Raw genomic sequence first — 144,179 nt, 5'->3', positions numbered from 1 at the left:
AGAAGGTATTATGTCCAGAGGTACCTCTGACCCCCATTCCCAGGACACAAACAGGGACTTGCGAGAATGCAGGCTGCATTGTTCTGGGCTGAGAAGTGGTCATGCAAGGCCCCAGGATGGGAATGGATTGCCCAGGGGAGGACTGCAGGGGGCAGTCACTAGCTCTTTTTGATGGACAAAGACCAATGCCAGACCTGATTGTTTTGACAAATGAGGAAATTAGTAGAGGTCAACCAGAGGTCTGATAAATTTTAAAAGCTAAGGAGAGAAAAAGGAAATGGAAAGTCGTAGCCACGTCTTGGAAGAGTAGCTTCAGTGTAGGTGATTGATGGACTCCTTCACTCCCGACAGCAGCAATGAGGCTGATACCATGGTGATTTTCCCCATCTGGGGGAAGGAAGCTAATTCACAGAAAGGTTGTGTGACTTGACCACAGTCATACAATTAGAGGTAGAGCCTGATTTGAATCCAGGCAGACAGTTTCTGCATCTCTCTGCTTATTAACATTTATATTACACCACTTCTCTAGGCATGAGAACCATAAGTAAAACTGGCCTACTAGTCAGTGGATCATGAGTCAGTTACAAATTTATGAAAACAATCATGAGACAAATACTTCAAAATGTTCCCTTCTGTTAATTCTAGATGGTGAAAGTCACAGGTATAGGATATGACATTCTGAAATTTTTGAAATGCTTTAAAGATTAAAATTTTAACTGCTTATGAGAGCTGAATAAAGCTTACATTTTAATTTTTTAAAACCATACATATTGAAAAATATTGTGCTAAGTGAAATAAGCAGACATATATTGTATGATACCACTTTTATACAGATAATATATTTCTGAGGGATCTAGAGTAGTCAAATTCATAGAGCTGAAAAGTAGAATCGTTGATTCTGGAGGAGAGGGAAAGAGAATTATCATTTGCTACAGTTTGGTTAAGGAATGTCCCTCAAAGGCCCATGTGCTGAAGACTTGATCCCAGTTTGCTATCATGGGAGGAGGTAGAAACTTTAAGGGGCGGGGCCCACTAGGCAGTCTCCAGGTGATTAGGGGTGTGCCCTTGAAGGGGATTAGGGGACCCCAGTCTTTTTTTCTTTCTGATTCCCTGGCTATGATATGAACAGTTTTGCTTTGACACACGCTCCCACCGTGCTGTGCCACTACAGCCCCAAAGCCAACCAATCATGGACTAAAACCCTGAAAACTGTAATCCAAAATAAACCTTTCCTCCTTATAAGTTGATAATTTCAGGCATTTGCTATAGTGACAGCAAGTTGACTAACACGCTGTTTAATGAGTACAGAGTTTGGGGTGATGGAAATAGTAATTGTATGTTATACATATTTTAGCATATTTTTTAAAGTATACTGAAATTTTTCTTAGTAATTATTTGCTATTTTAAATATATTTTCATTTTATCCAACTAAATTTGGCAATTTCTGAAGTATCCAGAGATGCTTTGGGACTGGTTAGGTTTCCCCAGCAGCAGAGCCTAGGAGACTCAGGGAGCCTGGGGCCCTAGGGAAGGAGCAGATACCCAGGTGTCTGCCAACCTGATCAGGAGGCTCCTCCAAGGGCACTAAAGGCCTGAATTGCTAGTGCCTCCTTTTACATTCTGCATCTCAGACTCTGCCATTTTGTGCCCAAGACAGAAACACAAAGGAAAGGAGGCTTCATAATACAAGACATCTGAGAACTCTGGCTCCACAGGAACCAGTCCCCATGACACAGAGACTTATAAGAGGGAGAAGTTAGTCATGAGGTCAGGGGACAACAAGCCAGCCAGGCATTGCCGGGGAAAGGGGGGACCATCCATCCACACACCTGCAGCACCTCACCCATGGTCACATGACTGTCCTTCTAGGTCTGCATCAGCCAACTGCACTGCCACAGGAAGCTTGCCCAGGAAGAAGAAAGGGCAGGTCACTTTATTATTTATTGGCAGAACTTCCTGATCATGTAGTCAATTTACACCCTTCTCAGGACCGTAGATAACAGCAAACTAGTCCAAATCCTCACCTCTCTGTGTCCCCTGGTCCTAAACTATTATGTGCCAAAGTTCCAGTTCTGATCCAGCTCAGCCAAAGCTCACTTGAATCACGACACTCACTAACCCACCACTTTGTTATCTCCTTCCCAAGATCCTCAATCTCAGAATCTCTCACTAGGACTATAACACACTTGGCTTTGCCTCAACACCAGTCTGTTTGGGCGGTGTTTGGGGGAACCCCAGAGATACTGGGTTGCTGTGCACAGACAGACTCTCAGCAAAAGGGCCACTCCAGGGTTGGGGGAGAGTGATCCCCAAACTCCTAACTCTTGGAATGTATGATGGTATAGGGGAGGAAAAGTAATTCCATTTCCTCACCCACCACAAGGATCATGGCTGACACCCCTATGACAAAAGACCAGTCCATAAGAGAAAAGAATCACAAATGTTTTTAACCAAAGTTTTCAGTGACACAGGGAAATAAGCCCCAAAGTTTCAGGGACAACTGTGCATTTTTACGCCTAGGCTCCATGAAGAATGGACAGTTGCGTAGAAGTACAATTGGACATCTACAAGAGGGGATCTGAGGGTGATAAACTGGGCCAGGGGGCCTCGACAAGGCCTGTCTGTTCAATACCTCCTCGGCATCCAGCCATGGGGCAGGAGACCCACCACATGAGGATTTAGGGATGGTAGGTCAGGGAATTTCTTTATAATTAGCTCTCACACAGAAAGGTGGGAGGTCAGGCTGCTCTGTTTCCGCAGTTTTCTCAACTTCTCCAGTGCCATGTTTTGGGGTATCATGTTCTGAGATCCAGTCACGATTAATATGAAAGCGAAATATAATCATTTCTCCAACCAAATTTTATTACAATTCCTGTTCCTTTATGAAACAAACAAACAAACAAGCCAGGAAATTTCTATTGTCTGAAGTCAATCTGATCAGAAATCAAAAACTGTTGGGCCCAGTCCCAGATCAGAGAGGTGTGATAGCATTTTCTGTTTGAAAGAAGTTTCTGAGCTGGGCATGGTGGCACATGCCTATAATCCCAGGGGCTCAGAAGGCTGAGGCAGGAGGATCACAAGTTCAAAGCCATCGTCAGCAAAAGCAAGGCACTCAGCAACTCAGTGAGACCCTCTCTCGAAATAAAATACAAAATAGGGCTGGAGATATGCCCTGAGTTCAATTCCTGGTAGCCCTCCCCCACCCCCCAAAAAAGAAAGACGTTTCTGTGGCTGTGATTTCCCCTCCCCTTTCTTGCAATGGGCCCAAATCTACCTAGGAAGAGCAAAGGGGACTTTCATTTAGAACAACCCCAACCCCCAGGGGACAAGAAACTTTCAGTGCAGCAAAGCCTGTGCTAGGAAATGTCCCTCTCCACAGGCCACAGGTCGGACAGTCTCAAAGTCTGATTTGTCTCAGGAAGACAGTTTCTCCCAGACCTGGAGGGAGACACCAATGGGCCTGGTGGGTGACTGAATTAACTCCAAGAGGGACACTGTCACCCTCACTCCAGGCACTCCGCTCATCTGATTTTCAACACAGGCTGGAAGCATCACACTCACGTATAGTTTGTGAGATGGAATTGTAAGCCAGAGGTAAGGCAAGTCGAGGGACTGGTCTACATAACACATAATAGATAAAATGAAGACATGTTGGAAAGACCATCACAGAAAAGGGCCCAGCACAACCTGCAAAAATATCACCCATCCTGTTTCACTTTCCTCATTCCTAAGATGGGAGGAATTGATTTCTAAGACTTTTTCCCCACTGTAAAATTCTAACCAGTTGATGTGTCTCCAGGCACCAATTTCACCTCTGAGGGGGAAAAAAACATAGAAGGGATGTCCACACTCCACACTTGGATACAAAGAATTGAGATAGCCTTTGTTTAAGTCAGCTTTCGGTGCTGTGATTAATACCTGAGACAAGTCACCTCAAAAGGAGGAAAAGTTTGTTTTGCTTCCTGGTTTCAGAGGTTTTGGGTTGCTTGTTTGCTTGGCCCTATTGCTTTGGGCCTGGGGTAGCACAGAACTTCATGGCAGGAGTGTATGGCAGAGGAGGTTGTTCACCTCATGGCAGTTGGGAAACCAAGGAAAAGAGGAAGGGGCGGAGTCCCAATAGCCTCCTCATGGACACACCCCCTAATGACCTAACTTCCTCCCACTAGGCCCCACCTCCTAAAGGTCCCACCACCTCCTAGTACTGCCTCAGGATCCTGACCAAGCCTTCAGCATATGGGTCTTTCATAACGTCACAGTCTCCTTCCCTAAGGGATGACTGGCTGTGAGACTGTGGGAAAGGAACAAGTAGAATATCTGGAACAACTAGAAGTTCAGAGCTCTGGTATCAGGCAGGGCTTTCTACATGGTATAGTAATAATGATAGAAAGATATTGTTAATTATTATTGCTAGTCTGTATACACATTAATACTTCCCAGGAACTGCACTGTTTTATACCCATCTTATTTATCCTCAGCATTTTACTCACAAGAAAATAGAGACACAGAAATTCATGAAAGTTGTCCAGATCTCAGAGTTACTCTGGGCTGGGGTGGTGTGCTGACAGAGTTCTCTCGGATTTGGAAATCTTTGCTCTTTCCACTCTCCTAGCTCTACTCCTCGGTAGCTGTGTGACATTGAGCAAATGACAAAACCTTCTGTGCCTCAATTTCTTCATCAATGAGGCCCCAAACCCCTACTTTGTTTGAATCATTGGATTTAGTGACCTGTGATGCCATTATTTTTAAGATATTATCATCATTATCATAGACCCTGCCAGGGCTGAAAGAGTGTTCAGGAAGGTGAGAACGGGAGTCTCCTTACATGGCACTGGATAGCTCTTATAGCCACTGTCCAGTGGGATGACCTCAGGGGTTCTGGGAAATCCTGCAGGCCAAGGATGAAAGCAGGGGCTCCCAGCAGTCCCTGGACACACGACTCACCTTTCCCACCTCTTGCCTCCCAGCCTGTTGGCATTCCCTGGGGAGCCACTCTCAGGACCAGCACTAGGACGGTGCCTGGGCAGAGGCAGGAGGAGCCAGGAAGTCCCCAGCTGCTGGGCCTGGTAGCTCCTAGAATGAGCTAAGCGCCACAGGAATCCCAGTGGCATCCGCCTTCAATCTCTCCCTAGACCTGGTCAGGAAGAATCCCTCCCACTTCTTCCATCCTGTAGCATTTCCCTCTCTGAATCAGCAGGATCGGACCACAAAACAGAAACTGGGTATTGAAATCAGGGGACTTTAATATAGGAAATTGATCGTACAGGCGATGGAAGAGTCCAGAAGGCAAGCAGGTAACTGGGATAAACCAGAGGTTAGCATTTCACGGAGCTATCTCTACCCCTAGAGTGGAAAGACAGACAGCCTGGGTCCAAGGTCATCAAATGGGACCAGAGTTCCATAGGAGAGGCACCACTAGCAAATGTCCCTTTTCCTTGTCCTGCCCTCCAGCCTCCCCCAGGTGACTTCAGTCTGAGTCAGTCCCTTGCCCTACCACGCCAGGCTCCTAGTGCTGAGCTTCTGGTGTGTGCTGGACACTCACTCCTGCATTCACGACATCTCACTAAATCCCCCACAATCACCCAGGGTGCCTTGTTCTCATGGTCCTGATGGGGAGACAGAGATACACCTTACCCCATCTCCCAAGTAAGAGAATAAGATAAACCCAGAAAAATTCAGATCATAACACAAGTTGGCTGTGTTCCCTGGAGAACCCAATAGATTCTCATTCTATTCCCAGACCCAGAATCACAAGGGAAAAAAAAATTGAACAAATCAAATTCTGAGTCATTTAGTGTTGGGAGTGAAAGATTTGGTCTATTCCCATCTAGATACCATCCAAGAAATAGAACACTAAGATGCTGCTATCACAAAATGCCTTTGATCAATTTATAAACAACAAGAAGTTATCAGTCACTGTTCTGGAGGCTGAAAGTCCAGGCTCAAGATGCCAGCAGATTCAGGGTCTGGTGAGGGCTGTTCTCTGCTCCATAGATGGTGTTGTTTCTGTGTCCCCACATGGCAGATGGGGCCAGCGTAGCCTCTCCTATAAGGGTACTAACCCTGAGCCCTTCCCACAAAGTCCTCATGTCACAGGCAAATGGAGGGCCAAAGCTCCAAACCTCGGTTCTTATGTTCCAGTGAAAGAAAATTTAAAGTCAAATACAAAAAGCCAAGTAAAAGGATTGTTTTGTAACTGAAAGTAAGGTTCAGGCAAAGAGAGAGAGAGAGAAAGAAGAGACAGGAGAGAATGACAAAGGAAATGTAATGTTGCTTCCAAATTTATTACTGTTCTATGTTTGCCCTGAGAACTGTGGCACCTTCTGGGATCCAATATTTAACTCCTGCTCCACATTGGGCAGGAAAGCTTTTGACCCTAGTGGATCCTCTCAAGAACCATCCCATTCAGGGGTCTTCATCCACAAGTCAGTCCTGTGTTCATGCAGGTGTGGAGTCAATGACTGGGCAGACTTCATCTTAGTGCACTTACACTACTCATGAAATTTTCCCTTCTGAGGTACATCGAGAAACGTATGGCTTCATGTCCTAGCTTTACAATGGCCCAGTAGACCCTGTCAGGAGTTAGCCCCATTGAGCTTTCCTTCTCGACTCCTTTCTTAATTGGTTCCCTTTGTTAACACCTGTTTGTTCTCGGGATTAGTACACTTGTTTTTCGGCAAGTTACTTGAGTGTCCATTAAAGGCCATTCAAAGAAACCCCACAACCCTGCTATGTGATTGGTTCACATCCCACTGCTCATTCATTGCTGCTACCTAACACTGTCTTAATAACTCGCAATGGGACGCAGTTTCACCATGAATTTGGAGGGACACACTGAGACGCTGTTCCCCATGGTAGGGAACCATCTAATTACACAGCAGCTTGCAGGGCTCACTCCAGGTATGTGTGAAAAGTTCCCCAAATAATGCTTAGGACTCCTGGAGTTTGATATCACTAAGGAAGAAAAACACTTCTTATGGAAAAGAAAAAGACAAACTTCTTGCCTCGCTCTGGGGAGGAAGGTGACAGCAGGAGTGGTGACTCATCCAGGGACCAAGAGCAAGACTCTGAGGAGCCAGAAGTGCTGGAAATGCAAATACCCAACAAGCACCAAATCCACCAGGTCCTGGGAACATGGCAGCCAGCAAGACAGCGTGGCCGTCCCTTGGGACATTTGCTGTCTCATCCTCACTGCTATTCCTTCTCCTGAGAGCTGCATGGAGTGCAAAGTAACTTTGGGGGACTTGGTGGGATAGCTGGAGGAAAAGGCGGGGAGGTGGGGTGGGATGTGACCTGCAAGTCAGCTACCTGGCCCCACAAGAGAAGAGACCTGCGTGTGTGTGCGCGCATGTGCGTGTGCAGAACAGCTCTACACATGTGTGGCTTTTTGTTATCCTAAAGAGAGTGCATGTGGAAATCAAGCAAACCCATTATGCAAATTGTTTAAGTTGATACCTGTGTGTTGCTTATACTGGTTAATTGACAAAATGACTCACTGTGATAGACTTTTAGACAATGCTCCATAACTGATAACTGAAGTGTCAGATACTCAGCCATGGAGCCAAACCCTGCAGCCCCTGGGCTGTGAGGACAGCACAACCCCCGGAAACTCAGCAGTCACTCTCAAGCCACTGTGTGCATCCTGTGTGCCGCAGGGTCCTGTTCCCACAGGAAATGACAGGTGCCTGAAAGGATGTCCTACCTCTTTCTACATCTGGGCCCAGTGTTCCATCTGGAACAAAATTTCCACCCTCCCCATCCTCTGAAATGCAAATAAAATTACCCCTTGCTAGGCGCTGGGTTTCTCCCTCATCTCAGTGTCTGTTGGGCTTGCATTCATCCCCTGACCAGGATTCTCCACCTGCAGCTGCCATTATGACACTCTGGCCTGTGGCAAAGCTTGCAGCGCCTCCCTGTGTTTCAGTCTTTGCACTGTCAGTCCTTACTAGAAGCAGTAAGTCAGCTGACTCTGCCAAAGGAAGAGCGAGGGGCCTGGAAGGCATTGCAACCCCAGGAAATTCCAGACACTGACCCCTGACCTCCTGTCCGCATTCCAGGTATGGCCGCAGAGGTCCCCACTCCACACCTATCCAAACTGCCATCACACCCTGGACTGCATGTGTATGGACATTCTTTCTTTTCTTAAATGCAAGAAAACAAGCTCCATCAGAGTCTGTCCTGCCAGGGTACAAATCCCACTGCAGTGTCTGGGGTCTGGCTCCCTCCCCTCAACACTGGGTCTAGAAACTGCTGACATGGAAAATTATGACTGTGGTCCACTCGGTTGCTGTTGACTCAGAAGCAGAGGGGTGGATTTGATCCTGATCCTCAGTTTAGGTACAAAACGGAGTCAGCTGAAGAGGACTCTAAAGCCCCTATGCCTAGCTCTCCCCCAGCCCCAAAGACCAGTTGAATCAGAACCTGGGGTTGAGGCCTGGGCCTGCAGCTAAACACAGCTCCATCCATTCTAATGTGCAGACAGACTTGGGGTGCCTGGATTGGGGCATCTCCAAGGCCATTCATCTCTGATTGCCATTCTATTCCAGGCCTCTGGGTGAGGGTGAGGGTGAGGTGGGCCCTCCTTCACCTCATGCCTCTTCTCTCTAATAAAGGGACCCAGGAAAGCAGATGCAGTAAATGGAACCAAACATGTGGAAGTGCTGCAGCCCTTGAGAATGCTCTGCACCTGCACAGCACTTTGCCCATGTGATTCCTTAACCACCAGGGTGGTCAACTGCACCCCTATGACAGCTTCCAGGGAAAGGAAGGAAACCAGCAAGGGCCGGCAGAGGGCCCCTTCCAGGCTTTTATCACCATGCCATCTCCCAGTCGTTGGACTCAACCCCTTCCTTCTTCACACCCAACAACCAGGGCAGCACCTGCCCCATGCCACACACCATGACAGATGCCAGGGACTCACTGGCTTTGCTGGGGGAGATGACAATAAAAACATGGGAAATGGTAGCAAACTGTGATGGGCACCCAGATGGAAGCCCCCAGGGGGCTTTGCTGAGAACAATGGCAGGAAGTCCCCAGGGAGGTGACACTTCAGTGGAGAGCCATATGCAAAAAGGAAAGCACCCTACAGAGCCTAGAGGCTCTCAAATGGGCAACAGGGCTTGTGCATTCCCCTGAGACCATCTAGAGGTCAGATGACATGTGTGGGAGTGACAGAAGAAAGGCTTACCCTCCACCACCGGGCAGGACATCTGGCTTAGGATGGGAAGCCCTTCCCAGTGGGCAGGGACTTGCCTTAGGAAATGGAAGAGCAAACCCCCCTAGCCAGTTGAGGGCTCACATACCCCAGGCTGTGAACACCCTGCTCCATCCCCAGGCTCCAGCCAGACCTGCCACTACTGTAGCTGGCTGTCACAACAGTGCAGAAGCTGCCAGGCTCCCTCTGCAGGCTGACTGCTCTTCACAGGGTTGGGTGTTCTTTTCTCTGGAGACAACCACATGGAGACCCTCCCTGATGCACCAAGGAGAGCCTTTTCCTTCCCTCAAAAGAGCCTCTGATTGCTCACCTCCTGCTGCATGCAGTCACATAGAGAGTCCAGGATCTTGGCCAGTATGCTGCTGTGAAACTGCTGCAGAGCCCTGGTGCTCACAGGAGGGGCTGGGCAGGAATTCCAACCAACCTACTAATTTCAGAACCATAACTGCAGTGGCAGCTTCAAATTTCCCCACTAGATGGGGTCCTTGATTGCTACAGCTCATCGCTCCAAATCATTTAATTTGGCTGGGAAGGCTGCTCAGAAATTGTATTCAAAGCAGAGGGAAATCTTTTACAGGAAGTGGCCATGGGCTGCAATCAGAAAACCCCTTGGAAATCTGTTTTTTTATATCCTCCTTAATTAGCAAATGTGATAAAGGGTGAGATGTTTGCCCAGGAAACCTAGTGAGTCTGAAACACTGATACAAATGGGGTCAGCTAGAAAGTGATGGCTGTGAAGAGCCATTTTGAAAAACGCTGTAATTGTTTCTCCTTTTTGAGGCAGACCAGAGACATTAACCCTGGACAATCAGGCTGAAAAAAGTCCTTTGGCCCTGGTCATGGTCACCATTTTGCCTGACCAACAGGGACCTGTTTCTCATTGATTCATCTCAGTCCCCAGATATTCAAATCAAGCAGACAGGGAAGATGAGACTGGCGAAGTTAAGCCACCAGAACAAGGTAAGACAGTTTTTCAGATGCAAATTTATTTGGCCGAGTTACTGTAAATAATTATATCCTTTGAAGTAATGCACCATGGATATTTATCTGCATTATCAGTTATACACCTCTCTTATTCCTACATCAGTATGGAAACCTCTCTTGACATTTTTAGGCATAGCAAGAACAAAGACACTAACTCTGTCTTGTGAGGCTGCATTTTAGCCCAAGAAACACAACTCCTTCCAGAAAACAGTGCAAAGACATATTTTTAAAATATTTTTTTAGTTGTAGATGGACACAATATCTTTATTTATTTATTTATTTATTTATTTATTTATTTATTTTAAAGAGAGAGTTAGAGAGAGAGAATTTTTTTTTTAATATTTATTTTTAGTTCTCGGCGTACACAACATCTTTGTTGGTATGTGGTGCTGAGGATCGAACCCGGGCCGCACGCATGCCAGGCGAGCGCGCTACCGCTTGAGCCACATCCCCAGCCCTCTTTATTTATTTTTATGTGGTGCTGAGGATCGAACCCAGTGCCTCACACGTGTAAGGCAAGCACTCTACCACTGAGCTACAGCCCCAGCCCGCAAAGACATTTGTGACATCACTTTAGAACTTTGCAGGTATGGATGGAATCCTTGATGAGCAAACTCATCACTGACGTTTGAATGCCATAACAGAATTCCACAAGATGGGGCATGAGCATATTTTGAGGATGATTTTAAAGCAACACCCCTTGATAAACTTTTATTGTTCACATTTCCTTTAATGTGGAAGTTGTTGGCAGGGTCCCCCTCCTCCTTTTCCCTAGGATTGGAGATATTTTGATAATCTTGGGCATTGGGTCATCAAGCAAACAAACACCACTAGGCCCTTGGTCATTGGATTTGACAATTTTAACTTAAATTTTTGGCCACAGAGCATCTTCCACTGGAAAAGTTAGGGTGGGTGGGGAGGAGATTCTGGGTTTTGTTTTCATCGTATGCTGGGAACAGGTACAAGACCATCCTCTAGGGGAGCAAAATTAGATCTTCAGTCATTTGGGAAGGTGGCCTTGCAGAAATCTGCTTCCCATAACACACTTCTCTGTCCTGGTCACTGATGCAACCTAGAAATTATATGCACTTCCAGCAGAGTTAGGGACATCTTCTTAGACTGTCCATATGAAAGAGCCTCCTTCTTCCCCTGGAGCTGCTTTGGCCATCCTACAATACTTGAGTCCAACCCAGAGGAGCCTATCAATTGCCCAAAGATGACTCCTATGTCACCAGAAAGAGACATCTAATAAGCCCAACAGTTGAGAACTGTGTTTCCTTCGCAGGTTCTTGGCTCAGAATAGAAACCAAAACCAGAGCTCAGCTAATGCTTGCTGGGGTGAACCAAGTCCTTTGGTTTTACATAGATCAGCCGAGGAGTGTATGCCTAGAATCATGGGGCTTCCCAGGTCTTCTGAGATATCAGGAGCCAAACAGAATCTGGTCTGAATGAGGAATGCCAGAAATACTATCAATTGACCAGGAACTGCAGAGCACAAAAACCCTTAACTCTTGGAGTTCCTCTGCCCTGAGCTGTATCCATAGGACCAACCAGAGGCATAAATTCACTCTAGATACTATTCAAACATTGTCATAGAATAGTGGCACACACCCCCTAAAAATGACCACATGCTAATCTCCACAACCTGTGAATTATCTTACAGTACAAAAGGGAATTAATGTTCCTAAGCAATTAGATAGGGACAGTATACTGTGTTGTCTACCTTAGAATAGAAGAGGGCAACAGGGGAGGACATCAGAAGGTCGTGGAAAGATGCGGAGTAAGAACCCAGCACACCGATGCTGGCTTGGAGGATAGAGGAAGAAGCCACTTACCAACAAATGCAGGCAGCCTAGCAGCTGGTAAAGGAAAACAAGACCAACCTTCTCCCCTAGAGCTCTCAGATGCAATGTAGCCCTGTTGAGCTCTTGGTTTTAGCCCAGTGAGACCCAAGCTGGACAGTCCAAACTACAGAAAGGTAAGATAATAAATCTGTGTTTTGAGACACTGATGTGACTCCATTTTTGAGAAACCAGCCTCTACCTCAGAGCAAAGCTTGTCCAAGGAAGGGGGCATGACCCTTGTCCTTGGAAAAACCCACAGAGCACTCCTAGGCACATACCCACCCTGCTAAGTTGTTTGTCTGCAAATAACAGGAGAGATCTGTGGTGCCAGTGTCCCTGACTCTGTCAGGCTAGGTGAGGACCCATAGCAACCCCCTAGCAACCACCAATCAGCATGAGACAGGGAAAATACCTGGGATGCCAGATGACCCCCAGTAGTTTATGGTGGTTGATAACATGTTGGGAAACCACGTAGTTTAGCACGTACACCCCTCGTGGCTTAAACCAATCAGTTCAAAGGAATCCCCCTCTTGCACTAACCAATCACCCCCACCCAACTTGTACCCACCAGTGAATGTGCTAATCAATGTTAAGAGTTGTTGTTTGATTTTCCCACGGTATGAAATGATTTGCTGTGTGATGTTGTGACACCTAGAGTGTCCCCCAAAACCTATAAAATCTCACTGAACAAAGGACCGAGACTCACTCCTCAGCACCCCTGTGTCAGGAATGGTTGTGAGTCCAGGCTGAAGCTTGCAATAAAGACTCTTGTGTGATTGCATCGGATTCAGCTCCTGGAGATCTATTGGGGTCCCACGAATCTGGCATTACAGTTTAAGCCACTGAGGTTGTGGTCCTTTGTTCCAGGTAACACAAACCCCCTCTGTGACCGAGCCAGCAGGTGGGGACTCAGTAGTGCCCAGGATTCCAGGAAGGTACACACAGAGCAGTCCACCGGGAGGGAGAAGTGCGCATGTGTGGTTAACGCAGAAGGTTCTACGTAGAAGTCCTGCACCACGCCTACACTAGAGGTGCTGTCCTCTGCCTCAAGGCTTCCTGGAGGAGGGAAGACATTTCTGTTGAACCTGGAAGGCCCATAGCAGGGTTGTTCAGAACAGCCATGCGTTCATGTGTTCCCAGAACCTTTCGTTTAGCTTTTTTTTTTTTTTTTTTTTTTTTGGTTGGGGGTCATATGTGTCGAAATGGAAAGCATTTCTTTATTGTCCAGGCTGGTCTAGACCTTGATTCTCCAAGGGTGGTCCAGAGATCAGGGGCATGGGCATCCCAGAGAATGCAAAATCCCAGCCCCCCAGCTCAGCCCTCAAAGTCAGCATCTGCATTCTAAGGTCTCCATGGGGTTTGTGCCCGCATTCCAATATGCAAATCTCTGCCCTTACCCTCAGTGTGGAGAGAACAGAGCTGGGGTTCCAGAAGACGCTCACTAATATAAACCTGATGGAGCAGAGGTTCCTCAAACTGCCCACCACCCATTGCTGTGGAGTAATGCCCAGGAGGGTGCTCCCCCTCCATGAGCTTCTCAGCGTTTGCAAAGAATCACACATAATCCAGTTATACACGTCCTACGGAAACATCAGGCAGGCTTTATTTCATAAAAACGTGGTCACAAACATCATCCACTTCTTTCTTTCTTAGAAAATATGACTTCGCCTCTAGCAATTCTAACAGAGAATTTTTTTTCTAGTCTGATGACCTCAATCCCATAATCATTTATCCTAACAGCTCGATCTTTAAATCACTAAGTTTCAATTTACTTCTCCTGCTGTCAGTAAAACCAGTCAGGGGGCTCTGGCAAAGGTGACTGCTTCTCTGATCCCTGCAGCCTTTTTGCTGGGCTGGAGCTCTACCTCTGGTTGGCTCTTAGGCTACACACACTCAGAGCTGCTTCACACATGGCTGGAAAACCTGAGACACTGTCGCCGCAGGGATTGACGTTCAGTTCGGGCTCTGCAGCACACCAAGGACTGGCTTCTAGGGTGTTTACTCAGTGCACAGACTGGAGTCCCGCACTCAGAAACGGTGGAGGTATAATGCTCTGCAATTTCAATCTTAAGACTCTTGATGATTTTATCTTTGACTTGGCATTTTCTCCATGCAATTCTATGGTACAATGGAACATGTGCTGGGGACTTGGAAGCTCTGTTCCCACTGAACTACCTCCCATCTTTTCCCCACAGAGATTGTCTACCACTCCTCTCTCCTCTTTGGTCTATGGTCACTGTACCCATCTCCGCCCTTCTCCGAGTCACATCCCCACGGGGTCGGGGCTGTGATCTGTTAAGAATCAGGGTCAAGCACCAAACCCCTACGAGGATGCCTCACTCGCTACCTGCATTTGTGAGTGTCTGAACTCAGGCCACTGCGGACCTTTGTGCCCAAGGGAACTAGATATGAAATAACAAGTAAGGGAACATGACAAGTGTTGAAAGAAAGAAAAGAAGAAGGAAAAAAGAAGTAGAGGAAGGTTTTCTCTTGCTTTTCTTTTTTTCAATTATAGTAAAATTCGCACAACATAAAATTACCCTCTTAACCATTTTAAGTGCTCAGTTCAGTGGTGTGCAGAAATTTCATTTTGCCGTGCAAACAAGGTTTCATCTTAGCAAAGGAAAACGCTGTGCCTGTTGAATATGAAATCCCAGTTTCCCAACCCTCCCTTCTTCCCCTGGTAACCAGGATTCTGCTTTCTGTTTCTATCAATCTGAGCACTCTGGGTACCTCACATAAGTGCAGTCAAACAGGTTTTGGTCTTTTTGTGACTGGTTGATTTCACTTAGCACAGTGTCCTGGACATCCATTCACAAGGCAGCAGGTGTCCCACCTCCTACCTCTTTTAGCCTGAATAATACGTGCAAATGTACAAATCACATTTTGTGTGCCGATTCGTCCACCGAGGGACACTTGGCTAACCAGCATGGGTGTATGGAGATTTCTTTGAGACCCGTCTGCTTTCAATTCTTTTGGGTCCACACCCAGAAGTGGAATTGCTGGATCAAATGAACTTCTGCTTTTTGAACAAACATTTTCATTTTGAACTGGGCAAGTGTGAATTACGCAGCTGGCAGCTCTGCCACTCCAGCGAGGGGGTGTCGGAATCATCAGCATCAGAGAACTGCTCTGGGTCAGCTGGTGAGACTGCAGACTGGGAAAAGAAAAGAAAAATGTATGACTTGCAAGTGTCACCACCACTGTGGAACAAATGAGAAAAGGGAGGCACTGAGTAAGAGTGTCAACACCCATCAGGAGCACCCACAGTTATAAAACATTCTGGAACTGGTTTATCCATGCGTGCAAGTACTCATTCAATACATATGTCTTTTTAAAGAAATATTTTTAGTTGTACATGGACATAATACCTTTATTTTGTTTGTTTAGTTTTTTGTGTGATGCTGGGGATCGAACCCAGGGCCTCACCCATGCTAGGCAAGTGCTCTAACACTGAGCCACAACCCTAGCCCAATACATATGTCTTGAACACCAACCAGACACAAGCCTTTGAGGGCACTGAGGGTACAGCAGAGAGCAAGGCAGACAGGGTCTTACAGCAACTAATGGCACATTTGATGGTTTGTCATGACAGATCCTATAAAGGAGAAATAAATATTGGACCTTGGCTGGGCATGGGTCACTGTACCCATCTGCAGGAGGTGTCAAGTTGGGGCAGGAGTTCCAACGTGGTATGTGAGATGATAGCTTTGATTTTTAATAAGTGCATATTCACTTTAATACACACAGACACACACACATAGACACACACACAGACACACACACACAGACACACACATTTAACCCTAATTCTTAATTATTGAGAATAATAATGGGGCTCAGTTAAAATAAAAAGACACTTCAACATAAATAAGCTAAATGCATAAAAAATATTAAAAATAAAAATAGATTAGAGGCTGGGGACATAGCTCTGTGGTACAGTGTTTGCCTAGCATGTGCAAGGCCTCCAGCTCAATTACAAGTACTGCAAAATAAAGAAAGAAAGAATTAAAAAATAAAAATAAATCAAGCAGAAACTGCAAGGTAAGACAAAAACAATATAGAGTTTGCGAATCAACCGACTGCATTTTAGAAACTGCTTGTAGATTTTACAGGCAAATATGTTTTTAAATATGAGCAACTTAAAATTCAGAAGGACAAGGGCTAAGATACAGCTAAAGCATCGGTGTATAGGAGGGGCTCCCAGCTCACTTTAGGATTCAGGAAGGGCTTCCCTGAGTCGTGCGTACCTGGACTGAATTTTATTCTTCCCATGACTCTGTCCAGATGCATTTGTTTCGACTCTTCAAATCCTAGCAGGGCAGACCCACGGGAACCAGCTGAAGCAAGTGGAGTAATTTCCAGACACAGATGGGCAGAGTGCTTCTCATGATGGTCCTGGACACTGGGGTGACGGCTCTGGCCGACTGTGCCCCTTGTCCCTGCTCGGATCTGAGCATCTGCTTTCCCACCTCCCTCTCTGCACTCTTCCCTTCTGGGTGTCTTTCCGAGTAGACAGTGGGGAAGTCTGCCCACACCTGGGGTCTCTGGCGTTCTACGGACCAGTGAGCTAGACCCAGGTTGACATGTCTCACTTCCAAAGTCCTGATTTCTGCCGAAAAAATTCAGCATGGGTCAGCACAGATGGGCACAGAAGGGGATCCCCGTTTACACCAGGACTGTCCTCACTGTGTGGAACAGGGAAGAAGCAACTCCCAGAATCGGGGTGGGAACCTGGGAAACCCTCATTCCTGCAGCTTCCAGATGACTCCTGTGTGTCCAGCATAATGTAGGAACCAAAAAAAATGAGAACTTCTCCTTGGAGGTCACTCTGAAGAGAAGAATGCTGTTTCAGAGAGTGGAGGTGACAAGGGACCTCCACCTGGACTGGGACCCAGGAATCCCCCAGGAGAAGCAGGACCATGAGCTTGCGAGATCTGAGGACTCTGGGATATTTTCACTTGTGGGAAGGAGATGGAGAGCAAATGCAGTTTTGCCAGGTAATCTTTTTTAATTCATTTTTTAAAAATATATGACAGGATGCATTACAATTCATATTACACATATAGAGCAGATTTTTTTCATATCTCTGGTTGTGAATAAGGTATATTCACACCAATTCCTGTCTTCATACATGTACTTTGGATAATGATGTCCGTCACATTCCACCATCATTTCTAACCCCCTGCCCCCTCCCTTCCAACCCCTCTGCCCTATCTAGAGTTCCTCTAATCCTCCCGTGCTCCCTCTCCCTATCCCACTATGAATCAGCCTCCTTATATCAGAGAAAACATTTAGCATTTGGTTTTTTGGGATTGGCTAACTTCAGTTAGCATTATCTTCTCCAACTCCATCCATTTACCTGCAAATGCCATGATTTTATTCTCTTTTATTTCTGAGTAATATTCCACTGTGTATATATGCCACATTTTTTTTATCCATTCATCTACTGAAGGGCATCTAGGTTGGCTCCACAGTTTAGCTATTGTGAATTGTGCTGCTATAAACATTGATGTTAGCCAGGTAATTTTTTTAAAGTAAATTATAAAAAATATAAAGTTATCTCAGAAAATCACAGAATTCAGCCCATCCACTTTTGAGAGCTTTTGTCATTCATCAGAGTACTTGCTCCTGTATTTATAGTTCTTATCAATCTCCCCAACCAAGTACACACTTTGTGCTAATATTTAATTCACAATGCCTCTATGATGTACAGTTACCATTATCCCCATTTCTAAAGATGAGAAAATGAAGGCACAGAAAGGTCAAGGAACCCACCCAAGGTTGCACAGTGTTATGGTTCGGATATGAGATGTCCCCCAAAACTCCTGTGATAGTACAGGAGGTGTGATGTTTAGATTATGAGAGCTGTAGCCTGATTGGTAGATTAATATAGTTGATGAATTAATAATTTGAAAGGACCAACTTGTGGCATGGGTGGGGCATGGCTAGAGAAGATGGGTCACAGAGGGCACGCCTTTGGGGTTTACAGGGTGCCTCACTTGCTCTCTCTGCTTCCTGGCTGCTGTGAGCTGAGCAGTGCTGCTCCGCCCCACCCTTCCTGCAGGATGGTGGCCTCACCTTGGACCCAAAGCGATGGAGTTAGCCGACTATGGACTGAACCTCTGAAAATGTGAGCCCCAAATAAACTTTTCTTCCTCTAAATTGTTGTTGACAGGCATCTTCGTCACAGTGATAAGAAGCTGACTAGCAGGGAAATGAGGAGCTGGGACTCAAACCCAGGCCATCTCTATCCTGAGCCTGTGTCCCTGACAAGGCTAATAGGCCAGAGTTAAAAATCTCGCTGTTCACTCACTTATTATAAAGTCTCTTGGATCTATTGATCTAGTGATAAAGTGAAACAAAAAGACACCTCGTTTATAAAATCACTGTGGAGACTAAAGGGAAAAAGTCTCTACCGATGAAGCACTTAGGACAAACGGGCACTTGACCGAACATAGCTATTACTGCTCAGGAAGTGCGAATGAGTTGGAATGACATTCAGCTCCCATGTACATCTGGTGATGATGGGTGTGTCCCCAATTTCCACAATGGAATTGCCTGCCTAGGCCGACTCTCATTTAGGCTGGTCCACTTCTCTGCAAGGGAATGATTGATGTAATTGTTACCCAGTGCCAGCGTGGGTGAGTGCATGACAATCAACTGTTTTACGTACCTACATGTTGTGCTGGGAGTGATTTTCGTTAGCTAAGTTTTCAGTTCTCCTCCATGGAGGGAGCACATACTCAGTGAGGGTGTTATATGTCTAGGTCACATATGCACATATTTTCAGTTCAGGGTCTAGAACCCTTCCCGTGCCCAGTGCCCAGTGCCCAAAGGCTCCCTTTGCCCCTTCCCCCTTGATTCCCACGCCCAGAGATAGCCATTGAGCTGACTCCTACTGCCTTGGATGAGTTTTGCCTGTTCTTAATCTTCACAGAATGAGATCTTGGCATTTTAGTGGGTACCCCTGGCCTTCCACCCGGGGAAGGCGAGAAAGCTGTGTGTGGCCAGGGAGACTTTGCTGAGAACCCCTCTCTCCTACTGGAGACTATCATGCTGAATGAAATAAGCCAATACCCCAACCAAAGGCTGAATGTTCTCTCTAATATGAGGATGCTAACACACAATAAAGAGGAGGGGTAGATTGGACTGGACAAAGGGAATGAAGAGAAGGGAGTGGGTAGGGGAATAGGAAAGGCAGGAGAATGAATCAGACATAACTTTCCCATGTTCATGTATGAATACACGACCCTTGAAACTCCACATCATGCACAACCACAGAATAGGAAGTTAGACTCCATGTATGTAGGATATCTCAAAATGCATTCTACTGTTGTGTATGCAACTAAAAAGAACAAATAAAAAAAACATTAAAAAAAGAAAACCTGTCCTTCCTCACTACCGCCCCCCCACACACACCTCTGTGCAGGAAAACACATGCCAACATGAAGAGGCAACCAACTGGCATTTTAAAAATGTCGAAATAAAAAGGTCAGTAGCAGCTTCAGGGTGTCATGAACTAAAAAATGTTCACCAAAATTCAGATATCGGCAAGGAAATATCGACCCCCATGTTATGGCTCTCCCAAAGACCCCACAGAGGAATTTATAAGATGTGAGGGTGAGAAAAGAGGAAGCCGTGTAGCCATCATTTGAATTTAAGGCAACCTCAAATCACTAAACTTTGTGATATTACTAAGAATAATGGCCTTAAAAAATCAGGCTTTTCCACATTTACAATGTCTCAGGCCTTGGACCGTGAACTTTGTGCACCTTGTTTCAATGAGTAGGTGTGAGGCTCATTTTGCAGATGGGAAAACTGAAACTCATATAGCAGTTAATTTTCTGAAGGTACCAGAATAAGTGAAGGTACCAGGATTCGGATCCCGTCTGAGGGATTCTGGAACCTATCTCCTCAGCCACTCCACTGTGCACAGGGGAGGGCGAGAGGGTATCCCAAGGAGGGACTTTGGCTTTGGTCATGAACAGAGGTTCTGCCTCTCCCATGGCTCAAGAGTGAATGGCTGCCCTTCAATCCTCAAGCAAGACCAGAGCAGGGAGGGATGATAGTTCTTGCTGGTTATTAAAAGGTCAGTCCTAAATTGTGTGAAGAGCTCCTCTCCTGAAGGCCCTCAGGCAAGGGTGGCTCTCAGGACTAGTTGCCCGGTGCCCCCTGGAGGCCAGAGCCTGGCCCCAGCCTTCCCCAGCAGGAGCAGCAGGGCTGTCAAGCGTGAGCCTGCATTTTTCTGTCACCTCATATGGTGTGGACCTCACAGCTGGGGCCTTCTTTGGCCTGAAGGTCCCACATGACACTTCACGGACGTGGCAGCAACTGAACACACAAGTCAACCAATAGATCTGAACGACTTGCAGTCACCCATCAATTCAGGGAAACAACTGTTATTGATTTCTGGGTGTTTTTTTTCCCTCCTCACTGGTTGTTTAACAGAATTGATGGGTGCTCTGTGGAATTGATTACACCAGCCAGTTCTTTTAGTGTGATAAAGACAAAATGATAGTGTGTGCCCCAGAAAAAAAAAAATGAATGAATCTGCTCGTGACAGAGAACATTCTGGCAAATCATTTTTCCCCCCTATGACAATGGTTTTCCTTCTTCACTTTGTCAGCCTAGAGAATTGGAAAGCATTTAAGAGGGCTTTCATTGCTTGTCAATATGCTGATATGCTGGCTCCCTGTCCCTTTTCTCATAGTTCTCAGGGACGGATTCGATGCCAAAATGAACCCACCCATCTCTCTCCCCTCCACTCCTAGACTTTTGCCAGTTAGGAGTCATTGAAACCATCGGGTTCTGTAGGGTGCCTGCCGCCACCACCAATCATGTGCATCAAAGCCGATTTTCAACATTAAAGGAAAATGCAGACGCTCAGGCAAGCCAAAAAAAAAAAATCTTGGGGGTGATGATTTACACACCTATGATTGATATTTTCTTCCCCAGAGGTGGCTTTTCATGGATTTCAGACAGTATCACACTTGTTTTCACCGACAGTGATTTAAAAACCAGATGTCGGGATAAGGCTGGGGCTTGGGGGAGAGAACGGCAAGAAGAGAAGATCTGACTTGACTGAATTCTGAAATCCCTCTTTGAGCCCTTATACCTTCCTCAGCCACAGGGAGAGACAGACTTACTGACCCCTTTTTAGGAATTGAATTCCAGTTGAATTTTTATTAACTTTCAATAAAAGCACTCTATCTCTGAGTCTTTGTGATTCCAGCGATGTGCTGAGATTTCAGGGTTATGGAAATTAGCTTGCCACGGAGATTCTCACATACAATAAAGGAGGGAACGATCTTAAGGACAGGGAGATTCACTCCCCATCAAACTCCGTAAGTCAGTTGACTCGGAATGTACCATGTAGCTTTCATATTTTTATGCACTTTATACAGCATGAAATGTCAAATTCCTGCCAACTCATGTAATGCAGTGTGACATTAAGGCTGGGTCGACATAATGCCAATTTTTAAAACTTTTATTTGCTTCTCCATATTGACATACTTTATGGTGCCTGAAAGATAAGTGAGCACACAAGCCTCCTTCATTGAAAACTGATGAGGAATTGCAAATTTGACCACGAGGTACTAGAAAGTGGATCATTTCTCAATGGTGTCAGAAAAACACTCCTCCAAGTGGCAGGTATAAAATGAGTTGGGAACACCCATAAATTATTAAAATCTCTCAGCAAACCAGAAATAGAAAGGAAATTCTTTAACCTAATTTTTTTTTAAGTATCTGTTAAGATCCCGCGGCAAGCGTTATTCCTAATGGCAATGAGTGAAAATATTCTCTCTGAAATAAGGAAGAGGACAAGAAAGCCTGCAACCAGCACACAGTATGGGAGATGCTATCAGCATAGTAAGAAAAAGAAACAAAACCTACAAGGACTAGAAATGGGGAAAAATAAACTGTTGTTTTTCACAGTTGATAGGACTGTCCACAAAGAAAACTCAGGTATCTAAAAATAAGCAGGATTGACCACAGAGTTCCACACTGCTGTTCAATAGAAAAATCAGTCATCCAAGATCAATTGTCTTCCTATAGCCAATTCCTTGAACCAACAGATGTTTAAGTAGCACTTACTGTGTGCCACTGTTCCAGGTACTTGGGGGGACATTGATGAACAAAGTAGGCAAAGAGAGTGCCCTTGTTGGTCTTGCCAGCCAGAATCACTTTTAGAATGTCATGAAATGAGTGGAATCAGGAAGACCAGATGATCGATGGAGGTGAGGAGGCTCGTGAATGTTAGGGTTTGGATTCTAGCTGGCTTGCTGTTTGCTATTGCTCATCAACATGTATACCTGCTCTTGAACCGTCAAAGTCTAAGTAGGTAGAAAGAAATAAGACCAGCATACTAAGAGCCAATTTTTTTAAAATTTTGATTTGTTATATATGACAACAGAATGCATTACAATTCATATTACACATGTAGAACACAATTTTTCATAACTCGGATTGTACACAAAGTAGAGTCACATCCTTTTGTCTTCTTACATGTATTTAGGGTAACCATGACCATTGCATTCCTCCATCTTTCCTACCCTATGCCACCTCCCTTCCCTTTTCCCCTTTGCCCTATCTAGAGGTCATATAATCCTCCCATCCCTGCCCCCCCACAGGATATTATGGATCAGCATCCTTAAATCAGAGAAGTCATTTGGCATTTGGTTTTTTGGGATTGGCTAATTTCACTTAGCATTATATTCTCCAGCTTCATCCATTTACCTGCAAAAGCCATGATTTTATTCTTTTTTAATGCTGAATAACATTCCATTATGTATATATATCACATTTTCTTTATCCATTCATCTACTGAAGGGCATCTAGGTTGGCTCCACAGTTTAGCTATTGTGAATTGTGCTGCAATAAACATTGATGTGGCTGTTTCCCTATAGTATGCTGTTTTTAAGTCCTTTGGGTATAGACGGAGGAGTGGGATAGCTGGGTCAAACGGTGGTTCCATTCCCAGTATTTCAAGGATTCTCCACACTGAAGAGCCACATTTGAGCTTTGTTTTGTGGGCTGTTAACACAATGTTGCCTTTTTGTTTTTTAATCACACCTCCCAAATTTCATATTGATTGAACAATAATAACTATTAAGCAATCCACGTTCAAATATCCCTTATTGTCTTAATAAAAGATCTTTATAACTGACTTAAAAACCTAGGATCTAAAGAATGCTCACACTTATATTCGTCAGATTGCCTTAGGTCCCCTTTAACCTAGAACATGGTGGGTGTTTTTTTTTTAAGTTTACATAGTGCTATATTTTTTAAAAATTATCTCTCTGCTTGGACAGAGGTCTTTCACTCCCTGTTGCTTTACTCATGGCCCCATATTCACAGTGATGTTAGAACAGAAGCTGTCTTATCCTGTGCATTCAGAACCAGTTAGAGATTTGTTAATGCAAATACAAAGGAATTTTCTCTCTCTCTCTCTCTCTCTCTCTCTCTCTCTCTATATATATATATATATATATATATATATATATATATACACACACACACACACACACACATATATATACATATATACATATATATATGTAAACATATATGTATATACATATGTTGGAAGCCATGTATAAATTATGGGTTTGTTTGAGCCAAAATAAAGCAGGGAAGCTGCTTTTCTGGGAAATCCTGGGTGAAATTTCCCTGTTCTAGAAAGCCCAGATCAAGCTGGTGCCCCGCCTTAGCTCACAGCCTTAGGATCAAATACAGCTGCCCAGAGATGGGTGTAACCTGTCAAGCACCAAATATCTTGTTTTTTTCTGAAGAAGCATCCTACCAATCCCTTTTGGTCTGTACCGCTATAATAAAGCAAGTGTGGGTTTTTCTCTTTGTTAGGGTCAGACCCATCAGTCTGCTCAACCCATCATTGCCCTCACTTTTGAATTCTTGCCTTTTTGTCTTTATTTCTTAATATACTACTTTCAAAGCTTTTATTTCACAAACAGCCCACACCTCTGACAGTTACTCACCCCCACCCCACACAGGACATGAGAAAGATATATATTTAATATATATGTTATTATATGTTTTCATACACATGTGTGTGTGTGTGTATATATATATATATATATACATGTGTGTATATATGTGTGTGTGTGTGTGTGTGTATATATATATATATATATATATATATATAATATTTTAACTTAAAAATGTGTTTGCCAGATTTTTTTAAATTTAAGGCCAACAATTTCTTTGACATTATTTTTGCACAGATGAGACCCATGCATATCATTTTTAATTTCTAGTTTATTTGCAATGGATCCATAATTTTAAAAATGATTGTGAAACAGTGTGAAACAATATCCTTCTAATTCTTCAGGTTTTTTTCTTTTTTAATTACTTAGCCCACATGTATTTAAAACAGTTTTTTCTCATCTAGTCTTTCCCACTTAGTTTTCAAAGAATTAGCTTTCTTTTCATACCCATAGGTTGCTGGTTTATTTAACATTTCACTGAATCATAATTTTATTATTAAATGTAAATTCTACTAAGTATACCATTCAAGTGATAGAAGAAGAAATTCATGGATGTCCAAATCTCATTTATTACTTATATCAAACACATCTTCATGATTGGATGTTTTGACATATGGGAACTTATCAATCCTGGGGAAACTGCTCCTCCGGGAGCTGGTCAATTCCTAGAGGTAGCACTGTGAACTCCTTAACTAACAAACCTAGAGCATTCTCTTCCTATCTCTTCTAATAGACTCTTACACTCCAGGCCTAATGACCTAGGACAGGTAACAGACACTCAGTTACAGTCCCTGTACCCCAGAGCCTGCTGAAACTCAAACCAGTCAATCCTAGGCCAGCTGATACTGCCTCACCCACTTCTTCCCCTGGAGATTAAAATAAAGCCTCTTGTTATGTTTCCTCCTGCTCCTTTCACCCCCTTCCCTAATAGCCCTGCTATAGGGGGTATGGCGTACCACCTCCTTCTGGGAACTATGGGTGACAAGCCATCTTTTCAGTGGCAGTCATTGCCTAATCTATTGGCCTCATCATACCTGACTGATAGAACAAAACCTATATTTAAAATGTTGCTGATGCTGCCGGTGTGTGGGTCATACTTTAAACAACACTGTTTCAATTACTAATCCTCTCTTTAGCTTGTCCAAAGTTGTTTCACCTTCATCTTTTGAATCCTTAATATCAATTGCTTTCCACTTCTAAAATTTTCCATTTGATTAAATTCCAGTTCTCTGATGAATTTCTCCATCTCATCATAAGCTTTCTTGAATTTACCAACCTATTTAATTTGAAACGTGTGCCTGAGAGTTTCAGTGTCAGAAAACTAGGTTATCTTTTTTCCCTTGGTTCTGTTTGTTAGTATGTCTAGTCATTCTTGTCAAATGCTACACATTGTCTCTGGAAAATTATAGAGACTAGGTGAGAGAATTTACCTTGTCCTTTATAAAGTGACAGAAAGAGAGCTCATCTATATCTAATCAGGCTGTGAGCAATCTCAGGCTGGACACATTCTTTGAATATCTTAATCTATTACTAGTTTGCATCTATTCTTGAAATGTGGAACTTGGAACTTTACCAACTTTAAAGCTTGAAGTGTTTCCCACAGTTCCTCCTCTGGCAGGTCCCAAACTCCGATCTTTTGTTTCAAACCATGCCCAATTTCTTAGTCCTTGTCCCTGAACATCTTGATCAACTAATATATTCAGGGGAAAACAAACCACGTCAGGGTTACTCTATACACTTCTTCAATCTCTGAAATCTTGACCTCCAAGTCCTGGCTGCCTTATCAGCCCCAAACTCCAATTTATGACTCCCATGTTCCATGAGATTGATGAACACTGCTGGCTGCACTGTCCCTCTCCCCCTGCTAGGAATCAGCAGTTGCACCCTGAGGTCAACAGCATGAAGACTTCAATGAACTTCTCTGCTGTCTAGCATCTTGCCCCTCACACAAAGGCAGCCTCCGTTGTCCACCTACACCTTCAAACATTTTCTTTTTTATTTTATCCTGCTTTCCTAGTTTTTCTCAGCAGAGGCATTGGTCCACCGCAAAATATTCCATCATAACCGGAAGATAAGATCCCACTAGGGAAAAACAGAAGGCTAGCTCTTAAGTATTGAAGGTAAGACTAAGAGGCAATACCACAACTTCTTAGAGAAACAGAGTGATAAGGATTAGAGAATGAGAAAGCAACCAAAAAATTATAGGAGATATAAATCATAGGTTGTCTAGGAAAGGGATGAAGGCAGGTGAGGACTTAAAGGGAAACAGAGGTTAAAAAGTCAGGAGCCAATGACCATGATCTTTTCTCTAACTTTCCCTGTGTCCAGTTGTTCATCTACCAAATCTCCATGGGCAGCATATGACTAGCATTCAATCCAATGGAGTGTTCCAAAACTTCAGAATTCAGGTAATGTCTATTAATATGAAGTGTGGCTAGAAAGTATCTTGGAAATGTGACCATGACATGCTCCCCCCACTCAACTGTAAGCTCCACTAAGGGGCAGACTTTGTATTCTCGCTCATCATGTGTCATCAGCACCTGGCTCAGTGCTTGCCACCAGGAGCCATGTGAAAACTCTACTGTTCCCTTCATATAGACATCATCAGTAAAAGGTGAAAGGTTTCTATGATCTAAGAAAAACCAGAATATTTAAAAATCTACTGAAAATGACTAGATGAATGCTTCATTAGAAGTAAAATTGTGAAAATCATGAAACTATATAGATTCTAAATGTACACTGAAAGTAGAGCCAGTAAAATTTCATGCTGTGGAATGTGAGAGAAAGAGATAGATCAAGGATGACATTAGCCTGAGCAATTGAAAGGATGGATTTGACATCAACTGAGATGAAGAAAGATGTGGGTGGTGCAGGTGTAAAGAAGGACCAGCTGAGTTTTGTTTTATACATGGTTGCTTAGAAACACCCATTAGACATCCAAGCTGAGCTGTCAAGTCGGTTTTTAGAAGGACCTATAGTCTTTAGCACATAGATGGTATTTAAAGTCTTGGAACTGGCGTTCACCTACATGGTACCCTTGCTATCTTCCCTGTGCCCCTCTATCTCCACTTCCCATCCTTCTCCATTCTGCTTTGTCCCTCCAGGAGACTGGCTCATTTGGACTTTATGGATGATATTTCTAACTTCCTTTGGGGCTCAACCAGTGGGTTAAACAAGAGGTCAACAAGTGCAAAGAGAGAATGTGGGGCTGTTGATCTCCCCAGGTCCCTCTTTGCTGAGCTATGTGCTCATTCTGTCCTGCTACAGCTCCCACCAATCAGCCCACTCATCCCATTACCCCTTCTGTGTTTCATTAACCATTTCTGCCTCAAGCTCCTTCAGGTTTCTAACTGTTTTCTAACGGGTTTCACTGTTTCTAATTCCAGAATACAGGTGGCCTTGTTATAGGATGGTTTATGTATTTATTTTTAGCTTTACAATGATGCAAAAGCAACACATTAGTAGAAATCATAATTCCAATTTTGAGTTTTTGCTTTTCTGCTGACCTGGCTATACACAAGATAGTCCTTTCTTATACTAGAGAGAGAACAGCAGCAAGCCACAGCTCCCAGTCAGTCAGGTGATCACTAGGGAAACACCAACACTCTACAGTGTGCTGTGCTGATAAGCTAGGATGTTCTGTAGATTAGGTGGATTAAAGGTATTTTCAACTAATGATGGGTTCACTGTGATGCACCATCTGTACTGAGTTTCAGTTATTAATGTTTCTAGATTTTTCTTACATTTTATAAAAAGTCCCATTATTAAACTCTGTTCAAATTATCTAGATATTTCCTATCAGGACCTGAACAAACACAGGGAGAAAATAAAGGTACAGCTCCAAGGACTGGGACCTGGGACAGTCAACTTAAGAAGTTGGGAAGAAGTAAGGCATGGTGGCTCATACCTATAATCACAGCAACTCAGGAGGCTGAGGCAGGAAGATAGCAAGTTCAAGGTCAACTGTTGAACCCTGATGCAAACAAAAGATGACTGGCTCCAATTTTAAATCAAATTAAAGCAACCTTGTATTTGTGTACAAAAAGAGAGCTGATCAGCAGCTGTCTCTCCTAATGTAGGCTAGAGACCAGCACCCCAGCTTTCTAGGAACAAGGTTTTATAGCACAAAAAGTTGCAAAGGGGAGTGTCTTAAGAACTTACAGCTAATAGGATTTTGACAAGCATAATATAAAAGCAGGTAGTAGATTAATGATTTACATGGCATGATATTTCAAGGTAGGGACTAAATTCACATCCCAACATCATGATTTATGAGGTGCCGCTGAGGCTTCAGAAAGGATTGTTATCTGGTCAGGGGGAGCCAGGCATGGGTGAGTTCAAGGCACGGGCAGGAATTCCAAACAAGTTTAGAAATCGCAGTAATTTATAGTAAAACAGAAATTAACTTTTCATGACTTTGTGACGAGATGGCTCCCAATCTTAAGATGGAATTAGGATGGGTTCATCACAACCTCAGCTACTTTGTGAGACCTTCAGCAATCTAATGAGATCCTGTCTCAAAATAAGAAGTAAAAAGGATTGGGAATGTAGATCATAGGTAATGTGAACCTGGGTTCAATTTGTAGTATCAAAAGAAGAAGGAGGAGGAGGAGGGGAAGAGAAAGGAGGAGAAGAAGTTGAAAAGAACAGGAATAAATGAAGGCAACTAAAATAACCAGTGAGGTAAGAGAAAATTCAAGATAGTGTGGGCAATCTAGACACCAAGTGAGGAAAGAATTTTAGAAGAGATGACCAACTGCATTAAACTCTGCTGAAATTATCTAGGTGAAGAACATGTGAGACAAAGACCAACTGAGAATGTGCCATTGGATTAACAACATGGCGGTCATTGATCACCTTAACAAGATTTGGTGAAATGCTGATGGAATGCTTTCCTGTGCGGATGTCACAGACAGGAAGTGAGAAGAGATCTGATGATCTCTTCCCAGTGGCAATAAATACTCATGATTCCTGGGAAAATAGATATAAAACTATATTCACGCTATATTTTAAATCAGCACAGCACTATAATGATGGCCAATATTAAACAAGCACCAAAATTCAGGGTCAGGGCCAAGTGCTTTGCAAATATTATCTTATTTAATCTTCATAACAATTCCATGAGACAGAATAATTGTTCCCAATGATTACTGAATACCTTTTATGGGCTAAATATCATTCTAATTTCAGGAACTATATCAGTAATCAAAAGAGGAAATCATGCCTGTTTCACAGAACTTATGTTCTGGAAGTAGGGCTCAAATGAGAGACTATAACAGAGAAGTTACATTATTTTTCCAAATTCAGAAAACTAGAAAGCAGAGAAGCTGGAATTTGAATAAAATGCTGCTCTATCCAACATACTTTTTGGCTTTGAAATCATGTGCAAACATTTTTACAGTTTAAAAGCTTGTATTTAAAAAATCCAGCATGACTTTAACATTTCTATAGGCTAAATATGATTGCCTCAGCCAGTCTCAATTTCAGATTCAAATATGAAACATAGGATTGCCCAGTATTTGTCAAGGACTAAGATAAAAATCCCAAAGCTTTCTGCCCCCAGAAACCCACCAGCAGTTTGCTGCATTTGGACTTCAAAGGAAGCACAGACACACATACAACCCACTCAAATACAGGTGCTCTCTCTTACATGCACATGCATGCTTTCAAATACAGCTTTCTGGTGACCTTGGCTTTGTGTGTCTTTAGGCAAGTCCAAAGGATGAGGGGATTTCTAGAAGAAAGTTACACAAAAGGACCTTCTGAAGTGGAAAAGCCCTGTTTAGATTTTGTCCAAGGGCAATGCTTACAAACCCCATGACTCTAGGCATCCCCCAATCCCTTCCTGAGTGAGGACAGAAGGAGCTAGCCACTGGAGACCAGACCTCCTTTCCCAGCAGCCGCAGGGGGCCTGCCGTGTGTCCAGGAGGGAGAGTAGGCTTACCCATGAGGACTGGGAGTGTCTTCATGAAGCACATGGGACATGACAAATGGCCTTTAAATCTATTTTCATGGTTAGAAAAGCCTCGGTGCTTCATTTTAAATTTTTAATCTTCTGGGTGGATGTCTTTTATATGGGCAGATTCCTGATTGGATCCCAGCTAATGGGGTTTTCTGATTCCACCCAAGTATGTTAGAAGATAACACACGTTTCTCACTCAGTTACCAGGCTGTGGCTGAGCTGCCAATCCTGCTGCCTTATGGCTTTTATTTTTAATCTCTGTGAGCTCTGTATGCTCAGAGAAAAGAAGCCTTCAGGATCATTTATCTTAAGCTCTCCAGAGGCTGCCTGCCAGGGTGTGTGTCCATACAGAAGATGAAATTTCCACCAGTGAGTCTGGGCTCCAAGCTCCCTGCTAGCTATGCACACAGCTTTCCGACAGAATTTCCAGTTTCATGCTTTCTAGAAGCGGGAGAAGAAAGCGAAACTTCCTTGTGGATCACGTACCAGATGCTCTGATGGACACTTTATAAACATTGGTTCCCATTCACAGGCTAGAAAACATGCCTGAGAGAGGCCCAGTTTGCAAAAGGCAGAACCAAAGTTGGAGCCTAGTTTAGACAGTCGGTTGTTCACATTGAATAAACAGTTTACCATTGTCTGGTGAAGTCTTCTGTGCCAGAGATTGCCAGCTTTCCCCCAGCAACCATCTTCTCTTCTCTTTCAATTTTAAATGAATGGATAGTTCCCCAAAATAAGGGCAACATTTCCCAGTCTTCCTTATGGCATGGTTCAGTCACATAACAAAGTACTGGCAAATGGAAAGTAGGCAGAATGAGCTTCTTCTAGTTTGATATATATAATTTCTCCTCCTGCCCACTTTCAGGGAAGGTAAAAATGGTGACAAATTATTTTGGACTCTGGATGAAGTCAGCCCCAAGAGCAAGGAAACACAGAATTGGTCACTGTCACCAATGCCATGAAGCCACCCTACCCATCTTATGACATAAAAGAGAAAAAAAAATTCCGTTGGTTTAGTCTCCAGGTATTTTGGATCTCTTCCACCGTGACCAAACCTAGAACCTGACCAAAATACCATTTTTTAGAAGGTTACATTTTTCTTCTCATCTCTCTTCTGAGAGCAAGGTGTTTTCCTCTAAAGGAATTTAGGTAAATACAAGAACAGAAGTTGTGGTGGGAATCCTCTGTGGATCACAGAACACCTTCCAAAAAAAATTTAGCATACAGAGAAACATATGAAGTAAGATGATTTTGCAAAATGAGAAGTCTTGGCAACATCCAAGGACCCATGGGGGTAGGTGCTATTATATCTAATGCAATGAAAAGGTGATTAGTAAAACAGGTGCTGCATGCATTTATTTTTTATTTTTTAGCTTTTGGGTGAATATTCCTTTTTATGGGGATATCCTGAGACTAGAGATGTGAAAACAGTAGCTGGAAGCACTGGCTCTGGAATCAAAGAAAATCAAGGCTGGGTGCCAATTCAGCCACTCAATAGCCTGGGTGAAGTCCTTCGCTTTTCTAAGCTTTGACAACCCCTCTGCTGTTAGTAACTAAGACCACATTCAACAGGAAAGGGGGTAAAAGCAGTGACCAGCAAATTCACAAACAATTACATATAAATGACCAATAAACATGTACAAAAAAGTCAACTCAGTAGTTACCAGAAAACAGTAGAAACGTGGACACTGAGAGGTACACAAGACAGGAGTCAGAAGCCACAAGTTCTAGTCCAGTCTCTACTGACTTCATCAAATTTTGATCAGCCTCAGTTTTCCCAAATAAGAGGACTCCAAGAGATGACTCAGTGTTTATGGCTGCTACAGTTTGAATGTGTTCCAGAAAATTCATGTGTTAGAAACTCCATCCTTAAATTCATGTCCTTCAAATTATTTCCTGGTTCCAACAACAGATGAGGACAATCTTCATGATCTGAGGAAATATGCTCGATGGCTCAGTGCTGAAAAGGCTGAGAATTACAGAGAAAAAAAATAAACAATTCAATCAGTTCCAAAAAAAAAAAAAAAAAAAATTCATGTCCTTCATATTTGGAGGTGGGGCTTTTAGGAAGTAATTAGGACTAGTCAGGTCATATAGCATGAGTGGCTTAATAATAAGTAAAGGAGGAGAGACCGGAGCTAACACATTTGTTCTGTCATAGCATGTGATGCCCTCCACCATGCTGAGACACAGCAAGGAGGCCCTCACTAGATGCTGACAGATGCTGGCACCTGACTCTTGGATTTCCCAGCCTCCAGAACTGTGAGATAAACAAACTTTATATTCTTAATACATTATCAGGTCTCAGGTATTTTGTTAGAGCAACAGATAATATACTTAGACAATAGCACTACGCGTTTGTGTATTTTAAATCAATGGTCAAATAATCCAATTAGTACAACATAGATAGCAAGCAATGAGTCAAACCTGGAAAAAAATGAAGGGAGGATGTGTAGCCAATAGTCAACTGTGACTCAATGATTGGGGCAGTAAGAGTGGGAAGGGAGGTCACGAGAAGAACTGACTTGTGATGTTACAAAACCAAGACACTTTCCACCTTCCCACTGTCTTGATTAGACCAAATCTATGTGTCATTATTCCAGGCTACAGCTCCCCACACACCACCAACACCACCACACACACACACACACTCTCTCTCTCTCTCTCTCTCTCTCTCTCTCTCTCCCTCTTTCTCTCTCTCTCTCTCTCTCTCTCTCTCTCTCTCTCTCCAAATCTTTAACCATCTTTGTCTCCTGCACAAGATTTCAAAAGTGGCTTCATTCCAGTGTCTATCTCACACACATTTTGTTCACAGACAGCTGCTTGCTCCAAACCAGAGGCTAGACTGGGTGTCTTAAATCTCCCCAATGCCGCCGTCTGGCTGGGTACACAATCACGAGCCACTCACACCTTGTAGTTTCAAACAGCAACTCTTTATTCTCGAACTGTCACCAGCACTCTAAACACACGTTCTGGGGAAATCCCACCTCCACTGGGCTCTGCATCCCAAAATACTCTCTGAATCCCGCGAGAACTCAACGGGAACTCAAGGAGCGGTGTGCCTGAGGCAGCAGGATACGCCCTATACCCAGCAGGGTCCACCTTAAACCTGGAACCGCCCTAAACCCAAGGAGCGGGATACTCCCTAATCCCAGCAGGATACACCCTAAACCTGGATCCACCCTGGTCCTTGAGCAAGGTCACCTTTCATGCAATGTCACAGTAAATGACCTGGGTCATGCCATGCGTCATTCTTACTTAGCTATGGCTCTCAGCAACCCAACATGGGTCTGTGATCTTCGTTATTTATCCTACTTACCAAGATGTCTGGAGGTCTCTTTCCCTACTCAGATGCTCCTATCACAAATAGCAACCAAAAAGCACATCAGGTCAAACACTCCAAACCTCTCCATGACACCATCACTGGCCCCCACCTCTCAGATGCTCCTATCTTGAACGTTGACCACAGTCTGCTCCTTTGCACCCTCGAAATTCTAGAACCACCACAAAGTCACACTCACTTGACTCCTTAATTGACTTCCAAGTGACAAGCTGAGGAACAGTGATTTCTGGTCCACTGTTTGTCCCCTGCTGAACAGTAAGTAGTGAAAGGGGCGTCACAGCAGCCACAGGGCATGAGCTCTGTGGGTGCTTACTGAAAAAGAGGTATGAAATGTCTTCCTCTCACAGAGTCCCCTCGGCTCACAGAGGTCTACCTTACCCTCTCTTTGTCCTGAGACTACTTCTACTTCCTTTTTATGAAAATTTATTTTTTTCTTTTTAACACATAACATTGTGTATATTTAGGGAGTACAAAGTGATATTTCAATATTGTACACAGTGTGCATCAAGTCAGGGTAATTAATTATTTGAAGGCTTTATCTAGTTCTTCCTAAACTATATAATAGGCTATTGTGAATTATAGTCACCCCCCTGTGCTGTAGAACACTGGAGATAATTCCTCCTTGGTTCCTGTTATCTAGCCTCCCTCTCCTCTTACCCTTCCTAGATTCTTGTAATTGCTATTTTACTCTCTTCTACTTTGAGATCAGTTTTTTTAGCTTCCACATATGAAAGAGAACGTGCAGTATTTTTTTTCTGTGTCTAGCTTATTTCATTTAACATAATGTCCTCCAGTTCCATTTTGTCACAAATAACAGGATTTCGCTCTTTCTTATTACTGAATAATATGTCACATTTTCTTCATCCATTCTTCTGTCAATGGGCACATAGGTGAAATTCCACATCTTGGCTATTATGAATATGCTGCAATACAACCATGGAATGCAGGTGTCTCTTTGATAGGATGACTTCATGTGCTTTGGATAAATACCTAGAAGTGGGATAGCTGCATGTGGTAGATCTATACTTCTACTTTTAATCACTTTTCCATTGTATAATCCTAGGTAGTATTGGGTACCTTTGAAGGAGAAATCAGGCTTCCAACATAGCAGTCGATTGACCTAGTGTCCATATCTGATTAAGCAGTTTGCAGACCATAAATCCAATACAGGTTCTGCCCCAAAGTTTCATTAAGATGCAATAGACCCATGTCAGGAATACAAAATGTGCACCGACATCCTGAAACCTCACAGCTCCATGCTGTTCTTAAGGTGAGCTGCCTTCTCCGTGACTCCTCCAAATGCTCCTTTCACACGCTGTGAAATTCAACTCCTAAAATTGACTTCCCAGGTCTTGAATGATGCTGGCTTTCAAAATTCCTTGCACTCCTCTGCCTCCACCAGGCCAGCCATCTGTCTTGGCTGATGAATTCTGCATTAGCAAGAGATACATTAAGCTCAAAAGCATTCCATTTCCAAGGACATATGCTGCATTCTTTTTTCTTCCTCAATAAAGTTGAGCTTAAGTCCTAAATCTATCCAGAAAAGCAGAAAAACTCTGTCTTTACCAAACATATTTCTTCACTCGCAAGTCTGCCCTTTGCTCCAGAAGTCACTGTTGCTTGATGAGAAAAGGAAAGGACTTGGAGAATGTAGTCCTGGAATTGAATCCAGTTTTCCAGATTAGTAACTATGTGACCCTGGGCAAATTATTAATCTTTTGTGAGCCTTTGTCTCACCATCTGCAAAATGGGGATGATGGTACACTTGCTTTGCGAAATTAGTGACAGTGCATGTATAATACCTGGTACCTGATATTAATTCAGTTGATGGAGGCTAGTATTTAATATTTAGTCAGAATACAGAAGTGGTTAAAATTTTAGCTTTTTTTTCCAGACAGACCTGGTTTATCATCCACATCAGTCATATGATTTTGGAATTTTTGTTTAACCTCTTGATTTTGTTTCTATTGCTCTGAAGTATTAGTGACAATTGAAGTGCTTTGTGTTGAAAATATTGGGAGTGATATTTTGAAGCTGTCAGCATGTGGCATATAATAAATGGTAGCTGTTATTATCATCCTTGGTGTTGCTATTATTATTATTGGCCATCTTCCCAAATGCTAGCTCAATGTTTTCTGTTTTGGCAATATCACCTACTACATCTGTTTAAGAGGAAACTCATGCCTTGGAGCCCAATTTTTTTCATTTTCTCCACCTTGCAGCTGAATCTTGTGTACAGGGTTGAGAGAGGGTTTTCACTTCTTGATTTTTTAATTCATCAAGAATCTTGGTGGTAGCTGGGCTTGGTGGTGCACGCCTGTAATCCCAGCAGCTATGGAGGCTGAAGCAGGATGATCATGGTTCAAAGCCAGCCTCAGCAAAAGCAAGGCACTAAGCAACCCAATGAGACCCTGTCTCTAAATAAAATACAAAATAGGGCTGGGGATGTGGCTCAGTGATCGACTGTCCCCAAGTTCAATCCCCAGAACCAAAAAAAAAAAAAAAAAAAAAAAATTCCTGGTGGCCTCCCTAAGAAATGTTTCTCTTACCACATCCAATCTTCAGAGTAGTTAGGAAAGGTATCACTTTTCCATTATATAATCCTAGGTAGAATTGGGTACCTTTGAAGGAGAAATCAGGCTTCCAACATAGCAGTCGATTGACCTAGTGTCCATACCTGATTAAGCAGGATGCAGACCATAAATCCAATGCATGGGGAAGATTTCCTCTTCATAAGTGGGAGAGAGGCTTGGGGAAGTATGAGGCCACATTTATGGAGACGCAACGGGACTGTAAGCCAGAATATTTCAATGCTATACGTTTTAAAGGGAACCAATAATGGCTGTTATTGTTGTATAAGCAGTGAGCTCTGCCACACAGTGTCTGCTTCCTTAACTGCCTCTCAAAATTTCTCTTTATAACCTTCATTTTTAAGGCCCAAATAATATTCAGATTGTTATGCAAAACTCTAAATTCTCCTCTAGAAAAAAGATTGAGCTGAACCATCTACCCAAGTTTTTGCTCCCAAGTCACTCACCTTCTTACTCAAAGGTAGTGCTCCATCACCTCCTCGGACATGCTCCATGAAAGAAGAGGTGCCTGACTTTGATGCTCAAGATCTAAGCAGGACAGAGAAGTGAGAGTTACCTGTGAAAATACATCCCACCAACTGACCCTGACTCACTACAGGAGATTCTGAAAGGGGCCTTTCATGAACAAGTTTGGGAAAGTGTTACTCTCAGTGCAACTCCTTGAACTCTCACAACAAAAGCCACCCCTATGTCCAGCTGAACTGGGGATAAATAAGGAGACTATCCTGAAAGCGGTGAAAATTAAATTACTTTGTGGAAAGCTTGCACCTCTTATTGAAATGGAATTTTATGACTGCCATATTTGCTCATGAGTCACTAAAATTTTACATGATATTTGTGATCATGTCTCAGAATCACCTTAAATGTTTCCACAACAGGGAACAACACAAGAAAGAGACAAAGGTAAAAACAGCTAAGCAGGTGGCTCCCCGGGCTTGACTTTCTCCACAGTAATAAGGGTGGGAACGTTGCTAAAGGGTATGCAGAGCCCAAGTATTCATGCCCATGGGGTGATCACAAATGTGAAAACTGGTTCACAATATCTACACTCAAGCATGGAGATTTTGTAAGGCAGAATAATAATTACATTTTATATATGCACATATATTGTCATATGCAAGAACGAGGCCCGGGCCAATTCTCCTTAGCACTGACATTGCTGGGAAAACTAATTAATAATCAGTATTTTTTAGGGTATTACTATTATTCAGTGACGGATGTTTCTGTTTCACTCTCTAAAATTTCAAGTAAAATAACCCAAAAAAATATATTTGGAAGGTCAATAGTGGGAGCATTTGTTATTGATTTTGAAATTGATACATAATTGAATATATATATACATACAAACACACATACAGATGTATACACATGTAAATCTTTCAAATTATTTTGGTTGGGTGATTGTTGTCCTCTGCTTGCTTTAACAGTCAGAGACTGAGATTTTTATCTAGCAACTGCTCCTTCAACATCCTATTCTCACCCATTCCCTTCCCACTCCCAGCAACCAAAACAAATCTACTCTGGCACCAGTTTCCGGTATTCTCAACTAAGCTGCATGGCAAAAAAAATAAATAAATCTGATCAAATAATCCTGTGATGGCAGTTGCTAAAGATGCTTACAGAAACAAATTAACAGGAGATTTTTGAGAAGCAAATTACTGCTCCAAATATCTCTAAAGAGTGCACACAAAACATGCCTGAGAATTACTCATATCGTAGGCCACAAAGAAAATCACAGCAAATTCCGTGGTAAGTTCTGGTGGTAGTGGAACCAAGCTTCCCACGGGGTTGGCCAAATATGTATGTACCCTTCATTGAATTTTTCCTATTTTTTTTTGACCAAGGCCTCTCTCCCACTCCCTGGATCCCATGCCAAATAACCATCTGTCACGAGTCCTTGTTTCAGGCTTTGTTTTCCTGGGAAACCAAACTTAGGCTCTGCTCTTTCTTTTGCCCTTATTGTCTCCATCTTTCCCAATTTGAATTTTATACCCAGCAGTTTATCTTCTTTACAGGGGGAGCTGTAAATTGTTAGTTGTAACAGTTTATGGAGGTACAATTCACTCAACCACCAGAACAATAATTACATTTTATATATGCACATATATTGTCAAATGCAATAATGAGGCCAGGGCAAATTGGAGGTTGCAAAGGGATACACAAGTTTTTCTGGTCTCAGATCTGCCAGCTGCGCTTTGCTATAAGAACTGTTAACAACTTTGAGGGTTTTAGCTCTTGATCTACCTGTGTTACCGCTGGTGACCAGTGACGAGTCCTTGCTTCCCCGATGTTGAAGAATAACACCAAAGAAGCGCGCCGAGGCAAGGTCAGAGTAGAAATTAGAAGTTTATTAAAGGACAGCAGAAAAGACTTCTCCCGGAGGAAGAAGGGGACCCAAGAGGTGGAATCCGTGGAAGTGCGGTTGTTTCCCCTTTTTGTAGTTTTGGTGATGGAATGTAGGTGGGAAGGGTTAGGACACAGGTGGGCCAAACGGGCAGGAAGGACTTTTGGGATGGGCTTATCACTTCTCTGGGATGGGCTATCTTTAAGTTTGCTGGGGGCTGTTCATTAACACTTCTTTGAGGTGGACTTTGGCCTAGGGCCTTTTCGGGACTTCATTAACATTCCATGAGTTGTCCTGTGTTTTCCCTGAGTCATTCCCAGCATGGCCTCCATTTTAGATTTCACTCGGTATTAGACCCGATTTACCTAACTACACTGACTACCTAACTTTAAATCTGGCTTCACCTGTAAAGTAGAAAGAACACGAGAGATCAGGAACCACGTTACAAGAATGAGTCACCCAAAGAAGGTTTATTGGGGGGCGATCCAGGGCCAGGTTCACCAGTCCACGAAAGGGTGAGGACTGGGGAAGTCGTGGGTGAGAGAGGCAAGAACAATGCTCATAAGGGAAGCTGGAGGTAGGAGGGCCTAGGCCATCTAAATTGCAGCTATGGACAGCAGGTTGTCTGAGCTGTCTGTCAGGTCGGTCAGGGCTGATGTGAGTTGACAGGGCGATTGCTTCAACCAGTGGGAACCTTGGTGGTTGGAATCACGTTGCCATGTCAGCTTCTGATTGGCCATTTCAAGTCTCCTTAGCCAGATGGAAAGTCCCCACCCACAGCCACCATGAAAGGGGAGGGGGAAGGGAAGCCTGCCAACCTAACACTATCAAAGACCCCTGCAGTGTCCCAACATTTTCACCTATTTAGTTGCTCCTATCAAGCAAATTTGTTTACTGTACATCATTCATGCCAACCCACTTATATACAAGGTATTCATGTGAATACCTCCTCCCTTGACTTTTTTTTTTTTTTTTTTTTTTTGTACATTTTCCTGTTTATTTGGTTTTGTTCTCCTAGTGACATCCCTTTGCACTCCACTCCATTCCGGTCTGTTCCATTCCATTCCATAGCCACACAATGTGGAAAAGGATGTTTTTAGTAAGTGATCTACAAAATGAGTGCTAGAGAAAAATAGTGGTCATCTTCTCACAACACATTCTAAAAGAAGTTGTAGACAATTTGAGATAAGTGTTAAAATGTGAACACAAAGTAGTAAACATGTGCCTTGAAAATTAAAAAAAAAAAATTGTTCTTTTCTAAGCTTAAAACCATAAAGTACAAAGAAAAAAAATGATGGACATATCTATATAAAATTTCAAAAACTTGGTATAAAAGAATGAAAATCAAGTTAATGATGAACAGCAAGAAAGAAGCATACTGGCAGTTAATATGGTAGGCAAAGGATTAATATTTTTAATATATAAATGCTAAGAAAAAAGCGTCATGTATGATACCAAGGGCTAGATAGAAAAATGAGCATAAGGCATGAACATAATTTGAAGTAAAAGAAATAAAAATGACTAAAACACACATGAGCAATTTTCAAGCTTTCTAGCAAGCAAGAAAGTGCAAAATTAAAACAACACTATACAATCTTTTTCTCTGAATTGCTAAGTTTAAAACTCAGAAATTGGCTTTTTTTAGCAAGTATCCTGCAGAACTGGCATTTTTAAACTTTTATGTTTAAGTTTGTGGGTACCGAGGATCAAACCCAGGGCCTCATGCATGCTAGGCAAGCACCATACCACTGAGCCACGTCCTCAAGAACTGGCATTTTTAAGGGCTTCTATTGAGAATTAAATTGGTACAACTTTTCTAAAGAGCAATTTTACAATATGTAACACAGGGTTAAAAAATATTAATGTCCTTTGAGCAAATAATTCCACTTTGAAGAATCTAAAGAAAAAAGAAGACAAATATCTGTAACATGAATGTCCATAGAATGTCATTTATACTAACAACAAATTGGAATGATCTAAATATCCAAAAGGAATATTTGCAGTCGTTAAGATGTGTTATTTGAAGAACAATTATATATATATATATATATATATATATATATATATGTACGTATATGTATATATACGTACATATATATATATATAAAGCAAATATACTTACATCATTAAAATACTCAAAATATTAGGGTCGTATGGTTTTGATTTCTTCCTTACACCTTTTTCTCTATTTTTAAAATTCCCTAATAGGAGCAAAGGCTACTTTAATCATAAAAATGTAAATTAAATAATCATAACATTGCTTAGAAAAATGTATCATCAGAGCAAAAGTAGGTAGTACATGAAGCTACTTCATATTTGCAAATTGTTGGCAATTTCAATGCAACCTTCTTCTTTCCAGGGATGAACCAGCTCCACGGAAAAGATTTATCTACTCATTCTGGCATCCTCTACCCTGGGAACCTACTGGACAATATTTATTTTCCAATTCACCTTTTTCTAAACTCTTTGGAAACTACTACCCTTCTCTTGGCTCTCATTAGTTCACCCTTCTGTATTTAAATCTATTTTCAAAGCTTAGTTAATGGCATCACCAGCTACTCAGACCTATCTTTAACGTCGTCCTGAATCCAGTTCCCATTCCCTGACACGTAGGATCTTGGGATGCTGACCTAGATATAATATCATATTTTTTTAATCTGTTGCTTTAGAATTCTACCTCTCCTGGTTATGTGTAAAAAGTATGTTCTACAACAGGAGTAATTATGTGTTCAAGGTAGTTTGGGGGAAGATCTTTATAGTTCAAATGTTTGAAGACCTCCCCATTGAAGGAAGGAATATCATTGATCTAAAATGGTCCTACAGCTTATGAATAGAAGAGACAGGGAGGGAAAAAATTGTTTCGAAAAGAAATTTCTGGGCTAGGACCATAACTCATTAGTAGAGCACACATTTGCCTAGCAAACATGAGGCCCTGGATCCAGCACCACAAAAACAAAAACATAGACAAGAAAAAACAAAATTTTCTGTCCATCAGAGTCTGAGAAAATGTTGAAAATTGCGTCACCATGGAAATTACCAGGTTCTTGTCACTGAAGTTCAGTCATATGTGGGATGGGCACTAGGAGATGATCAAATACAAGTAGGAAAGCTTGGTAAAATAAAATCTTTAGGTGATTTGAATCTGAGGGCCTTTGAATTCTTATTTTTCTGCATAATATAAGGATCCTCTGGGACTCAGAATTTAGAAATAATGCCATTCATTGTTGATTCATACTTAAGTTCCTCACTCTGAAAATAGTGAGACAAGAGAAAAAAATATCTATCCGTGTGTGTGTGTGTGTGTGTGTGTGTGTGTGTGTGTGTTTCTAATGCTACCAAAACTCTACCTTTGTACTATTTGATAGAAAAAAAAAATTACACATGAGGACTTCGGGTCCTGGCTAAAAACTTCTGTGTAATTTCTCAGGCCCTGGCAGAAAAGTCCAGGGGCACGTCTGTATTGCAGTCTCTGAAGGAAGCTGCCCTCAAGTCTTCAGGCCCCTCTGCCAGAGGTGTCACACTGAGGTGCATCTGTAGCCCCGGCATCTCCTGTGGGAGGTTTCCTCATCAGGAAACCTTGAAGAGACTTTCCCTACGCTACTCGGTACCCAGGCTTTTTCTACTTCGAGCCTTTTCCTTCCTCTCCCTCCTTCCAATTCCCAGATTAAATATGACTCTGATCATTTTTATAGATGCTTTATTAAATGGCAGAGCATTTGGTTCAAGACTCACTCGACAGTGAGATGACCTACTTGATAGCATGCTATTCCATGGGGAAAAAAAAATGGAATAGGGGAGAGTCAATACTTTCTCCAGTTTAAGCCTCTTGCATCACAGCAAGTGATTAAAAATATCCCTGTTATTTTAGTTTTGATTTTTTGTTCCAATGGGTTATTCTGACACCTGATGGCTCAGCTCTTTCCAGTTCAGCTGAGCTCCTGACAAATTATACACTTATAATCAATCCTTAAAGAGAATTGGGGTTAATTTTAGATTAAGGATCACATGTCATTATAAACTCTTCTTGCATCTAATAGTAAATGTTTTCACTGGATTTTCTGTTATAGGTCAGTACAGCCTTGAGAGCTAGTTTGAAGTCTGCTATCCATGAATATGAACCTTACTGTGCTTATACACATGAACGTGTCCATTTGAGATCCCTTTATTGCTCTTGTAAGTTTCCCATTAAACTTGTTAGACCCCCTTATAGAAACTTCTCTTCCTGTCCTCATCCTCTTTATATTCAGGGTTGTCAATGGGGATGATGCTGACCACACTGTAGCCCCAGTGGTAGGCATCTGACTCAAGGTGGCCAGTGAGAGGGCTCCTGCTCTGTGGTCTTGGAGATGGTGGTGGAAGCCACGCTGAACCTTCCCAAGGACTTTTCTGCCAGGGTCTTGGGGAAGGATATTTTTGCTTCTTCTAATATTTCAAGTTCTAACGTCTGTCAGTTCAAATGCTTTGAAACACCTTACTTAATTGGAAAAAAAAAAAAAGCTTTTGTCTGGAAAAAGAAACAAAGGAAACAGAAGATAAAGAGATTGAAAAATTGAGTCTTTAGGTCCAGCAGTACCCAAAGTGTACCTAAATATGGTTACATGAATCAGTAAGTTCCATTTTCTTTTGCTTAAATCACTGTACATTGAGTTTGTCACTTGCAACCAAAAGAATTCTGATTAATATATATATAGTACATCACAGTTATGTGTGTGCCTAACATAAAGTTTTCCTGGATAATTGTTAAGGAGAGAAGAACTAAAACATCAAGGTGCATTTGACTAACTCAATCACATATTCATTTGTTGAATTGTTGTTATGGAGGATGAGATTTGGTTGGGGGATTCGAAATCAGTTATAACGGAAAGCTCTGATATCTGGATCACGAAATTCTGATCTCTATAAAGTAAATATAATACCACTCTTTTGGCTTGGGAAGTAAGTGGCTCATGCCTAATTTTGAATTATGTACCCAAATCAGTACTTCCACAAATAGAAAATATTAATTCTCATTAGAACCCATTTGAATTCTAACAATAGCCATGATTTGTATTCGTATCTAATTATACACTACCTAAGGAGGCAAAATTAGGTGCAGCAAAGATGGGATCCTGTTGAATTCTGAAGAGGTCAGAGAGTCTACAACAATGAGAGTTGAGCCTGGTAAAGCTAGAAGGCTGTGGGTACCTGAAAAGCACCAGATTTTCACCTCCTAAATATATTACAAGGTGCACACAAGGGCTGTCAGCATTTCTGGGCCCTGGCTTCCTAGTGAAAGTGATGAGGCTTCTCTGACTAAACACACACACACACACACACACCCACACACACACACACCACACTATTCATAGCTTCTTACATACCAAGAAGTTATTGGCCACATTTATTATCCAAATAAATAAAAGTATGATTCATGAAGTTACCAAAGCGTTAATGTGCCTCCAGATTCACTCTATCCATCTATCCTCTTCCACTCACTTGAGGACCTCAAAATCTTTAAAAAAGACATGTTTTTATTAAAAATGTACTATCCCCAAGCCAGGCACAGTGGCACACATCTGTAATCCCAGGGGCTTGGGAGGCTGAGATAGGAGGATCACTAGTTCAAAGCCAGCCTCAGCAACAGTGAGGTGCTGAGCAACTCAGTGAGACCGTCTCTAAATAAAATACAAAATAGGGCTGGGGATGTGGCTCAGTGGTTGAGTGCCCCTGAGTTCAATCCCTGGTACCTTCCCCACAAAATACTATCCCCTATCCTAAATTTCTGATGGCTATCTTACATATTGTATTCAAACATCTGAAATATTTTTTACCACATGCTGCTGGGGGTGAGGAAGGAAACGTTTGAAGAAGCTTCAGTGATGTCCTGATTCCTCTGGTTCTTGCATTAATTAATCCACATCATGGTTTTCAGTAGATCTTGGTTCTGAAATCCTGCAGGGTCACCCAGGGAGCTCCATTGTGAGTCCAGGTATGGAAATCCTTGTGACTCAAAGTGTGTCCTGAGGACAAGCAGATGTGGCATATGCTGAGAGATTTTAGAAATGGCCAACAGAACTGGTCTCCCTTTACTCCATTTCTATTAACCAATTCACTGGCTTCTATTTAATTAGAACATGACTCGGTACACTTAAATTCAATTTATTCTTCATCTGTAACTTACATCAGATTTAAAATCCTGCCCTACACCTCCAGCAAAAAAAAAAAAAAAAATGACTTCAGACATTCTTTAGACTTAGTTTTATATATTTAAAATGTTTAATTGACATAGTTATTGTACATATTCATGGGAGTACAATGTGATATTTGGGTACTAGGAGGCAACATGCAATGATCAAACACTTAGCATTTTATTTGTGGTGAACACATTCCAAATCCTCTCTTCTAGCTATTTTAAGATATGCAATGGACTATTGTGAACTACTGTCACACAGCTTCAAAACTTTTTAAAGGTCCCCTTGGATGTCACATCTGCTTTATTGTCCGAAAACCCTTCCCCCCAGGCCTCACCCTGGAGCGTCCTGAGCACTGTCTCTCCTCTTGTATGTCCTGCCCTTTGCCTCCTCCCCAGGTTTTACTTCCAAAGTTGTTTGATCTTAGCTGTGACATTGTCATTCATCTCCTGCCACCTCGCTTTTTAAAAACCCTTCCTTTGACAGACTTTCTGGGTTCTTTTCCGCCTTTCATCTCCTTTTCTGGTCAGCTTTAACTTTGGGTTCCATGGAGGCCCCCTTCTCTGTGGGCTCTCAGGACAGCCGCAGTGATCTAGTCCAACTCCAAAATTTCCTTTCATGGGAGGCACCTGCCAGAATCCACTTTCCTAGCTGTTCCTACCCGACTTCAAAATGTCTGACTAAAAGGGGAAATTCATCCACCGTCTGCACATTTTATCTTCCCATTGCTGATGCCTGGCGGCACTCACACCACCTTTTCAAAGACCTTCGATTTTTCACTTTCCATCTGCATATTTTGAAGTTACATAGATGTGGCAGATTGAAAACGCAAAGGCAGTGGTCCGCTTGTTATCATGATAGCGGTAATGAGCAAGCAACGCAATGACAGAAAGTGCGAAGGAATTTTGCTTCATTCCTCCATTTCCTCAGTTCCTAAAACAGCACTGCCATTCCCTTTCAGTCACTTCTCCCATGATCAGCCCCTGGACCAGGACATCATCAGGATTGTTCACCTCCAACATCCTGAGTGCCCATTTTCTACTCTCCAATCAAAAATCTTTTACCTGTCTGCCGCAGTCTTGGCTGGGCACAGAATCACGAGCCACTCAAGCAGGAACAAAACTTTATTTTTGAAAAAGCCGCCAATACTCCGTAGGCGCCAGCAAGCCAAACCCGGTCCTCCCCACGCGGGCGTCTGCCTGAACCGCGCGTTTCCCCGGAACGGGGGGCCTGACCTCCCCCGGAATTTCCTCCTACTATCCTTCCCCAACCAATGGGAACTCTCCAGGAGTCCCGTAACTTGAGTCCGGTAGCAGGCCAAGGTGAACAGCAGGAGCCCAATTTGCATATGAATGTAAATCTTAACATAATCATATCATCTCAGTGGCTAGCTGGCGTCACTTTACAAGCAAAGGTGCCATGCATCTTTTATCTGCTTGTGGCTCCTAGCATCTGCCCCCTTCTGTTTAATTAAGCAACAAGCATGTGGCTAGGGACCGTGCCTGGTAGGTTGTCCAATTCAACATATGGTTCTTACCCATCATGGGAGAACTGACCTTTAGGCGTCAGCTTCCTGTCTTAGGTTGAATCCACTGCAATCAGATCAACCCATCACTGACTACCGGTCCAGCATTCAGCCATGCTTGTGGATAGGCCTATGCACCAGTGGGGGGGTGAGGTTCTTGCCTCACCTCTGTTGGCCCCCAAATTTTAGACCATCACTAGTAGAAGGGAGGAGGATACAGAAATGTCACGACACCAAGCCAATTGATGGCTCCTTTGGAAAAATTGTGTCACTGGTGACACCATCAGCAAAGATATGCCAGTATTACCACAATTAACATGGGGTGCGCTGGCAAGGAAATTGCATCACTGGTGACACCATCAGCAAAGATATGCCAGCAGTACCACAATTCGGTGCACCAGATGATATTTCACAATGCATGCAACTGATATATAGTCCAGGCAAGTTCTGCAAGCAGTTCAAATTGGAGGAGTCTATCAATATGTCCATTTCCTCCCAAAGTAAATCAAGTCCTTGATTGAGCATTACTTGTTGAGTTATATTCATTGATGCATCAGTTTATACAGTTTACTGTGATAGCTATCATAGAAGCTGTAGTTTGGTTTTATCTCAGTCTTCACCGGAATTGGGTTGGAGATGGAAATTCTGGCAATGATGCTAAAGAGACATTATCCTGAACAGAATTATTAAATATAATGAAAAGGAAAGGTGAAAGTAAACAAACAGATCTGTTAAACTCCTTTAAAAACAATCCTTAACAGCTGTTTACCTAATTTAAATTAAACCATATAAATCACGTGAATAAAGAAAAAATTCGGATCCATTTTTTCATGAGCGCTCCTCATATAAGAAATATGGACATACACACATACAGACATACAACACAAAACAGAAGTGTGCACACAACATACAACACATAAGACAATAGTAAATAAAAGCCTTGTAGCTATACCTAGGTGAAATCTCCATTGCAATGTTTAAAAACTCCACAGTCAAAAAATAAAACACAGTCAAAAAATAAAACTGATCAGAAAAACATTAACCTAGGTTTGTATGAGCTCAAAAATAAAATAGAACATTATGATGTGGGAAAAAATGCAATAATAAAATAGATATTGAAAAAAAAACACCTTGGTTAATCACTGTCACAGATGTAAGAATAGCCAAGCTGGAGCTCTGGATGTCAGCTGTTATGGATTTGAGTCAAATCATCTTCTTTTTCTGTAGAAATTGTTTTAGTTAATCTCTCTGGAATCCAAATCGGTTGCTGTTCCTCCTGTGGGAAAACACAGATAGTGCCCCGATTCCAGACTATCACTGGATCCGGGCCTTTCCATTGTCCTGTTAGAATATCTTTCCAAAGTACCTTAGGCTTATGTACATTTTTTGGGTACAAATGTCTTTCCGCAGCACTAAGTCCCGATGAATCCAAATTTAAAAAGTTTAGAGTAAAAAGGGTTATTTTAAGTTTATCTTTGGGGGATATATACCCCTTTCCAATTCCCTCCTTTTGTTTTAATAAGTACATTTTAATAGTTTGATGAGCTCTTTCAACTATGCCTTGTCCTTGTGGATTGTATGGAATTCCTGTTATGTGAGTAATACCAAATGATGAGCAAAATTGTTTAAAAGAGGTGGAAGTATAACCAGGACTGTTGTCCGTTTTTAACTGTTTTGGAACGCCCACAGTGGCAAAATTTTGTAAGCAATGAGCTATAACATCTTTAGTTTTTTCTCCGGCATGAAGGGAGCCCATCAAAAATCCGGAAGAAGTATCAACTGTAACATGTAAATATTTTAATTTTCCAAATTCTGGCAAGTGTGTGACGTCCATCTGCCAAATATGGTTAGGTATCAGTCCTCTAGGATTGACTCCAAGATTAACTTGTGGTAAAAAGGTCACACAATTTTGACATTGTTTTATTATATGTCTGGCTTGTTCTTTAGTTATTTTAAAACGCTTTTGTAAAGTATTAGCATTGACATGGAACCTTTTATGAAAATTTATAGCTTCTTCTATTGTGGAGAAAATATGTATGTCATGTGTAGATTTATCTGCTAGTTCATTGCCCATACTAAGGGCTCCAGGCAATCCTGTATGTGCCCTGATATGACCTATAAAGAATGGATCTTTTTGGTCCCAGATTAGACTTTGTATAGTGGAAAACAAAGAGAAAACAGTAGAAGAAGGTGAAATCCTACCAGCATCTTCAAGGGATACTATAGCATTAACTACATACTGACTATCAGAAAATAAATTAAATACAGAATCTTTAAACATCATAAAAGCTTGTAATACTGCATTAAGCTCTACCTTTTGAGCTGATTGTTTGGGTACTAAAAATGTAAAAGTTTGATCAGGAGTAACTACTGCTGCTGTACCATTGTTTGACCCATCAGTGAATATATTTGGAGCATTTATGATAGGGGTTTTTCTTGTCATTTTGGGAAAAACTACAGGATGCTTAGACCAAAAAGACAACAAAGGATTAGATGGTAAGTGATTATCAAATGAAACACTAGTTTTACACATGATTATTGCCCAAGTATTTAACTCATTAGCTAACTCATTAATTTGATCCATAGTATATGGAGTAATAATTTTATTGGGAGAAATCCCAAACACTCCCTTTGCTGCTTTTATTCCTTTGAGTATTAATTGTCCTACAGCCTCAGGATATCTAGTAAGAATAGTGTTAGGAGAATAAGATAAATGTATCCACAATAATGGACCTTCTTGCCAAAATACTCCTGTAGGAATATTTTTTGTTGGTAGTACAATAAATAATAAAGGCAAACTTATATCAATTCTATCCAAATGCATATTTTCCATATATGTTTCAATGATTTTTAATGCTTTTCTTGCTTCAGGCGTTAACATGCGGGGTGAATTTGGATCTGATGGACCTTTTAGAATATCAAATAAAGGTCCTAACTCTCCTGTTGGTATGCCTAGATAAGGCCTTATCCAATTTATGTCTCCCAATAACTTTTGAAAGTCATTAAGTGATTTGAGTTGATCAACTCGTATTTGAATTTTTGGTGGACGGACCATGGTTGAGGATAATAGAACTCCTAAATAATTAATTGGAAGATTTAATTGTACTTTATCTATTGCTATCTCTAGATTATAATTTTTCAATAAGTTTGTAAGTGTGGCATAACATTCTAGTAATGTGTTTTTATCTTTATGTGCCAATAACACATCATCCATATAGTGAAATATTTGTAGTTCAGGATTTTGATTTCTAAGTGGCTGGATTGCTTTATTAACATAAATTTGACACATAGTTGGGCTGTTAGCCATCCCTTGAGGGAGTACTTTCCATTCATATCTCTGATCAGGACCTTCATGATTCAGTGCAGGGATAGTAAATGCAAAATGTGGACTATCCTCGGGATGAATTGGAATTGAAAAGAAACAATCTTTAATATCTATAGCTAAAACATGCCAGGTTTTTGGTAAAGCAGACAATTGAGGAATCCCTGATTGAGCAGGTCCCATAATAACCATCTCATTATTAATGGCTCTTAAATCTTGTAATAATCTCCATTTACCCGATTTCTTTTTAATGACAAAAATGGGAGTATTATGGGGGGATACGGAAGGTTGTATATGTCCTTCCGCTAATTGTTGTCTGACCAAGTCATGGGCTACTTATATCTTTTCTTTAGTCAGGGGCCACTGAGGAACCCACACTGGTCTTTCTGATTTCCAAGTAATTTTGATTGTCTCAGTGGCCCTTTCTGAAAACCCAAACCATGTCTACTTATTTCTTGATCTATTTGAATAGGTGCTGTCATACCTTGTTCTTGTTCTCTTAATCTTTTTTTTTTCCTAAAGCCTTGTTTAGCCCTAGTAGTGGGCGCGTTAGGATTGATGTTATTTGTTAATGTCAATCCTAATTGATCTAGGACATCTCGTCCCCATAAATTTACAGGAAGATGATCCAATACATAGGGCTGTATAGTTCCTTCACATCCTTCAGGATCCCTCCAATCTAATACCATAGCACTTCTATGGGGATTTGTTGCCACTCCTAGGCCTCGAAGCGTTTGAGTGGCTTGTTGTAATGGCCAATGTTTTGGCCATTCTTGACGAGAGATGATGCTAAGGTCTGCACCTGTGTCCAGCAGCCCATTAAAGTCATGTCCTTGAATATTTAATTTTAGCATTGGGCAAGAATCTAAATTTAAAGACAGCATAGCCCAATCTACACCTGTGGAGCCTAATCCCTTGGAACCTCTTTCTACATTACAACTGGAAAATTTATCATGCAGGCTGGGTATTATTAATAACTGTGCTATTCTATCTCCTGGTGAAATTACTGATATACCTCTTGGAGAACTAGCTATTATTTTTATTTCACCCTCATAATCGGGATCAATTACCCCAGGACTTATCATAAGTCCTTTTAGTGTAGAAGAACTGCGTCCCAATAATAAGCCTACTGTTCCCTGGGGAAGAGGTCCTTTTACTCCTGTGGGAATGATTTGAACTCCCATCTCTGGAGTTAGTACTGCTCTGGCAGAGGCGCAGATGTCCAGCTCTGCGCTCCCTCTAGTTTGTCTGATGAGGGATTTAATGGATAATGCATCCTGGGCACTACCTTGATGGTGCTGCTGGGTTCCTCCATTGCCCCATATATTTGTGGTTTTGGGCCCCGGGGCATTGGGCCCTCTAGTCCGTTTTTTGGCAATGGAGCCTGATACCTTTCTCCACGATATCGTGGGTAAACACTTGGTCCTTGTCCGTTTTTTGATAATGGAATACCCTCTATGGTGGTTTGAGAACGGCATTCATTAGCCCAATGTTTCCCTCTATGGCATTGTGGGCAAATACCCGGTATTCTATTCCTTTGATACCCAGCTTTGTTAAACCCTCCTCTTACGGGGCAACTCCTTTTAAAATGTCCTGTTTGATTACAATTATAGCATGTTTTTGGCCTGGCATCTAAAGCCTGTTGTACTGCTGCTAAGACTTGCCCTTGTTCATTAATGTCTCTACATAATTTAATATATGTGTTTAAATCTTCACGTCTCCATGATCTAATGACCTCTCTGCAGCAACGATTTGCTTGGTCATAAGCCAGTTGTTTTATAAATGGCATTACCTGTTCTGTATTTCCAAATATCCTAGAGGCTGACTGAATAAGTCTATCTACAAATTCAGCGTAAGGTTCATTAGTTCCTTGTATTACCTTAGATAATTGACCTTGTAAGTCTCCATGCCCCTGTAAAGTTTTCCATGCCCTAACTGCATCTACAGCAATTTGTGCGTATACGCCAGGGTCATACTCAATTTGCTGTCTTTGACCCTCATAAGGTCCCTTTCCCAATAGCATATCTATATTTCTTTGAGGGTAACCGGCTTCTGCATTTCGCCTAGCTGTCTCCATGCAAAATTCCTCATTGGCAACCTTCCATAACAAATATTGTCCTCCGTTTAGCACAGATCGACACATGTTAGCCCAATCTGCTGGTGTCATGTCCAAGTTGGTAACAGATTCGACCATGCTTATCGTGAAGGGAGCTTGCGGCTCATAGGTTGTTATAGCCTCCTTTAATTGCTTTATTGTTTTGAAATCTAAAGCACGGTGAATTCGTTGCCCTCCTGCCTGCTCAAGTACAGGGCATGCTAATCTTTGGGGTCCTGCCTCAGAATTCCATCCATCAACTACGGGAGTTGAGGGCCGCTCAGAGTTAGATGCAGCTTTTGGTTGAATTACGCCCTCTGGTGATAGAACGGAGTTAGTAGCAACCTCCTGTTGTAATTCTCCACCTGATGGCTGTTTTTCCTCTAAGCTTTCTTTTTTTAAATTTTCCTCTGTCTGACTAGCTTGAGAGACCTTCTCTTTTGCTTGACCTAGCGTTTTTTCTACCATAGTTTGGACCTCTAACAATTTACTTAACAGTTTTTTGGTTTGTTTTTTACTGGATTCTAATCTACTATAAAGGTAACGTAACCCAATAAGATAGGATAAAACAAAGCCGAAGCAGAATGAAACAAAAACGGAACAGAGAATGGTTGTATCGATTTTCTCTTTCTCAGGGCCGAATAACTTCAAACCTTGAGCCAACCATTTTTCCCAGTTCACCTGAGAAAATTCTAGGGCTAGGGAGCTCTAAATAGAAACAAAATAAATCAAAACAAGAACACATTGTTTTTTGAGATGGTCACCCATCCTGTCGCCTTCCCTCAGGGGCGAGCAATTTTACTCACCTCTAAGTTTCAGGCGTTCCCCGCACGGGCCGCCAAATGCCGCAGTCTTGGCTGGGCACAGAATCACGAACCACTCAAGCAGGAACAAAACTTTATTTTTGAAAAAGCCGCCAATACAGATCCTGAAGATGGTGGCCAAGGGAGTGCAGCACACCAGTACGCTGCGCCACTGTGCGGGAGAAACACGAGGTGAAATGGCTGAAGGCTACCTTGGTGGGAATCCCCAGTGAAATTGAGGTGCTCCAGAATCTAGAGGTCAGAATTCCAGCACGCGGGATTCGGCTGCAGGGGCTTGGTCGCGGGCGATTTCTCCGCACGGAGGGAAGCAGTACTTGGTCGGCGGACCGCCCCGTGGATGGAGTCTGGGACGCGCCCGAGTTAATTAGCCGCGAGGTACCAGAGAGGGATTACAGCGAAGTGGATTCTGCAGGCTCCTGCCAGTGGCACACTGGCCGCGCTGAGTGCTGAATTCCAGTTTTGAAATAGAGGAGAGAATCGGTCCAGTTCGATTCCTGACACCGGTCGGAACACGGAGGAGGACTGCAGCCGCCATCATGGAGAGCTGATGCAATCATCCCTGTTTTCTACTGATCTCAGCTCATTCAACTACAGAACAGGTGATTCCAGGCTGGTATTTGCCTGCGTCGCGCAGACAGATCGCTCAGGCTCGGGACTGGAAAATCTGAGGAGAATACTCTTCAGGCCTCACCCCTGGCAAGGCGGGCGCCGGGCTTTGAGCGGCCAGATTCTAGTTCCCCGGGTTGCTTTGGCCCAGGGCGGGAAATCCTTCTTGGCCCGGGGCTAGGGAACCCGCGGCGACTGTGTCTTTGACCCTGCCCCTGTCTGAGCGTACACTGAGCTGGGAGAGGTTGGAGCTGCCAGGCTCGGGCTCCCGGGGCTGCCTGGGCCTGAGGCTGGGGTACCTCTGTGGAGCCTGCTCCGAGCAGAGTGTGGCAGGGATCAGAGAGGCTGGGTTCTGGCTCTCGTGGCTGCTTGAGCCCAGGGCCGCGGAGCCTGCGGGGACCGCGAGCTGAGGCCAGCCACAAGTGAAACTTGCGACGAGGGGCAGCGGGACTCTGTCTCCTGGAACAGTTTTGACCCGGAGCTGGGGAGCCCGCGGGAAGTGCGTCTTAGACTCTGCTCCCAGGGGAGCATGCACCGAGCAGGGAGAGTTTGGTGCGGCCAGGCTTGGGCACCGAGCAGGGAGAGTCTGGTGCGGCCAGGCTTGGGCTCCCGGGGCGGCTTTGGCCTGGGATTGGGGAACCCGCGGTGGTAGCCCTGAGGAGCCTGCTCCTAGCAGAAAGTGGCAGGGATCGGAGAGACCGGCTCCTGGCTCCCAAAGCGGCTCTGGCTCAGGGTTGGGGATCCTACAGGGACTGCTTCTTGGTCCGGGTCCTGCTGGGTGCTGCGGGGGCCTGGAGGGCAGAGTGGAGCTGCCTCCTGTGCCCAGAGCAGGCTAAGGGTCCCGCCGGTGTGGTATCGCGACACCCCAACTGCAGCTGGGGCCGAGGAGAGTAGCCGCCCACGCCTGGAACAGGACCAGCGACCTGACAGCAGGGTAGCCAAGTCAACACACTTGGAGTGGAGGCCGTGAAGAGCTGCCGTCTGACCCTGCAAGGTAGGCAGTCCTGCGTCCCACTGGCAGGACAGGCTCGGCAGCCGGCCAGTGTGGTGGACGAGTAGCATCGAGGCAGTCACGTCACACTGGTTGGAGTGGGGGTTGAACAGAGCCGCCGCCAGCGTCCAGAAGGAGCCCAGAGACCCGTTGGAGAGGCAGTTAGGTACCCCCACTGGGAGTGGGGGTTGAGCAGAACTGCCGCCCAGGCCCGCAGGGTGGGCAGATCTGAGACCCACCGGCGGAACAGGCTTGGAGGCCGACCAGCGTGGTAGACACGTCACATCAATTGGAGTAGGGGTGGAGAAGAGCTGCTGCCCACGTCCGGATCAGGACCAACGATCCGAGGATGTGGTAGGAACATCACCGCAATTGGAGTGGGGGCAGAGTAGAGCAGCCACCCGTGCCCGCAGGGCGGGCAGACCTACGACCAACCAGCGTAGTGGATAGATCACCCTGATTAGAGGAGGATCACAGCCACTACCCGCCCTACAAGAGAGATATCCCAAATATACAAGAGCAACATAAATAAACAGGGGGAAAAATTTCAAAAACACAACAGTTTCACGAAGCAGAAAGAAACGCAAGCAACATGAAAAGACAAGGAAAGAAAGGACCACAAGCAATGCAGGTCAACTCAACTCTAGAAGAGGTAATAGCTGCAACAGATGGAATGTCAGATAAAGAGTTCAGGATATACATGCTTCAGATGATCTGGAGTCTCAAGGAAGACATGAGACAGCAAAATCAGACAATGAAAGATCACATTGACAAGGAACTACAGAAACAAATCCAGGAAGTAAAAGATCAATTTCACAGGGAGTTAGAAGTAATAAAAAACAAACAAATAGAAATCCTAGAAATGCAGGAAGCAATAAACCAACTTAAACCTCAATTGACAATACTACCAGCAGAATAGATCACTTAGAAGATAGAACATCAGACAATGAAGACAAAGTATTTCAACTTGAGAAGAACATAGACAGTTCAGCAAGACTGCTAAGAAACCATGAGCAGAACATCCAAGAGATATGGGATAACATTAAAAGACCAAACTTAAGAGTCATTGGGATACAGGAGGGCACAGAGCTCCAAACCAGAGGAATGAATAATCTATTCAATGAAATAATATGAGAAAACTTCCCAGACTTAAGAATGAAACAGAATCCCATATCCTAGAAGCCTACAGGACGCCAAAAGTGCAAAATCATAAGAGATCCACACCTAGACACATTATAATGAAGATGCCCAACATACAGAATAAGGAGAGAATTTTAAAAGCTACAAGAGAAAGAAAGCAGATTACATTTAGGGGCAAACCAATCAGGATAACAGCTGATCTCTCAACACAGACTCTGAAAGCTAGAAGATCCTGGAATAACATTTTTCAAACACTGAAAGAAAATGGGCTCCAACCAAGAATCGTGTATCCGGCGAAATTAACCTTCAGGATGGAAGATGAAATTAAAACCTTTCACGATAAACAAAAGTTAAAAGAATTTGCAGCTAGAAAACTATCTCTTCAAAAAATCCTTGGCAAAACATTACAGGAAGAGGAAACTGAAAATAACATTGAAAACCATCAGTGGGAGGTAGGACAGTAAAGGGGGGAAAGTAACCAAAGAGGAAAACTAATCAGGTTTAGTAACATAAATAAACAAATATGACTGGAGGAACAAACCAAATCTCAATAATAACCCTAAATGTTAATGGCTTAAACTCACCAATTAAGAGACACAGGCTAGTCGAATGGATCACAAAACAAGATCCAACAATATGTTGCCTACAGGAGACGCATTTGATAGGAAAAGATATACATAGACTGAAGGTGAAAGGCTGGGAAAAATCATTCCACTCATATGGACTGCGGAAACAAGCAGAAGTGTCCATACTCATATCAAACAAAATAGATTTCAAGCCAAAGTTAATCAAAAAGGATAAAGAGGGACACTGCATACTGCTCAAGGGAACCATACACCAACAAGACATAACAATCATAAATATATATGCCCCAAACAATGGTGCAGCTACGTTCATCAAGCAAACTCTTCTCAAGTACAAGAGTCTAATAGACCACCATACAATAATCATGGGAGACTTCAACACACCTCTCTCACCACTGGACAGATCTTCCAAACAAAAGTTAAATAAGGAAACTATAGAACTCAACAACACAATTAACAACCTAGACTTAATTGACATATATAGAATATACCACCCAACATCAAGTAGTTACACATTTTTCTCAGCAGTACATGGATCCTTCACAAAAATAGATCATATATTATGTCACAGGACAACTCTTAGACAATATAAAGGAGTAGAAATAATACCATGCATCCTATCTGATCATAATGGAATGAAACTGAAAATCAATGATAAAAGAAGGAAGGAAAAATCATGCATCACGTGGAGAATGAACAATAGGTTACTGAATGATCAATGGGTCATAGAAGACATCAAGGAGGAAATTAAAAAATTCTTAGAGATAAATGAAAACATTGACACAACATATCGGAATCTATGGGACACATTGAAAGCAGTTTTAAGAGGAAAATTCATTGCTTGGAGCGCATTCCTTAAAAAAAGAAAAAACCAACAAATAAACGATCTCATATATCATCTCAAAATCCTAGAAAAAGAAGAGCAAAATAACAGCAAAAGAAGTAGAAGGCAAGAAATAATTAAAATCAGAGCTGAAATTAATGAAATTGAAACAAAAGAAACAATTGAAAAAATTGACAAAACCAAAAGTTGGTTCTTTGAAAAAATAAATAAAATAGAGAGACCCTTAGCCATGCTAACGAAGAGAAGAAGAGAGAGAACCCAAATTACTAGCATACGGGATGAAAAAGGCAATATCACAACAGACACTTCAGAAATACAGAAGATAATCAGAAATTACTTTGAATCCTTATACTCCAATAAAATAGAAGATAGTGAAGGCATCGATAAATTTCTTAAGTCATATGATCTGCCCAGATTGAGTCAGGAAGATATAGACAACTTAAACAGACCAATAACAATAGAGGAAATAGAAGAAACCATCAAAAGACTACCAACTAAGAAAAGCCCAGGACCGGATGGGTATACAGCAGAATTTTACAAAACCTTTAAAGAGGAACTAACACCAATACTTTTCAAGTTATTTCAGGAAATAGAAAAAGAGGGAGAACTTCCAAATACATTCTACGAGGACAACATCACCCTGATTCCTAAACCAGACAAAGACACTTCAAAGAAAGAAAACTACAGACCAATATTTCTAATGAACCTAGATGCAAAAATCCTCAATAAAATTTTGGCGAATCGGATTCAAAAACATATCAAAAAAATTATACACCATGATCAAGTAGGATTCATCCCTGGGATACAAGGCTGGTTCAATATACGGAAATCAATAAATGTTATTCACCACATCAATAGACTTAAAAATAAGAACCATATGATCATCTCGATAGATGCAGAAAAGGCATTCGACAAAGTACAGCATCCCTTTATGTTCAAAACTCTAGAAAAATTAGGGATAACAGGATCATACCTCAACATTGTTAAAGCAATCTATGATAAGCCACAGGCCAGCATCATTCTGAATGGAGAAAAATTGAAGGCATTCCCTCTAAGATCTGGTACAAGACAGGGATGCCCTCTCTCACCACTTCTGTTCAACATAGTCCTCGAAACACTGGCCAGAGCAATTAGACAGACGAAAGAAATTAAAGGCATAAAAATAGGAAAAGAAGAACTTAAATTATCACTATTTGCAGACGATATGATTCTATACCTAACAGACCCAAAAGGGTCTACAAAGAAACTATTAGAGTTAATAAATGAATTCAGCAAAGTGGCAGGATATAAAATCAACAGGCATAAATCAAATGCATTCCTGTATATCAGCGACAAATCCTCTGAAACGGAAATGAGGACAACTACTCCATTCACAATATCCCCCCAAAAAATAAAATACCTGGGAATCAACCTAACAAAAGAGGTGAAAGACCTATACAATGAAAACTACAGAACCCTAAAAAGAGACAGAAGAAGACCTCAGAAGATGGAAAAATATACCCTGCTCATGGATAGGCAGAACTAACATCATCAAAATGGCGATATTACCAAAAGTTCTCTATAAGTTCAATGCTATCCCAATCAAAATCCCAACAGCATTTCTTGTAGAAATAGATAAAACAATCAGGAAATTCATATGGAATAATAAAAGACCCAGAATAGCAAAAACAATGCTAAGCAGGAAGTGTGAATCAGGCGGTATAGCGATACCAGACTTCAAACTATACTACAGAGCAATAGTAACAAAAACAGCATGGTACTGGTACCAATACAGGCGAGTGGACCAATGGTACAGAATAGAAGACACAGTAACCAATCCGCAAAACTACAACTATCTTATATTTGATAAAGGGGCTAAAAGCATGCAATGGAGGACGGATAGCATCTTCAACAAATGGTGCTGGGAAAACTGGAAATCCATTTGCATCAAAATGAAACTGAATCCCTTTCTCTCGCCATGCACAAAAGTTAACTCAAAATGGATCAAGGAGCTCGATATTAAATCAGAGACACGGCGTCTGATAGAAGAAAAAGTCAGCTATGATCTACATACTGTGGGGTCAGGCCCCAAATTCCTCAATAGGACACCCATAGCGCAAGAGTTAACAACCAGAATCAACAAATGGGACTTACTCGAACTAAAAAGTTTTCTCTCAACAAAAGAAACAATAAGAGAGGTAAATAGGGAGCCTACATCCTGGGAACAAATCTTTACCCCACACACTTCAGATAGAGCCCTAATATCCAGAGTATACAAAGAACTCAAAAAATTAGACAATAAGATAACAAATAACCCAATCAACAAATGGGCCAAGGACCTGAACAGACACTTCTCAGAGGAGGACATACAATCAATCAACAAGTACATGAAAAAATGCTCACCATCGCTAGCAGTCAGAGAAATGCAAATCAAAACCACCCTAAGATACCATCTCACTCCAGTAAGATTGGCAGCCATTAAGAAGTCCAACAACAACAAGTGCTGGCGAGGATGCGGGGAAATGGGTACACTTGTTCATTGTTGGTGGGACTGCAAAAAGGTGCAGCCAATTTGGAAAGCAGTATGGAGATTTCTTGGAAAGCTGGGAATGGAACCACCATTTGACCCAGCTATTCCCCTTCTCGGTCTATTCCCTAAAGACCTAACAAGAGCATGCTACAGGGACACTGCTATATCGATGTTCATAGCAGCACAATTCACGATAGCAAGATTGTGGAACCAACCTAGAAGCCCTTCAATAGATGAATGGATTAAAAAAATGTGGCATTTATACACAATGGAGTATTACTCTGCAATAAGAAATGACAAAATCATAGAATTTGGAGGGAAATGGATGGCATTAGAGCAGATTATGCTAAGTGAAGCTAGCCAATCCTTAAAAAACAAATGTCAAATGTCTTCTTTGATATAAGGGGAGTAACCAAGGACAGGGTAGAGACGAAGAGCTGGAGAAGAAGAATAACATTAAACAGGGATGATAGGCGGGAGGGAAAGTGAGAGTTAAGGGAAATTGCATGGAATTGGAAGGTGAGCCTCAGGGTTATACACAATTACATATAAGAGGAAAGGAGGAGTAGGAGAAAAATTATATAAGTGGAAGAAACGATTTATAGTAGAGGGGATGGAGAGAGAGAAGGGGAGGGGAGGGGAGGGGAGGGGTGAGGGGACAGTGGAGAATGGGATAGACAGCAGAATACATCAGTCACCAGAAAGGCAATTTGTAAATCAATGGAAATGTAACTGATGTGACACAGCAATCTGTATACGGGGTAAAAATGGGAGTTCATAACCCACTTGAATCAAGCTGTGAAATATGGTATATTAAGAACTATGTAATGTTTTGAACAACCAACAATAAAAAAAAAAAAAAAAAAAAAAAAAAAGCCGCCAATACTCCGTAGGCGCCGGCAATCCAAACCCGGTCCTCCCCACACGGGCGTCTGCGGAACCGCGAGTTTCCCCGGAACCGGGGGCCCCGGACCTCCCCCGGAATTTCCTCCTACTATCCTTCCCCAACCAATGGGAACTCTCCAGGAGTCCCGTAACTTGAGTCCAATTTGCATATGAATGTAAATCTTAACATAATCATATCATCTCAGTGGCTAGCTGGCGTCACTTTACAAGCAAAGGTGCCATGCATCATTTATCTGCTTGTGGCTCCTAGCACCTGTCAGTCTCATATCCCCTCATTCATGCCTGTTGACCTTGCTTCAGACTGAACCAACCAGAACAAAAGTCAGCCTTTCAGCAGTTCTCACAGGAAATGAAATTACCTGGGAGTGCCATCATTTCTGAGGTCGTTACTGAAGATTTGTAGAATCACAGAGAAAGGTCACATCAAACATGTAAGTGTTTCTGCTTTCTACAGTTGAGACCTCCCCAAAGAGGTTTTCTCTCCATAATCCTCACACATGGAACTTCTCCCTCAGATTCCACTCTCAAAATACCCCTGCTGTTCCCATCCCTTATGCAAACCTTCTCCCATCAAAACTGATGTTAATATCTAATATGCTGGAAGATTTCAGGGACACAAGATAAGAAAACATGTGAGTGAGAGATAAGACCAAACCGAAAAGAATATGGAACAATGGAAGATCCAAAGGAAGAGAGTTTGAGAATGAATCCACTTGAAATCCAGGTGCATAAGCACTGTGTATACCTTGACACCAAAGCTTTCTGGGGATGTATATGAAAGAGAATCATAAGCAAATCTTTCTAATAAACACAGATTTAAAAAATCCTAATCAAATACTATCCAATAGAATTCAGAGATACATATAAAGTATCATAGGTAAATAAGGCCTACTGCAAGAATTTTAGGCACCACACAAGTAGCAGAAAGGCAAACAAACCAATGAAAACACTATATCTGAAGACATCTGGGGGAAAGTTTTGCTCAAATTTGACATGTTATTAAAAAACTTTCAGTAGACTGGGAATTGAAGACAATGTCTCTAATTTAATAAAAAGTCTCTTTGAACATCAAAACTAACATTGAGACACCAAAAGTTCATGCTTTGAAACAAAGAACAAGAATACCACCCAGTACCACTGTGATTAAAAAATTTTACTGGAGGTTCCAGCAAGTACAGAAGTCAAAACAAGAAAATAATTATAAATTAAGGACTCAAGGGGAAGATTAAACTACCATTATTTGAGAATAATTTGTGTAGAAATGGGTAGAATGATTGTGTGTAGAAAGCCCCAAATAATCTACAGATTATTAGAACTAATAATAAGTAAGTTTAACATGAAAAAAGCTATGTGCAAAAATCAATTGCACTTCACAAAAGTAGAAAAAAAAACAGTCCTAAAATTTATTTGGAAGAATTAAAGACCCAGAATAACCAAAGAAATCCTGAGCAAGAAGAGCAAGGCTGGAGGCAACACAACACCTCATCTCAAACTATACTACATAGTAATCATAACAAAACAGCATGGTATTGGCATTGAAATATTCATGAAAAAAAAATGGAAAGGTGTAGAGACAAATGCACATGGATAATCCATCGGATAGCCAACAAAGATGACAAAAATATATGTTGAAGAAAAGATACCCTTTTTAACAAAAACTGGCTATTCAAATGTAGAAAAATGAAACTATCTTTTACCCTGTACAAAAGCCAACTCAAAGGGGATCAAAGATCTTGGAATTAGACCAGAAACTTTGCAATTGCTAGAAGAAAATATAGGCCCAACATTCCAACATATTGGTGCAGGCACCAAGTTCCTCAACAAGACCCCTAAAGCTCAAGAAATACAACCAAGGGTCAATAAGTAGAACAACGTCAAATTAAGAAGCTTCTGCACAGCAAAAATAATCAATTGAAAATGTAAAGAGAGACTACAAACTGCAAGAAAATCTTCACCAGCTACTCCTCTGACAGAGGATTAATATCCAGAATAAAGAACTCATAAAACTTAACACCATGATAATAACCCAGTCCACAAATGGGCAAAATAACTAAATAGATGTTTCTCAAAAAAAGAAATACCAATGACCATCAAATATATGAAAAAAATATTCATCATTTCTTGTGATCACATAGATGCAAATTAAAAAACTACATTAAGATTTCATCTCATTCCACTTAGAATAGCATTCATTAAGAATACAAATAACAATACCCGAAGGACTGCAAAGGGGTTCTTATGGGGCTCCTGGAGAAGGTTTTGAGAAGGAATGGGCACGGGATCATAGCCTCAAAGATGAGTGGGATATAGCTGAGAAGAAAGCCAAGGTAATTGCAGTAATGAATGCTGTGGAAGAGAACCAGGGATCCAGGGAGGATGATATAAAAGAGCAAACACAGGCAGCAAAATATCATTTTGATAAAGAGCTACATAAACAAATACTGGAAGCAAAAGATTACTTTAATAAGAGATAGAGGTTCTGAAAAAAAACAGAAATACTTGAAATGAAGAAAACAATAAACCAATTAAAAACTCAATAGAAAGCATCACCAATAGATAAGATCACTTGGAAGACAGGACCTCAGACAATGAGGATAAAATACATAACCTTGAAAATAAACTTGACCACACAGTGAAGATGGTAAGAAATCATGAGCAGAACATTCAAGAATTATGGGATAACATAAAAAGATCAAAATTAAGAATTATTGTGATAGAGGAAAGCATAGAGTTACAAACTAAATAAATGAACAATCTATTCAATGAAATAATATCAGAAAATTTTCCAAACATAAAGAATGAATTGAAAAATCAAATACAAGAGGCATACAAGACACCAAATGTACAAAATCACAACAGATCCACACCAAAACACAATATAATGAAAATGCCTAGCATACAGAAAAAGGAGAGAATTTTTAAAGTCACAAGAGGAAGGAATCACATTATATACAGGGAGAGACCAATTCAGATCTCAGCAGATTTTTTCAACCCAGACCCTGAAAGCTAGAAGATTGTAGAACAACATAAACCAACCTCTGAAAGAAAATGGATGCCAACCAAGAATCTTATGCCCAGCAAAAAGCTGGGTAAAAACCTTCCACGATAAGCAAAAGTTAAAAGACTTTACAGCTAGAAAGCCTGAACTACAGAACATTCTTAGCACAATATTCCATGAGGAGGAAATGAAAAACAATGAAAATTAGCAAAGGGAGGTATTACACTAAAGGAAAAATCAATCAAAGGAAAAGCCAAGTCATGTTAAATACAAAAAATAAACAAAAATGATCAGGAATACAAATCAAGTCTCAATGATAACCCTGAATGTTAATGGCCTAACCTCACCAATCAAAAGACATAGACTGGCAGATTGGATTTTTAAAAAAGAGCCAACAATATGTTGTCTTCAAGAGACTTATCTCATAGAAAAAGACATCCACAGACTAAAGGTGAAAGGTTGGGAGAAAACATACCACTCACATGGACTGTGGAAACAAGCAGGGAGGAGTTTCCATCCTCATATCAAATAAAGTAAACTTCAAGTCACAGTTAATCAAAAGGGATAAAGAAAGATATTACATACTGCTTAAGGGAACATCAACAAGACATAACAATTATATATGCCCCAAACAATGGGCATCTACGTTTATCAAACAAACTCTTCTCAAGTTCAAGAGTCAAATAGATCGCAACACATAATTCTGGGTGACTTTAACACACCTCTTTCACCACTGGATAGATCTTCCAAACAAAAGCTAAACAAAGAATCTCTAGAACTCAATAATACAATCAATAACTTAGACTTAACAGACATATATAGAATATGTCATCCATCAATAAGTGAATACACTTTCTTCTCAGGAGCACATGGATCCTTATCTAAAATAGACTATATGTTATGCCACAAAGCAACTCTTAGCAAATACCAAAAAGTAGAGATGCTACCCTGTGTTCTATCAGATCATGATGGAATGAAATTAGAAAGCAATGATAAAATAAAAAATAAAAGCTACTCCAACACCTGGAGACTAAATAATATGCTATTGAATAAACAATGAATTGCAGAATACATCAAAGAGGAGATTTAAAAATTCTTAGGTGTAAATGAATATAATACACACCTTTATGTATATCTATAAATCACCAATTAAAACAATAAATAAATAGAAGGAAGACCAGTAGAGTATAGGAAAGGGAAAGCAGGAGGCAGGAAAGGAAGGAAAGAGGAAGTACTAGGAACTGAAATGGAGCAAATAATATTCCAAGCATATAAGATTATGTCAAAAGAACCCCACTGTTGTATACAACTATAATAAAAACCTTCTAAAAAATCAGTGGCATTTGATCATCTTGCTGTGTCAAAAAAACAAAGAAGCACTTAGAGTGGGGTAAATCAGAGGGACACAGGAGGCAGCTGACCAAAAATTTTTTTTAATTTTTTTTTAATATTTATTTTTTAGTTCTCCGCGGACACAACATCTTTGTTTGTATGTGGTGCTGAGGCTCGAACCCTGGCCGCACGCATGCCAGGCAAGCGCGCTACCGCTTGAGCCACATCCCCAGCCCCTGACCAAAATTTAAGACAACATGAACCTTGATAAAAATAATAACAATAATTAAATGAAAAGTATTTAGTAAAAGTCTGTGAGTACAATGTGTGTGCGAAGGAAAGACAGACACACGTATGCACACGCACGTGTACACACACAGAAAGAGAGGAGAGATTTAATAATAAAACCACCTGCAAGGCTCACCCAGAAGCTGGCAGGGGACAGGGTGAACCCGGGAACTTGCTGGGAAACCCCTCTGTAGATGCTGCTAAGCTCATTGAGAAACTGCCCTCAAGGCTGCTACTGCAACTGCCTGGGTAGAAAACCACTGCACACCACTGGGGTGGGATGAGAAGAAAACACTGGAAGTCCTGCTTGCACTTGACAGCAATGAAGGTTTAGAGTGCAACCTCCCAGGGGCAATGAGAGTAAATGGGCCAACCCAAGAGGATAATACAAATGACTGCGATGGTAGAAGCCAACCAGTATGTTGATCATGATTTATTAGGAAACTACTTTCCAACACAGAGGACTAACTTGTGAATCCCTCTATGCACTTATTTACTTAAAATGGATGTAATTGATCATGTTGCCTTCTGAACGTACCTGGAGCTATTAATTAAAACCCTGGTAAAATGTCCTCATTAAAAATAACCAGGGAAGCTGGGCACGGTGGTGCATGCCTATATTCCCAGCAGCTCTGGAGGCTGAGGCAGGAGGACTGCAAGTTCAAAGCCAGCCTCAGAAACTTAGCAAGGCCCTCAGCAACTCAGTGAGACCCTGTCTCTAAATAAAATGCAAAAAAAAAAAAAAAAAAAAAAAGTGGGGAGGCGAGGCGGATGGATGGGGATGTGGCTCAGTGGTAAAGTACTCCTGAGTTCAATCCTTGGTACCAAAAAAAGGGGGGGAAATATTTTTAAGAGAGAAGGGTAGACGTTATCAGAACGTCTTATGTGGTGAAAAGCGCGTGTCCCATGCTTCTCCAAAGGACAGTGACCAGAGGACAGGGCAGGCAGAGGGGGCTTGCTGCTGAGGCTCCCAGGCAGATGCAGCTTCTTTCACATCCCTGGGCCTCCCTTTTCCTCCATAAGGTGGTAGGAATCACCAGATTACATTAAAGTCATTTTTATTCTACATTATTGCAATTCATCCTTGATTGTGATCTATATTTTTAAATGTCTCAGCTCCCTGGGAGAAGTGATTTGGTTTTTCCTAGAATTGGTTCCTAGGGGGAATTTGCCATCGTTTTCTTTCTTTCTTTTCTTTCTTTCTTTCTTTTTAATATTTTTTATTTGTAGATGGACACAATACCTTTTATTTTATTTATTTATTTTTATGTGGTGCTGAGGATGGCAAGTGCTCTACCACTGAGCTATGGCCCCAGCCTAATTTATAGGAAGAACATCAAGAAACTCAACTGACAATGCACTTCCTGCAGTTTTGCAAAGAAAACAGAAATGTGCATTACAAAGCTTTCTTTGTATTTTTCCTCGGTAAAACTTGAGGACAAAAAACTAAGGTAAGCTCAGTACTTCCTCAAAGTTCGTGACAGTAGTATTAAAAGATGCGACTTGAAAAATTTTTGTATTTTGTGATCTAAGCACAAAGTACAAAACAATTGAGAAAATAGTGAACAGAGTTCTAGAAGCTTCTCTGAAGGATGAAATCCTCAAGGGAGGTTTGGGGAAGAACTATCCTCTTGCTCCAATGGGACTTTTGGTTTCTCCACTCTAGAGGGGTAGGGCAGGGAGGGGCAAGCATCCTGGCATCAAAAATGGAGGAAAATTTGCAATGCTTATTAAGACATAATAAAGATAGGTGCTAAAAGTTTTTGTTTGTTTGGTTTTGGTGCCAGGGATTGAACTTGGGGGCAGTAGAGCCACATCCCCAGCCTATTTTATATTTTATTTAGAGACAGGGTCTCACTGAGTTGCTTAGTGCCTTGCCATTGCTGAGGTTGGTTTTGAACTGATGATCCTCCTGCCTCAGCCTCCTGAACTGCTGGGATTACAAGTGTGTGCCACTATGCCCAGCTGAGACTTTCTTAAACCCAGGTTTTCTCAAAATTTTTCTTTTGCATCAAACCAATCCATACCTAATATAATTAGTGTTCTGAAGAACTCACTTTACAAAATGCTAATGCTCCATTTCTCTTTGGAGCATTCTGTTCAAGAGTTTTGACTGTAAATGTTGCCTCTACCTCTTTATCCTCTTGCTCCAATGGGACTTTTGGTTTCTCCACTCTAGTGAAACAATGCTTATCAGCATCTCCCTTCATGGTCTCCACCGGGTAGACTCCTGTCTGGCTGTCTGGGCCCATCCCCCCACCCCCCCCACCCCCAGCCAATGAGCTGAATCCAGCCAGGGCTGCACCTACATTCTGAAAGCAAGTGCTTCTCAGAGCATTCATGTCACTGTTCTAGATTCTGTCTTCTACCACTCTCTTCCTTTGCATTCTTTTCTCCTTTTGCCTCCCTTAGACTTCTAAACAGAATTCTACCTCTGTGCACTAGTTTTCATCCCCTCCTCCACTTTTTTCCTTTCACACAGTGTCAAAGGACATCTTTGTACTGATGGCTGCACAATTTTATCTCCAGCCCTGCCCTCTGTATCATATCTTGCTCCTCTTCTCTCTATTCTCTGGAATACATATCATGCTTTCCCACTTGCTTTAGACTTGCTGCCTCGTGCTCCTAGGACAATCCTCCCACTTTCTTATTATTGCTTTATTTGACATCTTAAATGTCACTTCTTCAGAAAGGCCGTCCCTGATCCTCCCATCTAACACATGCATCCTGCCAATCATTCTCAATCATATACAGTATCGATTTCCTATAAGCACCTGTTACAAGCTGTCAGTATTTTGTTTAGTTATTTGTTACTTTGTTGGTTAGTTGTCTTGCAAGCACCAAGCACGCAGAACCACTTCTGTCTGCTCTCCAATCCCCTGCACAGTGCCAGGTTCACAGCAGGTGCCTGATAAACTTGTTGAATGAGTGAATGGATGTTGTTGTTCTTTATTTCTTAAGCTAATAGAGTTCTCTTGCACTGTTTTGTTGTGGTTGTCTTTGTGATCTAAGCACAAAGTACAAAACAATTGAGAAAATAGTGAACAGAGCTCTAGAAGCTTCTCTGAAGGATGAAATCGTCAAGGGAGGTTTGGGGAAGAACCAGATGGAAGTCAATTCCCAGCAGACTTTGAAAGAGTTCCCTACATATCAACTCTGGCATCATTCCAAAGATGATCACAAAAAATATTTTCCATTCTACATAACTCTTTTTACAACATCCTTCTTGATTCTGGACAAGCTTATAACTCTAGCAGAAGTGATACTGTGTCTTACAAATTGTCTTGAGCAAAAAAATCAAACAAAGAAACAAGGTTGCATCATAAAAGGAAACACCACTTCCCTTCCACTTGATGCTCTGGGGCAGCCTATTTCTGCAGAGCAGCTACTTCAGAGGCCATGTTTAGATGTTCTCACCAAAAGCCTCAGTTGTGTTCCAGACAAGGCCAGTACCAACACCAGGTATAGGCATGAGGAAGTTTCTAGATGAATACAGTCCTTCTGTTGTCAAGTGGACTCCAGCCTCTGAGTGTCCTAAATGTCTCAGAGATAAGCTATCCACAGATCTCTTCTGTCATAAATTTTTAACCCAGAAAATCTGTAAACATAAAAAAAAAAGCTTATTTTTTTAGGTCAATGTTTGGGGTTTTATTGGAAGTAAGTAAAACACCACTACTCTTTATTGCTATTTATAAAAGATTTCTAGGCTCTCAGTAGCAACTAGACAAAGGACAATATCGACACAATTAAAAATTTCCAGCAAGAGCCATGTTTGGAGTTGTGCCGCAGTACCCTTGGGCCAACCCACACAGGCTGGCGAGTCTCACTTGTGGGCATCTTTTCCCATCTGACCACAGTGGGAACATTTGCACGATGGAAATTGGCAAATACGACAAACCATGGTCTTCCTGACCTGCTCTCCAGAGAACTGGCTTACCAGCATGCCATTCACATGTGTGGCTTCCACACTTGACAATATTTTTGCCTTATTACAAAAAAGGTAGGGATTCAGAGCTTGGCCTTAGCAGCTGCTCCACCCAGATGGCTTTAACTCTAGCAGAAGTGATACTGTGTCTTACAAATTGCCTTGAGCAAAAACCAAATAAACAAGAAACAAGGTTGCATCATATGAGGTTCTGCCCTATTTGAAATGTTAGTAGTTCTAAGAGCTACTAACAAGGCTGAGACTTTTGTTTGATTCCTCTACTCTTTGTATTCTTGGCAGGGACTTGCGCATGACTGTCCCAACCCTGCAGTGTCCCTGACACAAGGTTATAGGCAGAGGTGGAGCAAGCCCAGATGTTCTACAGGAAGGCCAAATGTCCCCATAATTCCTCAGGAAAGAGGGTTTTTTTTTTTCCTTTCTTCACTTAATGTGTGCCCATAAAAAGCTCCCCTGCTGGCTACAGCTGGGCCACCAAAAGCGTGGCCAGCAGGCTGAGCCCTGCTGTGGTTTCAGATGGTGAGGCACAGCAGGTGCCCCCTACTCCTCTCTGCAGTGGCTGAGGGCCACAAGTGAGACAGAGACATGCACAAAAGGAAGAATCAGGCCTGTGAATTGAGCCTTTCATAAAGCCTTGTGGAATCGAATCATTAAGTCAATCTCCTAGGGCGTAAGTGGCACTTTCTGCTGCCACTTTAATAAATGACATCTCCAGTGTATTATTTGCATAGCTATTAAATATCTTTGTTATTAGGACAGGAAATTGGGCGGCAAGGGAAGAAGAATCAAGCTCTGTGTTCGTCTAACACAGAGGGAATGGATTTTTATTCATTTAAACTAGAGTTTGGGGAAGAAACATTTTAAACTCATTAGCAAAGCTGCTTCCAACAATTTATCATACAATGAACAAATTAGCATAGACTTATCATCGTAAGGATGTTCATCAAAGTATTGATTGAGTACATCAACAGGTTACTGGTTTAAAATGTGGCAATGAATGAAATGAAATGTTCAAAAGAAAGATTTTTTTTAAAAGAGGCAGAAAACATTTTAAATGTTCTCACCACACACACACACACACTCACACACACACACAAATGTAGTTGAGATGAGAGAGATGTCAATTAGCTTGATTTAATCATACCACATTGTATGTATGTGTGTATGTGTGTGTATAGTAATGTTACTTTGCATTCCATGAATACAGTTACAATTTGTCAATATATAATAAAATTTGAAAGCAAAGCAGATCATATGTATTCATATAGGATCAACTCTAAAAATATATTAAGTGAAAAGATCAAGGCAAAGCCCAGGTATATTGTAAATAAGTAAATATAGTATACTTATATATGTGAATATATGTAAGAAAAATATCTAGAAGAATGTAGAAAAAACTTCTGGAGGGAGTAAGGCAAAGGGAACAAGAAGTTCAGAATGGAAAAGAGCCCTACTTTGTGTTATATAAGGTTCTGCACTATTTGAAATGCTCTTTCATATGCATGTATTTTAAGCTGAACAAATCACATTACAAACTCATAATAACATAGTGTAATAAAAGAACTTAATTTGTGTTAAAAGGTTGAAATGCTTTTAGACAATTGGGTCCTCTTCACTTCTATTGTCCTTGAGAAGTCCTGGTTATCCCATCTTGCTACCTGATTCACCCCTACCCTAAGTAGCTCACAGAGACATTTTTCCAAATAAAGATTAAGTCTATTTTGTTTGTCTCTGTGCCTCTAGCAAAGAGGACGAGATGGTTCAAAAGTTTCTACCCCCTCCCCCCAGCACAATAGGGGCAAATGAACAACTGTGTCTAGCCACCCTCTAGTTCTATGGCAAAATAAATAAATAAATAAAGTGGGGAGGGAGGGCAAAGTGTAAGCTTTAAAAAGTGGTAAGGGAAAGTTTTTTTGATAAGCTGATATTTGAGGAAAGAGCATATAGCAAATCAAGGTCTGAAGCTACCAGGTGGAGGAGATTTCCAGGCAGATGAGTATAGAGTACAAAGGCCCTGCAGAAAAGAGTGTTTGATACAACAATATACTGGATTATTATTCAGATCATTCCTGAACTTGACACAAGGCTTCAATACAATAGATTTGATCTACTTCATCATTTCACTCACTGATAAGGTTAAAGACATTAACCAAAATAAAAATAAAAATAATCTTAGTATCTCAAACAAATGGGGATTACCATTCTAAGGGAACTGGATTAGCTTTCATTGAGAAGCCCAAAAGAATTGGGGTGACTGGCCCATGAAAGGGTGATTCCTCTGAGAATAGAAGTTGCCTCTTAATCAGAGGCAGATTTTGCTGATGACCCCAGACAAAAAAGTCTTGATTGAGATGCCCACTCTACTCCTGCCTAATGGAGTCTTCTCTCAGGTTATACCCCAGGTTCACATTGTTTAATTCTCAAGTCTGATTTGAGTCTGCAGCCCCCTAGATGGAAATCAAGAAGGCTCTCTACCACCTGATTCTCTGCATCTCTGACCATGGGACAGCTTCTGCAGTCATTGGGACACCACCTGTCCCACTTTCACAGCGAGGCTACTTTGTAGGTCTCATCCTACTTGACCTCTCTGCATAACATCTGAGCATCCCCTTTCCCCCAACTCTTGCCTGTTTGAGCTGTCTTGACATGGTTCTACTACTCTTGAGAGTTCTTCTCTGGTACCCTTTTTCCTGTACTCCTCCCTTAAATGGTCATGTTCCCGGGGTCTGTTTTTACTCTCCTCTCTCCTCCTGGCACTGCCTCTCACTTAAATGCTTCTAACATTCTCCCAGTGTTAACTCATAGGAAGCAAGGCTATTTCCATCCCTACCCCAGGGCCACTGCCATTGTAACTTATAAATAATGTCACGTGCTGAGTGTTAAGCAGAAAACCAATAACACAGTAGATAATGTTAGCCATATATAGAAGGAAATGAAGAGATTGTGTATGAAAAACAAAATTGACACAATTTGTGTTTGCTCAAACTAGACTGACCAGATCTCACAGAGCAACAATTGGATTGGAATCTTTAACTAAGAAAACTGGAATCTGAGCATATTTTCCTCCTTCTGGAGAAAGACTTCAGTGGAAGATGTGGTCAGTAGGTAGCCTAGAGAAAGAGCCATGTGAAACCCTGTCCACATGTCCAAAGTACAGGCCAGAAGAGAGGGAAGCCCATGTAGACTAATCCAAGAGCTCACATCTGTCTATAGGTTGCCTGAAGTAAGTAGCCTAAAATCATGGTACTTAAAACAAGAGTCTCACTTTTGGTATGTGGGTAAGAAAGAAAAAAATTTAAAAATACCAACCTCCCAGTCCCCACCCAGATCCTGGGGTAGGACCCCTCCCTAGGTGCATGCATCTCTGTCCTCAAGCAGATGTGGTTTACCGCAGACATGTGCTATTGGCTTCTCCTGGACCCAAGGATCATGAACTCAGGACATACTCCCTTCCCGGAAGAGAAAAAAAAAAAAAGTGGTCAGCCCTGGAGACCACGAACTAAGGGATGGGATCGCCTAAATTCAAATCCAGCTCAGCCACTTTCTTGCCTACGTGCTTTTGCAAGTTACCTGCCTTGCTATTTGTCAATTTCTGATCAGAGAATTGTGGGTAAAGCACCTAACTCAGGGGGTTTGAGGAGTCAAGGAGTTAATATAGTTAAAGGATGCAAAACAGCTTCTGAATCATAGTTAAATTCTCAAAATCATAACGGGAGAAGTTGGGGACAGGAGAAATAGCACAAATCTTAACAGTTCTCAGCTTCAAAATTTCACTGTGTTCCTTCCAATTTCTGCTCATTAGAGCAGAGCTGACTTCTCACTGAGTTTCCCCCACCCCCACCCCCACCCCACCCCGCAGGAGTTGCAACAGGAGCCTTGTGTTTATTGCTCTTCATTTTTATTTTTTTCTAATACCTAAGCAGAAGAGAGAAATCAGATGACTTCTTTGCTAAAACTGTTCTATCTTCCTCAAGGCAAAACATTTAATAAACTAGCACATTCTTCCAGCTGGTTCCTGTTTAGAGTACAAAGTTACCATTTGAATTATGATATAGTTTGAGCTAACTATTTCCGTCTAAGGGCTATACATTTCCAAAGCTTTGTGTTTTCCTTTTGCTATGTATTTGCTGTTTTGTTATCTTTTATAAAAGACAAAAATCATTTGTAGAAAAAAAAATCCTCATAAAGTAGTCAAAACTGCTTCACTGTTTTTATACTAACTTCAAGATCAGATAAGTGCACAGAATTCCAAACCACAGTCACAACAAGATCTGGAACCATGTGCTGGAATGTTCCAGAACAAGTATTCAATAAAAATGATTCACTTTGTTTCCTTAGCTTGGACTTTATGCTCACCAAGAAGCCCTCTGGTTATAATTTTGTCTTTAGGCAGAGAACATCTTAAGTGGTAAACTTAAGTCTTTGGGAAAATTCTATAGCTGCATTTCTTACTATAAATTAATGATTTAGGACGTTGATTGTATATCAATCTTTTGTGGCTTGCAAGTATACAAATTAGCCCTTAAAAGACGAGTTACTTCTAGGGATTTTTGCAAGTTAGAATTTCCAGTTCTCTACAACCTCTTAAATGCTATGGCCCCACCCAGCTGTGCTAATGGGAGGCTTTTACTTCAGAACCCTCTATGTAGCATCTTCTTTTTGGTTCCTAATTACTATAGCATTTACCATATCTATATCTCTGTTACAGATTGTGTGCCTTCAAAATTCATGCTGAAATCTGAGTTGGTGATAGTATTAGCCCTCGTGAATAGGATTAGTGCCTTTATAAGGAAAGATCAGAGAACTATATTGTTTTCTTTCTGCCTCGTGGAGATACAGCAGAAAGTTGGCTGACTGCAATCTAGAAAGTGGTCCTCACCAGAACCCAACCATGCTGCCACCTTGATCTAGAAGTTTCAGCCTCCAAAACTGCAAGAGACAAATTTCTATTGTTTCTAAGTCATCTCATCGATGGTGTTTTATTATAGCAGCCCTAACGAAGACAATCTGCTGCTGTGAATTCTATCTGCAACTGCCAAGTAAGTGCTACTTGAATAATCTACATGTATTTCAAGTTCAGCATTTCTAAGACATAATTCATTGTCTTGCATGTGCATTCTTCCTGCTGTCCCTGGAGGGGTTGGGAGACCATAGAAAGACTAAGTAGAGCAGCAGCAAGATCTGATTGGCATTTCTCCACCTTTCATGGAAATAGGTTATTTGAGGGCAAGAGTGGATGTGAGGGTGCCATTTAGGAGGTTCCTGCAAGTCATCCATTTCAGCAATGACATTGGCCTGGACTGAACGGATGGCAGTGGAGATGGAGAGAAGGGGAAACCAAATCATATTTATGAGGTACAATAGCTGGATAGGAAAGTTGAAGAAATGGGGATACCAAAGACCACTCCCTGGCTTCTGGTGGATAGTGAGGTCATTTACTCAGAAAATAGGGGGGAAAAGCAGGTTTGAGGAGGAAAATCATAGTTACTGTCTAAAACGTGATACATTTGTTACATCTCTGAGACACCCAAGCGAAAATGTTGTGTAGGCAATTAGACTTGGGATTGAAGTTCAGCTGGGAGAAACAGCCAAAGATATAAACGTAGAAGTGATCAACATTTTAATGGTACTTATATTCATGAGAATGTATAGAATTATGAAGAAAATAAGTGAAAAATGAGAAGGGCAGGAGACGGGGACGAGAACAGAGAGACTCCAAGACTAGAAGTCACATAAATCTATAATATCTAGCAAAGGAATCTGAGAAGTAGTACACAGACAAGCAGGTGTCATGAATGCCAAAGGAAGGGAGTGCCCTAGGGAGGAAGGCACGGTGCCAATGTGGGCTGCTGAGAGGTCAAGTTGAAGTTTCCAGAATCCTTCTCTTAGGAAAACTTATATGATGGACTGGGAATATGTTTATTTTTTTTAAAAAATCCTCTGGAAATGCAGTATAATTTTGAGTAATATTTAATGAGGAAATTCTGCAAAAATAATTTATGCAGCACCAAAATGGAGAAATGAAGAAAAGCACGTAATTGTTCATCCAGAAATGTGTCATTCCAATGCCAGACATTTGAATGTTTTCAAATATCTCAGTATTTGGCATCATGTAAACCAAACGGGCAGATGTTTAGCAGCTTTTATTCCCCTATGAATCATCCTGATATTTAGCATCATGTACAAAACAACCTAAAACTTTCCATAGCTCACGGACACACATCCCCACCTTTGTAACTTAAAGCCAGGAGTTGCACCTTGATCTTTTTGGTTTCTGCACTGTTGGTATCTTAGATCACTTAGAACATCAGATGTCAGCGTTCCAAGATTCACAGATAAAACATCACATGTGTTCCCTCCCACCATGAATTCAAATCCAGATAAATGTCGAGTCAGTACCATAAGCCCTCCCAGATCCACACATTGGGCTTTGCCTGTTTCCAAGGTGATGAAACCCTGCAGCTAGTTACTATTCCAAAGCACACAGTCAGATTCCCATCACTATGATATATTCCATTTTCTATTCAATTTCATCCCCAGGAGAAAACTCAGGGGTTATACAGAATCACACAGTTATACTTGCCCTTCTGTCAAACATTAATAGAATCATGGAATCATAATGCAGAAGAGACCTGGGGAACTCATGGAATCAGTCTGTTCCCCTTTAGCAGGAGGACATTTACCCTAACCCCAAGGAATTGAGGAATCCCTCTTTTTAAAAGACCACCCTTCTCCCCTCCAGAATAGAAGATTCTACAACCTGCAATAAACAATTCCTAGTGCTTTGTGACCTCTACCCTGTGAGTACCCCGGGGTGATCCAGCAACAACTACTATCACATTTGGAGATTTTCAATTGCAAATAGACCATGAAGAAAGTGATCTAATTCACCTAGAGATGACTCAGATATAATACTTTGAATTCTGGAAAATATTATGAAAAAGTAAAAGCATCAAAATACAGCCAGTTCACAATATAATGTTTTCCAGATTAGATTACTCATGCCTGGAAGAGTCCAGAGGTCACCCAGTGTCCACTTGGGTCAGTTCTTGAGGGATTGTGGGAATTAGCTGTTGTAACTCAGTGTACCCTTTCTTCATGTCTCTTCCAGTAAATCTCCCAGTGGGAAGAAGCAATGGTTTGAATGGAGTCTAATCTGCCATATACTCTGCCTTGCCTGTGATGAGCATTTCAATAAAATTGAAGTCTTTTTTTTAAAAAAAGAATGAACATTTTTGGGAATTTTCCAGCTTTCCTTCAAGGAATTAGAAAAGACATCTGAATGTTTATAGCCCATGTGATCCGTTAATCTTTCAACAACACTTGCAAAGTGCCTACTGTGTGCTAGGCTGGGTATCGGGTGCTAGGCATGGAAACATTTGTGGTGATAACATCCAACATTTGACAGGCACCATGTTAGATAATGAGAAGTTTCAGTGGAAAGTAGAACAGTCTTGTCTTTGTGCAGCTAACAGTTTAGAGGTGGAAGGAGGAAATGACCAAAGAATCACACAAACAAATATAAAAATGATGAATTTATTGAAGTCCTCAGAATGCTTAAAATAGGGGGTGCTTATTTAGTCAGGGAAAAAAATAATGACTGAAAGGTGATCGGATACCCAAGTAGGAGCAAACCAGGTGAAGATGGGCCAGGAAGTGTTTCTGGTAGAGTAACTGGCAAACGCAAAAGCCCTGGGCATGGAGTGGAGGCACACTTGGTCCTTTGGAAAATGAAAGAAGGCCATTGTAGTTGGAGAACAGAAAATATGGAAAGAATGAGGTAGTGTGACCAGAGGGGTGGGACACCCTGGCTGGACGTTGGGTATATTCTGGTCTCCATTCTGAAAGGGATTGCAATCCTTTCAGCTATGGAGGGGATGACATGGCCAGATCTGTCTTCCAGAAGAGCCTTTTCTCTAGCTATGGTATGATGAATGGAAAAAGGGGAAGAGTGGAATGGATGTGGGAAGCCATTTGAGAGATGAATGCAATAAACTAACCTAGAGAACAGAGAAGAGTGGGCTAAGATAATGGCAGTGGATTAGAAACAAGAGAAAAATTCCAGGGCACACCTAGCAAGCAAGAAAAACTAGACTTGGCAATGAAGGGATAAGTAGCTGAAAAAGAGTTTCCAAAAATAAGTGACCTATATCACTGGCTTCATACTAGAACAGATGATGACAATAGTCACTGAGATAAGGAACAGGGAATTGTGACATGGGTGGGGGTGAAGGAGTAGGGGTGGTGATCATGAATTTGGTTTTCCATGACTTAAATTGAAAGGGCCCATAAGATGTGCAAGGAAAGAGGTAAGATGGTGAGACCACAGGTCTGAAGCAGAGAAGGCAGCATGGGAGACACAGCAGATGCCACCAGAGGAGTGGGACCAAAAACCAGCCTTTTTACCCTGGAATGAGGGGAAGACACCATCCCAAGATGGAGGGAGATGTCAATAATGTCAAAAAAAAAAAAAACTGCACCTCACCTGTAATGAAAAGAAAATAGACATTATTTTTCCAGCTTAACATATTTTTACTGGTGCCTTATAGTTATATATAATAATAGAATTTATTATGCCATATTCATTCTTCACATAATTGATTGATCTCATTCCCCAGGACCTTTCCTTGGAAATAGAAATTATAAATACAGACAACACTTGCAGAAATTTTGCTGCATAGTATTAGCTGGTGAAAGAGGATAAAATCTTAAAAACCTTCATTTTTCCTTTCGGACATAAAAAACATTGAGTTCTTTAAAACCCTGATGGGAGAGATGCCATAGAATGTTGATGATACACAGAGTAGAGGGGCACACAGTTGGGTAATGTTTCTGAGGAAGGCGAAGGGCCCAGGAGCTTTAGGTGAACAGATTTTATTTTGAAGGTAGTTATTTAGGGGGGTTGACAAGGTCAAGTTCTGAGATTATATTAAAAACAGCAGCCATACAATTTCAAGGGCAAGCAGCATGGTTGCCAGCTCCAGAGAACCCCAAAGAAACTGTCAGTGGTCATTGTCACCCCAAGGACAGCCATTTTAGCTAGGGCCCTGACTACTTACTGGTCAACCAGTGGAGTGGCTGTCTGAGCCTAAGGCTTAGCTCAGTAGCCAGCCAGTCCACCCAGGGAGGCAGCCTCTTCATTCAATGGCCCATAAGACTTGTAGACCCACAACTCAGAAAAGGGCCCTGGATTCCCAGACAATTCTGGCAAAGGGCCCAGCAAATAAGGTGAGTAAATCAGTAAGTGATATGATAAATGTTATAGTTCAATGTCCACAGGTATGGGTTAATGAAGACTCCCTCAGCTCAATTTAGGGCTTAAGAAAGATTATCACATCATTTTCAAACTGTCTACTTCTAAACTCTTGAAAAACAGCTAGTAATTCCTTGGGTGAAAGATGGTATCCTTTTTGGTGTCCCCAGTGCCTGGGGCAGAGTAGTTGAGGGGCCAGAAGGACAGGATCCATTTCAGGAATACAAGGAGGCTTGAGAGAAGAACCAGAAATGTCTTAAAGCTGTGCTGGAAAAGACACTTTAGTGTGGCTTCACTCTGAGAAGCTTAAACAGAGGTCTTTATGAGGTCAAGGAACAGGTAAGCAGATAGAAATGAGAGTAGGAAGGACTGGAACTGGTGGCCGTGGTTTGTATCTCAGTTTCAAACTGCATAGCTTGAACAGGTGCAAAATGAAGACAAGAATTGAGATGGACAGGAAGATCCTAAGGAAAAGATCAAGGTCTTCCTTGGGCCAGGCAGAGGAACCAGGACATCCTTAAGATCATTGTACCAGCAGTGCTAAGGGGTGACACTGGAGAAGGCTGGGCAGCTGAGCCTCAGAGAAGAAATCTGTGGGCCCTTCACCTCTTTGTCTCTTGGGTAACTCTATTCGCTCATTAAAACTCAACTCATGTGATCCATTTCCTCATCACTTCATTCTTCCCACCCTCCTCAGGAGGTATTGCTCTCCTCCTCCATTGGCTCTCACAGGATCTCATACATGTTTCTGAACTGAGTCAAAAACACTGCTGTCATAACGTTAATTACCCCATACTGAGGTTTGGGAGTAACTTGCCTGGATCTCCCATCAATGATAGTCAGGGCTCAAGATCATCTTACTTTACCAGATCCAGCAGGATACACAGGTCAGTATAATGTTGAGGAGTGATCTTATAAGTTCATGGCATTCATATGGACAGGGTTAGAGAGTACTGGGACTCTCCAATGCAGAAGCTGATAGAGGTCATGGAGAAAGACTGAGATTTGAAAACTGACTGCAGAGCAAAATTACAACACCTAATACTTTCCACATGTTAGGCATAATCTCAGCTCTCTGCATGCAGTAACTGCTCAGTCCCCCAAAAGACCTTAGTATGCCTGCAATATGAACAAGGAAACCGAGTCTCTGATTCCAAATCTAGTCAGAGAGAAGATTTGAACTTGGGTGGTCTGGCTGGAGTCAAAGCCCACAGTCCTACATGTAATGAGCTTTTGCCTCCTATGTGAGACAGCTACAAAAGCTGTGCTGTAGACTGAATTGTGTCCCCCGCCCCAAATTCATATACAGAGGTCCTAACCCCCAGAATGTGACTATATCTTTAAAGAAGTGACTGAGTTAAAATGAGGGCACTGGAATAGCCCAAATCCTATCTGATGGTGTCTAGAAGAGGAAATCTGAACACACAGAGACACGGGGGTATGCATGTAGAGGAAAGGCCAGTGAGGACATGGGAGAAAAATGACCATCCACAAGCCAAGGGGAAAGGCCTAAGAAGACACCAACTTTGATCTTGGATGTCCGACCTCCAGAACCGTGGGACAATAAATTGGTGTTGTTGAGGCCACACAGTCTATGGTGTTTGCTGTGGTAGCCCTTGCAGGATAAGACACAGGCAACTGAGCCTTGGAACCTCCATGGGTCCCTGGAGGGAAGGGTGAGCGTGAGAAGGGGTTGGGGCTGAAGCTTTCCTAGTCTAAGTCCTTAGCATCATTTTAAGTAGGTGACTCAGGACAATCCCCAGAAGGCATGTCTATCCCCCCAGGGGCCCAGAGGCCAGTGACTTGGTCCAGAGTTTCCTTCACATTCTTAAATTTCTACAGCACTTTTCCAGAAGTCTTTCACATTCCCCTCTCATTTTATGCCCACCAGGCTGCCAGTTGGGAGTCCCTATGAGCGGATGGGTGAGTATCTGGCTTAACCTCAGGTCTCACCCGAAAAACTACAGGCTGAGGGCTTGGAAGGCTCAAAGTGAAGTCATATTTTAATGGGATTATTTTCCAACTCAACAGTTTATCTTTCATTTCATTTATCCTTTTGCCATCTGGTCCCCTTATGCTTACATGCGGGGCTAGTGGCTTTCTTTGTCTACGGAGATTTGTCAATAGTTTATAATTTTTCTTGTCATGATCATAATATTTATTTTTCACATCTGACACTCTTCTGGAGACTTGGAAGAAAGTGATTTTTTTTTCATGTCTCTAACCTGAAATTTTTGTTTCTGGGGAATCTTTAAAAATTAATTAATTAATGAATGAACAAAATTTCCCAAACCAGCATGTTTTCTTTGCTGCTGGATAAGTTACTTTAAAGAACTATGTCAGGGCAAGCTGGCCTTAAAGCCAAGGGCACTGAGTCACACTGTGGAAGTGACCAAGGGTCTCTCTACCTTGAAACTCAAATGCAGGCCAATCCCATTTCCTGGAAATTTTTATTTCTGTTTCAGTCTCTTGATTTAGAGCTTTTATCTTAATGCCATTTATTTCCTGTGGTTTAGAACTTTGGCTCTCTCCCAATTACTTTATGCCTCCTTAGTTACAAATTTCTCTCTTTCATCAGCAAAGTTGATGCCCTTTACCATTTTGAACTGCTTTCTCCAGTAAAGGCCTTTGATATTCTGGCCCTACTCCGGCTAATGGTACCATGCAACAGTCAGGATGCTTCAAGGAGCCATCTAAAAAAGGCTGGGCTTGGTGACAAGGCCAGCCATGCCCTCAGACCATGGGACATGATCGACTGCCCACTCTGACCTCAAGAACTCACAGAAGGCCAGGAACTAACTCTGGCTGCTCCCCAATGTCTCTCCACACCAGCCACTGCCTGGCACACGGAGTGTTTGAGTAATAGATGGATGAATGGCCTTGTTTTCTAAGACAAAAACTTATGCAATAATATTAGTGGAGAAATAAATGGCCAGTATGGGTGAAATACAACACCAGAGCGATGCTCAGAACTTTCTGAGAAAAAAGAAATTTTTAAAAAATCAATGCCATTTTGCATTCACAAGCAGTCATAGTTTCTAAAGGGCTTCAAATCTCCTGAGATTCATATTAATGACCTCATTTTAAGGACAATAGAAGCCTCACAAGATTTTTATGAGCCTTAAAGAAATCACGTATGCAAAATTCATAGCACAATGTCTGACATTTAAACAAGTGATCTATGACAATTCAGGTCCAGAAGTCAGGTTTCACATTTGCTGGCCTGTCACACCTCCTGCCGTACATCAGTGCTCCTGCAGCACTGTCCTCAGGCTCTGATGGAACATCTCTAGAGCAGCAGGCAGGGTACCCAAATCAGATCAGTAACACTCCTCTGACTCCATCTTACAGGGCAAGGGAAGGGGGTACTCAATCTCCATGATTAAAGTGATCAGCATTAAATAGGATGAAAATAGAGCATGGAAGCCATGTAAAGGTTATGGGCTAAATACCCTGTGCCAATCAATACCAGGTTCTTATGCTGGTTACATATGAATAGCTCTTAGACCAAAAATACAATAAAGTGGGGCTACCAAGACCTAGGAACTAAAGTGGGAGGCCATGCATAACTGGAACACGGTGACACTATTCAAGCTTGAATTCCAAATAAGACTCACATCACCCATTTGCCATCCAACAGCTATGCCAATGATGAACTATGCAAGAAAATGAAGAGGTGAAATGATTAGGTTATAAGAGCCTTAGCCTAACTGGTGGATTAATCCATTGACACAGATTAACTGAGCAGTAACTGTAGGCAGGTAGAGCATAGCTAGAAGTAGGTCACTGGAGGGGTGTGCCTTGGGGGTTTATATTTTCTCCCTGGTGAGCAGAGTTCTCTTTGCTCCCTGCTTGCTATGTCCTGAGCTACTTTCCTCCTCCACACCCTTCCACCATGATGTTCTGCCCAGAGCCATCCATTCAGCCTACTGCGGACTGAATCTCTGAAACTGTGAGCCAAATAAACTTTTTTCCTCTCTGTTGTTCTTGTTGGGTCTTTTGATCATTGTGATGAAACTAAAATAGATGGCGTGGACTCCATCCACATTAAGTGGACCACCTGGCACCCCTACTTACTGCTCAGGTGATCTAAGAGAAGGCACTAGAACTCAAGGGGTTTAGTTTCCTTCATTGTAAAGTGGGAAAATAAACTTCACAGAACTTCATCAAGGTTCAAATGAGATACATGTTTTAAATGTCTAGAAATATATGAAAAGGCAGATTCTCTTATGGCCCGGAGGATAACGAGATGGTAGAATGTTTATTATACTTACCTGTTAGGCCACTTGTATCTCTCCCTCAATATGGATTCATCAGCATTTCATTTGTCCTTCTACTTTCCAAATAAGTTATAGTAATACTGGTGACTTCCTGGAAGCCTTACATTTATGTTGGATTCTCTCTGTTGCCTGCGCCATTTTGTACAGCTCTGGTCATGGGGCTTTTCTTCACTCCCCCCTCTAGTGGAAAGCTCAGTGCTCATGCTGTCTCACACCTGCCTGTCTCTCTACCTGGACCGCCCTCCTCACTCCATATCCCCATTCAGGGCTGCTTCCCATTCACACTTGGGGTGCTGTGAGGACTGGTCCAGATGCTAAGGATACAGCAGTGAACAGAGCCCACTGAGCCCTGTTCTCTCGGAGCTGGGGTAGGAGTGAGGAGCTAAGAGCAGGCAATTAGTATATATATATGTCATCTACCAGGTATTAATGGGGTTATGAGAAAGAGTAGAGCAGAATGCTTCAATGGAGGATAATCAAGAAGGATTCTCTGATGAGGGGCCATCTGAACAGAGCCCTGAGGGAAATGTGGAGGGAATCTGGCAGAAAATCTGGGAGAAAGTGTTCCAGGGAGAAGGAACAAAAGTGCAAAAGTCCTGAGGCAGAGAGGACTCAAACAAATATCCCTTCCTTGAGAGAACTTTCTCTGACACTCAATTTAAATTCTGTTCCCTCTTGTTTGGTTAATAATCATTGAATGAATTGATAACTTTAAAATGATTATTGATGCCGTCCATTATCCATAATGTTCTTTGCCATTTTGAGAATTTTCTTTTAGGAATCAGTGCATGGGGATGGGGGAGTCCCATCTGAAGAACTGTTCCTTTATTTCAACCAATGAGCACCACTCAAGTATCATCTACATGTTTCTGGTTTTAGGTACAAGGAATTTAGCTCAGTAAGGCCTATATAGATTTGGGGTTGGGATACTAACCTGTGCTTTTTCCTGATGATGAGATTGCATTTCTATTCTGTTTTTGTTAATTATATTTCTCTTTTGTGTAATTTATCTGAAATAAGAATCAGGAGGAGGTGAGGCTGGGTTTGTGGCTCAGTGGTAGAGCACTGGCCTCACACGTGTGGGACCCTGGGTTTGATCCTCAGCACCTCATAAATATAACTAAGTGATATTGTGTGCAACTACAACTAAAAAATAAATATTAAAAGAAAGAATTAGGAAGAGGTGACATTTCTGTAGATAAGTAGGAAAGAAGAGTAGAAGAGAAGGAGAAAGGAAGGGGAAAGAGACTACATTCCTTTTTGAGGTATCACTCATCACCTTGGGCAACCCTGCTTTGCAAGTTGAGAGGGCGAATGCACACAACTTATGCTGCCTGTGGCTGGTGCTTGGTGTGCACAGCAGCCATGCTAAGTGTTCTACAGACACTATCCCATGTCACTTACCAATAGAGATACAGGGTAGACAGTAATAACTATCTTCCAGATGAGGCAGTTAAGACTCAAAGAGGTTAAATAGCTTGCCTTAGAATAAAGAAGTGAGCGTCTTCCAATGGCTTGGATAGGGCTGCCAGAATTAAATCACAGTTGTTCAGGATGCCACTTTCAACCACTCCACCAATTTGCCTCCACCTCAGCTGAGAGAAGGTGATCCTGAACCCAGGATCCGGTGGAGGGGCCACTTCTCAACCTCCATTATCCTCTTGCTGCAACAACCCCTGAATGCAGGTCCATCCAGTGCTCTTTACTCTTATTTTTAAAGGTACTTTTTAATAACAAAGGAATTCAGGACACCTACTATAAGCTGGCAAGTTGCGTGGTGAGAAGCCACTCAGACCCGCGATGAGAAAGGTGATAATAATTCAGCGTTGACAATTCTGAAGCAACTAAAAGAAAACACCCAGGTGTTTGAACTGGTCCCAAAAAACAACAGATCCCTCCCCACTTTCACCTTGCAGTCGGGAATTTCTCCCTGCTGTGTAGCGCCAGATTTGGAGAACCTCAGGCAATCCCTTGTACTCTGGATTCCCTACAGTGGGCACCAGGTACACCCGTGCCCCATCTCCCTCAAGGGGTCACAAACCACAAACGAGCACATGCGCCCAGCACACACATGGGCATGTGCAACTGTAAATATGCACCACACCTCAGCCCATAAAGACACGCGTCCTTACACTTCTTCCCACTCGAGCGCACGCACCACACACAAGCAAGCGAAACACTAGGGCTCACACGCGCTCGTGCACACGCGCGAATCCCATGCACATGCGTGCATCCCATGCACAGGAGCTCACCCTCGTTCACACGCACCCATCCTGACACACTCGCCCCGTACCACCCTCGCGCGCGCGCGCAGATCTCCAAGTGCACACGCGCACACCCTCGCGCTCACCGGTGCACCCCGCGCACACGCGCTCGCCCGGCAAAGCAGCGAGGGGCGGGGCGGGCGCGGCCGCTGGTGCCCGGCCGGGCGCTGCCGGGAGAGGGCGCGGCGCGGGGACGGCGGCTAGAGCCGGAGTTGTTTGCGCGAGTCGGGCTTCGTGTCGCTCCAAGGAAGCGGGGTCGGCTCGAGCCGGGCTGCGCTGGGCTGTGCGGCCTGAAGGGAGCGCGGCCAGGTGGCGCGCCATGGACGCGAAGGTGGGCGGCGGCGGCGAGGAGGAGGAGAACGTGGACTCGGGCGCCGAGACCGGAGGGTGAGCCGCGTGGGGCCGGGCCGCGGGCGGGGGCGTTTTCTGAGTTGTGGTGGCTCTTGGGCGGCCTGGGACCTCCCTGATCCCCAGGGCGGAGCCGGCGCCTCTGAGCGGGGACAGAGGCGCAGTACCGCGTCCCCGGGAATACCCTAGGGGCTGGAGGGGAGGGACAGGGGACCTCTAGCCCCTCCGGGTCATCCGGAGGAGCAGAGCCTAGCGGTCCTCGGCTGCCCGGGGGACAGGACGGGTCCCATCTCGGGGGGACGAAAGTGGAAGGACCCCAGGGTAATCCCATCCCAGTCCCACTTGTCCTCCGCCATCACGTGAGTGTTAGGCCGATGCAGTGTCCCCTTAGCATCGCCGTTAGAGACTAAAGATGAGCTTGCACTTGTTTCAGCCCTCGGTGAGGACTTTGCTCCTGTAGCTCCGGAGCCCCCGGGAGTCCCGCTCTGAGGATGGGGACCTCAGGAAGAGGGTGGGACGCCTGACAGGCATGGAAGTCTTTCAAAAGTCAGCTGAGACGATGGCATTTCTCACTTTATGACTTTCGTGTGGGACTTTATTCTATGCTACTGAGGCCGCCTCCTCGACTTGCGCCAGCCTCGCACCTCGAACTTCCTCGCCCCTCAGGCCACCTGTCTCAGACAGAAATGCTTGCCTTGAGTACCTGCGGGGTGGAAGCGAGCCTGTTATCTGGCCCTGCTTGTTTAAAAAGAAAAAAAAAAAGTCCTGTTCGCTTCAACAAACTCGAATAATTAGCGCGAACCTTTGGAGACTAATTAGTCCTTTCCCGACAGCACTGTTTTCCTGAGTGGGACAAAAAGCCGAATGTCTTTTCGAAGATGAATGTCCTTGTAAAGGCCTCCACCCAGCCCCTATCTCTAGAGGATTTTCTCGCGCAGAGTCAGCGCAAAGTGCAGGATGCAAGTGCTGACCCGGGAGGAAGGGGTGTCTTTTCCTATCCGGAGTAACCCTGGAAGAGGGCAAGAGCTGCTCAGACTACCGAAAGCCACATTCCTGAAAGGTCAGGGAGGTTTCAAGCTAATCTCAGGGTTTGGCAACCTTGTGAGGGCAGGAAGAGTGTCCAGGCCCAAAATGGACTGGGGATTCTAACCTGACCCCCACACAGCCCTTCCTGCTGTCAACCCCACCCTTCCTTGCAGCCTCCATCACCACCCCTACCCCAGATCAGGGACTTTACACTTACTCTGCAGTAGGCTTTCCTGTTATCCTAATTTGGGATCATATCTGGTGGAGTAACCCAATTACTTGTTCTTGCACTTTACATATATGGCATTTATTGACTGACTTTATTTATTCATTTATGTAGTGGTGCTAGGGATCAAATTGAGAGCCTTGCTATGCTAGGCAAGCCCTCCACTATTGAGCCACAACCACATCTCCAGCATTTATTTATCAACTTTAATAGAAGAATCTGGGCTTCCCCCTCCCCTGGACCTTGACTGGAAGACACAGAGAGAGATGAACCTGCTACTTTGTAGCTGAGTTAAACAAAGTTCATTAGTTTTCCATTTTACCTAAAACAGACCTTGAAAAAGTTTCTAAGGGCTCTGCCTTAGAGAAGGAAGAGAAAGCCCTGACCCAGGGGGTGACATCACCCCAGGAACTGGGCATCAGCCTGACAGCTGCCAGAACTCCTGGGAGGGTCACATTGATCATGCTGACACCAGAGCTTCTGTTCTCTGCCTCTATTACTACAAAGGGTGGCTGTAACAGGACAAAATTGTTTAAAGCATTCTTACTGCATTGCTAGCATCCTTCAGATAAAATAGCATGGTAAATAATATAATTTCAATGCATGCTCAATAGTTTTGTATTTGCCATATATTCCTATATCTCCTGTGGAAACTGAGTATAAAGTGCATAGAAAGCACACAGTAAATGTTTGCCATCGTTATTTTTTAATATTTATTTTTTTTAGCTTAGTTGAACACAATACCTTTATTTTATTTATTTTTATGTGGTGCTGAGAATCGAACCCAGGTCCTTACATGTGCTAGGCGAGCACTCTACCGCTGAGCCACAACCCCAGCCTCCTCATTATTATTTTTAAAACAAGTTTTATCTTGTCTCTCTCCCAAACTTTTATGACTATTCTATCAAGTACAAGAATTTAATGTGCCTAATAAGCCATCCTCTCCCTAGCCTTGTTTCTCTGCAAGTCCTTTGCACCTGCACTAGCCACATGTGTCAGGCTTTTCTGATGCCTTTCCTTTATCAAACTGTCCTCTCTGCCAGCTGTGTCCTTTCCACCTGGCATGCCTGTCCACCTGACGAAACTCTATCCTTGTTTTAAGACACAGCTCAAGTGACACATCCACTATGGCAGTGATCCTTAATTTGAGGTCCACAAATTGCTCCAAGCATGTAAAAAATAATGCACTTTACAAATTTTTATGAAAAGTTAGTTTTTATCTGATTCTCTAGGTAGTCTGTGATCCCTTCCAAATCAAGTTTGGGCACAGTATGAGATGTTTCATGGTCAACTCGGGCCTGAGGTCTTGAGAGATAGCCAAGTTAACATGATGAGTCCACAGTGTGGGTAGAGCTTCATCTGGAGCTCAAGGAAGAGGAGGTCTGCATGGTGACATCACCTTTGGGAACTGTCTACCAAACACTGGACTTGAAGCCCTAGGAGAGATTAAATCAACTCAAGGTCAGCGGGAACATCACTTAGCATTTAGTAAGTGCCACCTACTGTTCTGAGCCTCTAAGTGTTTCATTGGCTCATTGACTCCTGTGACAACTCAGTGCCAGCCTTGAGAACCACAGTGTTTAAATGTCAGGTAAAGGAGAAGGAGCCGAAAGGAGCCTGGGAAAGGATCTGCACAGAATAAAAGAATGTGATATCCTAAAAGTCAAGGGCAGTTTGAGTTTGGGGGGGAAAGAAGGAGAGAGCAGCTGTGCTGCTGAGAAACTATTCAAGATGTGAAGTGTCTTTGGATTAATGGAGATAACAGTGGGGTGGTAGAGGCAGAAGCCAGAGTAGAGTGGCCCCAGAAGGGAGTCGAAGGTGAGGAAGAGGTGACAGCTAGAGGGGCATAGAGAGGCTGTAGAGGAGGGGAGAGTCAGGCGAGGGGAGTTGTGTTCCTCAACGCAGGTCCTGACTGGGCGACTGTTGTGGTTTCTGGAGGCTGGTGGCAAACGACCCACTGCACCAAGTTGTTAAACAATTCAAACAACTGACAGAGGGATTCCATCCAAAGGGAAAGTGTAAAGACATAGGAGGAGAGGTGATCTTGTGTAACGTCAGCTTTCTGAAGAGGAGGAGGCAGGCAGACTTCAGACCACAGGTGGATGGATGGGCCTCGGATCAAAGCAGAGGGAGGGGAGGGAAGATGGGGTTTCCAGTCGTTGTGAATGCAAACCCCCACACACATACCTTACATACAGGATGACGGAGATTTGAGATTGTTCAGGCAGGGTTGAGGGAGGACCGGTTGAGATGAGTGATTGTATATTTACAGAGACAGGAGTGGATTTGCTGTCCCCCACCTTCATCCCCTGGCTGTGCACAATGAAACCTAGGGGTCAGACAGAGAGAGCTGGGGCTGTTTAGGATCATCACAGATTGGGTGCAGGGACATTGTTGCTAGGTGGCTGAGAACAAAACGGGAACAACAGACTTTAGGGTATTGTCTAAGAGAATGGTCAGTCCTGTTTATCAGATCAAAGGGACAGTTCCAAGCAACTTTGTGAGTCTCACTGACAGTGACTGTGGTCACTTTGAAAATTAATTTGCAAGAGCACCTGCCGTTTTCCAACCCTAGCTCCTCTACTTAGGAATCATGGAACCTGGAGCAGTTAACTTCATCTCTCTGTGTTCTCAGTTTCCCACTCTGTGCAGTGGGGGCATTGATGAGACCTCCTTCACTGGGTGGTTGTGAGGATTAAATGAGTGTGTACATTGAAAACCCTAAGAACAATGCCTGGAATAGTCAATCTCAGTCCATGATTCTTTCTTATTATATCATTATTATTAACACAAAGAATACTCCAATTGGTAAAACTAGAATCTTATGTATGTAATAATGGGGAACTTAAGACTGTAGGTTCTTTATACTCATCTCAGTAGACATTCCGATACTTTTAAATACATACCTCAAGCAATTTGATCATCATTCAGAACATTCAACAGACTGCAGGGCATGCCTCACTATCATCATTATTACTGTTTTACAGATGGGGACACAGACCCTCAGAAGGCACATGGCTCTCTAGTGACCTGAATTGAAGCCTGGGTCTCTAGCGTGCTTGCCACCTAGTGACTTTGTCTGTTAAGGAAGCTGTTTGAACGGTTTTAACTAATTTTTGTTTTCTGTTCATTTTCTTTTGCTTGGAAGGCTGCCTTTGCCACCTGACCCACCTAATCCAGGCCAAGACTAAAAGCCAACACTAGTCTTCTTTTGTGGTGATTGATGTCACTTTGAAACTCCCATTTTTCCAAACCCACCTGAAAGCAAGTCTTGTGCGTCTGTGTTCTTTCTGTTTGAAAGAACTGGCACACCAGCTGCAGACGGTGTAAGCCAGCTTTAGAAACAGAATCCCTTAATCAAGGGACAGGCAGTTCCTTGTAAATCCAAATAAAAGTCAATGCTTTCTGATGACTTTCATTAGTCAGGGCTCCGGGATTTGCCCTGGAAGCTGCTTTTTCACATGTTACCTGACCCAGTGGATTATATTCATTCAGGAGTTTGGTCTCACGTTAATGGACTTCCACTTCTGTGTCAGCTGTCACTGAGCTTCTGACCCATGGCAAGGTCATACCATGCCCTGCCTTTCTGGTGGCCTTCAACTCATACTTCACTGTGACTTAAGAGAGTTTAAAAAAATCCATCAGTTGAGAGTTTAAACAGGTGAATGGGAAAAAAATTGGTGGAATAAATTTTAAAATTAGAAGGCTCTTATGCCATAATTTTTCTGGAAAAGAGAATTTAGGAAGATATCATTTTATAAAATTAATTTATGTTTAAATTGGCAAGTAGACTGCTAACAGAGATAAGCTACCATAAGTACAGAAAGTCTTTACATATATTGTCTACACATATAATTATATTTAAAAAAAGTTAAGGAACTACATCTTAACTTTTTATTATTGGCACAGATATTAAATATTTGGAAATGCATCTCTGTATATGTTAGGTATGAGAGACTATGTACTAATCTTTGTATTATCGTACTTATGTATATCATGTGTTCAGAAATTTCTTAAAATTCATGAACTCATCTTTCATGCTTCATTCTGGCAAGCTTGAATGTCATAGGCAGAGCTAGTCAGGTGAATTCTCATGATGTAAGAACAATATACAAATCTCAAGGCAGGTACCCAACGGCTCTTCCTTCCCACCCTAAAATGTTGAAGAGTACAAGTCCTGACCAGATATCTGGTTGTTCCCTGAATTTATTTGAATCTGTTTATGCACACAATGATTGTAAGCTTTACAGTTCATCTTTCCCTGGCAGTATTTCCAGTAAATGATCTGTTGGGGTTATTTGGAATATTAAAAGCTCTGGAAGTATTCATATCTGGACTTAGTCTGTTTTCCCACTCATGCTAATTCTAAGGATAAGAAAAGAAATGTAAAGCTATAGTCATAAATATCACTCTGTGCTTTATAAAAGCGAACAATCAGGAACAATCATATAGCCAATAAAAGGGAAATGGTTGAATAAATTATAGAGCATCACTTCACTTCCTCTAAAATGATAATTATAGGAGCTATGTAGCAGCATGGTAGGGTGGCGTTGATTGAAAAGAGCAGTTCAAAATTGTATCTCCATCATTGTGGAAACTATACAAATTTCATCAACTTAGGATCAGAGGCTGGAGAGCAGCATGAGGGTTCAGGGACTCTTTCCCATTTGCTTTGTTTTGATAGTGGACAGGCATGGAAGTTGGGCTGCGGAGCTGGGCCGAGACCATCACCATGGAGTGAGGGTTTGTGTTTTAACTCTCAAACTTGAATTTGATCCAGTGAAAGACACCATCAGATTTGTGCTTTGCAAAGATTGGCTGCTGTATGGGGTAGGGATGGAGCAGACGAATGACTGTTGAAGACTGACCAGTTGGCAGGCCTAACCCAAGCAGTACCCTTTATCCTGAGAGGTGGGGGGGGGATTCTTAGAGGGGCATCAGTTACGCTAGCACAGGTCCTAAAATACTACCATTGCACTTTAAGATTCTTGAACTACGTTTCCAGTGTAAATTTCATTCTGCGTACATATCCATCTGCACGCAGATCTTTAAAACGTCTGCATATGTGAATCCCATCTGCTTCAGGAGTATTTGGAAAATCCTAGCTGAAATGACTGACACATTTTTAATACAAGAGAAATAGTAATATTGCACATTCTTGTTATATGTTGTATTTGGATAGTCATGAAATTTCTTTAAAGTCTGGCCATCTTAAGATGATCGTATTGCAACAGAATGGTTTTGCTGTTGCATCTACTACAGGGGGTGTTTTGGTGGGCATTCACGGCATTTCTCCATAGTTCCATTTCTAAGTATTGTCTTGAAGTTTATTTATGCCCTGCCTGGCTCCAGAAAGAATTTAAAGTGTCAGTGCTAGGGTTACATATGCTAGATTTCAGGAGGCTGCTTATCACTGATGCTTTCATTCCCCCTTAGCAGGTATGTCACCATTCCCTAGCCAAACCATCCTACTTTCCAGCTCATCCCTTGCTACCTACCCTGCACCCTGAGTCCAAACCCTTATCAGTTCTCACTTCCTGCCTCCTTACAAATAGTACCTCTTTTGCTTTTCAGTTAACCAATTAAAAACTGAATTAGATATGTGCAAAGGCAGTTTGTAATATGTACAGGGATATGCAAATGATAGAAGTTGTTATCCTTTCCAGTTTTAAAATTCAATGATTCTATGACTACTAAAATATTTCATTTGAAAGAGAAAACCACATGCTGTTTTTCTCTCATTTGGTTCCTCTGCAATAAATCAGTGCATTTGGTCTGAGAGATGCAGGTTATTTTAACCAGTAAGAGGCATGCTTCTTGTGATTTTTTTTTCTTTTTCTTTAAGTTTTGTATGTATTTTCTTAATGTGGTAAGAAGCTCAGTGGAAGGAAAATTGGATGATTCAGAAAGGCAACATGAGACCAAGGAAATAAAAGGAGTGTATATCTATAAAATTAAACATAATTAAGCAGTTTATTTGCATAACTATGTCCCCTATCTACCCGGGCAGAATAAATCCCTATGCGCTTAAGTGATTAATTTCCTACCGAGAATAACTATGGGGCACTGGGGGGAGAAAAGAAATAGCTTCTACACCAAATTCCTTTCCAGAGAGGGAAGTCTTAACAACCACGCAAGTAGGGCAGAAATTTAGCAGAGATTAAGCAAGGCAGATCCTTGGCCGGATTCCCATTCTCATAACAGCTCAATGCCAGCCACAGGTTTTTCAGCATAAAATCCAAATGGGCCATTCACAGAGCCCTAACCCTGCTTTTTCGCTCCCCTACCACAGCCTATATCCCGTTACTCTCATATCCAGCAGGATTTCTTCTCAGTGGAACTGAAATCCATGGAAGCATCCCCGTGTCTTTGGTTCTGTGGGCAAATTAGCAGCCAAGGTTCTGTCCCCTCCCATAGAGATCCTTGGCTGACATCAGCAAATAAACACTCCCCATGGTGTGGTGGAACATTTAAAGGTGCTTATCTGTAGTGGGTTAGTCTTTGGGGAGACGTGAATCTGTTGAAAACTTTGGGCCTTTCTCTTCAGCAAAACAAACCACTTGAAAATTTGCCAGCAAATTAAGAGAGTCCCATAGTCTCATCAGAGGAATCCACAGAGCCTATAGGAAGGACCCCCCACCCCTGTTGCCCCATTTCTCAAGTGCCTTCAAATTTTTGCTTTCAAATTCAGACATAACTATAGTTTGCACAGAATGAACCTCAGCACTGTAGTTTTCTAGTGGTGACATTTCTTTACCAGTCAAATGCTGTCCCCACTGTTTCAACTTGTAGCTTGAAGAAGTCACGCAGATGAACAAAAATGACGTGTATTCCTATTAATACGGAGCTCTTGTGTTTCAGGTCTGACTACAGCCACCTGTCCTCCACCAGCAGTAAGTATTTTTAAATGTATTTCCACATTGTGTTTACAGTCCCCCTCGGGTCAGTGCCACAGGGGACATCTATGTAGTGCACGTTTAATCGGAAGTAGTGAACAACAGAGGGGTCCTGGACAAAGAACAATATGGGAACCTCGAACCCTGAGACTGCAGGCTTTTCCTGGAGAATTTGATCAGACCTTGTTTTCAGTACTGGATAGGCCCCTCCTGCACCTGCAGAAACTCAGATAGAAGGATGTGCCCCAGGCTTTACCAGCTGCTTTCAGATGCTTCTAGGAACACCTTCCCAGAGCAGCCTTAACTCAGCCATTGGGCCCCCCTCCATCCAGTGCCGAATCCTGTTCCCACAGGCTAACAGGAAACTCAGAGCACAGCCACTCCGTCCTTTGGGCTGTTCTAACTCATCTCTGGGCAAATGTCTTCCCTTGTATTTCTGCCTCTGTAGGCAAATGTCACTGTCTCCTAATATGGAAGAAATGTCCACCTCTGACACAAATCCTGCTAGTGTGTTAACACCACCATCATAGACTATCATTAGGCAATTTAGCTCTCATTCCTCCACTTAAATGTGGCTAAAAAGAATGTAGAGATTTCTACCAAACCATCTTTCTGTATTTGTAACTCTTATATTACAAGTGAACATTATATGTGGTTTAAAAAAAAAGATAGGAAATATGCTTATAAAGATGCTCTGAACATTTTTTTAAAAGTGTTTATATTTAATATTAAAATACAAGTAAATTTATTCATGATACATGATGCCTGGTGTCTATAAAGAATTTATAGAGATTAAAACCACTATATCAAACCCATTCAGATCAATTCAACCCTTACTTTAAAATTAAAAAAAATAAAATTTACAATAAGAGCCTTGATTTTTTTTAAATCAGTAAATACTGAATTGTTCTGCCCTATCTCACTATCCTGTTAAAACTCTTAATTCTAAATAGTTCCCCAGTGGAGAGACACTTAATTGGATTATTCTATTTATTGATGTTCTGGCTTAGTTTCCCTTTGCAATAAGGGACTATGGGAAAGCTGCATGTCTAGAATTGTAATTTAGTGTCAAATTATATTTAGTTATTAGTATAACTGCAGTGAGCAATTTCTGATCATTTTTAGCCAACCAGAGACCCAACGTTGCCCTATAGTTATTAAGAACCATTAGTAATCATGAAAATAATGCTCCAGTGATTTGCACTCATCCCCCCGAAGCTTTTCTATTCCTGAAATCAGAGACAGCCTCTTGAACTCTCTGTCTCCCTGCCGCCATTTTCATTCCACTTAGTTTGGCCCAGAGGCTACATTTCTTTAAGAATGATTTTTCTAAAACACTTGCATGAAGCCTTTGCTCAGTTCAGAGCTCTCAAATCAGTCCTCTGGGTCACAACAAAGCACCTCCCTAGTCAGCGAAACTGGTAATTTGGTTTGGGATGTTTTTTTCTCAGTTATTTTAATTGCAGTCTGAGTTGGAAATTCTCTTAGTACAGCTGGGATCAATACCCTGTTATTGCTCTTCCTTTCTCCTTTAAATATTGTAGTTCTGCCTCACTCTTCAGAGATGAGACTTCTTGGAGAGTGTATATGTGTGAGTGTATGTGTGTGTTTTGGTTGGGAAATGTGTTTGGTTACAAGTACAAAGAAAAAAAAATGGTTAAGCACATAGGGATTTGTTTTCCTCTATCATTTAAGAAGAAAAAAACCCAGAGGAGGCAAGTGCAGGTCTGATGTACAAGTTCCTCCAGTCATTCTGCTACACCACTCTCAGCTTTGGGCTTCCATCCTCAGGGGTGCCTCAGAGTTACAATAAGGCTGCCTGTACCATAGCCATTACATCCTTTTCTCAGCAAGAAGAAAGAAAAAGGAAGATCAGAGGGCACTTGCTGGCTGGGTCATCCTTTTTTTTTTTTTTATTTTTGGTACTGAGGATTGAACATAGGGGCTCACTGAGCCACATGTTTTGTATTTTATTTAGAGACAGGGTCTCACTGAGTTGCTCAGCACCTTGCTGTTGCTGAAGCTGGCTTTGAATTCCAAATCCTCCTGCCTCAGCCTCCTGAGCCGCTGGGATTACAGGCCTGAGCCACTGTTCCCAGCTGGGTCATTTTTAAGGAGTCTTTCAAAGACTCTACCCAGCAGTTACTCCTATCTCTTTGGACTAGATGTTGGTTACGTATTTATCTCTAGTTACAAGGGGTTCTGGACAACATTGTTTTCTTTGACTACATTGCTATCCCTAATGCATTTCAGGTAGTAAAGAAGGAGAGTGGATACTGAAGGGTCTTGCCTGCATCAGCACCCAGCTAGGAGCATAAATCCTGCCCCTACCCGCATGCAGGAGAAGGCCCTTTGAGCAGTCAGTGGAATATAACAGAGTAAACTTTATGAAAAGAAAAGAAAAAAAAAGTTTAAGTCAGGAGTCTTCAATCCACCCTTAAAAAAAAAAAAAAAGTATTTTCCAAGTAGATTGTTAAAATAACATTTTTCAGCTGGGTACGGTGGTGCAGGACTATAATCCCAGCAGCTCGGGAGGCTGAGGGAGGAGGATTGAAAGTTCAAAACCAGCCTCAGCAAAAGCGAGATGCTAAGCAACTCAGTGAGACCTTGTCTCTAAATAAAATACAAAATAGGCTGGGGATGTGGCTCATTGGTGGAGTGCTCCTGAGTTCAATCCCTGATTCCAAAAATAAACAAATAAATAACATTTTTCCACAAACTATATGATCATACTCAAGGAGCTAAGAGGAGAGAAGGGTGATAAGTTTGTTGTTTGTCCTGAAACACCATTGCTAGGCCACTCTTCTGTGTGGCTAGCAGGGTTGAGGGCTGCCCTGCAGACCCCATCTGTTGGTCCAGGAGCAACGCGCCTGCACCTCATTGTCTTTCTACCTCCATGGTCAGCCTCTCTCGATGGAACGGCCTGTTTCTGAATGACTCCTGGTTCCTGGTTGGGATTTAGACATTGTGCTGATCATTTCATATTAGAAAATGGACTGACTTGCCTGCGTCTGTGAGGGGTCCTTACTCAACATTCCTTCACCTGTTTGTCATGAGCTCATAGGAGCTTCCTGGGCTCACCAGCCTCAGTACCGAGCTTGATGCCTGTTTTTCTGCAACTGGGTTTTCATTACCAGGCATGACCTTGAGAGCTGCCTGCAAAGAACACCAGTCACTCTATTTGGTTCTTTTCCTTCAAAATGCGGGGGATGGGGGCTGCCTTCTCATGCTGCTTGTCTTGATAGGAACAAAAGAAAGGTCATCTCTAAGGGAGAGGTACAGAAGAATGGTGTGGTGACTTGTTATAAGTCTTCGTGCCTCATGAAAATAGAAAAGACCAGTAGAACAGAGGAAAGGGACCAGGGGAGGGAGGAAGACAGGGAAAGGGGAGGTATTGGGGAATGATGTGGGCCAGATTATATTATTATATGTGTTCATATATAAAGATGTAACAGCTAATCCCATGATTATGTATAACTATAAATAGAATAGTAAAAAATATGAAAAACAGGTAAGTTCTAGTTCTGTTCAACCACGAGTTAGCTACATGCTTTCTGACCATTTACCTTCTGTCTTAGTCCATTTTCTTTTGTTATAACAAAATGCCTGAGACTGGTCACTTTATAAAGAAAAGGGGTTTATTTAGTTCATGGGTTTATCTGTTTGGCTTGGCAAAGTCCTCATATGACATTACAGTGATGCATGTGGAAGAAATTGGGTGGTGAGACAGGAACCCAGAGGACTAGTTGTTGCTCTTTAGTAGTTGGGAAGCTAACTGAGGAGCTAACTGGGGTGCCACAAGAACTACATTAATCCCTTCCAAGTACAGCACCCCCAACGACCTGTTTACCTCTCAGTAGGCCTCTCCATTTAAGTCCTACCACCTCCCACATCTCCACACTGGGAACCAAGCCTCCTGCCCATGAACCCTGGGGTTTGCCCCCTATCAAGGGCAACCATAGACCCCCTTTGGGCCTCGGTTTCCTCCTCTGTTGCATGAGGTGGTTAGACAGGATGCCCCTAAGGACCCTCTATTCTAGAGCTCTGGAATGCTAAGTTTTGAACATCTTAGAAACTCCTCTAAACACAGAGCGAAGAAAGAAGAGAGGAGGAGGAGAGGAGGGAGCAGTCTGTACCTTTTCTCTTTGTTCTCTCTTGAATAAAAATCTGGAGGCCTCTAATGTTCATCCCTAAGTGAGGGCTGTCAAGAAGCGATCGGAGCTTCTCAACACTGTGAGCGGCCTCTGAGTCAGTAATGGTAGAGAGACTGAAGGAAGAGACAGCGCTGCTCTTTCCCCCACCCCATAAAGAAATGCCCGGGTCTAGGGCAGGAGAGGGCATGGTTGTGCCTCATCCTCTTCCTCAGCCTCACAGATCCCAGAATCCTACTTCTACTGCCTACGTCCTCGTCACTTGCTATCCGACTCCGGTGGGAGTGGCTGAGGGCCTTGGTTTTGGTTGGGTGAATTTTTCCCAGATACACCTGGTCCATTTGCCTTTCTCAGATTACCAGAGAGGTCAGGCTTCTCCTTTATGCCTCCTGAAAAGCTAAACATAGTGTTGGTTCCCAGGTGATCTCAGTAAGTCCCCATACTTCCTAAAATTGAGTTTAATTTATACTCTCAGACTGTTAGGTGGTCGTTCCAGAAATCTGGTGAGAAGATCATCGAGCCATACCATAATGGCACAATTTGCATTATTAAGTGATTTGAATAAAAGGGGGAACTTTTGTAAGTAGGATAAAACAAACAACAATTATGCCAGGAAAAAAAAAATACCAAGAATGCCACATAATACTAATGAAATTCCCATCAGGTGTGATTGAATATTTCCATTTGAATAAAGATTTTAATCATACTTGAAGAATTACTCCTAGAAGATGTTGGGAGCTTAAACATTTTTAGAATCATATAATGTGTCTTAAGGATATCTAGCTCCAGAATCATGCCAATAGGGTGTCATCAAAGAATGAACTGGTTCTATCTGAGGCTGTTCTGATGGAACCTTCTCTACTTGCCCTCCTAATTGCAGTCCTAAAACGGTTCCACCTCAAAAGTGAGGATAGTCACTAACTCTTTACCTGGCACCTTACAAACTGCTGGTGACAGCAGGAATGCCTTGTGGCTTCATGTCCTTCCTACTGTTGCGGCTGGCAGGTGGGGACTGCACAAGCTGCCAACCTCTGCAGCCAAGAACCGTGTTGCAGCCCTTAATGGCGGGCTGTGCCCTCCAGTGTTGCAGCAGACCCCAGGAGCTCACCACCGATTTCTTCTTTCTGGGTTCTTATTTCACGAATTTGAAGAATGAAACCCACACACAAAGATGAGTGTAAGTAGGCTTTGTTAAAGTGTGAATGGAAGCAGAACTCCCACAGGGTGAGAGGAGACCCAGTAGCGGTTGCCCCTGAGTGTGCTAGTCTAGGGGTTTATTTAATGCTTGGGTCAATGCTATTGGTCCAGATTGATGCTAATCAGGGTTTGGGAAAGTACTAGTGCACTTGGCTAACCCTGCAATCCCATTCAGGTCAGTTCCACTTCTATTTTCCTACCACTTGTGGGGAAGCTAGAGGTTGAGATCACTGGGCCACGGATGCTCAGGGCTTCAGGGCCCATGGGTGCTATGCAGAACAGGCCTTGGCATCCACCAGTTCAGGCTGCTGCAGTTTTACAGGTTGGTGCACCCTGGCTTGCCTTGGCATGGGCTCACCCTCCCTGGGCTGGTGGGCTCCATGCAGCTGTGGCCCATGCTTGCTGCCCACACTTCAGCCCTGCTTGGTCCACCTCCCCACAGCTCCAGGACAATAACTTGGCTTCAGTACTTCTCAAAGCACAGGTGGAAGCTGGTTATGATGGCATACACCTCTAATCCCAGGTACTTGGGAGGCTGAGGCAGAAGGTTGCAAGTGCAAGACCAGTCTGGGCAACTCAGCAAGAGACTCTCAAAATACAAAGGTGTGAGTATAGCTCAGCTGCGGTGGGCCTCTGGGTACTGTAATCCCCAGTACCTAGAACAGAAATACCCACAAAATTGTCAAAGATGAATCGAATGATACAGAGGGTATGTCCCAGCCTCTGGGCAACATTCTGAGAAATTCTCTGGTCTGAGGAAATTAGGGAGGAATGGCCATGGACAATGTGCTTTGCTGATTTGAGCCTGGGAATATGTCATAAACGGTGTAAAGAAAAGAACAGGAGTCCCTGAATTTGTTCTTCAGCCTGCTCAGACCTCAAATTCTTTCTCTCCTTTTTTCCATATTTTTCTTTCCCCAACTTCCTGAGCTGTCTTTCCAGGGACTCAGGCCCTGTTCCCTGCTCACGTCCTCACTGCTGCCCCAGAGCTTCCATGGGCTGTAGGTCCAATGGAGTCGTACCCTATTGAATGTGCTCCTAAGTCCCTTCATGGTCGATGGTCACTCAGCTACCTTGTCTCGGGGGGGTAGAGACGCGGAGTCGACAGACAGACTCCAGAGCTGGTGAGAGAACTGGCTGGAGACCCAGGTCGTTGTCCAGTAGCTCAGTTTCTTTTTGGAATGCACACAACAGTTATAGGGTTGGAGTGGGACATGCCCGTCAATCATACATAAGCAAGACAATATCCATAAGCCAATCATCTTCTGCCTAATGTAACCACACTGTGAGGAAACTCTAAATATTGCTGTAATGGCGGAAAGCAATCTCGAAGGGTCTTTGGCCCTTACTGAGTCAGGGGTTTCATGCCCTGAAGCCCCTGACTCTGGGTTTCCCAGCCGGGCAGTTTGGCAATGCCAATCAAAAGTGCTGAGGATGTGGTTTCACCCCATCCTGCAGGCGCTCCTGTCAGGCCTTGAGGAAGGTGGATATTTCAAGCACTTCTGAGCTGCTCGTAGCTGCTAGCTGTGACTGAAAGTTATTCCAACACCCTATGGCTTTCCTAGGATCATGATGTCTGTGAACTTCCCTTGAGGTTAGCCCCAAATAGGCCCAGCTGGTGCTCTGGGCCTCTGAACACATTCTCATCTCAAGGGAAAAGGATCAGGTGGATCACAGGTGTTTTTCAAGTTGAAAAATCCAGGCATCTCAGCTGATGGTAAGGCCCTCTAACTAGTTTGGAGCCAATATAAGGGCTTGTCAATTAATTCTTCTCTGTTGTTCCTGGGAAAACATCTCCTCCCTCCTGGGGATCTCTTTTCCTGTGTGTGTATCCCTCCAATTAAATACTATCATCTCTTTTTAATTCTCAGTAGTTTCAGCTCTTCTTCCAAGTTCAGGATACTGAGGCATCATGTTTTGATTTTGGCATTGACCACATTTGTACAATCCCTTAGTGTTTTGGAGAGAAACCTGAGCTCACTGTGATGTAATTTAGGAGTTTGAAAAGCAACACACTAAGCAGAATTTCATTGTGTCAAAGACACATCAAGGAATGAACTGGTTCTATGTGAGACTGTTCTGAACTCTAGAACTTATCACTGATGAGGAATATCTGAACAGATGTGATTTCCCCAAGTTCAAGAGCTAAATGCAGTCTTGGTTTAATGGAATATTTGTTATTTTGCTTCTGTTTTTATTAGAGAAGATAACTGTCGATCAATTTTGTTCACTGTAGAGCCAGTTTTGATCATGTCCCCTGAAAAGGAAGATCAGCATTTTGGAAGAATAACAGTGGTCAGTTTAACTTTGATCCATTCATAGACGTTATAATTTTCATTTTTTCCTTCTGTGTACAATACTTTATCCCATATGTTTCTTAGAATGAATGTTATTTCAGAGTCTTATTCCATAAGATCTGGGCAAAGATCATTAATTTCTCTCTCTTTCCATTAATCTTCATGAAAACAATATTAACCATTGAGCTAGTTTAATTTGGTGGTTAGCGTGGAGTTGGCAATGTGCTCAGGCTTGTGGGTAAACTAAAAACTCTACCTACTCCATCCGCAGCTTCACACCCCTGCTAACCGCAGACAAGTCACCAATATTTTCTAAAATTAGAACATGGCCTCCTAGAGAAAGTTACTTTTTGGGGTATCTCAATTCAGCTCTTTCACTTTTTTCATCTATTTCTATTTCCTCAGTTTCCAAAAGCTTTATTAATAATACTAGTGATGTTGTTTGGCATGCTGTTATAAACCCAACAGTTGACATGAAACAAATTGAAGCATTGGAGCAACGATGTATTCATTTCCACATGGAAGAAAATCATAGGCTTCCAACTCCACAAAGTTGAGTGTGCAACTTTCAGCAAATGAGCCCCAAATAAAAAGTCTTCCCATTTGTGTTGAAGGCCATGTTATAGCACAACAATAGTGTCCACACGTAGCATTATTCCCAAAAGAGATTCAGGGTGTGCTGCACAGCTGGATTGGCTCTGAGTCATCTTGATATATGACCATGGCTGCAGAGACAGTGAGAAACCACTAAGAGGCAGTGCACATGGACAGATCAATCTGATCTCATCCACTCTTCCCTCCAAAGTGAGTACAGGATTAAAGACATTACTCAGAAGTTTCTATTGCATTCCTTGGCCTGGGCATCTGAGATACCTACAACTGCTGTGCCTGTAGCTGAGTGGGAGAGCACCCTTAGGGCTGCTTCTTCCCATGCCAGAGGACAATGGCTGCACTCCAGCTTGTCCTAACCAGGGAAAGATGAATCTGCTGGAAACAGCTCTTCCCGTGACCCTACATGTTGAGGTCTTCTGCCACCAGGATGTTCCTGGACCTTCCTGTTAGGATTGGAGCTATGTAGCTTCTAGGTGATACTAACAAACAGGTCACAGGCCTGAAAGCACCATTTGTGGCATGTCTGGGTATTGCAACTACTCAAGAGGAGACTTATCTGCAGCCTCAGAACCACAGAACACAGATATGGACTGTGTATCCCACTGGTCTCATTTTGTCAGCTGCCCAGAGAAGGTGTTCTTAGCTTAGAAGAACACACATAATTACAAAACTAGAAAATTTGCTGCTTGGAATGTGGTCCATGAGCCACCACATCATCACAGAAATGCAGAATCCCAGGTCCCACCCCTGAGCCAAATAAGTTGCATACACTGAAAGTTTAAGGAGTCCTAAGCCAGCCCATCTCCTCATTAATCAAAACTGCTCTTCAATCATCCCTGTTATATGTGGCTTATCTAAACTTCTTACAGTTAGATTCCAATTTAATACTGTAATCTATGGACTCTAGGTCCTATATAACATCTGGATGGGAATTTCTCATTTGATAAATATTTGAATTATTTTATTAATAATTTTAGAAAAAAATTGTGTTCCGTCACTAAGCATGATTCATTTAAAACACAGAATATGTCCCTTATGTTTTGGGACTTTTGAGAAGCAGGAGGCAGTGTTACTTGTAGGATCCTGAGGGTTGCAATGAGATAAATGGAACAACTGAGGCCAAAAACATTTGTGCATTTAGACGGTATTTGATGGTGTAGAGTCTATGTTTTTCCTGAATAGGAGCCTGAAAAGCTAGACTATATTACTGTTTGACAGTTGATAAGAAAAAAGCAATAAGCAAAGATAGGCATCAGGAAATCAAAGGGCGAGGACAATATACCACAACAGACAACCCCTTTGATGCTTTGCTACACTGACATCCGTTTCCCCCAAAAAATATGGTGTAGTCCTTCTGGCTTCAAAGATAAGTTTTAATTGTATAACTTCAACCACATAGAAGGTGTCGATTATTACCCAGGATATGAAAGAAAAATGGAGACAGACTTTCCTGACAGCATTTTACCTGAGAAGCTGAAGTGCCACTTCAGGGACATCTGGTTTACCTGGGCCATCAGTCCCCCAAGGGAGGGAAAAAGGAGGGGCACAGAGTGAGTAGCTGCCACCACACCTGCCCTCGATGTACCTGGTTCATTTCTTAATTTTAGAGCAATTTTTATTACTCGAGTAATACATAGTAACTATAGGTAACTATAGAAAATTCAGAAAATACAAATTGACAAAGATAAACACTCACCCAGAAACAATCATTATTCATGATTTGGTGACTGCCTTAATAGATTTTTTTTCTGAGTATCTATATACCCATAGATAGATTTATCATTACCCAGACTGGCATTACGTGCATTTTATAGTCTAACTTCCTCACCAGCTATACTACAAGCATCCTTACCTGTCAGGAAACTGACTTGTACAGCAGTGTGTGTGTGTAGTATTGTGTGTCTGCAATGTGCAGTATTCACCGGTGCCCTAGTGTAGGTCATATGGGTTCTAGTCACTCTTTCACTATTACAAAACTCTATTGCCAAGAACATCTTTGCACTGAGTCTTTGTGAACATCCTGCATTGTGAAGATAAACTCCTACAAGTGAAATTGCTGGGATACAAAGATATGCAGTTTGTAAAGCTTCTGATATTTTCCCAAAGTGCCATTTTACTCTCCCATTGATTTATTAACAAGCTAGGGTCTCATAAAAATTGTGGTTTAATGTACAAAAAGGATGTATGTGTGTGTACATGTGTGTATATAGACATGTGTGTATCTCATATATATCATTTATGTATTTATATAATATACTATATATGTGTGTGTGTGTGTGTGTGTGTGTATGCATATATACAATGCTATATACAATGGACAGAATTGCTCCTTTGTGGAATATTATGAACAGGGAGACTCTCAGGCTTTGGAGATCATCAGGTTGATGTCTTTTCATTTCTCTCTCTGACAGTGTGGTATTCACTTCACTCCCAGTCCCACCTCAGGCAATAGTAATGGCTATCGCAAAACCATCATTGCTCTGCACAGGCTTTATGGGAAGTGTTTCCACCCCAGAAGTTTTTATCTTTATTCAGTATCTATACTGCTGTCTTTAATGTCTGATGGGATAATAAGTTGGAAGTATTTGGGGAATATTATGCAAAAAGACAGATCATAACCACCGAGGGCCTCCAATACTCAGAATGGACTAATAATGCTAAGAGAAACCCATCGGTCTCCTTCTACCTTTCTTTTCTCTTTCTGCATATTTATTAAACTGCTATTTTGGACAACACAATGGGTATGGAAGGGAAGGAATGTTCTGTTTTCACTCCCTCTCTTATTTTTATCTCACACTAACATCTTCTGACATTATTATGGGCTCATAAAGGTAGTGAGGTTGAGCTGTTCAACCTGTGTTTGGAAGACTGGTTTTCCCTTTTTGTAGCAAGAATAGTCACAAGAAGCCTTTGCTTTGTCTGTTATGGGGAGAATTGGGCTTTCTATGTGATTCCATAGTTCATCTGCAATTTGCCTCAGTCTGGAGCATCGTGAGGCTGAAATGTGTGAGGTCAGAGATCACCTGGACTGGATTCCAAGGTCTATAAGATGACATGTTTAAGCTGTCACCATCAGTTGGTGTCTCCAAAAGCCTCGCTCTTGCAATAAAGAGCCTTGCCATTCCAGCTGTTTCGTCTGCTGTGAGTTCAAAGAAATAACTTCAGAAACTTGAAAACTGGGTTTATCTTTCCCATTGCCCCCTGAAGCAGTGGACAGTCATGTCTCTATAAGTGGAGGGTCACAGGGAGTAGAAAACTTCCCAGGAGAAGGGAAAGCTCGTGAACTATCTCTACATATCAAACTGTAACATGTGGAACTTACATTGGTATTTCTCTTTAATCTGTCCTATGAGAATGCCTTGCCCTCTCAGATAGTAAACTGCTCAAGGACAAGGTCAGGGTGTGTCTCCTACTACTTTGTGGTCCTTGGAACCTTTAGCAGGCTTGGACACCTTAGGACTGAGACAGCTGAGATATAAAGGTCGGAGCCCCAGAGTGGGAGCCGGGAGATGGTCCTTGTGTTTCCACACGGGCTGTTGGCTAAATGGCCAACTTGGGCAAGTTACCTGACTTCCCCTGTAAACCAGGGACCTGAGTGAAAAGTCTCACTTTTAATTTTCTAGTCATGTGCAGTAAGCTTGCTCTTCAAATGGGCCCCAAAGTCCATATTTCCTAAGGAAACTTAGAAACAAGGATAGAAACACACACACTGCTGTACCAATCAGTTTCCTGACAGGTAAAGATCATCTTCAAATTGGCAAAGCATTTGAATATTCCACTGAATTTTAGGCCAAAAAAGTGAGTTCCCAAGTTCCATTTCCTACATTCCTAGTTTAATCCTGGGCGAAGCCAGTGCCAGATTTCATTATTGACTTTTCTGCTCTAGCATCCAGGATATATCTTATTAGCAGAGGCATAATGTCTTTTCTTAGAACAGATGTGATAGGTAATCATTGTTTGGTCTGATTTCTCAACATCCTGCCAGAATAAATTCCTTTTTAAAATAAATCTTCATTAATTTAATTGGTAGGACCCTCCGTCTACCTCTAGAGGAAGACCCAGAGGCCTGGAATTCCCTGATGAGCAAATCCTTGGGAGAGGATTTGGCTAACCTCCTCTTCTTTTGTCTCTTGTTTTGTTTGGGTGGATTTGCCATATTTCTTAAAGCAAAATGAATATTAATTTCAGTCCTGTTATTTCCAAGCCCACTGTGCTACCTCCACATCTACAGGACTGTGTTGAGATCTGGACTTTCTCAGGATGACTCTGCTTACCAAAGACATTGACGAGCACAGAGTGGTTTAGAAAGAATTAAGACCCCTGAGCAGAAGAAAGGATCTGTGTAAAATGCCATGGTTTTCTCAGGCCTTTCAAACCCTTGAATTTTTTATACAAACAGGGTCTTAGCACGTCATTCAGCACAGGTCCTTGGTGTGTCTCAGACTTGTGCCACCATCTCAGAAACCTTCAAAATCATCATAGTCCTAAGGACTTGCACAAATATGCTAGATCTGTTGAAGGGTTTCTAGCTGAATTTATTACAGGCTCATTACATATGAACCTCCTGGTCCTCTCACAGAATTGATGTCAAACCACATCAGAATTTTAAAAAGTGTCTTTGTCATGTCTTTCTGGTTGGTCTCTGGCTTTTACTACCCCTTCCTCCTCCATCAGGAGCATATGTTTCAGGAATAGGGCCCTGATTGAAGCTTAGACACACCTTGAAAGTGAAATGGGTGGTCCTCTTGCAAGTGGAAGAAAACACAGGTCTCTTTAGTTATCTGCCTTCTCTCTATATTTATTTCTGAATAGTGTCCTGGTTTGGGAATGTGAATCAACAGGGGTTGTTGCTTCTGCAACAGATGAGAAAAATTGAGAGCAGTCAAATAGCTGAAGTTATGGCAAAGCATCTACTTACAAAAGTTTAAAAGGGCCCAAGCATCAGAAAGATCCCATAGTGTCTCTTCTGCCAAATGGAAATCCAGATTTTGGCTTAACCATTTCAGCCAATGTTCGATTTGTCAGGTAAGCAAAAGATCTGGAAATTCAGACCAAGGAAGGAAAATCTTGTTACATGTTATAAACTCAGTGTATATCCCCTGTATGCCACCTCAGTGCCACCACATTCCACAGTTCCTAACACTGCTTCTGACCCTGCTGGGTCTGGCATCGGGACCAGCCTTACCACTTTGATTGACAGCCCAAAGTTGCAGGCTGATCTCCAACCTTGTCAAATTATAAAACTACTGAAAATAAGAAAACCTGAGATTTTTTTAATCTTAAATCTTGGTAGGATATGGAAATGCCTATCATTTTCTCATTAGTTCAGAGGTTCAAAGAACTGGCTTTAAAAAAAAGAAATGAAAAAAGCAATGAAGGCAGGGTACTCATTGCATTCCAGACAAATAGACTCTCCCAGGAAGGAATTTGGAAGCCCCTTCCCAAGGGCATTTATTTATGGAATTCTGGCTTCTTGGAGGGCCAGGATGGGGTGGTCCTCTGGAGCCTTTCCCTGATGTCTTCTGACATGATCTTGATTCACAGGGCCAGCCTGCACCCTGGACATATCTTGGTTGTGTGTCTGACACTCCACCATTACCTCCATCACCTCCCTTGGGTTTTCTGCCACCAGGGCTTGTGGGTTGGTTGGCAGGCCAGTATCCAAGCTATTCATTGACACAGAGTGGGGCTTTAGAAATGCAAATAGAGAGTTTATTCACCCTTATGCGTATGAGGTTACAGGGCCTCAATCCAGGATCTAGGGCCGGCTTCCCTAAACCAGGCGGCCCATAGAAACTGGACATGCCCTTGTGCAGTCTGGCATCTTTCTGGGGCTCATGTGGCACCGAGGTGTTAAGCAGTATTTTGGGCACTAGAAAGATGTGTGGTGATCTATTCAGTAAAGGATAAATGGTTATGGCTGCTGCCTTAGAAACGTCTCCTTATAATCACATTGAACATGCATTTGCTTAGTGAAGTGTCTATAGCCACCCAGTTTCATCTTATATATTTATTTGTTTATTGTCTGTCTCCCCCACTAGATTATAAGCTCTACGAAGGCAGAGACTTTTTTATTTTCCATTGCATCCCATAGTGCCTAGAGCATGATATGTGCTCAATAAACATTCCTTGATTAAATAAATTATTGCAACTGATTTGCAAAGTGTCAGTGACAATCTGGGTTAAGATGACAGCAATATCAATAGTTGCTTAAAAATTCTAGAAAGGTAGTTGAACTTGTCATATCCCGATTCAAGTGCAGGTAATCCCATCGGAATGAGAGACCTTGACCTTCAAGTGGACATGCCTGCTCTCAGGCCACAGGTGCTTTAGGGACAAACCAGTTTGCCAGTTCTAGCAGGTGGACCAGTCTGGGAGGCACCAGATGGTGGGGGACAGTGCGGGCGAGGCTTCTGAGAGGTCCTGGGCTGCAGAGGGTGGTGGTGTGGGGCCCTGGTGCAGGCAGCACAGAGGTTACCAAGTGGCAGTCTGCCATCCAGAAGGGCCTTGGTCCCCTGCCCCCTCCTCCATAACACTCAAGTGTAGGATTTCCACCTAAGCGACACGGTCCTTCTCTTCACTGCAGGATCACCCACCCAAATTGGCTGAAGGAGCAGAACCAGAGGGGCAGAGCCTCAGCAAAGCAAGCTAAGGTTTGGAGAAAAAAAAAAACAGGTTAATTTTAAGGATGGTGGGCTTGTAAGGTGACAGAGCATGACGCAGGGGTCACGGAGACATTTAGAGTTCAGACAGATCTGGGGTTAGGGCAGCCCTATCTCTAGCCAAATGGCCTTGAGCAAGTTAGTTTACATTTCAGCTACAAATTGGAGAGACAATACCTCTGTCCTATCATTGTTTCAAAGATTGAGATAAATATATATGAAGCATCTAAGACAGTGCCTGGCAGATAGTAAGCATTTAATAAATGTTTGATATTGTCTACACTTTTTTTTTTCCCCTGCTGCTAAATTTAAGTGGCAAGAGGATATGTACAGGAAAGGAGAAAAACGTGACAAATACCCAGGCTGTCTGTGCACTTTCTGCCTCATAGAAGGCATGACCTTGCTCTGCTTTCCTTCAAATTATTTCGGTTTTACATTAGCAAAGGAAACACTACGTGTCAATCACACGAGAGGCTTCCTCCTCACTTCTGGAAAACGCACTCATTTGAAAGCCTGGTTGATACCCTGTGACTGGCTCCCATGCTCTAGCCAGCCGTGGGCAGGGCCTGCCTGCTGCCAGTCCCTGTCTGCTTTTTCCCAGACTGAACAGGTGCTCTCTGAGGTCTTTGGAGAAGACAGGTAATAGATATGATAAAGGCAGAGCGCATCCCATGGATGTGTTGCCTCAGCTTCTCTAGGGAGGCCTAGAGGCTTTTCATGACAATTAATTATTCACATTTTCTCTCCTTCCCCTCAAATACTTGGTTTCCCATTCAGCTCCACACAGGCAGATTTCCCTGGGGCGTGTGTAACCCTAGCACCCGATGACAGTTCGGGGCTGCTTCCCATGGTTCTTTGAGTCTGTGTTTCAGGGTCACATGCAGTGGCCTGAGCATATGAATGCACTGCGCATTCTCCTTCGCTCTCCTGGGGCAGGATTTTGGCCCCTTCCAACTCCCTGATTCATGCAGTGCAGAGGGGACTGGTTCTTGCTTCTCCTTGCCTGCTTGCTCTTGGCTGCAGCCAGAGCTGCTGGGCACACTGGGGCCTGATGGAATGCCTCGCAGCCCGGCTCCCGTGCGAGGCCGGGCATCCTGCCCTTTTTCAGAGCTGTAAGCACTCACTCACCCAGGCAGGCCTCACCATGGCCTTTGTTACTGCTCTCCGGGAAACCTTTGTGTGACTGCTAGAGGTGGCACAAGGCTGAGCGCCCTGACAACTCTGTTTGGGAGACTCAGATGCCACCTCCCCCAGGGCCTCTCCACGCCCCAGGCCTCTCCCTCCCCTGGCGGAGGGCTTTCTCAGGGTCAGTGTTCTGCTTTTCTTTCACCAGGGCGCCCACTGTGCTGGGGGCCTGTTTGAGCTGCCCACAGGGCAGCGCTGAGATAAAAAGACCTGGGCCTGTGCCAGCAGGGAGGCAGCTTCTGGCCCCAGAGACCAAGGAACAGAAGAAAGAGATGTAAATGAGCGTCCAAGACATGAAGCTATTGGCTGGTGGCCAGGAAAGCAGCCAATAGAAGGAGGTGGGAGAGTCACGAAGAGGGGTAAGGGCAAGGGGGTAGCAGTGTGGCCAGACTGAGTGAGAGTGGCAGCTGGTCATTCTGCTGAGAAATGGATTCAGCAGAGAGAAGGGGGCCCTGGAACCCACGGATCTCGATGCTGCAGAGAGTGTACAGCTATTTCTTACTTCTGTGTGTCCTTGGCAAGTGACTTCACTTTGTGCTTCCATTTCCTGCTCTTTAAAATGGGGACAGTAATAACACCCCCTTCCAGGGTTTTTGCAAGGATTAAAAAAGCTCATGTGTGTAGAACACCAGGAAAGGATGCATGTTAGCAATCGGGTCACCTGGGTCCCTGGCTGCATGCACACCCACCCCGTGGCTGGGTCAGGATCTTACAGGGACCACCTGATGCTCCCACAACTTGTTTTCCTTCACTCCATGTACCTTTTGTTTTGTTTTTCCCCTCATGGAACTCATCTGTAATTTGCTCAGGCAAATTTCTTCACCTTCAGATTGCTCAAAGCCTTTCTGTCCTTTTCCATGTACATTCATTGAAGTTTACCAAAGATGGGTCTCCAGTACTGGGAGTTCAGGGCATCATGGAAGAGGGAGATCTACACGTCACTGATGGTGACACCTTCTCCCTTTAATGGAGTGACTGACTGGAGGAAATTTCATTGGTTTGCCTGGTCACTACTTTGCTTCCACTGCACTTCTGCTGATGGTGGTGTTAACGTCCAACGAAATGGAAAGAAGCCAGGCAGGCAGAAAGAGCAAGCAAGATCCCTGAGTTCTGATCGTTCTCCAAGTATTGCGATGAATTTTCATGATTCGCGTTAATATGGGGGCACACAGTTCCCAGATAACTGTATAAAAACAAGGATATGGTCTAAAGGTAACAGATCCTTCCTTAAATTCAACCCACCACCTCAGCAATGCAAAGGTCTGATTGCCAAAAGGACATCCCTCCTGGAAGTGATCCACACATCTCAAGCCCAGTGGCCAAAATGGGACTCTTCATTCCTGTGCTTCTGCCTCTGTTTCCTCTATCAGTTAAACATCACATCAGATCACTTACTCAGCCAGAAACACCACAGGACACTCCTCTCCTCCTCTTCCCGCATATCCCTCCCCGTGCCTGGGGGCTCCTGGACCTGTCACCATGTGCTTCCTAAATAGTCCATGACTCCGTGCCTCTTCTATTTAGCCACTGATTCTGTCAGCATCCATAAATATGCCGTGCAACATCCACTCCCACTCAGGTTCATAGCTTGGAACAAGTCATTTGCTTTGCCCCCTGCACCTAGAGTCAGAGAATCTAGACCAGAATGAGCCAGATGGCTCCTCCTTTGTCTCTGGCATCTGAGAGTCATGGGATCAAGACTGGGCTCAGCTAGGGTGACAGCTCCATGTGCGTCTCATCCTCCTCCTGGCACTAGCAGGCCAATCCGAGCATGTTCTTGTGGAAACAGCAGAAGCACAGGAGGTCAGCCAAAACACGTCACGACTCACTTTCTCTGCCAAACCTAAGCAAGTCATCTAATCCCAGGTCAAAGAGTGGGGAGTACATGTCACATTATTTAGTAGGAGGAACTATAAAGTTACATGACTAAGAGTGAGCATACAGGTAGGTCACAAAGCTCAGGCCAGTTATGCAGCCTGTGGCCAGGTGTTTGTTATCCTTTGTGTGTACTCTTTGCTGACCCCTTAGCTCTTTATTTTACCTATAGTTAGCCTCCTCCCTGACTTGATCCTGACACCCTCGTGTTGAAACCTTCCGTCACCCACCCAACTGAGCTGACACCCCGTACAACTTGGCTCCAGCTCAGTTTTCCAGTGGCATCTGTTGCCATGTTTCAGAACGACTCGCCACCCCCTTCCAAATGTGCTTGTTTTTTTGTACCTTCATTCCCAATCTCCCTCTTCCCACAGGAATCTCTCCCACATTTGAGGTTATTATAAGTGAGATGCCGTTTACTCTTCAAGATCCAGTTCACATGGTGCCTCCTCTAGGAAGCCTTCTCGGGAGTCCTGGAGAGAAAGAGTTGCTCTTTCCTCTCTCAGAATCACATCATCATGCTTAATTCTTCCCCAGAGAGAGGGAAGGAGAAAGGGGGACAGTTTAATTAATTCCCCTGCCATTTTAGTCTGTGATTATGGAAAACGGGGACCACTTTAGTCATCTTTAGGTTCCAGAAGCCTCTCAGCTCCCAAAAGCCTCTTATAGAGGGATGAGGGCTTGGTTTTCTGAGTGGGAGAGTTTAGTCTATTATATGCAGCCCTGCAGCAAGCTGGGTACTTCATCTGGTGTTCAACCAAAGAAATGTCAGCACATCTGGCTATGTTGTCTTGTTGTAGATCGGTACCACCCAAAACTTTATTGGAAATTCAGGGGATTTTCAGTGGTAGTATTGTCTTTAGGTAATCCTTATCTGGCATTGATTTCAGAATCTGACTTATACTCCAAGAAGTTATTCTATTGCATTCCTTATAGGCATGTTTCAGAGTGAATTTCCATTTTTTATGTCTGTTTCCCACCTAAATGAACTTCTGAAGTTCTTACCTGCAGTTTATGGTTCTTTTCAAGTGCTGCTGCCTGGGGTTGTGCAGGTTATGCACTATACAATTCTAAGGTAGTATGTTTGTGCCAGAGTCTACATAAACACACTCCCAGCTGGCCCTCAGTGGTGCCAGCGTCCTTGTGTCCCTAGGGCCTTGTACATATCGATTGCTCAAGAAACGTGTGACTGAGTGAATGAGAGTGAAGGCAACAACAAAATGAACTGTGTTTTAGTGAGATATTTAACAGGTGAAAATTCAAGCATATTTGATCCAACAAAATCAAAGCCTTGTTATTGCAGGTGCACATGGGTGAAATGGACTCGGTGCCACTCAGAATATCTTGTTTACCTAACACACACACACACACACACACACACGTTAAAAAAAAACAACTTTGATCCTGTGAATGGATTGAGATTTACAGTTCATACTAGCACATCACACTTAGCAGACATTACTGACCACTGGTCACTCTCTGCCTAACATCCCTAGTAGACTTTGTGAGGTTCATGGGTAAAGACAGCTAGGTAACAGATAATCACAATTGGCCTAAAGAGATCTTCATTGCTGTTAGATTTGATCAAAAAAATTATATGAATTTGTGTAAAATTTATAAAAATAGGCAAATAAGAGTATCTTTTGAAAGAGCAAACCTTTTCCAGGTATAATTATCCGAGTTAGGGATGTCCCACTATGGCCAGCACATAGGACACCCCATGGGAATGTGTCACCAAGTTGCACAGTCATCTTCACAGCTGCATTGGATGCTTCTAGGTGTTCTGACAGAGGACTGAAGGAGGTAGCTGACCCATTCAGAATGTACAGGCCACTAGGGGGACATGGCCCAACAAGAGTCCCCAAAGACAGCCTGACCTGGGCACTACTAGACTCCTCATGTCCCCCACCCCTAACCACTGCTCCAGTGAGCTCTGACAGAGAGCAAGGACACTGCACTTGTCCCCTGTCATCAATTAGAGTGTTCTCCAGAAAGGCAAGCACATTTTCCTCTTCTGTATTCCCTGTGCCTTGCTCAGTGCCAGGCATATAGGAAGAAGCACTAAATAACTAATAAGTGATTGAGCAAAAAAGAAAAAATTCATCATACCAGAGGGCTGCTGTGGTACTAGAAATGTCTAGTTAGCTTTTCCATCACACACACACACACACACACACACACACACACACAAATGCTATAGAGGAGGAAAAGTTTATTGGGGGCTCCATTGCTCAGGGCCCAAGGTGAGGCAGCACATCATGGGGAATGACCCAGCAGAGGAAAGTTGCTTGGCTCATATCAGGGTCAGAAAGCAGAGATAGGGTGGGGAAAGGGGTCACAGGGAATCTGCACCCTTCCAGGACATCCCCCAGTGATCCACCTATCCCCCAGTCACACCCCACCTGCCTATAGTTACCACCCAGTCCATTCAAACTAGGGTGGTCAGGTTAGGTTACAGCTCTCACAGTCCAATCATTTCACCTCTGAATATTCCTGCATTAACACAGGAGTATTGGAGCTCTCCTTATCCAAACCATAATCATTTGCAGGGTAAGGCATCACAGTTATTTTAGGCAGTACCAAATGGCCTGCAGATGATGGTGACACAGCATCTTCTCTTTGGGCTCGTTATCCCTTTCAAATCAACAGAGCCTTAACTATTCACCCAAGCTGATGACGTGGGGGACCCCAAAGTTTCCTTAAGACTCTCCACTTGGACACCATTCCTAGCAACAGCCCCTTCCTCTCTGGATGCTAGGATGCTGTCATAGGTTTTTGCATGCTAGCTTGGGGTCAGAAAGTCATCTATCATAGATTCAGTTGAGTTGGAATTTAGCTTCTCTTCCTGCCAAGGTGGCGCATGTTGTCACCCTGCACCCGAAGGGAGTAATCGTTCTCATTCATTCTTGTATCTGTGCTCCCAGGTGAGCTTTCCGTGGAAGAGGCGCAGGACCCTTTCCTGGTTAGCATACACATCATCGCAGACCCCGGGGAATCCCAGCCGATGCAGGAGGCCATCGACAAGGTCTTGGCATGGATCCACCCTGACCTTCCCCTGTTCCGGGTGTCTGAGAGGCGGGCTGGGCGTCGGCGGAGGAAGCCCCCGAAGGGGGTGCAACCAGCGCTGGCGGTGGTGCTGTTCCTGCAAGAGGAATACGGTGAGGAGCAAATCTTGCAGCTCCACCGCATACTGCAGCGGCCACCCTGGCGCCACCACCACACAGAGCGCGTGCAGGGCAGATTCCTGCCCTACCTGCCCTGCAGCCAGGACTTCTTCACGCTGGCCCCCGGGACCCCTCTGTGGGCCATCCGACCTGTGCACTACGGCAAGGAGATCGTGCGCTTCACCATCTACTGTCGCCATGACAGCTACGCTGACAGCCTCCAGTTGTACGAGCTGATCCTGCGCCGGAGCCCCAGCCAGAGGAAAGCGGACTTCTGCATCTTCCCCATCTTCTCCAATCTGGATGTAGACATCCAGTTCTCCCTGAAAAGACTGCCCTGTGACCAGAACCCGGTGCCCACCGACTCCTCTCTGCTGGAGTTCCGAGTCAAGGACATAGGCGAGCTGGTCCCTCTCCTGCCCAACCCCTGCAGCCCAATCAGTGAGGGTCGCTGGCAGACCGAGGACCACGACGGCAACAAGATCCTTCTGCAGGTACCTGGGGAGCTCTGTCTGTCTGTCTGTCTGTCTGTCTAGGGAAACTGTGAAGCAAATCAGTTTGCCAGAAACCCTGTCCCTGTTAAAGAGCCAGCAGTTAGAGACAAAGAGAAATCAGTGGCCTTGTCTGCCCCAGACCATATCACCATGTCTGCATACAAAAGAGGAGGATGAGGGCCTCTTCTCTGTGGCTGTTTTCATTCTGCTGCAGTGGCACAGGCCTCAGTAAACCTAGGCACCTCCTCCTTTGCCCTCCCCCCCATTGAGCACCCACTAACTGCCCCTGGCCCCAGGGGATGTCACAAGAGGCTCTAACCTGGGGAACTTGCTATGAAAGGTTCCTGGCTCTATTCCTTCACACGTGGGGAGTTTGTACCGTGTAATCTTCACTCTGAAAAAGGAACTTCAGGAAAGCTCGTGTGTTGGAAAATTGTGAAGTATGTGTCGTTGCCTGGAGAAGACATCTGTTCCCTTCCTCTGTCACCTCCCCTACATTCTCCCCTCCCACCCTCCAATGCTGGCTTAGGTTGTTAAAATTCGTGGTCCTGTGAAAACATGACTTCCTTCTCAACATTGAAGGTGTAAGAGATGCCTTTGGAGTTTCTGCATTCACTCAGCCAGGGAAGGGTTGAGCAAACACATTTTTTAATTTGTTGTAATCAGTTACACACCACAGTAGAATGCATTTATGCACTTTGATATATCATACATAGATGGGATATAATTTCTTATTTTTCTGAATCATATTGGTGCCAATACCATGCCATTTTTGTTACTATAGCTCTGTGGTATCTCTGGTATTGTGATGCCTCCTGCTTCACTTTTCTTGCTAAGGATTGCTTTAGCTATTCTTGGTCTCTTATTTTGAGTGAATGTTTTAAGGACAGGAGACTGACCCAGTTCTTCCATGGCCAACACCTTGGTGGCATTACTGGCTGCCTTTCTCCTCTCATCCTTTCAGTAGGTATCCCAAATTCACTAGAAATAATTGATTATATTCAATAATGCCTAGAAATTGAAGAACTTCCTATACCTAGCCTTACCTCATGAGCTCTTTCCAATTCAGGCCCTTCTTGAATTAATAGGTAAGGCAGTTCCGATCCATAGCACTTTGTTTCTCTGAAAAACCTCAACCTCTGTCATCCCAGTCTTCATGTTTCTCTACCTGAAAAGAGAATGCTCATAGCCACTTGGGGGACATTGCCTCCAGAGGTGCAGGTGCAGGTAGTAGAATCACAGGTGGTTTCACAGTAAGCCCCAGAACTGTACTCCTCATATGATGAGATGAAATGAGAATTTGGCACCTGTCAGAAGACTGGTCCAAAATGCAGCCAAGGCAAATTGCTCAGGCCAGAAAGGTCACTTTGACCAAGCATGGTGGCATATAATCATAGTCCCAGCTAATCAGGAGGCTGAGGCAGAAGAATCACTTGAGCCCAGGAGATCAAGGCCATCCCAGGCAACCTGGCAAGATTCTGCCTTTAAAAAAAAAAAGTCACTTTGAGATGTTTACCTTTTATAGGAATCAGATAATTTTCAGATTTCCTCTTGAAGAAACTAAGTAACGTTGCTTTATTATTGAGTAAACTGATTTGTACCATTGGGTCTCTAATCCCCTTTGAAATGTGAGAAAATTTTTCATCTGCACTCACAGACTGCCAATTCTTTATGCAAAATATAATACAGTAGCACCAAGTAAAAGCTAATGAGATGCAAAGGATTATGTTTATACGAAAAGACCAAAATGAATGTGATTATTTCTGAAGTGATTTCTTCCTTTTTGTAGTAATGAGAGGGTTTTTTTCTCTTGATCCTTCTAATAACATAAATGAAAGAACAAAGTATGAAAGCATGGCCTGGACTTAACTGAAAGGAAACAATGAAAGAATATTTCAAAGAAGATCTATGCATTTAAATAGCTATAAAATCTATACATGTGCAGGCTTTTGAAGTTAGGGGGTCATTCAGAGAGTAAGAAAAAGGATTTGTATCTTGGGACTCAAGACTGCAGACCTTTGTTCAAAGTAGTAGTATGTTGAGTGGTAGTATGTCAAATTAACATGGACAGAAATGACAAATGGCCCCTTCACAATTCTTGATAATAACCATTAGAATAGGATTGCTGTTCATTTGCATGTTTACAGAGAGCAGCCTTCTATTTCACCATGGGATATACACATATCCATTTCCTTAAGTTAGTTTTCAAAGTAAAAAATTTATATTTCAGTCTTCAGCAAAGTCAAGATATTTAGGTCATGGGGTAGAATACCTTTTGATCCACATTTTCTTTAGCATTCTATGTTCCCTAAGTCCATGTTCAATTATAATGTTTAACATAAAAATTTTGCTCAATTGGATGCAGTTATACACTGAAAAAAGAAATCTCAAGTGAATTTTTCCTTGCCTTGTTAAAAATCTAGATTATATTTTACTTTCTCCCCCTGCTGCATTGACTTACATTCCATATACCAGAGACTTCGTCCTCCCCTTTTAATTGTTGCAAAAGAGAAAAGCTGAGATTTTTTTTTTTTTTTTTGGAAGCCATTCAGCCTCTTCTGAGAATTAGGAGATGTCTTTTACTAGGATCAGATAAGAAAGGGAGAAAACTGTTCTTCTGAAACTCACCTCTCCTTCCTTCTTGGCATTGGTCTTCCTTCTTGCCTGGTCCAGAGGGAAGATGGGGAGGGCTTGGCCTCATCACTTGCATGATATCCAAATTTGCATGGATGCTCGAAGATATTAAACCACAGCTATGTGGAGTCAATGGCTGTAATGGATCTTTCCACCTCCCATCCAACTGAACCAATGTTGTACTGTGAAGCCAATACGTTCTCTTTCTAGGTTTTTATTTTCTTTTGATTGAAGACTACAAGTAAGACACATACTGAGAAGTGCACAAGTCATAAACATACAGCTCAATGAATTTTCACAAACCAAATATTTTTACAGGCAGCACAAAGTTAAAGAAAAAGAACAGAGATTAAAACTGAAGAAAAGATCTCTTTCCCTACTCCTAGGCCTCCCTCCCCTTGAATGAACATGTTACTGCTCTCTAAAGTACAAAAGGGAGAGGTAGAAGTATCTAATTTTAAAAAATAGCTTGGGAATATCTTATCCTTTTTTGTGCATTTGTTAATAGATCTCACACTTTAAAAGCGATTTAATATGGCTGATAAAAATATATACTACACAAAAAGATTAATAAAAATGAATACAGAAGAACTTTAAGTAAAGGGTAAGTGTCAATAGGAAAATAAGATAAAGCCAGTGTGATATCCAAAATGCATGTCATTTCCTATATACTTTCTAGAGTCATGCCCTTCGTTGGTAGCCACCAGCCACATGTGGCTGCTGGAATTTAAATTTTAAGTTAAATTTAAAATGCCATTTCTTAGTCACACTAGATACATTTCAAGTGCTCAGCGGCCACATGTGTCTAATGGCTACCACGTTAAATAGTGCAGATACAGAAAATTTCCAACACGGCAGAAAGTTCTGTTTGAGAGTGTTGTTCCTGGGTCCAAATGTGATTGGAGTTTTCTGCAACAAAAGCAAGATGGAAAATCATCACTGATGTGATGCAGAGTCTATAGGGGAGAAAAAAAAACAACCCTTTTAAATGTACAAGCATCCTTGGTTCTGGGTTCTGGAAGTAAAGCCCCCCTATTTTTTCATGTCCACAGTGGTGCTGACAGCCTGTCCTCAACTGCTCCCCTAGAATCACCATAACAGGGGCTCACAAAGCTCTTATATGTGGTGTCCCAGTGCAGGCCAGGCCTGTTGGTTAAGGTAATTCATAAAAGCCGCTGCACAGAGGGAGCCTGGGCTAAACAAGGTGGTCCTTGTCTATGGCTCCTGGTAGTTTTGCCAAGTCCCAGAGGGAGGAATGCACCTTCAGATAATCCCCCAAAGCTTGTTTCCATGCTAGTAAGTAACAGTTAGTTTGCCTTTCTGTTCTCAACCAAGTGCCTGAAGAACACCTGTCCCTTGAAGGTAAAGGACAGTCAGATGTACTGCAACTCATTCAAGCTGCATTGTGCACTGTCATCATCTGAAAAGACTGACAAGGACACAACCCAAATGGAAATCCACTTGATGCCATAAGAGTACATGAGCAGGGCCAGAGTTTTCCTTAAGAAGCAATTCCAGGGAACTGAAGACTATTATGCTAAGTGAATTTAGCCAATCCCAAAAAACCAAAGGCTGAATGTTTTCTCTGATATGTAGATGTTAATTCACAATAAGGGGTATAGGGACGATTAGGGGAGAATAGAAATACTTTGGATTAGACAAAGAGAGATGAAGGGAAGGGATGGGGAATGGGAACAGGAAAGATAGCAGAATGAATTGGACATTACTATCCTATGTGCATGTATGAATACACAACCAATGTAATTCTACATCATGTATAACCAGAAGAACAAGAAGTTGTACTCCATACATGTATAATATGTCAAAATACATTCAACTACCATGGATAACTAATTAGAACAAATAAAAAAAAGAAGCAATTCCAGGTCTATTCAGGCATATAGACAAAAATACAGCTGAGGACCCAAGGCTGAAGCCCATAGTGAGAACAAGTCTGCAATTTTAGGCTAGAAAATCTTGAAAGCAGGTTTTTTAGTTAAGCAAGGTAATGAATAATGGGGCCTAAGTTCTACGGACTACTTCTATAGATGACAGTCACTGCTGTTCTCCTTTGCCAAGTCCCAGAGGGAGGACTGCACCTTCAGATAATCCCAAAGCTTTTTCTCTGAGTTCTCCTAAGGCCAAAGGAGAAGTGGCCTTCAACAGAAGGTTTCAAGTAAGGTTGAAAAGGGACAATGACTTGACACCAGGACTTATTACCAATTGAAATGAGCTCCTATGTAGAGCCATGGGACTGTCTCTAAGATCTAGAAGAGAGTTCCTAAGATCTCATCCACATCAGCTGGTTTACTCTTCTTTATGCACCAAGGCAATTGACTGGCCAATCCATCCTGGAATGTTGGGGACACCAAGTCTATGAGACAGATGCCACTGAGGATGTGATGCAAGGCTGAAGCAGACTCTAGAGATTTATTCTTTTAATTTTTAATCATGGTAAAACACACACACACACATACAATTACAGTGGTAAGTACCGTCGACCACTGTAATTATTTTTAAGTGTGCGGTGCCACGCAATCAACGCGTCACACTGTTGTACAACCATCACCGCCTGCATCTCCAGAATATTTTCATCTCAGGAAATCCAAAGTCTGTACCCATTAACCACTCTATCTCCCCACCTTTCCCTGGCAACCACCATTCTGTTTTTCTGACTTGATGATTTTGACTCATCAAAACTGTGACTAAAATACCTGGCAAGAACAACTTAGAGGAAGAAACGTTTATTCGGGGCTCACAACTTCAGAAGTTCAGTCTGTGGTTGGCCAACTCTATTCTGGGCCCAAGGGAAAGGCAGAACACCATGGTAGAAGGGTGCAGTGGAGGAAGCTGTCAGTTCATGGCAGCCAGGAACAGGAAGTAGAGAGAACGAGGAAGAGAGGGGGCCAGGAACAGACACAGTTTCCAAGGCTACCATCCCCATGACCCACATCCTCCAGTGGTACCTCACCTGCCTACGGTTACCACCCAATAGTCCATTCAGCTATCAAAGGATGAATCCATGTCTGAACTTTGTTGTATTAGGGATCATACTTTCAAAATATGTTATTTCGGGGGGCACACTCCTGATCCAAACCATAACGACTCTCTGGATACCTCAAATAAGTGAAATCATATTTGTCTTTTGGTGACTGCCTTATTTCACCTTTGAGGATATTTAGCATTATGTCCTCAAAGTTCATCTGTGTCAGAATTCCCTTCCTTTTTAAGGTTCAATAGTATTACATTATATGCACATGTCACATTTTTGTTTACTCATCCATCAATGGACGCTTGGGTTGCTTCCAACTATAGGCTATTGTGAATAATGCCATTGTGAACATAGTGTGCCAATATCTCTGTGAGTCCCTGCTTTTACTTCTCTGGGGTATACCAGAAGTGGAATGGTTCTTCATTTTTGGAGGATCTGCCATCCTGTTTCTCATAGTAGTCGCACCATTTTACACTCCCACCAACATTGCACAAAGGTCAGGCTTGTGTTTCAGAAAATAGGGAAAGATTTGCTCTTAGTCAAAGCACATGGTTTTCTGCACTAGAAGGTGACAGTGGGTGGAAAGACTAGCGTGAACACTCAAGTGAGGTTTCTTGTATTCCGCTTCACTCTGAGCACTCTGGGTCTAGACAGGTTATATGCATCATCACAAAAGGCACATCAGATCCTGGCTCTATTATGGTAAGACTTTCCAGGAGCTTCATGGGGGCCCTGCCATGGGTCTTCACCCAGGCCTAAGGCTTTCCATCAGCTAGCTGATCACTGCTTACCTTCGTGGCTTCATTCATCTCCTCTCACTCCTTCCTCCTGGGCCTGCTTTCTGCAGTAGTTCCAGTGCAGTTAAGATCATGATGGTTATGGAACTGAAATGAGCAAAACATGGGGAAAGAATTTAGAGTAAGACTGTTAAGAATAGGACTTAGGACTGTTAAGAATTTACTGCTATCGTCGTCGTCATCAACAACATCACCATCATCAGAGCCTCTAAGCCACTTGTCCCAGGCCTCAGAGTTAATTGTGGCCCAGTAAGAATTCAAATACACAGAGACATCTCCACCATTGGTGAATTCAGTGGCTGCCTAGGGCTCCCAACATCAGGGGCCTTTCTCCAGACCACAAAAAGTGCCTTCCCATCTGAGATAAGAATTTGAGATGTTTGATTGGCACCTATGAACACATGCCCATTTTGGTCACATACTTGGGATTTATAACATTCTTAGAAAGTTATCACAAATTACTTTCAAATGGTTCAGCAGAAAAATCATACATAGATTCATATTCTCCTCTGTCTACATATAGATAAATGATAATGTATATGTACATGTGTAGGTTGAAATAAGAGAAAATAGCTGGGCATGATGGCACATGCTTGTAATTCCAGGGAATTGGGAGACTGAGGCAAGAGGGTGGCAAGTCCAAGGCCAGCCTCGGCAACTTAGCAAGGCTCTGTCTCAAAATTAAAAAATAATAATAATAAAATAAAAAAGGCTAGGGGGAATGGAGTTGTGGCTCAGTAGTAGACTGCTTGCCTAGCACATGCAAGACCCTGGGTTCAATCCTCAGCACCACATAAAAATAAATAAGTAAAATAAAGATATTGTGTCCAACTACAACTAAAAATTAAATAATAAATAAATAAAAGGGCCAGGGATATAGTTCAGTGGTAAAGCACCCTTGGGTTCAATCCCTAATACCAATAAATAAATAAACATAAGACAAAATAATTTTATATAGATGGTAGGTATAGGGATGTTTCTTGCTTTGTTCTTTCAAAGCAAGATATTTGAAAAGTTTTGTAATAAACATTGGAGAAAGGAGCAAATATTTTCGGAATGTAGTTTTGGGAACCTTCTGACTATGGAGCCCACTGACTAGACATTGCCAGATTTTTATTAGTATTTATAAAAGCTATCATATGCTGGGTAAAATAGAAAAGAAACAATTTTTCTGCACTCCTAAGATAAATACCTAAAGCTGTACTTTTCAGAACCAGGTGTCTACCTGTCCATCCCCAAAGCCAATTCAGTGATGCTGTAAGAATGCATGAACAGGTGTTGGTTTGTGGCAGAACTTGACAACTAAATTTTAGAAAGTGACAAGGCCCCTTATGAGCCACATAGAGCAGTGGCTTGCTAATAACAAGCTGCAAATTTATAGCAACTGTAAAAATGTCTATAAGTGGGAGCAGAAGTGGCAAGGGCAAAAATATTGAGCATGTCACTCTAAAAGACAATGCCACCTACTTTTTTTTTTTTTTTGGGGGGGGGGACTGCCCCTTTTGTGGCTATGTGCCTTGTCCTGGACTCACACAGGGCCCTGGCTGCAGCCATGCACGCTGCCCACATACTGACTTGGGAACAAGAAAAGTCCTGCCACAGCATCTGCTACTGTAATTAATCCTTATGGCAGCTGCTGGCATCCCACAGACCTGTAATATTTAGGTCATGAGGAATTTATATCATGCCTAAATTTAACCAATTCTTCACTCAGCCAGTGTACAGAGTGCCTGCTCTGTGCCAGGCACTCTAAGCTCAGAATACAGCCCACACAGAAGTTCCTGCCCTAGTGAAATTATATCCTCAAAGGAGGAAGCAGATAATAAACAAGAGACATAACCAAAACCATGTAATGTTGGGAGGTGCTTGGGGGGGGGAATGGGTTCAAATTGCATTCTAAAATATGCAGGTGAAGCTGATCTATTGATCAAAACACTTTATTAAGCCATCAAACCTAAGAATTTTTAGTTACTTTAATCAAGTGAGAATTGTCCTCATACAGGTTGAGATTCCCTGATAACACAAGCCAGAAACTTCTGCAAACATGTAGATTAACCTCCTTTGGAGGAAAGTCCTTATTAATATTTATCTTCACTACTTTTGCATATAATATATGGATATGTTACATGTTATTTTGAAATTCCAAAATGTAGGTCCTTTTGGTCTTATCCTAGTGTATTGTTTATCTGAAATATTTGTTGCAGGAATTTGCAAATAGATTTTTATTCCTTCTACCACCAAAAAGAAGAGTCAGTTCCTGAAATTGAGAAACAAAGAAAATACCTTGAACTGCAAGGGCTAAGTTCACATGCCTACATTCGGCCATTGGCCTGTTCGTTTCCTATAGGTTTCTGAGCAATTAGATTTCACTGGTTTCTTGTGGCATAGCTTTCATAGAAATAAGATTTTTTTAAGTGTTCTTCTCTTCTGATTCAAAAGATACGAGTATAATGTAAATGATCAACATAATTTAGCTATTTATGAGAAACAGCTACTGTTGAACCATCTAAACCATAGTCTGAGTATAAGGGAGAAGTTACCTTTCTCTTAACATTCAGCACTGAACAGCTCCATATTGTGGCCAACCAAGGTGTCCCCTTCCCAGCAGTCCTCGGTAAGAGTACTCTTCCCTGTTCCTGGAGGTACAGCCAAAATGCCATATTGGAATGACTAATCCTACCTCCCTGGCTGCAGTTGATGTGCCCAGACTATATGTGCACCTGATGTCAATTTGGTATTTGGGAACTGATATTAAGGAAAGAAAAGTTGTTCTCCCTCCTGATGGCTGAAGCTCCAACATGTAATCGGGAATGGTCTGCAGCTGTGGTTTCCATCAAGAAGGGAAAACCGTTCTGTCCTGAGAGAGAGGGACAGCACTGACCTGCAGAGAGAAAGCCAGAAAAGAGAAGGAATGTAACTCATGCATCTGAGCCTTTAGCTCCACTTATCCTGTGGTCTGGTTGCAATTCTGCAGCATGGGTGTCTCCTCAGTATTGATGTAAATTTAATTTAATGTAAATTAAATCTCCCTTCTTAAAGGTGTGTGTTGAGGTCCTGTCTTTGATAACCACTAGAGTAGTATACTTGGTCTGAGTGGACAGAATCCAATGCTGATCGCCATCCTTTATCTCTTAAGAAAGGATAATGAAATCAGCTGAAGAAATAATAAGCAGGTTAGGAAAAAGTTTTCAGGGCTTGGTCATTATTAAATAAACAGTTTTATAACTTTCTCCTAGTGTTATAATAGAAAGGTCTTTAATCTCCTTTTCACCACAGGAAACTGGGTTAAGTCAGAACTAATCATTTTTCTGTTAGACCCAGCTGCAGGCTGCTGCTGTGCTGTTGGTGTGACCACCTTCCCCTGTGTGTCTGATCAGGAGGGAGAGTCCAGTTGGCTCAGCCCAGTATTTAACTGCTCTCCCTTAGTCAGGTCCATCCTTGACTTGGTCACTTAGGTGGCAGGAGCAGAATGGGTGGCATAAACATGTGAAACTAGGACTTAAGGAGGAAGCCGACTCTTTGGAGACTCGTGGACCTGTTCGTGGTCCCAGAGGACATCATGTTGCAGGGCCATAGAAACCAGTAAAGGAAATTGCTAAGATCCCCTTAAGTCTAAGGGGGTTATGAGCAGCTGTATTGTCTCCTTCCTAATCCTGCTTCTCCTTCCAGTTGCCCTGCTGCTTTGGGGTCCCTTCTTTAGTACCATATTTGGGTGGGACATTTCAAATAGCTGGGCCTTCCAGGTTCAACCCCATCCTTCCCTTACAGTAACCCAAGAACACCTGGTTATCAGAGGACTGCAGAGGCAGAAAAGTCTTCAGAGAAATGTAGAATCCAACTGAATCCTCCTCCAAATGTTAAGTATCTTAGAGAAAAACATGGAGAGCCAAAATGAGCCACAATCTGAGAGAGGGTTGCAGAAGTCTATCAGTAGAGAGAAATTAGATAACAATTAAAGTCCAGGGCGATAGGCCCAGGGAACAATCCCTTTAAGTTGTGGAATCCTTGTTATAGCAACCTTAACAGAGGACTCTCCTTGTCTCTCCTTGTTTGAACATATCCCACCCAAAATCACTGTCCAAGTGAAATTTAGTCAGCTCAAAAAGCAACCCCAAACTGTTTGGAATGATATAATTGTCTCCTGGGTGGACACTTTTCTAATAGGTTAAAAAAAAAATTAGTTCATGTTTGATTTTTTAAAAAACGTGTTGTTTTAGAGAAGTTGACCTCTTGGGAGAAAAGTTCAACCTTGTTTTTCCAATTTCAAATGTAGTTTAGAATTGACTTAGATTTGTACTTTTAAGTTAAGGAATATAAGAGCTAGAAGAGGGATTTTAGTCAATTTGTAACACTGAAATATTTAAGAGGATTTAATGGCCACTTGCTTATATGTTTAATTGATTAGATTTATAAGAGTCATTCAAGTACTTCAAAAGTTTTGTTTATTAATGAGACCTACTTAAAAAGAAAGTCAAGGAGCTTGGTGTATATCTCAGAGGTAGGACAGGAGGCCCTATGTTCAATCCTCAGCAATGCGGGGAGGGAGGGAGGGAGGGAGGGAGGGAGAGAGAGAGTGAGAGAGAGAGAGAGAGAGAGAAAATCAATACACAAAATGTATAAATGCAATTTAAGATGTTGAAGAAAATTAATTAAACTGCAAAAGCTACTTTAAAAATAATTCTTAGGGAGCTGAGGTTGGGGCTCAGTGGTAGAGCACTTGCTTAGTATGTGTGAGTCACTGAGTTCGATTCTCAGCACCACATATAAATAAATAAATAAAATAAAGGTCCATCAACAACTAATAAAAATATTTTAGGGCTGGGAATGTGGTTTAGTGGTAGAGTACTTAGGCTTTGAATTTGATCCCCAGAACCATAAAAATGAAAGAAAGTTAATTGTTAACATTTGCTAGATTTATTAAGAGAATAATAAGATTTATGAGTTGCTCAAATCAATAAAATAGACTTGAAGTTGATAATTCATTAATTGAATATTATTGTTGTTGTTACTTATTATTATTTATTATTAGTTTTTATTTATTACTATTTATTATTATTGTTGTTATTATTATTATTTATTATTATTATTAGTTCTGGGAATCAAACCCAGGACCTCATGCATGCTAGGCAAACATTCTACCGTTGAAACACATTACCAGCCCTGAATATTAATTTTTTTAAAGTAATTAGTGGATTTGTTGGGGTTTGTGTGTGTGTGTGTGTGTGTGTGTGCACATGAAGGCAGATCAGAAACCCTACATTGATACTCCAGAATTTTAACTATGTAGACCCTCACCCTGAGTAATGGAAGGTTAATTTAATCCCAGCCATAACTAATCCAGGTACAGTTGGGGCTGGTCACCAAGATTGTAGAAGTTCCAAGGACCTGATTACTGAACAAGGAGAGTTAAGGATCAGTGAGAGAGTTCTGGGGGCCCATTCTAATTTACAGTGTTCCCAGAGAGATCCTTATACCCTGAGCTCTCTCATATTCTTTGAAAATGGGGATTTGGCCTCCTGAAGATCTTCTGCACCTCCAGGGTGGGCCTAACCTGAAGTAGGGACCCCAGATTCAGATTTGTTCTCCAGGCCTCATGTCCACACTAGGTTAAAGTGGTTGATACTTCAGACAGATGGCCCACTGACCACATGTCAGGTTGTCACTGTATCTGAAAATGTAAACCTGAGATAACTCACCATTTATAACATTCACATTACAAAGATACTCACATCCCACCCGTCCTTGGTGAAGATGTTTAGTTCATGGACATCACTGAACATGTGTTGAGTTGTCCCTTGTCTTTGGGTCCTCCTGTTTGTGCATCTGTGTCTTGAAGAGTAGTCACTTCAAAAATGGATTTCTAAAACTATTTTTACTTAATGTTTTTACTTGCTTTTTACCACCCTAGAAAGCCCACACAGAATTCTTAGCCAGGAGAGAACATCAGAACATAATGAGGACTGTTGCTTTGTGAATAACAGTGAAAGTGAGTTCCTGACAGATTCCTGGCATGCTTCTTATTAACCTGGGACACTCTGAGTTGCTGGCCTAAATTCTGTTTACCGAGTATAGGCATTGTCATTAGAGACTAGTCTCGACACTCAACACCTTCCCCCAGTTGAGAAGGTTTATGGAAGAGATTAGGTCTGTCTTTACTGTTTAGAATCTACAATGGCAATGACGTCCCTGTTTTCTGAGTAAGGCTGGAGGGAGCTTTTGTTCAGCCTGGGCCTTTGTTCCATGGGCAGTCAGTTGATCTCTTCTGATGCAGGCAGCCTTGTGTTTCTGACATACACATTACACATGTATTCAATCATTCTCCGTTTTAAGTGAGTTAACAGATAATACTGCAAATACAAGCTTCCAGAAGCCACAGAAATGGTCAGAACTGATGAGGATTCAAGGCTAAAAAGCAAGTTTTGTTATGGAAACACATTTGCAGATAAGAACAAAGTAAAAAAAAAAAAAAGTTATTGAGAGGGAAACACCACAGTGGAAATTCATTCTCTGGAATTTCCATTATCTGTATCATTTTCCAGACAGAGGTTAATTGGGAAGACAAGGTCAGTATACTTTAGCCAAAATAATTGTATAAAAAGAGGGAAGAAAGTAAATGAATTAACATAGTAGGGGCAAGACAAATATTTCTATGTGCTGGCTTTGCCTCTCTCAAATTACACAAGGCATAGTTTTCTGAATCTTCAGTCTTCCAGAAGCACAGATTTGTAGAGCTGGAAGATTGTAAGAGAAGTTCTGAAGAATATGCAGTCATAAAAATATGGAGTCATTCAAAACATCCTAATTTCAGTGGCCATAAAAATAGGGATAGACCCTGGAATCAAAAGGTAAGGAGAGAGGCTAGGCCTAAGGAAAAATCAGAAAGTTGGCCCAAAGCAGAAGTCCCTGTTCTGTCCGGACATTAAACTTAACCTGCCTGGGACCCACCCAGAGGTTTGGTTTCGGTTGCTCTGGAGTGGAGTATTTTTTCATAGCTTTCCAGATGATTCTTGGGTGCAACCAGGATTGCAAGATACTGGCTCGTGTTACAGAGTATTTCTGCTCTCATTTCTGTTCCTGTTTGTGTGTTTTCATGACAGCCTCAGTCTTGAGCTCTCTTTGCCAGTATCTTTTCTGGCAAATACATGTATATTCACGGATTCAAAAAATGATGGGAGTTGTTCACAACTGAGGGTATGGAGGGGACTGAGATGACCAGATGTCACGAAAGTATTGATATAAACTTGCTAAGGCCAGGGAAAGATTTTGAAGCTGTTTTAGTGGACCTTCCTTCTTGGTGGTACCTGAGTTTGAGTATGAATCCTCTTCTGATACGGTCAGCTGGCTCAGCCTTTCAGTAGTATTACCTTTGAGTTTTGATGACCCTTTTTGACAGCTCAGTTGTCCCTGAATTAGTGGTTGGAGTCTAGGCCAAAAAATAAAAAATATATAAGTGTCCCACACTTTGGATTCAGAGAAGCTCACCCACCAGACCAGCCTCCTCCTTCTCAAAGGCAGGCAGGGTGGCCCAGTTCAGTAGAACCAGACCTCCTTCCAGTTCCATGTGAGGTCCTGGGGGCATGTGAGGATAGTAGGGTGTTTGGGGAAGTGCATGTCTCCCCTGGTCCCTAGATCAGAAGAAGTCCTACTTTGGGAATCACTGTGCTACCACCTGCTCAGCCTTCTCCCTGACTGCTTGAAGAATACCTGCTCTAGCAGGAGATTGAGGAAGTCCCCTCAGGAAGAATTGTCAGGCTAGTGGCTACCATATGTGCAGGTACTGAACACTTCCATCATTGCTGAGAGTTCTTTTAACTGCTTTGTTGGAAGAAATAAGACTCAAGGGTAAGGGAAAACCTTTTTATCCCCCAGTAGAAGTTTCATAGAACTACTTTGTTTTTAAAACTGTCTTTGTATTATAAAGTATTGTATTATGTATTATCAGTTTATAAACTGAAACTTTCTTCCTGCACCCCTGATTGTCTCTTGTCTTTATCATTGTGAGTCACAGCATGGCCCAGACTCCATGCACCAGGACTGGTGTTGCCATGGCTCTAAGGAAAAGCAAGAAGGAGATGACTAAGCCGAACATGAGATGGGCCAGGGGATGCAGTACTGGTGCATAGGCGAGGGCATGGTGAAATTGTAACATTAGCTTAAAAGCTTGTATAAAAACAGTTGACAGGAGTTAACAAAGTCCACAGGTCAAATCTGGCCCACCACCTATTTTTTCAATAAAGTTTTATTGAATACACACACACACACACACAGCAATGGAATCAGCCAGATTGCCACATATTTTGTAATAAAGTTTTGGATGGCGCGTGCACACACACACACACACACACACACACACACAGCAGTTGAACCCCCAGATCAGCCACCTCTTCCTCATTTCATCAGATGGTGGAATGAGCCTCATTCTCTGTCAAAATGGACCAGACAACCTAGACCTAAGAACACCAAGCACAGTCGAGGGGACGAGCGCTTTGCTGAGCCCAGGAGGAAGAAGTGCAATTCAGCATCACACTTCTGGGATCGCTGTGCTCCCTGCAGCCCAGCCTTCTCCATGGCTGGCTTTGAGAGCACCTGCCCTGGCAAGAGATTAAGGGAGTCCCCTCAAGAAGACCTGGCAGGCTAGTGGCTCCCATATGTGCAGATACTGAACACTTGCCCAGAGTTCTCTCAATTGCACTGTTCCAAGAAATAAGTCTCAGGAGTAAGGGTAGAAACTTTTTTATCCCCCAGTAGAAGTTTCATAGAACTACTTGGTTTTTAAAACTCTGTTTATGTATCCATTTATAAAAATAAAATTTAAAAAATAATAGGAGGCATTCCCATAGAACTTTGACCCCTGAGCTTACGCAAGGGCATCCTGTCTCCGCAACACAAAAGGTTAGCAGTGATTCCCATTCTGGGGAGTCTTCACCTTTCTCCCTCCTGGGGACACATCTGGAGGCACTTTTTTGGTTGTGGCATCCTGGAGGCGGGGCCCTACTGGTAACTCGTGGGAGTGGGCAGAGGCGGGAAACTGAACATCTTCACAGGACAGCCCTCCACAGCGAAGAACTCTCTAGCCTACCATGTCAGTTGTGCTGGGCCAGAGAAACCTTGGGTTAAACTGAATCTCTAAGATTCCAACCAAGCTCCCAGATAGATATTTGTGTACGTTTTTCAACTTAAAAAAAAAAAAGAATCCTTTGGCCTGGAATATAATAATTAGCTGAAGTTCAATCCCACAAACTAGCATTATGCCCTCACTGAAATAGCAACCAAAAATGAAGAAGACGTTACCTAGAATATTCACACCCAAAATACCCTCTTCTTTTTTAAATATTTTTAGTTGTAGATGGACACAATATCTTTATTTCTTTATGTGGTGTTTGAACCCAGTGCCTCACACATGCTAGGCAGGTACTCTACCACTGAGCCACAGTCACAGCCCCTTTCTCTTGATTATTGTTCAGATAAAGAATGAGATTTTGACCTGAGTTATTACTTATCATTTCAGGCATCTGTTTCTAGGATCTGGTCATTGATCTGTGTCAAATAATATTTCTTTTGAAATTTCTTAAAATCAGTAATACTTAATGAAATTCTCATGATCTTTTGTTTATATAAAAACTGGCACTGTCTAGTCCTGTGTGTTATAGCCAGTGGGCATCGTAAATCACAAATCGGGGACAAAATGCAAAGGAAAATGCAGACCTCACACAAAGAAAAAGACTTACATCTGGGCACAACGTTTCTTTCTCAAATCTTCTCTTCCTGTTTGACAGATTATTTCATTAGATCTGTTAGCTGCAGACTGATCGATAGCCTGGTTGGCTCCTCGCTCTTCTAAGTGCCCAGTCCCTTTCTACTTAGTATCTCCTGTGAACTTGCCACACATTTTCCCTAAGAGCCATGCCTGATATTAAACGAAGTGGGTCCTGAGCACCCCTCAGGTATTTCTTAACTAGAAAATTTTCTCTTTATTATTAGATATTGATATAGTTCATAATACCACAGTGTTCAGGACTTTTTTTCCTATCGAAATCAAAAACCTGTGGTGCTTATGATTTATGATATGTATGTATACATTTACACTTTACACCTTAAAATTCCCTTGTTAACAAGCACCTTTAGAAGCCATATTTTTTTAGAAGCCATATATTTTATTATAATGTGTCTTTTATGTGATCTTTAATTCATTTGGCAGGAATTTATTCAGTACCTGTTATGTGTAAATATGAATATTTATTTGTTTTAACACATTTAATTGCAGGTACCAAAGGTCAATTAACCCAGCTTCTAAAACCCTCAAACACTAAATGAAGGGTTTTTTTTTTAATTTAGTTTTAGTTGTAGATGGACACAATACCCTTATTTAGTTTATTTTTTTGAACGTGGTGTTGAGGTTGGGATCCAGTGCCTCACTCGTGCTAGGCAAGTGCTCTCCACTAAGCTACAGCCCCAGCCCTAAATGAAGTTCTCACAATTAACCCAGTTCCTCCAAATCCATAAATGTCATTTCTGGAAAATGTCTTGTTTATTTATTGTAGGTGATTTGTAAGCTCAGATTCAAAAGAGAATGACAGAGACTTAAAAAATAATGACTAAATTTTTTATAGCGGTATATTTCTCTGTCCTCCACGTGAGTCCAGAGACCTCAGGGATCCAGGCACTTTTCCCCTCGGTCCTTCACCCTTAGCCCAGGTGGGCTACTAGATGGTGTAGCAAAGAGTTCTTAAAACAGCTCAACAAGTGCCAGCCTTGAAAGGAAGAAAAGGCAGATTACTTCATTAAGTTCACCAAAAGAAACCAATAAGAGAAGAAAAAGGTAAGCTACAGACTGGATGATTGTATTTGCATTGCATACAGCTAAGAGGTATTGAATTCAGAATATGTATAAAGAGCAGGTACTTCTCCAAAGAGGATATTCAGCAGATGGCCAAGAACCATAGAAAGATGCTCCTTGTCATCAGTCATTAGGGAAATGCAAATTAAGACCATGATAAAAAAAAATTACCTACCAGAATGGCTAAAATTAGAAAGAATGACAATACCAAATCTTGGTGAGAGTGTGGAACAACTGAAATGCTTACCAGTTCTGGGCAGAATTATATGTTGATATCATTGGTTTGGAAGTGGCGTTTTTTGTTTGTTTTGGTGGTTCTGGGGATTGAACCCAGTGGTGCTCTACCACTGACCTACATCCCCAACACTTTTTATTTTTTTTTTTAATTTGAGGCAAGATCTCACCAAGTTGCAGAGTCTGGCCTCAAATGGGCAATCCTCCTGTCTCAGCCTCCCAAATTGCTGAGATTGCAAGTGCAAACCATCATGCCTGGCCTGGAAGTATTTGAAAGCATCTATCTATTAAAGCTAAAAGTATGCTCACTCTATGCCTAGAAGTTCCACTTTTTGGTATGCTCCCAAGAGGAAGAAGTGCATATTTACTCTCCAAAAGAGGGGGTGTAGACAAATAAAACTCCACACTATCACCTTGCACTTTGTCTCAAAAGATGGGCAGATGTTCTGTTCCCTGAAGTTTACCTTAAAGGAAAACCTCTAAATCCTCCTCCTCTCTTTCTGCTGACCATTCAAAACAACCACAAAGGCTTCTTTCTTGGACAGTTTCCTCAGCAAAGTGAAAGGAGAGGCGAAATAACGATGCTTTTCTTTAAAGCAAAAAAATCTGATTTCTCATGTGAACCCATTGACCAAATTCCTAGAGACGGCCCCTGATTGTTATCATTCCTTTGGGTTAAAGGTCCACTGCTGGCTCATTAGACATCAGACAGTGCCACCAGTCATATTTCTGCCAAGGACAGAACAGGAAATGGCCTTAGAAAGAGGAGGGGTGAGGCAGAAGGAGAACCCCTTGACCTTGAACAAGCCATGAGACACTGCCAGGGTTCCTGGAGGAGAGGCAGAATCACCTTTACCAGGAATATGAGAAGAAATGGTTCTACCCATGTGCCAAGGAATGAGCCTCTTGACATCAGGACCCTTGAGAAAGATGCTTTGGCTAAGTGGGCCCCTGCAGACCCCATCACATCCCCAGCCTCAAACTACCAGTGCTCAAAGTTGCAGGGAAAGTTCAAGGACCTACACTGAATCCCAATTTTCTAGTGATGTAAGGAACATAATCAGATCTTCCTGGCTGGTTGCCCTAAGCAGATTAATTTATGTAATGCTATCCTTTTGTTTTGAGAAAGTTCCTTAAATAGCAATGAAGACAACTTCTGGCTTCCAGTGAGGCAGCTAGGCCAACATCGCAGCCATTGCCATTGTCCCTGGGAGGAGCTCAGGAGGGCAGCCCCTGGAAGCCATGTTGTCACCACGAGGAGGCCCGAGGAGGTCTCTCCAGAGGCAGAGAAAACCTGTACTCAGAACTGCAGGTTCTTAAACATGTCACAGAAATAAATTTAAGGACATGTCCTATTTTAGCAAAGAGAGAATGCTTCATCAGACAGCAAGAGGTAACGATAAGTGTTCTTGGGGCACAATGCCCGCTATCTCAAGAGCAGGACACACAGCCAGGCTTGAAGTCTGAGTGTTTATTAGGGTATATAATTAGCTGGAATATGTCTGATCCACAGGGCCTGGGCTTTCCTGGGGATTGGGAAATATTAAGCAAGATGGCATTTCCCCATTAGGGGGTCTGGTCTGGCATGTAGGTGGCAGGTCCCAACGTCTCTGGCCATCCGGTAGTGGTCTCTTGGTTGTGGATCTGATGACTGAGCCAGAGGATCATGGTCCAATCGACTGTTAGCCCCTAGCTTCAATAGGTTAATAGTCTCTTTCTATCCCTTTGGGCTCCTTTGTCCAGTTCATGAATTGTACACAAGCCTCCATTCCATGTTCCATCTGGGGCATTTCTCCTTTATAAACTCAGTGTTCTCTCCATATTCCTAAATATCTCTCAGTGTGAGGAGGACACAGGTTCTGGTTTCACTGTGGAAGGGTCCACTGGGGGAGAGTCTCTGAAAACATCTGCTGTGATTCATTCTCAGCCTCTAGTGTCTCAGCTGAAGCAAACAAGAGGCAGGAAACAAAGCCACTGTCAGGAGATGGCATCTAAAGAAGCCCCATCCTTCCCACATGCCAGTTATCTCGAGGTCAGAGAAGACCACACTTGCAGAAGTTGACACCCCGCTGCCACTGGACAGAGCCAGGGAATACCCCCCGGTCAGCTCCAGGCAAATCCAGCAGGTGCATCAGCCCTGGACCTAGATGGGGGTGGGGGAGGGAGGCTCCGAGTCTCCCTCCCTATAGCTGCTGCCCCAGAATGCCCACCATTATCCACAGCATGGTGCCAGCCCCAAATTCCACCCACCCAGCAAGCACCTCCACTGTGCATGTGGTCATTCCCCAGTGACAAAGACCAGGGGCCACCTCTCTTCCAAGCAGTAGAATATAGGTTCCTCTGGACGCCTGTCTCCATCATGCAGTAAAAAACAGACAGGGGACAGATGGGTTTCTGTTAAACGATCATACAAATACCACAGGTATTTGTCCTCTGCCAGTCGTGCCTAATTTTTAAGCCACTGTGCTTGGCAGTGGAAAGATTTATGAGCTGATATCGTGGCCATGCTGCTATCCCTTGGAGGAGCTCAGGAGGGCAGCCCCCAAGAGCTGGAAGCCACATTGTCACCAAGAAGGGGCCTGAAGAGGTCTCTCCAGAGGCAGAGCAGACCTCTACTCAGAGCTTTCAGGGTCTTGAATATGTCAAAGCAAAGAATTGAAGGTCATGTCAGGTTTTAGCAAAGAGAGAAACAGCATTATTAGACAACAAAAGGTAAAGGTTCCCTAGCATGGGAAACTTGACCTTTTAGGTTTCAAGAAGCAATAATACCCGAGAGGCTTTCTTTTTCATGAAGATTCAGACTGCTAGCATCCTCACCAAGAGCATGATCTCTAATAAGACTAAATATGGAAGTCACAAGATGGCGCATATTTATGGATTAGAAAATGACACTGGGAGCCCAGGAGAATTGATCTTTGGGAAAAATAAAACAGACATTTTAGTTAATAAACATTGCTCCCTCCTCTGCCTCAGAAGCTGCCTCTATCCCCAAGGACTTCCTTGTCTCCACAACTTCACTCTTTATTTTCTCTTATTCAGCCAGACTCAATGATGGAGGAAATTGGTTTGTCTCTCTAAGAGCCACCCAGATGTGACACCTCTCAGGCACACCTGGGCCTTCTGGGGCTGCTTCTTACTTACTCTATTACAAAGAAGCGACTCTCCATTTTATGCTTAAGCTCTTGTTATGTGCCCACCACTGGGCAAAGTGTGTGCTGAGCAGGGTCTCCCTTGCAGAGCCCAGAGCCTTGCAGAGAAGACAGAGCATTAAAGGGAGCAGGACAGTACCATCCCAGGGCTGGATTGGGAGTCTCAGGGACAATAGAGCACAAAGTGACCAGCTCTGGTCATACCCTAGCAGGACCCATCTCTGCCCAAACCTTCCCATCACTTATTCAGTGAGGCTCCCAGGCCCAGGAAGTCTGGAACTGCTCCAAATTGAAGTTGCATGGTGACCATACCTGTGGGGTGAGAAGATGCACACCTTGCCTAGTACCTGCCCTCAAAGCGTTTTGCGTCATCTTACTTAAAGATCCATAATTCACACTATCAGAAATCTTAATTCTCTTTGTGTTTTACCTCTTAAACTGCCCTTAGTAGAATGACTTGGGAATTTCAATATGCCAAGCAGAGCCTGAAAGGAGGGGCGAGTATCACCAAGATATGGGGACCAAAACACAAAAATACAAACAGTGCAGAGACTGAGGATTGCAGAGAGGATCAGGAGAGCCAGGCAGAGAATTCATAGCACTTACTGAACATCTGATTCCACAATGGAGAAGAACCTTATGCAAACAACTGCAAATATGCCTTTTTTGTCTAAGAAACCAAAGACATCTGCATGCCTTCTAAGTAGTACTCCTGTTTCCACTAGTATCTCTATCCAGCCCATTCTCCTCCACCCAGCTGTGTGCCACCATCTTGCTATAAAGCCTTGAGGATTTGAAGTGCAGGTTTCTTGTATTTGCATGTGATCCGGGATCCCTATGGTTCAAGAGTCATGACTGACTCCACTTGCTTCTTTGGAGTCCCCTCTTGCTCTGGCTCATGCCCCCAGCCCCTGATCAGTGCTTCTAGGCCTAAGCACCCTTCAAGTACTGTACACACCGCTTTTCATGGACTCCAACCAGACCAAACTGTTGCTGCCTCAACAGGCCCCTCATTTACCTGCCAACCCCCAGCCTCAGCTGCGTTGGCTTCTCTCCCCAGTATGCACCTTCTCTACTCATGCCATCCTTTAAAAGCACAGCTGCCCACCTTTGAAGGCTCACCTGCAAGGCCACCTTTGTTGGGTGGGTTTGGTCTCCCCCTCAGTGCCCCTTATGGTATCTGCTATCATATTTCTGTAGTCTCAACTATGTCTCTTTGTCTTTGACCCTTTCAATGAAGTATACATTTCATGTGGTCAAAAATAGAATGTTTCTCATTGTATTTTCTCCTCCTTTACCTGTAGCAGAGCTAAATTTCCTCCGTGAGAAAACCAGGTTCCTGTGATCTCAGTCTGCTGAATATTCACTAGAAGGAAATAGCCCTTCTAGTAAACTGCAGTCAGAATGCTTTTGTTACTTCAGGGATTCATAAATCAGATGGTTCTATACTAAATAAAGCCAGACCTTCTGTCCTCCAACCCATTATTTAATTGAAATCTGCATCACGAGGCTGGCTGTAGGCTTGGACACAGACCAGAGGGGGAGTTTCAGAGAAGCAGAGCAGGTGGAAATGTGCCCTGGAAGAGAGGTGCCCAGTCCTGTGCAGCAAAAGCAGGTTCCTATGAGCTGCAGTGGAGGCAGGGGGAGGGGTATAAGCCACAAGAGGGAGGGGTGAGGTATTCACCCAACTGAACATCCTCAGGATTCATCAGTAGTTAGCAAATCTCCTAACCTGTACCTAGGTTCTGGAAGAAAAAATATAGGGAAGAATTATTTATTCTAACAGCTAGTAAATAAATGCTAATCTATCTCCTGATAGCGCCTCACTCATGGCAGAGTGACTGTCCTGAACCATGAGCCACCCCTCCCATTGTGTCCTGGAATCCAGTCCCATGTCAGTGTGATCTGTGCACATCCCATCCTGATAACTTCCAGATGGTGTCTTCAGGGCAGCACGTGGTGATGCTTTGGTCAGAGAGAAGCATGAGCCCTGCACACACTCTTTCTGCATTTCGTGGTAATTCTTATCTCCATTCCCACGCACCGCCTGGCCCTTATTCTTTTTGCTAGTTTGTTGGGCACTTCACATGAGTCCTTTAGGGGGCATTATTTCCTGTTTTGAAGAGGACTAGCTGCATCTAGTGGCTGCAGGGGTCTGCCTGAGGCTCCTCCAAGCTCTGCTGCCTTAGCCTTTGCTTCCAAATCTGGAGAACAAAAGTTCTGGTAATTCTGTATTGCAGAGACATTGCTGGAAGTTTCCAATGATTAGACATTGTGTTTCGAGCTGCATTTCACCGCGCATCCCTGTCTTGACTAACAAGGTGTGCTCTCTGCCCCCCCCCCCCCCGCACAGGCACACAAGGTGTACAAGAAGTTCCCCAAACCCAGCAGAGCACACTGCTCCTCTGAGAAGAAAGCTCACTCCACTCCTTCACCAAGCGCCACTGTACCAAGCCATACATCAAGTGGCAGCCAACCGTCCCTGCACAACGACCGTTTCCTGGGGCCTGGCCAGACAGGCCTGCCTAGTGGGCACCAGCAAGAATTTGCCAGACAAACCAGCAGCACCCCCAGCGCCCCCTGGTCTTTCCAGAGGAGCAAATCCTTGTTTTGTTTGCCCACCGGAGGCCCCTCCCCAGCCTCCTCAGCTGAACCACAGTGGTTTTCAAACACAGATCCGCCAGAGCCCAGGGTATCGAACTGTAGGCATAACCACCTCCTCTCCATCGATGACTTAGAGGGTGCCCAGGAGACAGATGTGGACACAGGCCTGCGACTCTCTTCCTCTGACCTGTCCGTGGTCTCTGCGTATTCTGCACCCAGTAGGTTCTGCAGCACTGCAGAAACCTCCCTCCCCTCTGAAAAATGCAGCAGCCGTTGGTCAACCTGGAAGAGGCCCCGAGAAGGACCGCTGCCTGCTGTCAGCGGGGTGACCACAGAGGCCTCCTGGGCTTCCCTCCCTTTCTTTACCAAAAGGTCTGCCAGATGCTCAGTGAAAACTGTCTCTGCTCCCTCGGCTTCTAGTGCCTCCTCACTCACAGAGCCATCCCCAAAGGCCTCTTGTGATGCTCCCAAAGCCACACAGACTGGCCAAGATGCGTTACCACCCCCAGAGTTGGCTGGTCCTGGGAATAACGACATAGAGGAGTTCTACATCTGAACGTTTCTTGTTTTCCAAATACAAATGCCGACAACAAGACTCAGGTCCCCCCCACCCCTCTGCTCTCTGTATACACCAGTGTTTCAGGCCTGCACCCCAGGTCAGCCTGGAACTTCATTATCCATCTCAGGGGGATCATTAGCACATTTGCCATGCCACTTGTTTATAGCCGAGAGGTGGTACATTTCTAGGGACTCAGTGAAAAAATAGAGACATTTTTATGCAAATAAATTCTCAACCAACTTCAGTCATAAAATATATTTTTTGATTACGCAGTTTGATACGTGGTTTAGTGCCCTTATACAATTTAAATGCTTCATATAATTATTTGAAATGAAAGAAAAACCTAGTCAGCCAGAGTCGATCTGGCAATTTTTCATGCTGTGAAAGAAAAACAATTAAAGCCAAAATGTTGAATGTGGGAAAGATACTAAGGACTTACATGAAAGATCATTTCACAGTAAGAGAATGCACACTTTATTGGGTTCTCCAGTTATTTACACTGCCAGGGAACAGTGGCCCTGATTATTTTGGACAAGTCAATAAGACAGCTATCAACATCTATCAGACTGCAGAACGCCTCACTTTGAAGTCACGCAACAGCTGAAAATCTGGATTTATGCAAAAGTGGCTAATGCATTTTGTTAGAATTTAGCATGATTAATGGACTCTTGGTGCATTTAAAATGTGATTTGTGTTCCAAAAACCTAGATCCGTGTATACCTTTTCAATAGCATATTCACAGTAATGAATGAGGGGCCGCAGAAGACAACACTCTGGGTGGATTTGGATCATTAAGGAGGACTTGTTCCTTAACTTTAAAGAATAAGAGGATATTAGGTATAATGGGCTTACTAGTCTTCTACTTAAAAAGCACAATCTAAGGGCTACATATATGTCTTTATATAAATAACAGGAGCCACACTTTATACTGCTTTCTCCAGTAAGCACTTGTGGCCACACGTTCTATGTTTTTCATTTTTAACTAGTTTGAAACACTTTAGCTGGCATTTTGATTGCACAGATGCACAAAATGCCCCTCTCCCTCAAATGGGAAACTATACAAAACGATGTCCTGAACAAACACTGGTGCACCGCTAGCCTTTGGTAAGTGCAGGAGACCCTTAATTAAAGCTGGCGCTGTCGCCCAACCTTGGCTTTTCCTGTCCGATGTGTGCTCCTGTCACAGTGTGAATGGTATTTAAATCCCCTGTGAGGGTATGTTTACAGTTCCAAACCTCAGCAATGCCAAGTGCCGGCATCCTGGGCCACGCCAAGCTGTCCCTGGATGCTGTTTATCTTTGGGGAAGAAGAACATGGATCTGCATTGTTCACTTCCCAGCCGGGTGCTCCTTGCCTAAATTACTCATGGCACCGTTTTCATCTCCCTGGAAGTACCTAGATACCTTTCGGATACAGCCTCAGAATCCTTCCGGCAGAATCCTTGCGGCTTCCAGGCAGCCATTACCAGCCATCAGACCGAGTCACAGCCTCAGGCCTGCCGTCCTCATAACAAGAGCCTTAGATTCTGCCTCAGACCCCAAGACTTCCCAGGTCTCCAACTTGTAATATTCTACTCCAGTGTAAATAACAAAAATGTAGTCTCTTTGAATTGTGGACCAAGAATAAGCAAACTTTTCTGATAAAGGGCTAGATCGTAAATATTTTAAACTTTGTCAGATTTTAAACTTTTCAGTCTCTGTTGCACCTGCTGCCATTGTAACATAAAAAATAAAATGTAAATGAACTTGAGTGGCTGAGTTGCAATAAAACTTTATTTACATCCCAGTGGCTTTGGAGGCTAAGGCAAGAGGATTACAAGTTCAAGGCCAGCTGCGGCAACTTAGCAAGGCCCTAAGCAACTCAGGGAGACTCTGTCTCTAAATAAAATACAAAGAAAGGGCTGGGGATGTGGCTCAGTGGTTAAGCCCCTCTGGGTTCAATCCCTAGAACCAAACAACAACAACAACAACAACAAAAAAAAAACCTTTATTTACAAGGATAGGTGGTAGGTCAGATTTGACTCAATGGTGGTAGCTGGCCAACCCCTGAGCTAGTCTCCTATCTACAGTTGGTTGAAGATTCTAGCCATAGTCAATAGCAAGAACCTAAGTCTTCATCCACTGCTTCTGGTGGTTGTAACAGCAAGAAAATGAACTACTCGGGTCAAGCCAATGATTTTAGAACCACCGGATGTAGAACAATAGGGGCTTCTTCCTGCACAGCCAGTTTCTAGAAAACTACTCCCAGTCTGTCTCCTGCCTGGAAAGATGACATGAAGTCCGAAGCTGATGGTGAAAAGCAGTACACTAACATCAGATGGCAGAGAAAAGATAACTTAGAGACAATGACATCTCCTCCAGTGAACGGGGAGCAAGCTCCTCGTAGCAAAAGTTAACGAGGCAAAAAGAAGTGGACCAGCTGTCCAGTGATGGCTCCCATCTTCATCTTTAGTGGCCCCCCCATTTTAATACACCGGTTGTCCCACTGGGGTTACAGAGCTCAACCCCATGCTATCTGGCCTCACCCTTTCTCAGTGACCCACCCTCCTCATGGTCTAGTCTACCAAACTGAGTGACCCCCAAAGATGTCCAAGACAGCATTTGCAAATGCCCCATGACACAAGGAGAGAAGGGAAGGGAAGACAAGCCCACTACAGACTCCATGCACGCATGCCTGTGCTGTACTCGGCAAGTGTCAGTCACTCTGAAGAGTGACAGGCACACATTTAAAAAATAGAAGACTGTGGCTTCCATTTCTGGCTGTACCACCATCATTTTCCCCATCCAAGAGCACTCTTGACACCACTGGATCCTTACTCTTGGAGTACTATCCCTGTCATAGAGGCTGGCATACTATAGATGTGCAGTAAATGTGTTCAATTAAAAAACATTGAGGTTGTCTAATAAGTTATTTCTGTCCTAAACGAGGCTCTGTAATGTAGAAAGTCTCCGTTTCAGCCCTAGCTTTATGCCGCTTGCTGGAACCCAGTCTCTTCTTGGCCTTGTACTTCTCTCCAGCGTATCCAGGAAATCCAGGTTGGTAAGTGCCCTGGTCAAGTTCACATCCCATCCTTCATTTGCCTCTTTTCCAAGTTACTTCTCAGGGTCCCACATGAGCCTACACTAAGTGCCACCCAGTATCTTCTCTAAAGGTCAAATGTTTTTCATATGTCCCCAACCAACCTGAGGAACCCTACAAAAATCATTTTGGATCACCTTGATTGGTTAAAATGAACATCAGAGGGGGCTAGTGATGTGGCTCAGTGGCAGAGTGCTTGCCTGGAATGAGTGAGGCCCTAAGTCTGATCCTTGGTACCACAAAAAAAAAAAAAAAAAAAAAAAAAAACATCAGAGGGACCCGTGGGAGCAAGGAATGAGCCTTTGAGAAAGTAGGAGAAGTGACATTTGGCAGAGCAAATTGGATCTAGTGTTGGTGCCCCTTGAGCACCTAGGCCCCAAAGTAGGGATGTCAGTGAAGTTTTTGACTACACTGTCTGACATGTCCCCAGAAAAACCAGGGGACCAGTTGGGAAAACTCTTGAGCATGTGTTTGCCTTTAGCCCTAAGAAATCAGGAGAAATGCAGAGATCTTCCTATCCCCCAACTTTCTGTAGATGCACAAATTCTCCAATCTGTCTAAGTAGACTCAGAATTTCTGAAGAGAGTTCTTAAGGGAAAATAAAGCTGACCATGGTGGGCTGGGGATGTAGCTCAGTGCTGGTCTAGCATGCATGAGGCCTAGGTTTGACCCCAGAACCACAGAACAAGAAAAAAATAAATAAAGGTTGTGTGTCTCACACAATCTCAGAGCAGAATTGACAACTAGTCTGGCCAGTGGACCCAAGTCTGGATCTCAAGAGAGCAGTGGGAATAGCTGAACACTGGGTGACCTTCTTCTCTATCCTGGGCCACATTGCTCCTTGGGCCTGGTTTGGACAAATATGCACGCAGTCACCCCCTCCCTGCCTCATTTGTTAGGTTCTACTTCTCAAGCCTCTGGAAATGCAATTGGTCAGATCCTTCAAAGTCTTGAAAGAACAGCATGAAAAGTCCACATGGGGAAAAAAAAAGAGGATTTTTCAAGGGAAACACTTTTTATCACACTTAACTATTATGACAATGAATTTGTTAGGGATCAAGAACCTAAGTGTAAAGATGATATGTATTTTTCCAACTTTTACCAAAGGTTTTTGCTAATTTGGGGCATAGAGGTCTAGTTATGAAGTGACTATTTAAATGACAGTTTTTCTGAATGAATAACAGAGAAAAATATAAATGGTGGTGTCTGCACACTGCCTCTTCCTAACACTTAATTTCTTTTTTAGAGGTGTTGATAATTACTGTCCACTATTACAGTCATATGTTCATTTGAATATTTGACGAAGGTGAAAAGTCTCCTTCCATGCCCCATGAACCTTCCCTGAACTCTCCACTCGGGATGAAGTTCTCCCCTCCAGGTGCCTGGGACGGGGTTGAGAAATGGAGCGGCTTCACAGCCCCTGAGGGCCCTGTCCCTGGTGGGAGGGTCATTGGAAATACCTGCACCATTGATCTTAGAAGTTGAGTGTCTGAAAGAAGCCACACTAACTGCCTTCAATCAGCTCTGCCAGTTCCTAGGACTAAATCCAGAGTATTCTGGACTTGGTGACACTCCAAGTGTGAGAAGCACAGTCCAAGAAAAGGTGGCCACACTGAAACACTTTTCAGGCCAAACAGTGTGGCTGAAGACGGCTGTGGGAAGACTTTGGTGCCACCTGGTGGTCACTGTGCCCAGGAGGGTCAGTGCCTGCCCCTTTTCAGTCAAAAAGATTCCCCGGGTTGAAGGGGGCAGGGAGGCACTGCACTTCCATTTATTCCACTGCATTTCATTTTCCACTGTATTTATTGCTACAAAATATTGAGGCCATTTAAATCACAATTAAATAAGACAACGTAAACAGAAAGCTCAGGCAAAGAGTCTGAAAATAGGTAACTATGTCAACCACAGAGAAAAACATAACTGCTGTCGTTGAATGTCCTGGAAGCCAGGGCAAAAAGGGAAAGGTGAGTAGCTTTGGAGCTCACAGTGATGACTAAAGACTCTCACAACATTGTCTCAGTTCATTGTAACTTAGGTTGCCTCCATGCCGTTCCTCAGAGGAAACCAAGTTTTTCTAAGATTTCTAAAATTACCTGCTCACCAGGGAATATTCAGTCGGGATTTTCTCCATAGTGTTACTTCTGTTGTCCAGGTAGTGATTTTCCCGCTTAGAGGATGAAATCAACAACATCTCAAGGAGAGGGAACACCCATGTGCTATGATGTGCTTCCCCAGAGTCCTCCAGCCACACCGGCGGGAGAAGAAATTTTACCATTGGCACAACCCCTGGGGAATTGGCTTTCTCCTGAGCTCTTGAAGCTGTATCTATAGAACCTGGAGAGAGAAGGCAGGTGGTGAGGCTGATGTCCCCTTGGGAAACTAGAGGCTCCTAGCTGTGGTTGTGGCCTGCGTGGATGAAAGGTTCCCATCCACCAGAGCCACCTCTACATCCCTGTCCACATTCTGCAGTTGCAAAGCCAACTCCAATTTCCTAAGTCCCCTTGTTAAAAGAGACTGCAAGCCCTGTGTGGTCTTCAGATGCGTTATGAATCCCTTCACCCCACGCTCCACGGAGATGCCTGAAAATGGACAGGAATTTCCTTTTCAGTGATAGACGTCCTATATTTCTTTATTCATTGCTCTCAGTGGATTTGCTTATTATCATTCATTCAATATTCAACAAGAGGTTACTGTGTCCCAACGATGTGTCAGTCAGCAAGCTAGGTGCTGGGGATACAGGAATAAATGGGAGGGACATCATTCCCATCCTTGTGGAATTAACCTCCTACTCTGATCATCATTATTTACCATTTACCTATGGCTTTTAGAATCCTCCTGATAAATTTAATGGTATTAACCTCTGCTGAAATTTAAAAAATGGAGTCTCAGTTTTCAGCATCAAACAGACCTGGCTTCCAATTCTAACTATCACTCACCATAGGAGCCAAGGGCAAGCAATCTCATTCATCTGAGCCTCAGCAGCAGCAGCAGCAGCAGCAGC

General features: G+C 42.8%; 1 protein-coding gene across 1 annotated transcript; it reads left to right on the top strand.

The window, feature by feature from the left end:
- Positions 1-84,339: 84,339 nt before the first annotated feature.
- On the top strand, positions 84,340-140,066 carry FAM124A (family with sequence similarity 124 member A). The gene is made up of 4 exons (XM_081296018.1): positions 84,340-84,548; positions 92,623-92,654; positions 113,561-114,294; positions 137,291-140,066. Exons 1-4 carry the CDS (start codon positions 84,481-84,483, stop codon positions 138,095-138,097), a joined length of 1,641 nt encoding a protein of 546 aa, XP_081152144.1. The 5' UTR covers positions 84,340-84,480; the 3' UTR covers positions 138,098-140,066.
- The last annotated feature ends 4,113 nt before the right edge of the window (positions 140,067-144,179 follow it).

Source organism: Spermophilus citellus (assembly GCF_964194105.1).
Source record: "Spermophilus citellus genome assembly, chromosome: 1".
Lineage (NCBI taxonomy): Eukaryota > Metazoa > Chordata > Mammalia > Rodentia > Sciuridae > Spermophilus > Spermophilus citellus.
Note: the sequence above shows the minus strand (reverse complement) of the source record. Positions and strands in the feature narration are given on the sequence as shown.

Coding starts and splice junctions, on each gene's coding strand:
- FAM124A (XM_081296018.1), top strand. CDS start 84,481: ATGGACGCGAAGGTGGGCGGCGGCGGCGAGGAGGAGGAGAACGTGGAC. Junction 92,655..113,560: donor CCACCTGTCCTCCACCAGCA/GTAAGTATTTTT, acceptor CTGTGCTCCCAG/GTGAGCTTTCCGTGGAAGAG. Junction 114,295..137,290: donor GCAACAAGATCCTTCTGCAG/GTACCTGGGGAG, acceptor CCCCCCGCACAG/GCACACAAGGTGTACAAGAA.